Here is a 119,365-nt window from a genome sequence, read left to right as displayed (position 1 = left end):
CAAATTTTCGTAGCTATTAGGGAGGAACTTTCACATATAACCACTCAAAAATAATTTAGTTAAGCTCTATAGTAATTGTTTACTAATTACGTTTTGTAACTACATGTTAGACGGAAGAGAGAAGCAAACAGGGAGGGTGGAAAGTGGAGACAGGTGTATTGTATTTGTAATTGCTTAGATGATTGTATATATGTTAGTACTATGTATATGTATCAATGATTGTATTTGTATCTATAGTCAATGTGTATTATATACAATTGAAACGAGTTCAAACATTTGTATTTGTATATCTAGTCTCTATCGCTTTATACAAACGCAAATTATACATTTGTTTTTGTATAAAGCGCACGTAAGAGAGAGGGTGAAAGGTACAAGAGTATTTGACAGTGAGAGAGTTGTATTTGTATAATTATAAGTGTATAAGGTGGAGAGAGTATGTATCTGTATATCCAGTCACTCTCGTTTTATTCAAACACAGATTATACATTTGTATTTGTATAATTTATGTGTGTGAGAGAGGGGGAGAGATTGGACAGGGAGAGGAGAGAAACGGGGGGAGAAATGACCGAAAAAGAGGAGAGAGGCGAGCGAGATTCAACAGAGACGGGCGAGGGACGAGGGCGAGAGGAGAGAGGAGAGAGAGGAGAATATACTTACAGCTGGACATAAGTTCCCATTATATTTAATGCAAATTATAGCTATGTTAGCAAATTAGCTAGTGTATATTTGTTTAACCACGTAATTTATTAATAGAAGAATATGTCAAGAAGAGAGAAATCCAAAAGAGTCATCATTTCTCTCTTTCTTTTATTTGTTGTTTTTCATTCGATATTAAATAAAAAAAATTCAAATCTCAAACCTTTAATTAAAAATAAAAAAATATATTATCATTTCACGAGACCACGACAATCCTAGCCATCATTTATCCTCATGCATAGTAATTATACGCGTCTTCTTCGTTTACACTCAAATTGTGGCACATAGAGCAACGCAATTTTGCACATTTAATTTTCAACCAACTCTTTTGCAGCAAACTTAATGTTCCCATGCATCCTCATTCCTCTCCAATCTTCAACTTTTCTCACTTCAACATTCACTCATTAAACCATCTGTCTCCCTTTGACTTTTAACCATTTAATCATTAATAATACTATAAATACTCCCTCCGCTCTATATTAGTTGGTCATTTCTCGTTTTACACGATACTTAAAAATTAACCCCTTAAAAATTTCTTGAAAGTTTTACAAACAAATATAAATACTTTATAAAAGAATTAATTGTAATGGACTAATGGTAATATAGGAAAAAAATAATTAATGTTTTCTTGATTTAGTAAAGTATTCAACGAATATGAGACTACTATGTTTAGTACAAGGGAGTATAATAATCAACTAATATGGAATGTAGGGAGTATAAACTTAAACGTCTACTGAGAACATCAATTTTATTTCATACTTTTTTTTTACTTAATTCATATTGACTTGATACAATCCTTAAAGAATGTTAACGTGTGTGCTTTTTACTAAACTAAATTAATGATATTTTGAAACCCTAAGTTTCACTAAACGTTATATGTAAGTACTTTAGTAATTTAACTGCAAGAGTATTATGGGAGAAATACTGGACTATTCTTAATATAGACCTGCCATATATGAAATTTACTCATATTACATACTCAAATCTGGCATTAATTTTTATTTTTAAAGATTCAAATAAAAGATACTTTAATCAACTTCTGACATGTGAAGAGCTCTCTTTGAGGGCGGATTAAGTGATGTATATCCTCATTTTAATTTTTAACTGGTGGTAAAGATAAACATGGGTTAATTCTACGCAAACACCATGTGTGCAAGGATATTTACCATCACTAAACAATGTCAACAACAACAATATGTTAAAGTTGTTAAATTTTACGAGTGAGGTATGGAAAAAGTAAATATATACGAATTTTATAATAATTATTAATAGTACTACAAATAAAAAGTATAAGAACTACAATAATACAACTAGTGTAGTGGCAAACACCAACTAACCTTCTATCCTTATAATATGTGTCCTCCACACCCTTCTATCTAAGGTCATGTCTTCTGTAACCTGAAGTTGCATCATGTTTAATTATATATTATCACCTCTATCTAATACTTCTTTGACCTACCTCTACCTCTTATCGTACCCGTATAACTAATCTCTCGTACCTCCTTACTGGTGCATCCATGCATCTCCTCGTCACTAAGCAATGTCCTAAAGTAAAATTGAAACAGACTCCATCCAAATCCAATCCTCATTTCTTGACACTAGTGTTGCGACTTGCATGCATTTACTATTGCACTCTGCATATATGGTTGTCTGGTAGAGTACACTTATTACCTGCATTGCATTTAATTACGCAGCGTTTCTCAATTTATGTACCAATGCCAATTTCTACCTACTTACCACACAAAGGTAATATATATTGAATTGAACAATATGGATGACGCAGCCAAACAATTTGAGGAGAATTAAAAGGAAATAAAGTTAAACAAGTAGACTTCGAGATCTAGATGAAACTCAACATTAATATTAGCCTGATCTTGCTAGTGTTACTACTCCTCATTACCTCATTTAACCTCTTTTTGGAAGCCAAAACTGATTATCCAAATGATAAATATGTTCAAAATGCAGTGAAAAATGAAGAATTGTTGAAGTTCATGAGCAGCCAAAGGAGAAACAATCATGGAAGAAGAAGATCAATTCCACGTCATCCACCAAAAAGACATCGTCCTCCGATAATAACCTGTCCACCACCCTTAGTTCTGTCTCCGCCTCCACCACGAAGACGTCCTCCAATAATAATCCATCCACCACCACTAGTACCTTCTCCACCTCCTCCACGACGTCCTCCATTTATAATCCGTCCACCACCACTAGTTCCATCGCCACCTCCACCACGACGTCCCCCATTTATAATCCGTCCACCACCACTAGTCCCGTCCCCACCTCCACCTAGACGTCCTCCATTTATAATCCGTCCACCACCTCTAGTTCCATCGCCACCTCCTCCACGACGTCCTCCAATTATAATCCGTCCACCACCACTAGTACCTTCTCCACCTCCACCACGACGTCCCCCAATTATAATTCGTCCACCACCACTAGTTCCATCACCACCTCCACCACGTCGTCCTCCATTTATAATCCATCCACCACCACTAGTACCTTCTCCGCCTCCACCTAGACGTCCTCCGTTTATTATCCGTCCACCACCACTAGTTCCATTGCCACCTCTACCAATATGGCCTCCGGTTATAATATTCCCACCACCACTAGTTCCTTCTCCGCCACCTCCACTTGTCCCCATATTTAATGCACCTCTTGTTCCAATCTTTTCACCACCATTAGTTCCTTGATCTAGTGCAAAAAATACAAATTTACCATAAGCGTACTTATGGATTTTGATTACTACTGATTGTAGCTAGGTACGTGATACCAGCGCTTATGTACTGTGCTACTCTTTTTCTATAACATCTTCTGGTTTATTAGTTCGATTAATCGTCTTACAATATAACAAAAGAGATATTTAGTTTGAATGAACTATCTTTTAGTATTGTTGCAAAAGCATTTAGCAACAGTTATGTTAATGTCTTTGCATCCGCCGTTACTATAGTTTCTAGTGGTATTTATATAGCTAGATTATAAATACTCATATTATTATTATAACTGAATATAATATAGCGGATTGTCAATGGACGCATTTCTTTTGAATCAAATCATTTGTAACAGCTAAAGAATTAAAGATTACTTTCTTATTCTTTTTTTCTAAACGCGGTATTGAGCTAACTTATTTGCACTTTGACTAATTTTACAGGATAATTGTTAGTACGTTATATTTCCTTCTATCAACAAACAAAAGCAACAAATTATTCTGTACACCAAAACTTGGAGAAAAAGCATCTTGAAAAAGATCATAAGAGCGTCAAATTCGTAAAAACATAAATAATTATTAAAGCACCATGCATTTTTTCTCTAAACAATTGCACAAATCCACCTTTCACTTTAGCATTTCTTCGACCAACAGCAATGCATCTGATCACAAAAAGAACTATTTACTCTTATCTTATGTGCTTAGGCTAATCTTAAGGAAATAAATATTACACTTTAACAATAAAACAAATAAAAAGAAAAGAATCATTCATCAGTATTAAACAACTTCTTATAACTTACCCAGTGTAGCTTCACAAGTGGGGTCTGAAGAAGATAAGATGTACATAGATCGTATGATCTCTACCCAGAATTTTGAGTATGAAATATACGAGCACACTTATACACGGAACAAAACGCTTGTAAAGTCATCAACAATAACAGCATAATAGCAGCCAGGAATGTGAGAAACTGCCATGATCCAAACACATAATGCTTCATCATTTTTCCAATCTTAATACTCCATCTCCCATTATAAAATCCATTCACATCTTCAATCACTTTATCAATAAACGGAACTTTCGTTAATCTCAACGATCTACTCATCCCATTCCACAACTTCGCAACTTCTTTATCACTCTTCAAACGGTTCAAAATTATCCCCTTTTCTCTAAGTAACACCGCGTCTTCTTCGGTATCAATAATCCCATTCATCAATTCAGTGTAACGTGTAAAAACCAATGGCCCTGATGCGTTACATGCCTCATACGCAACTAAATTCCTCAAAATTACCTCTGTATTTACATCTAGACTGACTCTAGGCAAATGAAATTTGATATTTGTATCGTCGAAATTTATGCTCATGATACCTTCACTGGTGGCTACGAAATGTACTCCGGATTCAGAAAGCTCTGTTACTGATGGAATGGCTAATTCTTCAAAAAGTGGAGGCTTATTCATGTTGCTTTCGGAAATTACCTCTGCTTTTTCTTGTGAAAAGAATAAATATGTAATTGGTTGAATTAAAAGTTTAATCACAGGAAGATTAGTAAAAAGTTTCCAAGGTACTTTTAATAAGAATTTAATTGGTTTGGAAAATACAATTTTCTTGAGAAAACGTACTGGTCCTCTGTTTATTTTCACAATGATCTTCCAAATTTCATTAACAAGTTGTGCGATGTGACTTAATTTTCCACCTAAAGTAATATTTTCTTCTTCAATCGGGCTACTTTGTTCGTGATCATCTTCTGTTATCTCAGAAGTTGTTACGTCTAATTTGGGCACGATGAATTGGTACAAAAAGTCTAGCAAGTGAGAGCATTCTGTGATGTTTACTTTTGGGGATTCGTCTGTCGTTTGGAATGGAGAAAGCTCTTTACAGAATCCGGTTAGCATTGACATCAACATTGTGTCTGCTAACTCTAAAGATGAACATTGGACTTCCAATATTTTTCTTAGTAAGAACAATGGGATCTGATTTTCGAGCATAATTAAATCTCTAAGAATAGCGTTATGCGCGGATTTTCTCCCTGCAACATCAACCAAATGTGACATTCTTGAGGATACTCTGGTTAGAATTTTACCTTCTTTGATAGCATAGATTTGAAGGAATTCAAGTAAGAAAGAGGCGTCCACCGCCATCATCCAGGCCAAAGTTTCACCATTGAAATTCAAGTATTTGTGATACGAACTACGAATTCTATGCTCAAATTTTATTAATTGTTCAACGAGATGTTGAAATTTGAGGCTATAGAGGTGTTTCTGAGTTCTCTTTGCAGCAGCTAGCTTGTACCTGAAGTGGCAAAATTAAACCAATTGTTTAGTATAATTGTTCACCCCACCCAAATTTTAAACGGATTTGAAATATGACTTGTCTATTAACAAGGCCTACACATGACTTGTCAAATTCAGGAACAAATCGAATCAAGACTCAAATTTAATTCAATACGTTCATTTGGTACCTCTAAATTCGAATATTTACCTCTCCATATCGTGTAGATCCGAGCGCCAATAGTGATAAGGGCCTATTGCCACCAATTGTGGCACGTAACAATCTTGGTTGCTTAGCAACAGGGCTTTTGGTACATTGAAAATGCTAACTGGAATTTCAGTGTCTTCTTCAAGTTCTTCATCGAGTGTTCGACGGATTTGAATAATCCATCGATGCTCATCGAAGTTTGAAGTACTGCAGCTTGATGTCATTTTTGGTGGAAAAAAAAAACAGTTTCAAATCCTTAAGATTAAAAATAAATTATACATCCGTTTTGGCTTATTGAATGGTGGAGTTACGATGAATGTTAACTCTTAAGATTTTATAGGTGTAAAAATAGACGTAAATGTGATTAACTAAACATAATCTTAAAGGCGTAATATTAAGTACCTCTTTACATGTAAAAAGAAACATATATTATAAGTACTAGGTAATAAATTATCCCTTTGTTACAAAAGAAGGCCTAAGATCGAATAAAGTGGTTCTTAGAAGAAAAAAAAATTACTTTCGCTAAAATTAGATTAATTTAATATTCTATAATTACAATTTGAATATTTAACTATACTAATGTATAGGTTGTGATTTTTCTCTTATTAAGTTAAGGAACAAATTATTTTAAATAATAATTAAAATTCATGTAATTTAAATCTTTAAAAGTAAAATATGATAACTAATTTGAAACGAATAACCATATATTGCGCATATATATATTTGAAAGGTGTAGGTTTCTTTTCAGGCAGCCATAATTTAATTGTTTGCTCTTCAAAGAAGTAAAAGAGGAATTAAAGCAGCAATTGTTTATTTTGTGATTTCTTTTTTTCTCGATAAAGAATATAAAAGGAGAATCACCTAAGCTGTAATAGGACCACAAAAATAAAATAAATGAAAAAATAAGAATCTAATAAAGTCAAGTATTTTACAAGCATTTGCAATTAAAAATTAAAATTAAACCTCCTGGATACTCCAATTGGAAAATTTATTATTTTATACCAACAACTCCTCAAATTGTAGAAGAAAATGAATACAATTTATTTCTACTTTTTTTTATGGATTTAAATTACATGTTTAATAAAGTTGATCTAAAACAAATCATGTATATCTAATTAAGAGATTATCATCCATGCTAAATTAATAAGTTTTGACATTCTACGTATAGCTCATTCGTTTATCAGGCTTTGTTGCAAATCAATCTGCAAAAAAAGAATAATAATTGTCAGTCCTTTTTTATACCAAAATAATAACGTTAAAAAGAATAAAAAAATCTACTTTCTTAATTATTTCTTAGTTATCTCAGCTGTAATTTATTTTTCTTTCAATAACTGAAGATTATAATAAAATTCAACAATCTTTTCCATATTTCTAGTGCAACGCTTTCGGTTTCTCTTTGTTCTCTAGCTCCTCTTCAACGATCAGTTTTGATTTTTTTATTGGCCAAGTTGGAAAAAAATGAACGAAATAAATTAAAAAGGTAAAATAATGTATTTTTCAACTTAATCAATAAAAAAAAACCGAGTCCGATCATTGAAGAAAAGGTAGATAAACAAAAACCCAAAAGAAGTGCGTTAGAGAAGATGAAAAGACTGTTAAATGTTATGAAAATCTCCAAATATTGAAAGATTTTGAGAGCTTCACAATATATTTGGAAGAAATATTGGTTTATTATATAGGAGTAGAATATGTGTCCAGTTGATTTATTCATTTATTACAAATATTTTCCACATTATTATAAGGCATGTTCTGGGTTAAGTTTTGTAATTCTTTAGTCAAATCTTAATTAATTCAATTATATATAGCAATAAATGTAAATTAATAGTAATAAATATTTTAGAGTCATGAATTCCTTTTCAACCGTCAAACTAAATAATTTTGACTAACATTTTATAATATATTTTTTAATATATTGATATGCGAAAAATTGCAATATAATATTTTTTTGTTTAAAATATTAAATTAATGTAATATAATATAACATTTCAAATTAGTCAAGTTGACTTTTTGAAAAGTGCAATATAACAAATGAAAGTGGACAGATAAATTGATTTTACTAGGTTATACTTATTAAAAGGAAAAATGACAAATTTCCCTAAACTATCGTAAATGATGTACAAATACATTTTATCATATTTTTCGAACATAAATACCCGCCATCTAAAAATCAAAGCATATTAGTTAATAAGTACTCCTATTTTTGGAAATCATAAGAAAAAAGAAAAAGTGTCACAATACATTGGTTAGTACTCACATTAAGAATAAAGAAGACAAAATAAAAATTCACTCAAACAAGATAAGTCAAACAAGGAAGATTTAAGTCTGTTAAGTATTTGAACTAATTACATAATATTAATCAATAGATGAGCTAAGTAAAATAATATCAAACAAGTAGTAGTCCCTGTTAAGTTTTTGAGATAATTACACAATAGTAATTAACAAATAAGCTAGGTGAATTAAGATTAAACAAGTGGTCCTACCTAATTGTATTAGTCTGAGTAATGGGTGTCGTGTGGGTTAAACAGGTTCATGGGCGGGTATTTGAATATTGAGTTAATTAATTGGTCCAATCGGACTGAGTCATAGTATTGCGTCACATGTACCTAATTCGTCTTCTGTTAAAGTAAAGGATAAATATGCTTAATTTTAAACGGCAGAGAATATCAATATCCAAAAGGTATGACAGCGAATATTTATATATATCATTTTGCTATAATTTAGAGATATATTTATCCTTTTCTCTGTTATTAAATTATATGTATAAATGGTATACTTGAAGGTACTTATTATTGTTCTCACAATCCCATGCATTAAAAATAATATACTCCCTATGTGGCCTAAATCTACCGCTTTTACTTTAATCAATATTGTTTTACTATATATATGATATTATTTTTCGATAAAAATATCTGAGTGAACGCCAGAATATAACGTAACTATGCCCCTGCTAGTGAGAGCTACACGTAATAAGTACTGTTTTATGTATTGTAAGAAAAAAAGATTTAAACAAATATATGAAAAATAATTTTATGATTGTAGAGTTGCCACTTGGTGTATTGGGGCAGATTGTCTTCCTGCGTTGGATGGGCCGGTTAGTCAGGGCCCAGTAGTCGGTGCCAATCACAGAATGGTGGCCCACGTATCACTGTTTTGGGCCCAAAAAGAGTCGGCTTCTTCCCCCACCTTGCTTCAAACAAAATAAAAATAAAAATAAATTCAGAAAAAACTCAAAAATAGCAAGGATAGTAGATAGTATAAAACTCAACAACTATAGTTTTGAAAATTGTGCTCCGTAGCTATGATTTGTTGGTCGTAGAATGGAGGTCGTAGTTTGTAAATTTTGCTTGTAAATATACAAACAGATTAAGTACATATAAATGTGGGCTGTAATTTATATATTATGCTTGCGAATATACAAACGGAATAAGTATACACAAAATTTGTATTTATTAAAAAAAAATTTAGAACATGGTTTGTATATTTTCTTGTCAATCTACAAAATTCATTATGATATTTTCACAAATAGTATACAAATGTTAAGGATAAGCGTATTGAGATTTTAAATTTATATATTTAAAATTGAAATATAAATTCTGGATTCATCCAATTAGGAATCAAATTTATACTATTAGCAAAATCGAATTCGATGTAGAGAAAATTAGTTATAGTGGTACACGCCTGACTAGTTGCTTATTGATCTATTTTTCAAATAAAATAAATAAATCCAGTTTTTGTATGTTATTTTAATAGTAATACAATTGAAATATCTCAAGTTTTATAAATTTTATTACATAAATAAATATTACATTATAATATATTTATATAGCACAAATTTGAAATATACATTTTTCTTTTAAAATTGTGCATAGTCAAATTATATTATATATATATATATATATATATATATATATATATATATATATATATATATATATATATATATATATATATATTGAAACAAAAGGTGTATATTGTTATATTTCTTATCTTGTGTTTGACGAGATTACTAACATTGTTCAAGTAACAAGACAATTTTAGCAAATAAACGAATACCCTGCACCAAACATTACAAAGAAATGAGATTTCAACCACTTAAAAATCAAATATAAAAAAACAACCTATTTTTTAAGTGTAAATATAAATATTTCCGACGTTAAAAAAATAAAAATATCCTCATAAAATAATCATAAATTTGAATAATAATAACAAACAAATACCCTACAAAATTAACAATTACATTTAGAAGTTGGACAATTATGGAAATTTAACCATTACTCTTTGAAAGAGCTTCTACATAAGCCTTCTCCAGTACATATAAAGTGGTACTTTTGTTGTTAATTCGAAATAAAAAATGTTTCACGTTATTAAGAAAGTATGAATTATTATTTTTCTACTTAGATAAGTGGGTTTTTATATAACTAAAAAATCATATTAAATATGTACAATTTAGTTTAACATAAGTTAATACAAACATTTTTACTAACTAAAAAATCATATTAAATATGTATCGAAATAGTATCAATGTTCTTTGACTTTGAAATCATGTCACAATAGTTGAACTACGATTAGCTTCCATTCCTCTTCTATCCGTCAATCAAATACTAGTAAAATTGTTTTTGCAATTCTCATAATGTGGAAAAATAAAATTAACACGACAAGTTCCTCTTTCTATAAAATTAGTAACATTTTGCTGTGTGTAGCATAAGAAGGCAAGTTAACCAATGCTAGTGCCACCAATTGAGACGGGGCGGACTCACGTGATTCGGTTGAATCCCCTTGATAAAAAATTACATTATATATGTAAGATAAATATTTTTATATTTATGAAGATATATTAGTTTTAAATTTCCTCATCAATGTAAATCTCCTTTTTAAGTTGATCATAGTGTCAAGTCTCATTATGAATATTTTATTTATTTTAGCTTCTCTTCCTTTAATTTTGAGATCAATCTTTCGTTTTATTATTTTTATAAAAAATTCGTACAAAAAAGTAAATTTCGACTCTAAAATTTCGAACCGTGCTAAACGGTCTCCTATAATAGAATGAACTTTTTATATCTATAAGTTATATACTACTATTTCCTGAAAATTGTGTTTTATTAACATATTTATATATTTACACTTCTATTTTTTAATATCGTAAATTTATCACTGACTATTGAGAACTGCTTTCTTATTAACTTAAAGTCTTTTATTTGTTTTATCATGCAATGTCTTTAAACTCAATTAAGTTTAGATGCACAAACCTACATTGACGGACATGACACTTCTTAACAAATGCAACTTATCCAAAAAAGTAATCATCGCTTTACCATCATCTTTGATCATAAAGTTAACCTAATTATTTAGATACTAAATCTTAGGAGTGTGCATTTGTCTGTTCGATTTTATATATTATCGATTTTCAGTTTTCAAGTAACAAAGTAATAAGAAATTTTTTATCGACTTTTGATTTTTCGATTTAATCAATTAAAAAATACTTATAAAAAATTAACGCAACAGCACAATAATATAAAGAAAAAACTATACAAGTATGACACAAAGAGAAATTAAGAGGAATAAGATTCTTACTTTATATTTTGATATTTTTATATAATATGAAGTTGTGAATTAAAAATTACTTTACTGTATGGATTGAAGGCCAAAGAATAAAAATAATAACTAACAAGGTATTGAGATTAATATATATTAATATTTATATATAAGTTAATATAATAAATTATTAATCTTAATAAAGTTTTGATTTATTAAATATTAAAATTTAATACTAAATTGATAATTCAATAAAAACAAAATTATAATCATTAAAAACTCATTAATTCAATAAGTCAATAACAACAACTTGACAACACTTTTTTCATTTTAATTTTTTCGCACCCTTAAATTCGATCCATAAATGGAGGATATTTCTCGTAACTCAATTCTCTTGAGTATTACTGTAGTTTCCTCCAATAATAGGGGCAATACTGAACGCTCATGTGATTGCATGTCAGACTTTTAGCGCCCCTAAAATCTAGTGACAAGTGACCAAAATTCAGCGCAGTCTTTCCCCGTTGTTCCAAACTAGTGCCTATCATTATATTGTTAAAAATATATATTTTTTATTATTATTTTTTTTATAATTGTTTGATAGATATATTAAAAATACATATTTAAAATTAATTGTTAATTTAAATGATAAAAAAATAATTAGTCATCCTTTTTTAAATTTGTCTTTAATGATAGTGTAGTTTAATTAAAAAGTTATGTAGATTTTTAATATTTTTGGTATGGTAGAATTATATTAGTCAAATTACACTTTGTATTGAATTTTTATTGAGGGGTGTGCATGACCTTAACATGATAAATAATTGTGGACAGAGAGAGTATTAATTACATTATTTATTAAACTAAAAAGAATATTGATTAAGTTTTTTCTATATTATTCTTTACAATAAATTACGCTTAAAGTGTTTATATTTATTTATAAAATTTCTAAAAATAATTAATGAAGCGCAATAATAATTTTTAGTCATTTATGACTTTTGAAATACAATATAAAATAAAAAAATGATCAACTAAAATAGTCCAAAAAGTACTCCCTCATTCATTAATCCTTGTCTCTTTGAAAAAATTTAACTAAAGGGTAAAGAGCAACTTAATTTATTTATTTTATGACCATGCTAGGAAAACAAAATTGCTTCAAACTACGTTCAACATAATAATAATATATATATATATAACGCGTGTATGCCACTGCTCTCATGTCGCGTGGATTACGTTATGTAATTTGCCTTCGTTACGAGTCCATAAACTTTGGAAGTTCTTTCCGATTCCTCTTACAATTTAGAAAAGCTAGAACCGACTTTTCTTTTACCTTCATCCTCAAATTTCACTAAAACCACTATTTTGCCATTGATTTCACCCCTATATATACCTCTCCCCCTTCCGTTCTTAAGTTTGCCGAAATTTATTCAGTGAAGAACTTCTGTTAAACAATGGAATCGTCATCGTCCAAAAACAAATTGCACCATAATTATCAACGATCCGTTTCACCATCGGGTCGGTTCTGTTCTTCCACTATTTCTTCCTCCACCTTCTCTGCTCAAACCTCCGATTGGTTAACCCGATCCACCTCCCCAACCCGAGTTAATCTCCGTCGATCAGTTTCCCCTTCCCCGTCCGTACGATTTTCCAGCTCTAATAACCGTTCGATTTCAGTTTTCCCTCGTAAGCCGCAGCAGAATAGACATCCATTACCTTCTTCTTCCAATCAGAAGAAGCACTGCACGTGTTCGCCGACAACACATCCAGGTTCATTCCGTTGTAGCCTTCACAGAAAAACTACTAATCGGAGTGACGGTCAATCGTATCACTCGAGTCATCCATTGAATATGAGGAGATCAGCGATGACGAATTCGCTGGTTCGAATTGGAGCTGTGGAAGGTGAATTGGTGAAGAGAGCACTTGCTGCTTTGATTCGACCGTCTTCTCATCAACTCAGGCGTAGATGTGATTTTCAGCCTAAGCCTAGTAGGCTCTCCGTCATGTCAAAGGCCGAAGATTATATTTGTGATGTACAGTTACTGTAGTTGGGTTGATTTGCCCCCTTTTTATTCTTGTTCCATTTCAGCCCTAAAAAAACAGAACCATAATTTTGTACGATTTGATTGAATGTGAATAGGAAACAAATTTAGCATATATGTATCAAAATTTAAGTGGCGTAATTGTCAGGTGCCATTAATTTAGTGCTATTTTTTTTTGGGTGCTTTTTAAAGTCGAGTTGGTTGAACTTTTTGAATGGTAGATGCAACTGTTCCTAACTCCACTGATTCAAGTGTGTTTTGTTACAATTAATTAGTAAATATTTGTTTAGTTTTCTTGTTTAATTATCAGGGGTTGGAACAACTTTGATCTCCCTGAACTGATTACTGATTTTTTTTCTTCTTTTGGTTCATAACTACAACATAGAATTCAGTATGTGATAAAATTGGGCTTAAAACAAGAACATAGAATTCAGTGTGTGATAAAATTGGGCTTTCGCCAAGCATGTTGTTTCAACAAGATGGTACCAAAGCACAAAAAGAGAGATCAGTTGCTTCATGTGGAAAAAGGGGCAAATATATATGTATCTTCAACTTTGAGTTTTGGAGCAGATATATCATTAAAAAGTGATGTATATATAAAACAAATGGTGCAAGTAGAGATCTAGAATTAAAGAGTTCAATGGAACATACTCAATTAGTAGTGCAAAGTGCAGAGTCATCTTATTACGCATTCAACAGAACTCAATAATTTTATCTCAAGTTTTATATTTAGTAAGCAAAAAAAAATTGTGAACGAGAACTCATAACTAGAAAATCTCGACTCTACCTCTGCGATTCGCAAACAACTCTAGTAGGAGTTTCTTGTCAATTAGCAGTTGCCAACTCCGTATTCCTCTTCAACATAGCTGCTTTCCATCTTGTAAAGTAATTTCTTGAATGGCACAACAGCAAAATTACAACAAATTGAATCTGGTCGACGAGTCCACATTTTTAAGCGCTTAGCAACAAGTTTATTTGCTTGATTTATGGCTACTATTAACCATAACCTATGGTTTCTTGAACTTTGAGGGGTCATTTGATAGAGGGATAAATGATAAATAATAATGTCTGATAAAATTTAACTTTATCATGTATTTGGTTCGAACTTCGAAGTATTAGCTAATTCCGTGACTATATTATCCTATCATTTAGGCTGAAATGGTGGAATTATTAGATTATTATCTCAGAAGGTGAAATAAGATAATCTCATGAGATATTTTTACTTATCTCATCTCACGTACTAAACAATCTCCGAAAACAATAAAAGAGAAAATGTGTTGTTGAGTGTACTGAACAAAGTCTTACATATGGAAAGCACACAAGACAAAAAGAATCTCTTGTAACACGTGGACTAGTGAGTCTGCTTTTGGAGAAAATTGTGTGAGCTTGATCAAAATCGACGATATAATTTATTTATTTTTGTCTTTGCCATCAGTCACAGCTTGGAAGGGGGCTCTGTTATGGACTTCTTGGTCACTCTAGCATAGATTTTTCTTCCACAACTATTGTCCTTTTCCAAATAAAAGAAAGGTATACATTTTAAACAAATAAAGAAATTATTGTATATATATGTCCACAACACAAGGGGTTTAGTGAGTAAAGTCTAAAGACGCTTAGATCAAATCAAACAATTTAAATTTGATGGTTAAAAATTAATAGTATACTCTATTTTATAGGTACGTGAATGATTTGATGAACTAAATGATGATCGAATTACTCTATTATCTTTTTTCTTAAGCGTATAAATAGAATGCTGCAATTTGTTTAACAAAAAACAAGGCCAATTTATTAGTTAAGCAAAAAGAAAGAAATTGAATGACTTTTAATAAGCAAATTAATCATTGACGCAACATTAACAACAACATATCTAATATAATGTTACAAGGTTAGATTTAAAAAAAGTAAAGTAAACGAATACTTTATTTCTATCTTGTAAGATAACTGATAAGAAAATTATTTATGATAATAAGATAAACAGATTAACAAAAATAATGATTTTACTAGATTGAAGTCTAAAAAGAAGCAAATCTCAAAAATGTTAATCACAAATCAACTTTAATTATAGTTGATTGATTAGGAAATATATTACATATTATTGGCTTAGAATAAAAAGAATAGATTTGCGCTCTTAGTGGATCTTGCAGATAGAATTGCAGAAGTATTATAAACCTTACAGGTTCCATTTTCTTTTGACTTTGGTGCAGTAGAGTAAAATTTAATGCTTATTCATAAATTACTTTAACTGTTAAAATATTTTTTCACATTAGTTTTCTTTTTATTATAAGTTTATAACTATGTAACGGATAAATTGAAGAGGAAAATTGAGAAAATGACATAAGAGGGTCCATTATCTTTGATAGTAGAGTAAAAGTAGTCCTTTTAAGTATCAATTAAACAATTTTGACCCTTTAAATCTCGAAAGTGAATATTTTTAATTTTTATCAAATATTATCAAACTTTCTTTATTAAATTTCATCAGAATTGTAAAATAAATCGAAAAACTTTGGTCAAAGTTCTAAACCCCCAATGTAAAACACTATATCAAATACATAAGTAAATAGTAAATAACAAAATTTTCATCTCAAAAAGTTACATCAAACTCTTTAAACAAACCAAAAATAACATAAACTACAAAATTAGTACTTCTCAAATATGAATTCCTGCTAAGTATTTTTTTATCATAGTTTGGATTAAATTTAAGCTGTGGTAAAGTATAAGTATTCTTAAACTATGATCAATATTTCAGAGACACATCTTATCTAAGCTAATGTTCTAATACCCCGATTCTTTTTTACAGTTTTATGCACCTTTTGGCTTACGTTGTAATTGATACATTCCTTGACTTAGAGAGATATTACAAAACTATGTAAGTTAAAAAAGTGTATATAATTATAAAAAAAATAGAGTAAAAATAATAAAATTTTAATTTAATTAAATTATGTCTCTAAAATTTTAGTTATAGTCTAATAACTACTAGAAGCTAGTGCCTTATCCCTATTTAAGCTAGGAGAATTTATCGAACATTGTATTTATGAAACTCAAAGGGTTAAAATAACTCAAATGAAACTCAGAGGATTATTTCAAACTTACCACAAAAAGATAATAGACCATTTTGTAATTTTGGAAAATCAATCGACATATTTACAGTATATATTGGGTCAAATTAGATAAAGAGCATTGTCGCATTTTCATTGCTCTTTCTTAGCGTTGACACTCTCCTTCTTCTTCACTGTTGCGCCGCCGCTTCATCCTCAAACCCTCCTCAGTACGACGACGTTTTCGTCTCTCTTCATAGCCAAGGTAAGTCTGAGATGGCTGCCAATCTCGGGTTTTCCGATTGCTAATGCCCAAACCTCGTTTATTGTGTTTTTCCTTTCAATTTATCTTTTTTTCTGTTTTGGGTGCATTGTGTTAGATTTGATGCTTTATTTAATTTCATGTTAATGGGATTTAACGGGGGCTTTGTGTTACATTATATGAAGCTTTTTTATATGTTTAATTATGTAGCTTTTTTTTTTTTTTTTAATTATGTGCTATAAGGTTATTATGTTGTTTTGGAGTGTGCTAAAACCCATTTCTTTCATTATTGTCATGATTTTAAGTCTGACCTGTTTAGATGGGCAAAAGTTTAAACCTTTTGATGTAGGACCTTCTCGAAACTACATTTTGGGCATTATTCATAGCTAGCAGCTTCTATTTTGAGTAATTTAGTAATTTGTAGTGTTGAAAGGCAGATCTGGATGGAAATTTTGATGCATATATTGATAAGGGTGCAAAGTTTTCATATTCTTGAATGGATTGATAAATCAAATTAATAAGAAAAAGAAGTATATGATTATTGTCTACTTCTGCAAGGTGATAGTTCTCTGTTTTGCTGTTAAATAGTATATTGGCAATTTGGAGGGAACATTATTAGCTGTCGTTTGAGGTGTTTGCTGCCATGGCTGGTAAAGATGGAGATAGTAAGTACTTTTCACTTGCTGATTGCTTTTAACACAAGTTTTCTTTTCTCACTCTTCAATTTTCGAAGTCTGCACTTTGTATAATATTATCATCTTGCTTTTGTTTAGAGGGAAAAAAGAAAGAAGGCAAGAAAGAGGTAGTTCATGGAAAAAAGAAAGAAGTCAAGAAAGAGACAGGTCTCGGTCTCTCTTACAAGAAAGATGAGAACTTTGGAGAGTGGTATTCTGAGGTAAGCTTGAAATATTCAACTATTAGAGATCAAATGTATCAAGGTTCTTCTTTATTCATTTTGCATTATACCCAGAAAGTCTTGGAAGAGTTTCCACTTACTTTTAGCTATCTTCTTCTTCTTTCACGGCTTAAGTTTCCAGACACTTTTAGCTATGAGTTTCCGGAATTTTGTTATCTTATGTCGTATCCCGTCTTCTTTTATTTTCATGCTTTGTGAGATTGAAAGGTATGTGGCCTATTTTATGCGATACTTTTTTTTTTCTTTTTGTGACAAGAAGCTTAGAAGTTACAACCTACCTATTAATACTAATATTCAGTTTAAGCTCCTGGCTCCCTTTTGTATATAATAGAATGCCTTATTGCCAAATGAGTTTTGCTGGATACAAATGCTGTCATAATGAGAAGAGTAGCAAAAGGAAATTTAAGACATGGGGAATATAATACTTCGCTACGTTTAACTTGCCTGTATCTCCAGTTTTTTAGAAAATTTAATTTAATGTGCTCTATCAGACAAACAATACCCAGTGTCATAGTTGGGTCTGGGGAGGGTAGAGTGTATGCAGATCTTACCTCTACCTTAGGAGTTAGAGAGGCTGTTTTCGATAGACCTTTGGCTCATGGAATGTGTTCTACCAGACCAGTAGTATAGTTAAAAAACTCAATTTCATATATTCCTTTAGTAGCTTGTTATGTGTCTGCTCCAGTGTTGTGAAAGTCGCTCGCCATAGCGCCTTTGGCGAATGGCGAGGCAAGTCTGTGTCGCCATTATCCACTGAGGCGTGGCGACCTCAAATAGGCGAGCCGAGGCAACCCGAGGCGACCCAATGGCGACGTAAATGGCGTCGCCATTTTGATTTTTTTTTTAAAAAAGTTTTAACTTAATAATATATTTTTTTTTCTATTTTCAAACTTTCATCAGACTTTCGTGTATTCCTCTTCTTCTCTTCCTCAGTCGCTGCTCTCTTCTTCTCTTCCTCAGTCGCTGCTCTCTTCTTCGTCTCTTTCCCTCGAGTTGCTGCTCCATTCGTCTCTTTCTCTTTCACTCGTCACTATCCCTGCCTTCACTACTCTTTTTTTCCTCTGTTTTCTTCACTCTCTGTTTTGTCCCGGATTACTGTAAAATGCTTTCTGATTTCACTGTGTTGTGACTGCTGTCCATTATTTTTTTGAAAAAAAATTTAATTCTGCTGTAGTAATTATTATAGTATTTGTAATATATGTAATTGCTATTGAAATTTTGAATATTATATGTGCAATTAAATGTTTTTAATTTTTGGTATTAATTGGCGCCTCGATTCAAAAAGGCAAGCGACGAGTGGCGAGGCAGGCCCTTGTCGCCTCTCGCCGTCCAAAACACTGGTCTGCTCATTAGCATGATGCATTTGTTAATATTACTGCTTTTTCTATGTACTTCCTGTCTTATTGCAATTGCAAGTCCTTAACATGATTATGACTTCTCCATAACTAATAAATGTAGGTGGTTGTTAGTGGTGAAATGATTGAGTACTATGACATTTCTGGCTGTTATATCTTAAGGCCATGGGCAATGTCCATCTGGGAGATATTGCAGGTAAGTTTGTTCCTCAAATTGACTCTTTGGTGCCGGCCTTGTATAGGATTAAAATCCTTTCTAATGTCAGCGATGTTGACTATTCTTTTGAAACTAAAATGTTATCTACGAGATTCTACGCGTTTGACGTCTTAATTTTGACCATTTTCAATCCTTTTCCATAACATGTATAATGCATTCTTAATTCTCTGTTTCCAGACCTTTTTCGATGCTGAAATTAAGAAGATGAAGATAAAAAACTCCTACTTCCCTCTCTTTGTGTCCCCTGCTGTTCTACAAAAGGAAAAGGACCACATAGAGGGATTTGCCCCTGAGGTGAGGCTTGGCTTTTGTTTCATTAACGCAAGTTTGTTTTCTTCCAGTCTGTGAATAACTTGGGAGGCTTTAAGTCTTACTTCTATACCTAATTTTCATTTCCATTTTCTGACACCTTGATTTGTGAAATTGGCTTATATCTTCCAAATATATTTAAGTTGTAACTGGTGCTCCTATTCCTCTTTTAAAAAGTGAAAGGGATCTTCTATTTTCTGTTCTCTTAAATCTCCTTAAAAAGGGCATCATATAGTTAGAAAGTTATCACAAATTTGGGCAATATATGATTCCTAGATGTAAGACACTCCTCTAGTGTTGTTAATTTCAGTAATGGTAACTTCAATCATGGTCTCCAGTTAATACCATCCTCATAAGCAATCTAACAATGTATAGTATTTCTCCATTAACTATGCTCAATCAGTTGTGTTTGTTCTACAGGTTGCTTGGGTTACAAAATCTGGAGACTCTGATCTGGAGGTGCCCATTGCGATTCGACCAACAAGTGAAACTGTGATGTATCCTTATTTCTCGAAGTGGATTAGGGGACATCGTGACTTGCCCTTGAGACTTAACCAGTGGTGCAACGTTGTGCGATGGGAGTTTAGCAACCCCACCCCATTCATTAGGTTCGCTTTTCGATGTTTTTATCTTTTTTTGCCTGTCTCTCATCAAAAATTTGGTGTGCTGACTGCAACCATTTGTTTTTCGACTCGCTTTAGTCTTTCTGGGGAGGATGGACCTAATTGTCATCTCCTTTCTTTCACTTCTCCTTATGTATAATTATCTTATACATTATAAACAAAAACCACCATTCATTTGAGATCTTCAAGCTGTGTGTAACACTTTTTGCACATGTTCCTTACTCAGGAGCCGTGAATTTCTCTGGCAAGAAGGTCACACTGCTTTTGCAACTAAGGAGGAGGCAGATGAAGAGGTATTTGGTATATGTTAGAATATGCAATTGAGTCATTTATCTTTTTTCTTAAACAAAACTGATCTTTTTCTTAAGCTTCTTTAAAATTACTATACAGAGTAGTACATAGCTCAAAAGCATTGGATGCTAACTGAAATTTAGTAATTTGTAAAAGTATTTTTCTGTTTATTTCTACTCCGTCCTTTGTCCTATACTTGGAGTTCTATGTTGAAAAACTAAGCTTTCTGGAGCTATTTGCATCAAACCATGAGGCTTATGGTTGTATCATGCTTGGACATAGTGTTGAATGAGATTTCTTCTATTCTTTTCAGTTAATATTAATCATGAGAAAATGGTTTTTGGTTGTTGTTTGGAATGGTGCAAAGAAGTATGAGAACTATAGTTTTTCTAAGCTCAAGGCGGCACCACAAGACACTTTACTTCTAGGACAATTCCTATTCTAGTTGACAATTAGTCTGAATTACATGGACCAGCTTGCTCGCCTGTCTTGACATGAGATGATATCAGTGCCTGTTAATCTGTCTAGAGATGAAGATTATACTGATGCAAAGCAAGGTTGTAAATGTTTTGCTCTTGTTTCAATTCAAATGAGGGTTATGTATTACCCTTTTCATTCAGTTTCAAATTGGAGGAAAAATTGTACTGGAAGGACGAAAGAGGACCTCTTTTAACTTGAGAAGGATCTTGGGATAAGCCAAAAAGGACATGTGCTAGTAAATTTGTGAAAAGACTTAACTCAATTGTATTATGGAAATGTGTCCTCATGTATACAATAATCACTTGTAGAATTAGGGATGAAATCACAATATGCAAATATGCCATTTTCATGTATCTATGTGATCCCTCTTTCTGTCAAAATTGGGCTTTTATAGGCTTTGTTTCATGGACAAATTTTGCTTGTGTGAAAATTGGTACTGTTGTCCTTTGCTGAAACTTTGGAAAATGCGAGTTTCCACTGCCTTTTTATTGGTGGATGGTTGTACAGTTCTTTAGCTTCCAGGATTGTTTTCCTTCTTATTAAGCATGGCATACCTTTGATATTTGGTGTTGCTGGAAAGTTACTTCAGCAATTGAAAAATACTTGGAGATAGTTATCACCTAGCGTTCTTCCAACATCAGTCAAGATTCGCTGTTGGTGTCTCTGACTTGTGCATCTTTTGTTTGCAGTGATTTCTTTATCTCGTCAATACTTGTCTTAGCAAATTCTGTATTATTAAATTGCTGTACTGAGAATTGGTTGCTTGAAACTGAGGTGCCTTGATTTATCCTTGAAAGGATTGTGAATTTACGTGTAAGAATCTAGCCTTACTAGTACTATCTAATAACTACTGATGTTCTGACGGTCTTTTCAGGTTCTTGACATCTTGGAGTTGTATAGACGTATATATGAGGAATTCTTAGCTGTTCCAGTAAGTAAGGGAAAGAAAAGTGAGCTTGAGAAGTTCGCTGGAGGACTCTACACGACTACAGTAGAGGTATAGAATATGATACTTCTGTCAGGGACAGTATCTGGCAGTCCCTTTAACTGTTGGTAGAATTGTTCTTATCTGTCATTCTTTTACATGGTTTATGGCTTTGTTTGCTAGGCTTTTATCCCTAATACTGGCCGTGGTATCCAAGGTGCAACTTCACACTGTTTGGGCCAAAATTTCGCAAAGATGTTTGAGATAAATTTTGAAAATGAGAAGGGAGAAAAGGCTATGGTCTGGCAGAACTCCTGGGCCTATACTACCAGAACGGTGGGCATTCCATGCCAATGAACAACTCTCTATTGACAATTCAGATGTCAAACTAACTCTCCCTCCTTTTCTGGTACCTTGACAGATTGGTGTGATGATCATGACTCATGGAGATGATAAAGGCCTGGTCTTACCTCCTAAAGTTGCAACAACTCAAGTAGTTGTTATCCCTGTGCCATACAAGGATGCTAATACTCAAGGAATCTATGATGCCTGTGCTGCCACTGTTAAAAGCTTGAATGAATCTGGTATTCGTGCTGAGGCTGACTTCAGAGACAACTACTCGCCTGGCTGGAAATATTCTCACTGGGAAATGAAGGGGGTCCCTCTTAGGATTGAAATAGGACCAAAAGATCTTGCAAATAACCAGGTAAGAATTATAGTTTACTTTCTACTAAGTTGGCTGTTTATGAAAACAAAAGGTAGAAATGTTGTGTTATGGGTGAAATTTTTTTGTTTGCTTAAAGCAGCCAAATAAAATGCTGTACTTTTGTTTTATGTTTTTAAATCCAAAACTCTATATAACTTTCCAGGTACGAGCTGTTCGCCGTGACAATGGAGCCAAAACTGATATTCCTGTGGCAAACTTAGTCGAACAAGTAAAAGATGTGCTCGATTCTATCCAACAAAATCTATTTGAAACTGCAAAACAAAAACGGGAAGCTTGTGTTCAGGTTGTAAAGACCTGGGAGGAATTTGCAGAAGCATTGGGCCAAAAGAAATTGATATTGGCTCCTTGGTGTGATGAGGAGGTAAAATCCTATCAAACTAGTTGCATATGAGATGAATCTTTTCAGTTCAAAAAAAATGTGAGATGAATCTTTTAATTTTCTCAAATTTCGTCTGGAAACATATGGAGTTTTACTTTAAGAAGACTGCATCAAGCAAGTTTTGATCTTGAAATGCCACACAGTAGTACGGTTGATTTTTAGTCTGTTTGGCCAAGCTTTTAAAATCAACTGATTTTGAAATGATTTTGAAAAAGTACTTTTGGATAGTGCCTCTTTTTGTTAGTTAGTTTTACTAGCATTTTTGTGAATATTAGAGTATTACTTTGTGGTTTATCAATGTTCCAAAAGTGCTCCGGGTAAATACTACTACCTTTGTCCCAATTTATTTGGCACCACTTCCATGATTGATTAAGAAGAACTCACGTGCATTATGCAGAACAACTAATGAAGGTCTGGTTTGGACAGATCATGCACTTCGTTTTATCGAAACAGGGAAAGATGTGCTAGTTCCAGTTGGATGTTTTAATGCCTGAGCTGCTGTAATAGACTATTTTGGCTACCCTTCCAATAATGCCACCTTTTCACAGCCAAAAAATAATGAAATGATAATGAACTTAAACTAAGAAATCCTTCTAGAGCACTTTGTTTCATGGTTAGTGCAGGTTCTCCTTCTCTTGTGATAATAATATGAAATTGTGCGTACTTAGTAAGTTTGTTATCCCTGATGCATGTTCCTCTGGAATTGAGGTGATCCCTTTGTTGCCTGCATTTCCTGCTTGACTTCGTTCCATATAAACTTTGGTACTTTCTAATAGGATGTTGAGAAAGAAGTAAAGGCACGCACAAAAGGGGAGATGGGTGCAGCGAAGACTCTTTGTTCTCCATTTGACCAGCCTGAGCTGCCTGAAGGTACTATTTATTCTTGTAGTGTGTATAAACTATTACGTAAAACACATCAAAGTAAAAGTAAGCATTCCTAATGCATATATGTGGACTTGCCAATTATACTGTTAATTCAAACTTGGATAGTACTGCTGTGTCATATTTAACCGCGGTCTCTTCACCATTGTAGGTACTTTGTGCTTTGCCTCGGGTAAATCCGCTAAGAAGTGGACATACTGGGGTCGCAGCTATTGATGATTCATTTTCACCTCTTTTATATTTTTCTGCGTTATGGTGATATGGGAAATTGAATTCCGGAACTTCAATTGTAACATGAGTTTCTTTCTTAAGGACTGATTGTTGTTCTAGTTCCCCAGAATTTTTGATTTACTATTTATACAGAACGTTTTGTGCTTGATAATTCTGTTTGTTAGTTTCAGCCTTTATTTTCTTTCCAATCTTACATTGGATTAATTTTGTAGTTCACAAATCAAAGAGATGCTTTTAAACATTTACCCCTCTTCTTGGAAGTACTTTCAAGAAATGATATAATACCAAAATTTTCCATTAGTCTGTTTCTGTATTTTTATTTCTGTTTAATATGTAATGGCTTCAAACTCTGCCTATGTGAGATCATTCACATTGTTGATTTGAATCCTAGATAACGGAGGAGGGTTGTCGAGGAATTGAAAACAACCTCTCTACCTCATAGATGCAGGGTTAAGGCCGCGTATATCTTATGGAGGAGAGTTGTTGAGAAATTGAAAACAACCTCTCTACCTCATAGATACAGGGTTAAGGTCGCGTATATCTTATGGAGGAGGGTTGCCGAGGAATTGGAAACAACCTCTCTATCTCATAGATACAGGGTTAAGGCTGCGTATATCTTATGCTTGTACAATAAATTTAGAAGATGCATTCAAATAAACATGATAATGCTTAAATTGGATAAAGAGATGGTAACCTAATAATAAATATGCAAAATCATGAAGTGAATCTCATTCATTACTAATATAGATCCTCATCATATCAAATTATCAACGCACATAATCATTGCTTTTATCCCCACCACCAACACTAAAAACACCCTACCAAACCAAATCTTGAAAAATTTGGTGAAAGAACCAAAAAGTTATCTCTCACCAATTATAACCAAAAACAAGAGAAAAATTCAAGTTGGTTTCATATTTTGAAACATTGAATCCCACTTGATCTCTTCAACTACAGAAGAACCCCAATAATCACCACAATCAACCTCCATCTTCTCATGAACCATCGCGCTCGAAAAACTATCCATTCTTAATGAACTCGACATGAATATTGGACTACCATTTGTAAGCAACAAAGTAGTACTACTAGTATGTTTTGCTGGTGCCACAACACTCTTGTTCCTTTTCATCATTTTTGTCCTCTTCCATATTCTTGAACTATAACTTCTTCTTGACACAAGTGCAAGTGCTGACTCATCGCGATGAATCCACGTCCTAAAATACTTTGAAAAACGTTTCTTCGTACGTTTCATTACCAGGAGAAACTTTGACATTGAATTCGGAACATTTCCTCGTTCTTTCTTGGCAAGTTTGAGGATTTCTAGCCTGTGTTTGGCTATAGAAATGCCCATGCTTTGAAGGAATTCGTGATTGAAATACGCGATATCGTCTTGTTCTAGCTCATTATGAGCAAATGCTAGACCATATTCATAAACAAGAGATGGCTCTAGTTCTGTTTTTGACAGCCAAGAAAACCAATCCATGGGTTTTTGAAAGGAAAATAGAGGTGTTTGAAGGTATTTATAAAGTTGAAAGTAGTTAAGACATCTTAAAGGGAAAAAAAGAATTTGGACTTTGCTTTTTTACCCCTCTCAATGTGTGTTGTGTCACTATAACAAAAAAAGCTTCTACTAACATCTGATATACATTAATAAAAAGTGTTAAAGTCTTAACAAATATTAGTTAATTACATTAAATTTAATATCACTATAGTCTCTTATAATATTTATAAAATATACTAATTATTATTAAAAATATATATTTAATAGTAATTAAACTATTTTCGTTAATTAATTCTCAGTAACGTGGCTTTGCTTTTGTTGAGGTGGTAGTTGGAACTTGAGAATGATGACTAAAAAGAAAAAGATGGTATTATTGCATATGGTTTTGTGGGGTCTTTCACTAATGAAGGCCAATTTTGTTCCCTCCAAAATTGAGTAAATTGTCAATTGGAACACTTCAAAAAGAGTGAAAAATAAGAAATCTTTGAGTTTATTATATGGCCATCAATCACGGCGTGGAGAAAGTTTTGGATACCTTTGAATTTATCTGCTTTTGCTTTTCCTTTTGCCTTTTGCTCAATGGATTAGTCACTCCAATATGCAATGAAAACCTTTTATAGTATATATATTATAGAGAATTATCCGCCTAATTATCCTACCAGAGACGAATCTAGAATTTCTAGAATATTGATGGTCCTATAAATAAAATATCAAGTGGGAAATGACCCTAAATTCTTAACTTAAATAACTTACCATTCAAGTATGAGTTACAACGTGTAATATTATATGAATTCTAGGATATATACATAAAATATCAAATCTTATGAGGAGATCATAGATTTTTGTGTACTATAATTTACGTGATAAATTTGACCCTTCCTCTAAGCAATGTCTTTTTTTTTTTATAATGATGATGCTTATTTGCATCTCAATTATTTCATAAGATACTTGCTTACTTCGACTAGCATAAACATAACATATAACTTAACTAACGAAGATTTCGACATGTAAGAAGAAATCACCTAGCATTTGTCTCTGCTATGATTTAAATCTTAATCTCTTGCGATTTTCATCGCTTTATTAACTGTTAACCTATATACTTGGTTGTAAAATAAGCACTTTTTTACGTTTAGAGACTTTTATTTCTTACCTATTTTTTCCCTCCAAGAATTTGTCGGTTGAGAATACAGTTTGAATAAATGGAAACAAACCTTTTCCAGATCTTTGACTGAGAATCTGCTTTCTCCACAAGGTACAAAAGTAAAGGTTTGATTATGCATATATTATTGTTAATTGAAATTAGGTTTGACTCAAATTAATCTGCAAAAAGTCAGGTTTTGCGTGCCATTTCCCTTATTAATTTCCAATGTGTTACTAATATCTGCATTAACGTTTACAATACTAATCTACACAATACTAAGTTGTTATATATACATATGGTGCGTTAAACTAACTGATTTTAAATTCTGAACCTATTTATGCGTATAATTTTGCTTTAAAAATGAAACAAGTAGAACAAATTTCTTGGAGAGAGTAGAAATGATTGTAAGCAAGTACCCCAATAGATGTTTCATAGGTTAGTGAAACACATAATAATGTTTCCTTTTGAAGTTAAACAAAAGTATTACTAGTATTATTGTCATGTGATTTCTTGAAAGAACCCAACAAACAACTGTGCTTTTAAAAGTGCACAAAATAATGATTTAGCAATGTCTTTTTTGTTTCTAAAGTTAATAAAGCATATTTGAGAAAATAGGTCACGGACCGACAAAAAACTGGAACAAATTTACTGTTACCCATGTGATAAAAGCAACCTTCGATTTTGGATTTTTTTGACACAAACAAAAGCTTGTTTCTTTACCCTTGCCACAAAATTTAGCTTTAAGATTTTTAGACCGCCAATCTGGATTTCAATCGTGAAATTTCACATAATATGTTGTTATTTTAAGTGGATAGTATTAGGTAGCAAATAATGGGTTTATAAATTTATGTCTGAATTTCAATTTTAATATACTGCTTTTAAGAACGGCTCAAGTATAGTAGTGGCTTAAAGCAAAAATCAAACGGGAACTTAAATTTGAATTGCTAATAACTTTTATATAATTGATTCCTTCTAGTTTTCAATTGAGAATATAATCATTCTTATTTTAAATTATTTTTCATGAGATATAGTACTCTAAATATATGAAACTTTTTCTACTAATTCCTTCATTTTCATGAAAATTTACTTTTCTCTATAAATAGTATTTAATATTTGTTTAAAATTATAACTTATAACTATTGTTATTAAAAATGAGGTCCCTTAAATTTGGGGGCCTAAGACATGTCTTTTTTTTAATACTGTCGAGTCACCCCGGACTGCTTCAAATTCAAAACATAAATTTTGTTTATATCATTCATAGCTGTTTACTATTAATTTGACACATATCTTAAGAAAAATAAAGAATAGAATAATATCAATACATTATCCTTTGAATATATATTAAATTTAATTCTTTGAAAAATGTATAGATTTTGTATAGTATTTGATAGTAAGGACACAAAAGGAGAAATTATCTTTTGATTTTTTCAAAGAAAACAAATATTATCTGACAATTATTTTTAATATAATGGACAAATAAACATAGACGAAGAAAGTATTATTTTTTAATGAACATTAAATTTGAGGTCCTATTACCAAATTTGTGACGAAATTATAAGTACTCGTTAATTCTTAGTTAGAAATCTCGATATCAAATGAAGTCTGTTTTTGGTATAAGATCACTTTACTTCTAAAGAAAACTTTTTAGGTCTATATTCAAACCAAGGCAATACCAAAAACCCGATAACCAAAAGAAATGAGATTTGAGTAGTCCTAAGTGGTTGGTGTTGTACAAAATAGATGACTTTCTCTTCGTTGGTGTATGAGGTCCTCTCTATTTTTACGGCGTTCACTATTAACTTTGCGTAGGTTATAAATAACAGGCTAATTTACTATATTGCTCTTTAAATATAATACATATAATATTTTAAAAAATAAAATAGGGAAATAACTCATAATTGATGATAAGATAAATTAAAAACTAAGTGTAAGATTATCTATTGATTATTATAAAGTAGACAAAAGAATTATTGAACATACCAAAATAGTATAGTAGACAACTATTATTGAACGCAGGATACGAAAAAAAGAAAATTATTTTCTTCTTCATTTTTATTTGTCACTTTAAACATATCAAGAAAAGACATAATTTTTTTTCCGTGTTTTATCTTTGGTATTAAATATTACTTATTTTTTAAGACATTATTTAATATAAGGGATAATTTAGTAAAATACATATACCATTAATTATTTTTTTTTTATGGGTGTATCAAATTGTGACATGTAAAAAGTGAACCAAAATAGGAGTGTTGCTTTTTTATCTTTTGGATCCACTTGGACAGTTGAGGGGACAAAGTTAGATTTGGTCACATGGTTTCTTTATTTTTTTTCTTTTAAAATAAGAAGTCTAGTTTTGGACCAAAAAAAAAAAAAAAAACTTTTGCCAACTCTTATTCTTCCTTACATTTTTGAGGTATTCTTCAATGGACATGGAGACATTTCCCACCAGCAATGTGGCTGTGCAGACAATGATTTGGTCATTGCTGCTTCAAACTGCTCAAAAATCTCTTCTTTCTCTTCTCTTCATGGTAAATTCTTTGCCCTTTCACTATCACATCTTTCTCTTGGTGTCATTTTTAGTTCAAGTGATGTAGAGCTCAGAACTGGAACTTCTTTTTATTGGATTGTGTGGTTGAAGCCTTTTCCTATCTACATTAGCTCTATATATGTATCAAAACTAGAGAGTCCGGGCAACCTATCCTTATCCTGGAGGAGGTAGAAAGATTGTTTTTTCGATATATCCTAGGTTTGAAGAAAAATAGTAACGAGACTGTTTTTTTCCGCAAAGAAAACCAGTTCAAAGCATACGCAAAAAGAAATAACAGAAGTGAAGAACCCGAGAAATTTCTTGGAATAGAAATGTAATTGTTTGGAGCAACTTGCTTTATAGTTTTTGTAGTTGCTGCTCCATGACTAGACAGTACTGTTTTATTTCCTTTCATTGATAAATAGTTGCTAAATCAGATTCCATTTTTTCAGATTGAGTTTCTAAGCTTGTACCCGGACCTTGTTGTAGTAGAGAGGAGGTACCCAAAAATTATGTTCTTCTCTTTTCTATTTATATTCCTTTTTGTTTGGTGTTTGTATGTGAGTTTGAGTGTTCATTGGATCCCCAGATCATATTATAGGTTTCCTTTTGGTGAGCTTAAAGAAGGTACGGTGCCAGATAACGAACCTAAGGATTCAAGTGAAACTGATGATGATGATGAAAATGAAGACACTGATAATGATGAGGATGATGATGCTGAAGATGAAGAAGGAAGTGATGATGAGGAGGAGGATTCTGATGGAGATGATGCTGATGCAAATGAAGGTAGTGATGATGATTCCGATGACGAAGATGATGATGATGATTCTGATGACGAGGATGATGATGATTCTGATGACGAGGATGATGATGATTCTGATGACGATGACGAGGAAGAAGATAATCAACCACCATATACAAAGATGAAATGAAAAGATAGTACTGAAATTTCCAGAATTCCTAGAATTAGTTGATAAAAATGATCTATGAGATTTGGATCAATAAGGCTCACAAAAAATTGTGGCAATACAATAGATAAACCTAATATGTATCATAAACACAGCAATATTCTAGGTCTTCTATTTATGATTCTAACCAAAAGGAAGTTCAATCTATCGACATTTATGAAGCCCCTAACTTGCCTCGACAGGGCTTCCAATTGAGTAAAAACCTATAAAGCATCAATAAACTTGACTCAAACAATCCACCTTGTCTGCAACATGGGAGTTAGTAAATTACCTTTAAATCCAGGGGGTCTATAACAGGTTTATGGACCTAGGATTGAACTTCAAATTTAGTCCTCCCAGAAAAATAACTCTCTTTGGTGATAATAATGAAACACAATGGATCTTTCAACAAAAGGTTCAAGTAGCTGCCTTAGAAACTCCGGTTTTCCAAAGACTCTTTCTTAATGACGATTGTTGTGTAAACATCATCTTCTATCCTCCCTATTCATCTTCATTCCACATTGCCATTTTAATTTGAGGCTAATACCATATATAATCAGTACAACCAATTTTGGTAACATCACTAGTATAGTGATAGTAGTTGCCACACTCATAATCAATTAGGAAAGAATCTATGTTGAAAAGGAATGTATAATCTGCGACAACATTGTTACTACTACTATTACTTACTGAGGCAATTTTCTAGAGCGAAAAATGGCAAATTTAGAAACATTGGAGTAGGAATATTCAATACCATGAATCTTCAAAAACTCCTCCAGCAAATCCTTAGCTTTTTCTGGATCACTACTCTCACATTCAATCTCATAATTCATTCCAAAATCATAATGTGTTTCATCTAGCTCCAATTTCAACCCGCTCCACTCATACACCGCTCTCACATTCCTAAACCCGCCCAAACAAACCAAACCCTTTTCCCCAATTCCATACTCTTCTTTCACCCTCCGCATTATCCTCGAAGAATCAATCAAAGGTAACCGCCACGGCTCCGAAACACACGCCCGGCCAATTGAAGGGTCAATAGGTTCTTCATCTTCTTCAATGCGACTGATACCGTTTGAAATTACGGGTTTAGCCTTGAGGGAGATAATGCATTGGGTGTCGAGATCGTAGAATCGGAGGCGGAGAACGGCGAGTTTGGAGGAGAGTTCGGAGTTGGCTCCGTCAAAGAAGATGTTCTCTTGGGCGTGAGTTTTGAGGTGGTAAGGTGAGAGAATTGAGGAGACACGTTGGTGAGTGACAGCGTCTGGTAAACGTAGCTTGACTTCTACTTCCATGGAAGTAATTGAGGGGTTAGGAGATGTGGATATGGCGGACTGTAGGGTTCTGCAGAGTGATGAAAAGGTGAGGTTTTTGAGAAATGGAGATATTTTTAATGCATTGGCCATAGATTGGATAATAAAAGTTAAAAGCTTGAATGGGTGGTAGGATTATTTTCTCTTTTATTAGGCCTTATTAGGATTCCTTAACGATCTCGAATTTTATGTTCTAAATATAATCGCACCTCAAATAATTAAACTCAGAGATATTATTTTTTTAAATCAAAGATTGTAATTTTATATTCAAAATTAACATAATATTATGCTATATAAATATATTTATTTGATTATCTTTTAATTTTAAATTTCACTTATCGAAAGTTTTTCAATATTAAATTTATACCTTTATTAACATACATTTTTTAGAAATTAAGTTATGACTTTTTAAAAGAACAATTTCTATATTGTGATTTTTTCTTATAAAACATAATTTGTATTATGCATTTTTTTTTTCGATTTCCTTAATAATTTCAGCTATTTTTTTTTTAATTTCTTAAAATATTAAAAGACAAAATTAAAACATGGGGCAAATAAAATTGCTCTCCTTCTGGAGAAGTCGGCTTATTTATGTTTTGGATCCTAATTCAGTGGCATACTATAAATACCTGAAATTGATTCATCCTTCATCAGAACGGCAACGGACCTTGAGCGCAGCAACATACTAGTGGTCGCCGGAATTTAGTTCCCAGCAATTACTCGAGCGGAGATTAGTCTCTCTGCAATTACCTACTTTTTTGCTATTGCTCAGATGGCAGACCACTTAAATATGGTATGTGGATTCTTGCTTTCTCAATTTTTCAGTGAAATGTTGTATTTTTTTTAAACATTTGGGATTTTTTTTGAGAAATTGATTTTGATTGTTTTATGAGGTTTTGCTAATTTTATTGTGTATTAGAGTATACTATGTAGTTTATTCTGATTTTGGGTCCTCCGCATACGCTGTTTCTTTGGTAGATTGAACTTTTTTTTTTAGCTTGGAGAACAATGTTTCGTGCTTGTCTGTTCTGTGTGTGTAATGGATCGTACCTATTTTCTTGTGTTGTACTAAGAAGTGATATCTGAGTATTTTAGCTCGTCTTACTCAGTGTTGTGCTTGTAGGAGATTGAAGAGGAGGATGATTACGTTGAGTATGTACCAGTTGCTAAGCGCAGGGCAATTGAGGCCCAAAAGATCCTTCAGCGCAAGGGGAAATCTGAAGCATTTGAAGAAGAAGAGGAGAAAATAAAGCTTGTTGAAGCGAAGCCTAGTTTACTTGTGAAGGCATCTCAGTTAAAGAAAGAGCAACCTGAGATAAGTCATGCTGAACAAGTGTTTCAGCAAGAGAAGGAGATGATTGAGCATTTATCTGATAAGAAAACGTTGATGTCTGTTCGGGAACTAGCCAAGGGAATTACTTATACAGAGCCTTTACGCACTGGGTGGAAGCCACCCTTAGCCATCAGACGGAACTCGAAGAAAGCTTGTGATGCCATTCGAAAACAGTGGCATATCATTGTGGAAGGGGATGATGTTACCCCACCAATCAAGAACTTCAAAGATATGAGGTTCCCTGAACCAATTCTGAAGAAACTCAGAGCAAAGGGTATTATTCAGCCAACGCCAATCCAAGTGCAGGGGCTTCCAGTGATTTTATCAGGTCGGGATATGATAGGTATAGCTTTCACAGGTTCAGGTAAGACATTAGTTTTTGTGCTGCCGCTTATCATGGTGGCATTGCAAGAAGAAATTATGTTGCCTATTGCCCCTGGGGAAGGACCATTTGGCTTGATTATTTGTCCATCTAGAGAGCTTGCCAGACAGACTTATGAAGTTATAGAACAGTTTATAGAACCTCTGATGGAGAGTGGTTATCCGGAATTGAGGCCTTTGCTATGCATTGGTGGAGTTGATATGAAATCCCAGGTTGATGTTGTGAAGAGGGGAGTTCATATTGTTGTTGCTACTCCTGGAAGACTGAAAGATCTGCTAGCGAAGAAGAAAATGAACCTTGACAACTGCAGGTGATGATCAGCACTTTTAGTTGAAATTTATCTGGAGTCTCTAAAATGTTCTGTTTTAACTCGATATTACCCCCCATAAGTAGGGACTTTTCATCTGGATGGGACATCGGCTAAATAGAATCAGTATTTGATGAAAAAACATAGGGGCAGGGTGATATTTTTGCCCTGGTTCTGTCTGATGTAGTTAAAGATGTTCTGTTGCTTAGAAAAGTATATTCAAAATCAGCTAGTTACTTATATAGGCTTCTAATTAGTCCACCATCACAAGGCCAAAGAAGTATTGGAGAGAGGTGAATAGATAGAACATGACCAACTTCAGCTTACTCTGGAAATAACCATAGGAGGTTATGGAGGGCACGAATTAGGGTAGCAGGTTAGTTAGAAAGTTAAGAGTTGTCTCAATTATTCCTCTGCACTATTAGGCGTACTGTTAGTTGTAGTATTAGTCTTGTAGTCTTGTCCTTTGAATTTGGCTATTATTTGTTGTTTCTTGTACTTTGATTATCTTTTTATGTTGTTATGACTACTGTCCAGGATGCTTCGTCAGGTTGTCCTTAGTATCTTGTTATGACTACTGTTCAGGATGCTTTGTCAGGTTGTACGTAGTATTTTGCCATGACTTCTTCATTTATATTATTTTTTTCTCTATACTAATTTGGATTTTTATTTCCTTGAGATGAGGGAGGATCTATTGTAAACAGCCTCTCTACCTAGGGAGGGGTAGTATGTATTTACCCTTCCTAGACTCTACTTTGTGGGATTACATTAGGTATATATTGTTGTTGTAATTAATCCACCATTTGGGATCATAAGCCTTCGTTATTATAACTCATGTGTATGTTTCCGGCTGGTGAGTGTTCCACACAGTATGTTCTTCTATTGAGTGTGTACCTGTTGCTACATTTACTTGGGTTCACATATTAGAGGAAAAGAGAGATGCCTTTGGGGTTATGTGTAAAATACATTGTTTGCAACTAATCTACATTTTCCAGCCGTATGTTGTTTTGTATTTATGAAACATTTCATGATTCTTCCAGATATTTTTATTTGAAAATTTTGAGTGCTTACCAAATTGTTGCTTTCTTGCAGATACTTGACGCTTGATGAGGCAGACAGACTGGTAGATCTTGGTTTTGAAGATGATATTAGGGAGGTGTTTGATCATTTCAAAGCTCAAAGACAAACTCTTCTATTTTCTGCTACAATGCCCACAAAGATCCAAAACTTTGCAAGAAATGCACTTGTTAAACCAGTAATTGTGAATGTGGGCAGAGCTGGAGCAGCCAATCTTGATGTGATCCAGGAAGTGGAGTATGTGAAGCAGGAGGCCAAGATTGTTTACCTTCTCGAATGCTTGCAAAAAACACCTCCTCCTGTTCTGGTTTTCTGTGAGAATAAGGCTGATGTGGATGATATCCATGAGTATTTGCTCTTAAAAGGAGTTGAAGCTGTGGCTGTTCATGGAGGCAAGGATCAAGAAGAGAGAGAATACGCAATTGCAGCTTTCAAAGCATGCAAGAAAGATGTTTTAGTTGCCACTGACGTTGCCTCAAAGGGGCTGGATTTTCCTGATATTCAACATGTGATTAACTATGATATGCCTGCTGAAATTGAAAACTATGTGCACAGGATTGGACGAACAGGACGATGTGGAAAAACAGGAATTGCCACCACATTTATTAACAAGAACCAGAGCGAAACTACTCTGCTTGATCTAAAGCACTTGCTGCAAGAAGCAAAGCAGAGAATCCCTCCAGTCCTTGCAGAGCTCAATGATCCCATGGATGATGTCGATGCCATCACAGATGCAAGTGGAGTAAAGGGTTGTGCATATTGTGGTGGGCTTGGTCATCGTATCCGGGACTGTCCCAAACTAGACCACCAAAGAAGTCAACAAATTGCAAATTCAAGGCGGGACTACTTCGGCTCTGGAGGTTATCGTGGAGAAATTTGATTCTAATTTTCGTTTGTTTACTGTAACATGCAAAATGTGTTAGCTTATTTCTGTTCCTTGTGATCAAATTCAGTAGTTCTGCCATAAATGTAGTTCTATTACTTACCTCACAGTAATCCCTAAAGTTATCGTTTCTACAATGTTCTTTGAATGTAAGACATGGCATATAATTTGCAGCATACATGTTTCAAGTCTAGAATATCAAATCTTATGAGACCTAAGAAGATGGATATTTGGAGTCTGTACAGTATTCTCTGCATTATTTTATCCTTTTCTTGTTTCTTTTATATCGCATTATGCCATATGTCAATGTTGCTGATTTCTTTTGAGAATTGTAAGAGTAAAGGTCCATGAAGTTAGTCATATGATATGGTGGGACAAAAAATGTAGAATAAATCAACAAATATTCTTCTTTGAGAGCCCATAGATAGATAATTTTATATTTCGAAAACTTTTAGACCACTCGCTTTGCATTTGTGGATTCAGAATCTGAAGTTATTGCGTTCTAAAACAACTTAAAGTCAATATACAATAGTAACTGAGTCCACATATTTATATGCCTAAACGCTATTGTGCTTCTGCGAATCCATAGTTTGTGCTCTAGATCTGCCACAGCTTGCATGATAGATAGCTAGGGCAGCATGTCAAAAAGTCTTTGGCTTCTTCGTTTTGAGCTAAATATATTCTGATGGTTCAAGCAACACAGCACAATCCTCACAAATTTCTTTTCCCGAGGGAAAACCAAGTATGGGAAGTTTTTGGATGTGCATGACTGCAGTCTGCAGGCGCCTCCACATGTGGGGACAGTTGCATTTGTCTTTGCTAGCTGTATTGAACTAATCTTACGTTTGATCCTTATCTTCTGTTAAGAGATACTCCAACTCATTCGTATTGTATCTCGTGAACATTCAATATTGATGTGACACATAAATTTTAAAAGATATTATTTTGTAAGTTGGGAGTGTTAAACAGACAGAGTGGGGACGAGTTGAGGTATTTTAGATGTCCACGAGATACAATATGGAGTGCTTACTTGTCAACTAAGGCCAAGTTTAAGTGTCTGTATTATGCGTACATATAATGCTATCACTGTGGAACCTGAACTTCTTATCGGAAACCCACTGGATAGTGTAACTTGATCATAGAATTAGCATGGCTGCATATGCAGTTCCACCTGTAGAGGAGTTGCTGTCAAAACGAGTTCAAGAAATGGTCCTTCACGGGGAGGAGCCACTTGGACCTTATATTTGCAGAAGTGGTGAAGATGTTGATGAAAAACAAGACATCATGGATACTTCTCCAATTCCTACAATTGATCTAAACCTCCTGTCTTGTTCTGCAACATCAGATAACAAACGCGAACAAGAGTTGGAAAAACTTGGGTCAGCTCTATCTTCTTGGGGATGTTTTCAGGTTTAGGACATTCCAAATACTGTATCTGAATTCTTTCTACTATGCAACTTTCTTGATATTCAAAGAGTTATATTTGATGAGCAGGGAATAGGACACGGAATTTCAGTTTCTTTACTGGACAAGATCCGCCAAGTTTCACGGGAATTCTTCAAACAGCCAATGGAAGAGAAGAACAAGTATGCTAAATCAGTTGTTGATTTCCAAGGTTATGGAGCTGATCCTATTCCAGAACAAGGTCAGTCCCTTGATTGGTCTGATCGTCTCTTCCTCGAGGTGTTCCCTGAAGATGGAAGACAGTATAACTTCTGGCCACAAATCCCAATATCATTCAGGTAAATGGCCAGTTGATCAGTTGCAATTTAGTAAGATCGCTAGAGTATTACAGTAACAGTCTATAGATGAGAATGATCTAGCAAGCTAATATTCGACTCTATTTTACATTATTGTCACCTAAAATAAAACTACAAGTAACCACCCAAAAGTAGACTGATTAGTAACCGGGAGAACAACGGAGGTCAACTACTACAAGTTAAAGTGCATGAAGTCTTTACACTGTCAACGTATAAATTAGGTGAAAGTCGCATACACCTACAAGATGTCTGCTTTCTTGCTTCTTGGTTTTTGGCTAAGGGTTTAGGCAAGTTCCTGTTTTCCTCTGTCTCAGCACTCAGTTAATCATGCCCTATACACAAATACTGGAAACTTGGAGACGGAATAGCATAAGCAGCTAATTAGTGATGAATCTGAAGTGTTATGACTTGGCATATGGTTGAATCTTAATTTTAAGCATAAGCATGTTTGGCAGATTGGGCATTTTTCCACCTCCATAAGCTAAAATTTGAGTATTTTACTTATTCGTTCTAATGCTGGTTCACTCGTACACGTACTCATGATTGCATCTGTTTTACAGAGAGGTCTTGGAAGATTATTCTGAGAAAATGAAGATGGTCACGGAAATTACCTCTAAAGCTATGGCAAAGTCATTGAAACTGGAAGAAACTTGCTTCTTAGAACAGTTTGGAAAAAAAGCGCAACTGCATGCAAGGTTTAACTACTACTCACCATGTCAGAGGCCTGATCTGGTTCTTGGCTTAAAACCCCATGCTGATGGAACAGGATACACTATTATTTTACAAGATGAAGTAGGACTCCAAGTGCTCAAGGATGGAAAATGGTATACAGTACCAAGAAATCCTACAGCTCTGCTTGTTCTCATGGGTGATCAAATGGAGGTACATATATAGAAGTTCGTTTTTTTTCCTCTATAAATATACATGTACTCTATGGATTGCATATGTACTACTTGTAGTGATACATTCCATTTTCAACAATGAAATTGACAGATAATGAGCAATGGAATATTCAAGAGCCCGGTGCATAGGGTAGTGAGTAATTCAGAGAGGGACAGAATTTCTATTGCAATGTTCTACACACCTGAATTAGGGAAAGAAATCGGACCAGAAGATGACTTAGTTAATGTGGATAGACCAAGGATATACAAGAAAGTGACAGATTATGCAGAAACTCACTGGAAGTTTTACCAGCGTGGTATGAGAGCACTACACACTGCACACATTTAGTACTACTATATATGTATGTCTTCCTTATGTTATTTGGGCATGGATAGAAAGTCTACAACAACAATTTTGGCTTTACATATCTTTCACCTCATGTTCGGAAGAAGAAGGCACCATTCTAATAAATGAATCATCCAATGATGATTTGGTTTGCAATATCTGAGCTCATTCTCTTTAATTTTTTCAAGCATTCCAACATTAAGTTAGACAAGGATTCAGCAATAGAAAAAATGAACTAAAAGGCGCAAAAGGCATTGCATAAAATTTGCTGCATACATATTTAAAGTCTAAAATATCAAATCCATGAGGCCTTTGAAGATTAATATTCACAGATGTGTGCACATTTAAAGGAAAAATCACAGTAGTAGCCCAGGAATTGTGACTTATTTCAATTGATGTAACAGGTCCATGAAGATTGACGACTGTCATATCATATGGTAGGACAAATAAAATAGAATAAATCAACAAATATTCTTCTTTGAACTTTTTCCCATAAATAGATACTCCATTTGATATTTCAAAAACTTAAGGCCACTCATAACTGTACAGATGGACTCACCATTAAATATTTATAGATATTTAGTTTACTTTTTAATTATTAGTATGTAATTTTGGCTACAATTCCTTTTCCTCACAAATTTCCCTTCCCAAGGGAAAAATACAATAAGAAACACACACATATATATGTAATGTATTACATAGACACTTTAATTTGGCTTCAGCCGTAAGTGAACACTTTAACTTGGAAGCACACGTTTAGACATCTTAACTTGATTTCAAGTTTCAACTGACAACTAAACACTCCAATTGATTTACATTGTGTCTCGTGGACATCCACACTGATGTGACACTTAAATCCATGTCTAAATGATGATTTGTAAGTTTAGAGCGTTCGACTGGCAGAGTGGAGATGAGTTGAGCTCTCCAGCTAAGGTCAAAGTATTAAGTGTGGCTTATGTATTATGCTTACATATATAATGCTATCACCCTGGAACCTGAAGTCTAATTCATTAACTTCTTACCGGAAACCCACTGGATAGTGTAACTTGATTATGGAATTAGCATGGCTGCATATTCAGTTCCTCTCTCAGAGGTGTTGCTGTCAAAAAGAGTTCAAGAAATGGTCCTTCATGGGGAGGAGCCACTAGGACCTTATATTTGCAGAAGCGGTGAAGATGATGAAAAAGAAGACATAATGGATACTTCTCCTATAATTGATCAAAACCTCCTGTCATCTTCAACACCATCAGATAACGAACGCGAACAAGGGTTGGACAAACTTGGATCAGCTCTATCTTCTTGGGGATGTTTTCAGGTTTAGGACATTCCAAATACTGTATCTGAATACGTTCTACTCTGCAACTTTCTCGATATTCAGAGAGTTTTATTTGATGAGCAGGGAATAGGACATGGGATTCAAATTTCTTTTCTGGATAAAATCCGCCAAGTTTCAAGGGAATTCTTCAAACAGCCAATGGAAGAGAAGAACAAGTATGCTAAATCAGTTGATGATTTTCAAGGTTATGGAGCTGATCCTGTTCCGGAACAAGGTCAGTCTCTTGATTGGTTTGATCGTCTCTTCCTCGAGGTATTCCCTGAAAATAGAAGAGAGTATAACCTGTGGCCACAAATCCCAATATCATTCAGGTAAATGGAGAGTCGATCAGTTGCCCTTTATAAGATAGCTAGAGTACTGTAGTAATAGTTTATAGACAAAATGACCTAGCAAGCTAATATTTGACTCTATAAGCAGCTAATTAGCAATGAATCCGAAGTGACATGACATATGGTATCATCATGATTTCAAGCATAAGCATGTTGGATTATTTTCCAGCTAGCTCCTCCATAAACTAAAATTTGAATATTTTGCTTATTCGTTTTTAATGGTGATTCACTCATACTTGTAGCCATCGGAGTACATTTGCTGTGCAGAGAAGTCTTAGAAGATTATTCTGAGAAAATGAAAATGGTCACAGAAATTACCTCTAAACCTATGGCAAAGTCACTGAAACTGGAAGAAAATTGCTTCTTGGAACAATTTGGAAAACAAGCACAATTTGATGCGCGGTTTAACTACTACTCACCATGTCAGAGGCCTGATCTGGTTCTTGGCTTAAAACCCCATGCTGATGGAACAGGATACAGTATTATTTTGCAAGATGAAGTAGGACTCCAAGTGCTTAAGGATGGCAAATGGTATACAGTACCAAAAGATCCTACAGCTCTGTTTGTTCTCATGGGTGATCAAATGGAGGTATACATAAACACACTCAGTTATAAAAAGAGAACAAAAAAATTTGGTTTAAAAGCACTAAAATAAGTCATCAATATTATCAAGCTTAGTGTGTTTATTTATTCACTTCTTCAAACGTCGATATAACTTATTGAAAGTTCTGCGCACGCCACTGTGTCCCTTCCCTCCCGCCATACTACCATGATCACACCTGCAGTTGCTTAGTATATGGCTCAACGTAGCTATATATAAAAGTTTCTTTTTTTCTTTTTCCCTATAAATATACATGTATTCTATGGATTCCACGTGTACTACTAGTAGTGAGACATTCCATTTTCCAAAATGAAATTGACGGGTAATGAGCAATGGAATATTCAAGGGCCTGGTGCATAGAATTTCTGTCGCAATGTTCTACACACCTGAATTAGGGAAAGAAATTGGACCAGAAGATGACTTAGTCAATATGGACAGACCAAGGATATACAAGAATGTGACAGATTATGCAGAAACTCACTGGAAGTTTTACCAGCGTGGTTTGAGAGCACTACACACTGCACACATTTAGTACTACTATATATGTCTTCCACTGTTTTCTTTTTGTTGCAGGGCGAGTAAGTTTTTGAGAGAGGTGACAAGATGCAGGTTCAGGTTATCAAGTAGGGTGTGGATATCAAGTATATGACCTTAGATAGTAGGGTGTGGATGACACGTATTAGAGTAGAAGAGTAGTAGGTAGTATAGTGTTGTCTTGTTTAGGGTGTGGCTAGTGTTTGTGATGGTACTAGTTGTTTATTTTTTTGCAAGTGTTTTTTTAATAATCTGTGCTAGTATATTGTTTAAGATATTTCGATTATCACGTGATTTTATTGTTGTTATGGCTTCTTTTGCACTGCTCCTTGTTATTTGCTATATTCTCTTCATCGTCTCTTCTTCTTTATACCGAGAATTGTTGCACTTGAGCAAAGGGTCTTTAGATAACAGTCTCTCTCCTCCATGAGATAGTGGTAAGGTCTACATACATACTCTTGTCAAATCTCACTTGTGGAATTTCATTGGGTATGTTGTTGCCCGGAAGAGAAGGCATCATTCTAATAAATGAATCATCCAATGATTATTTGGATTTCAAATTGGAACTCTTTTATTTGAGCTCATTTAATTCCTTGAAGTATTCCAATAAATATTTAGACTAGGCCAAATAACAAGAAAATTGTAAAATACTAAATGAGCGGAGAGAAGAAGACACAATGATATTAACACAAGCCCACAACTACCAATTTAAGCTATAAAAATGAAACCTTGCTTCGTGTAAACGTACAGTGATGTACTAAACATGGATAATGAGGTTACAGACAACTGAAAGACTGGGTCTACCAAAGAAAATTAATTAACTAGGTGTGAACGCCATCGTCATCTTCAAACTAAACCTGTGACTAGCTAAGAACTAATGAAGAAATTCCATGCTTGGAGAAATTAGAGCAAAAAAGGGTTGGTGAAGAATGAAAATACCATAGGACTTGGTGAAGTGTCTTTCTACTTAGAAAATCTTGAAAAGTATACCGCCATGTGTTGCAAAGAATGGAGCAAAGACAAGTGACTCTACTGCCATCAGCTTGATTAGGATATTGAGTGATGGACCTGAAGTATCCTTCAGAGGATCACCAATGGTGTCACCAATAACCGCAGCTTTGTGTGGTTCAGAACCTTTTGGGCCAAGGGTCCTTGCATGCTCCGAAGCACCAGCCTGGCACATACTCGGCAGTTAGTAGACTTGCAGTGTCAAATAAAATATCAGTGCATAGATGTATTTTCTTTACCTCAATATACTTCTTGGCATTGTCCCATGCACCACCAGTGTTTGATGCAGATATTGCAATCTACAAAATGAGACAGATAGGAGCAGATTCTTACACCGTGTTCTTCCAAGGGAACTGTTTTGGAAAGGTAAACAACCAGCTTGAACAGAAAATAAAATGTACAACGTTAAAGAGGGTTGAATCAATTATACCTGAACACCAGAAACCAAAGCACCGGCAAGAACACCAGAAAGAGTCTCCACTCCGAAGAAAATTCCAACTATGAGGGGCGTAAGCATGACCAGAGCACCTGGAGGAATCATTTCTTTAATAGATGCATCAGTCGAGATCTTAACACAAGTAGCGTAATCAGGCTTGGCAAGGCCTTCCATGAGACCAGGGATGGTGTTAAATTGTCGGCGAACTTCCTCAACCATCTTCAGAGCTGCACTACCGACACTCTTCATGGTCATGGCAGAGAACCAGTAGGGAAGCATGGCACCAACAATCAAACCAATGAAGACCTCAGGGGTCAAGACATCGACTGTTGAAATTGAAGCCCGACTCACAAAAGCACCAAACAGGGCCAGAGACACAAGTGCAGCGGATCCAATGGCAAAACCCTAGGAATTAAAAAGTTCATACTAGGTTAGATAAAAGGAGAAATGTCGAACAAATTTAGCATTGTGAGAATGCAAATATGAAAATAGATATGGTTACCTATGTCAAAAAAAAAATGAAAGAAATCTCAAATCCGATTGACCAAAAGAAACAAGAGTACCAAATGCATCACTATAACAAAATTGTGATCTCTAAACAAATCTATTGCCATGCATTTGCGTAAATATGCGCGCAATGTCTAAAATGGATCTAGAAACGGTCACAGAGAGGAAAGCAAAACAAAAAAGATACAACCTTGCCAATAGCAGCAGTGGTGTTTCCAGCAGCATCAAGGGCATCAGTTCTTTCACGGATCCTGTGGCTCATTCCAGCCATCTCAGCTATACCTCCAGCATTGTCACTGATAGGTCCATATGCATCAATGGCCAATCCAGTAGCAATGGTACTCAACATTCCAAGAGCAGCAACAGCGATACCATACATGGCGGCAAAAGTAAAACTGACAAAGATAGCTACTGCAATGGCAAAGATAGGAATGATGACAGATTTGTAGCCAAGAGCAAGGCCAAAAATAACATTGGTTGCAGCTCCAGTCCTGCAGGAGTCAGCTACATCTTGGACAGGGCTGCAATAGAAAACAAGGGGAGAACATACATAAGATGAAGTTACATCACTGTAACAAGTACATAAAATCACAGTATGAAGACACTAACCTGTAAGCATTGCTAGTATAGTACTCTGTGACAAATCCAATGATAAGTCCAGCCCAAAGACCAATAGCCACACATAAAAACAGTTGCCTGCACAATAACATACACTGATTGTTCAATAATTTTTCTACTGAAAAGAGACAACCATACTGCGCAAAATTTAGAAGCCAACCAAACAACAAAGATCAAAACATAGAAAATAAATGGAAATTGAAATGCATTACTTGACAAGACAGATTAGAAAATGCAAGCCCTGATCCAGCAAATTTTGGAAATTGGTATCTAATGCAAAAGCAAAAATTTTCAAAACAAAGAACTTGAAACTTACCAGTTCTTTACAACCTTTTGTGTGCCAAAATTGAAGATAGTAAAGGAAGATGGAAGGCAAGTCCAAGTCACAATTGCAATTCCCACCGTCATAAGAGCAGTTGAGATGATAAGCTGGTGCTTCAAGGCTGGTTCAATTTCCTTGACAGCCTTAATTTCGAAGAAGTCAGTTGCAAAAAGGGTGGTTATCAAACAAACAAGGATTCCCATAGAACTTATGAGCAGGGGATAACACATTGCAGTGAAATCATGATCTATTCCAAAAGACGAGATGGAAGCCACAACAAGAGCAGCACATGATGATTCCGCGTATGACCCAAAAAGATCAGAACCCATTCCAGCAATGTCCCCAACATTATCACCAACATTGTCAGCAATCACCTGCAAAGACACATAGAGTAAATATCAGATAAGTTCTCTTCTGGATATCAGAAGCTACACCTGAGAAATCGTGAGCTTACAGCAGGATTTCTGGGATCATCTTCTGGAATGTTCCTTTCAACCTTTCCAACAAGGTCAGCACCAACATCGGCAGCCTTGGTGTAAATGCCACCACCAACTCTACCAAAAAGAGCCATGGAAGATCCACCAAGCCCGTAGCCAGTAATTGCCTCAAAAAGTCCCTCCCAGTCATCACCATAGTATAGCTTAAAGAGATTAATTGTAATATAAAGAACCAAGAGGCCATTGGCAGCTAGGAGAAAACCCATTACCGCACCAGATCTGAATGCAGTAATAAAAGCTTTCCCGACTCCTTTTCTGGCTTCCAGAGTTGTCCTTGCATTTGCATATGTTGCTATTTTCATCCCAAGGAAACCAGAAACAACTGAAGTGACAGCACCAAGCAAGAAGGATATTGTGCTGAAGATGGCCGTAGCAAGGGCTGGCTTGCACATTTTCTCCTTGTTGTAAGTGCATGGCTGGCTCTTGGTGCTGAAGCCCTCAACAGAGCCAAGGAACACGAAGATCAAGACTGCAAAAGCAACCATGAAGATACCCACATACTGATATTCAGTGAAAAGGAAGGATGTTGCGCCTGCCACAATAAGCAAATTACATTAGAATAATAGAATTAGATGCTAACTCAAAAGATTTCACGTCTAGCCAAGATGATTTAATTTACACCAATGCTTATGAGTGAGTAAATAGGAAAAACAGGAGACAAAAGGAAGCTGCTGAAAAAAATAAGGGATACAAGGGAAAGACATTGAGATCAGAAACATGATAAAGGTGATTTGACAGAAAATGACGAATAGAATACTCCCTAGGCTACATCACATATAGAACTAGCATGAAAATACACAATATTATTTCTCCTCAGATAATCAGTTTATCACGTTGGTTTACCTAATCAAGACAAGCATTATTGACCAGGGCATAAATATCTGAAGAACTGGCCCTTATATTTTTTTTAGTTTTTGAAGTGGTTAACTGTAATGACATGGAGTTGCCAGGGAATCATTAATATGAGTTGCCAGCAAATCATTAATACTTAACTACAATCATACAATATTCCGTCATTATATTGACTCGTGTGATATGGACACACAGATAGCAGCATTGAGCCTGAGCCAACTATCAAGGTTTAAGCCACCTTAAATGAGGATTTAACAATACTTAGGCTGAACCAACTAAGAGAAGCAGATAAATAGCATAATGAACGAAAAAATGTAAATTTCATGTCAAGACAATAGCACCAAGTCCACACCAACAAATGATAGCCTTTTTCTGAAAGATTTGGAGATAACAAACTGAAGTGGAACAGAAATAACATCTATAGCATGTATTTCCTACATGCTCAACCAACTTTATAATTGGCCGAGCCTCTGTGCCAAACCAAAGGATATGATTAATTTAGCAAAATGAAAAGAAGAGACGAAACTATACAGCCATAACATTGTTCACTAGCATGACAGACGACATAATACTAATGTGAACTAAGTAGCATTATAGAGAGACTGATTCCAAAAGAGCTCAAGTGGAGCTCCATAAAAGACGAAATGAACACACAAAGAGCAACTATTCACAACTATGGCTACAACATGATCTTTCCATAATAAAAGAGATCTAAAAGAAAGTAACTTTCACCTTCGGAGATGGCATTCTGTATTTCGGCACACTTAACAACAACGTTCTGGTCATTGATACCTTCCTCTTCCTCAACTAAACTTTCGTTGAATCCATTGTTCTTGTTGTTTCTCGGAGAACAACCTCCCTGCTCAGGCGACAGTTTAACAAGCGAGACAAGGTACCATTGTACAAGAGAGAACACAATTCCGATAACGGCGCAAATCGGAATTACAATCTCTGTACCGAATTCCGACAACAATGCCGATCCCATTGTACCACTAACTAAGTCGCCGGAAAGTGAAACCGCCGGCAGAAAAATAAATGGAAAGAACTAAAATTTCTACAAATAGAAAGAGGGAAAATGGTAAATGAAAGAGAAAACAGGGGAGTGGGGATTTTATACGAGCTTCGAGGATTTGGAGGGAAGTTAAGGTGTAACTCTACCTACGATAGTTATAGTGGGACTGCGTCTTATAGCCGTGTGTTTTATTACTCTAGATCGAGAGGATTATAATAAATAAAGAATTTAAGTACGTTTTGATTATTATTTTCTATTTTACATTCTCTTAATATGATGATTCTTTGATTTTTATTTAGTTAAAACTGGGATTATTGCTCATGTGTAAACATAAAAACTTGAATTTGCAAGAAAAATGTTATAATTTTCTCTTTACATATTTCTAAAAGTAAATAAAAAAATTATTAAATTTAACAGTATTCAATCGTCATAAATATAAATATTACGATTGATATTTTGAATGCCACGTTTTCGAGTGTTATGATAGATTGACATTGTGGTGGTTGGTGGATGAAGGATAAGGTAATGACATTATTGTTTTAAGTAAATATGTACAAAATAATTTATCAGTCATTTTTGTTGAATCCATCCCATTGTTTTAGTCAACTTTAGCTATTCAATTGGTACAAGCAATTGTTAAAAATGAATAGTAATTGGAGTTGAAAAGAATAGATTTGGTAGTTGGCAAATTTGTAAGATTTGCAACCATTTTTTACTTTGCTATGTTTACATATGTCATTAGTGACATAGGTATGATTTTATCCTTCTATAAATAGAGCATTCTTGCTCATTTGTAGAACACACCAAGTTAGAGAGAAAAACCATTTTGAGAGCAAAGTGAAGTATTCCATAGACTATATAAGAAAATAGTCTGTGAAGAAAAATAGATTGTGAGCGATATTTTAGTAAGACGGAAACCAAAAGAGTGTTGTTCCTTTTGAGTGTGTAGTAGTCAGTAGTCACATTGAGTGTTGTATTCGTGACTACACAATGTAAAATTCCTTACTATAGTAATATCAATTGCTCCTCTTGGCCCGTGGTTTTTTTACTTATTCAGAAGGATTTTCACGTAAAATTCTTAGTGTCGTTATTTTCCTATTTTATTTCCATTACATTGATCATATATACTTTTGTGCTTGTCCGCGTTTTCCTAACAATTTTAACCTCATTTAACTAAAATTGAAGTAGGAAGTAAAGAAAACATATCACTTAATCGTAATTAAATTATTCTCTGTAAAAGATTCAAATTTTTAACAACTTTTTAAACTAATTTGTTGAGGTTATACAGATGAATTAGTAAATAATGATATTTTTTCTCTCATTAAATAAGATACACATATCTTCCTTCTCAATTTTAATTCATCCTCTCCTTCCCACTCACTTTCTATTCTTGGTATTCTTGATGATTTCTTTCTAATTTCAATTCAATTTATCCGAATTAATTAATTCATTTAATCATATTTGATTGATATATTGAAAAATAAGTTACTTATGTTATATCCTTCTCACATAAAAGTTTTTCGAAGACAGTTACATTAGGTTCGGAACTTAATAGATATATAATAAATTTGTTCATCTCTCTTGTTTTTATTTGAACAACATACTTCATTTATAATGAAGTTTGAAATCATAATAAAGATCCCTTCGAATTCAACCTTGAAATTTTTAGCTAAAATCACTTAATTTACTCGTCAGAACTTCAAATTTCAATTGTATCAAATATTTCTTCTATTTTCATTTAGCTATCGGGATTAAAATTTTGCATATTCATTATAAAATTATAATACGATATTTCTTTTGTTTCATTTGGTAAAACATAATTAAGTCTCTCTTAATTCTCTAAATTAACACATATTTGGAAATAATTATTTTTAATACATGATAACTAAATGAAAACGAAGAAAGTACTTTACAGGCGATAAATAAGATTTTATTATGTTGCAAATGAACCTATTCAACAATTTGTATTGTATCCTTGTGTTCCCTTTTACTAATTAAGTAATATTAAAAAAAAACAAAATTTTCTTATTCGTCCCTTATAATAAATTGAAAGAGGTTTATTATTTCAATTTATCACTCTTCATAATTAAGTAGTAATCTTAGGAGGATAGTTGATCGAAGATGATTTATGAGATTTCTCGACACAAATTTAAATTAATCAAATCAAAAAAATAGATATCGAGCTGGACCGTAATTAACCTTTTGTCTTTTGAGCTGTCCCCATTCTTTTTTCCCTTTAAATATAACTTTGGGGTAGGTAAGATCCAATTGTACGTCAATAGTTGTGGAATCATTTTTATTGGAACTCGTGCATGCTATATGAATTTATAGTATATTGATCAGGGCATGCATACTTCCGAATTTCGTGTGGTGAAGCATTATTAAAAAATCGTGATACTTAGACACTATTTTTTTTGAATTATATATCGTAATTTTCTTTTATATGTCTCTTAGAATACTTCGTTTGTTCTTAAATACTTTCTTAATCCATTTTAAGTGAATTGTTGCTCGAGGGAGTATTGGTCATGGAATTCTTGCTTTTTTAACAACTATTTTGTTGATGAGATTTAGAGGTCACTTAACTCAAATGTAAATATAGAGGCATCATTACATGTTCATTTTAGTGTAACTAAAAAACATAAATGTGCTTCATTGGCAAGGGAGTATGTTGGTGAGCTGGTTGAGATTCTGCTTAGTTCTTTTTTTAGAAATTAGAACTGATCAGAAAATGATAGGCATAATACATAAATGTGTCCTTTAACTTGGCTTTATGTCCTTCAACTTTAAATGTGCACAAATAGACACTTAAACTTGTATAAAGCTGAACAAATAGACACACATATTCTACATGTCATTTTTTGTTCTACGTGGTGTCCTACATGTATTGTGTCATGTAGGATTCATGTGTTTATTTATTTAAAAATTGAATTGTTAAAGTGTCTATTTGTGAATTATGAAAGTTGGAGGACAAAGATAAAATTTGAAATCAAGTTTATGATCCAATATATTATTATGCCAAAATGATATATGGTCATATAAACTCAGTTGTAAACATCATTACTGAATTATAGTATTAAGTATATGACAGCAGAATCATAGAACAAGTCAAAATAACTTAAGGAGATCAATTACCAGGAAACAAGAAGTATGATGGTATTTACTCAGCAAATTATCACTTGTTTCAACTTGTTTTCCTAAATTACAGTAACCTGGGACGCTATTTCAGAAAGGGCGCCTTATTGAAACCAAAAAAAAAAAAGGTACCTCATTCCATATAAAGCTAGATGAACTTTACAATGGAGAAAGAAGCAAAGACTGCACAAAAAGGAAGTTGAATGAAACTCCTGGCTATCAAAAAATTGTACCTCCAGATCTGTTATCATTTTGATCCAATCTCTTTCCTTGTCTTTTATTTTGGGTGAACAAGAAAAGCAACCTGCTCAGAGAAGAAATTATTAGTTGTCCTACTGCAGTTTATCTTCCACATTGCCTATGGAGGTTCTCTGGAGATGAAGCACATTTTAGTTGAGATCACTTTCCTCAATGTACTTAAGCACAGATAGAATGCTGACTGTACAAACCATTTATTCCATGGGCAAATTGTCGCCTGTTTCTTCTTCGCCTTACAACAGTCAAAAAACCTTCTCCATCCTCATGCTTATTTTTATTTACATCAACTGTCTTTGGCCCGCTGTATTTATTTGCTTCTACCAAGAGCTCCTTTTTCCCTTCACTTCCACCATGCAATTTCGTTGCACCATCTGCACTTGCTTTGGCAGAGCTAACTAAGAACTCAGACTTCTTTGTACTAACTGGATATTCACTTGCAACATCTGAATTATTCTGTTTCGACTTCACAATGAAGCTATTTTGTATTTGCCTGGCTAGCTCTTCCCTGTCAGCATGTGAACTACTTTTTGTTGATCTTCCATTTTTGACATTAACTGCTACCTTTCTATCAAGCTTCTCCTCTGCTGAAAATACTGGGACAGAATTATTCAACCCTGAGGAAGAATCAGAATCAATAGCCACTTTTGAATCTTCACTTGCAGCAGTAGTTGGCTGTGTTTTTCTTGGAACAAACTCAGGTGCATGTGGGTTCATGATTCTTGGATAATCGTAACCATTTATTTCAGCAGCAGGCTTTTGGTACTTCACATATCCATTTTTCATGCGAGCATGGCTTGTCCTGTGGTACAAAGGTGATCTGGGACCACAAGGAACTCTCTCAGCAATTGATGGAAATCCCACTGGTTCAGTAAGCATTCCTTGGTTGGCTCTAACATCATAGACACTAGTGACAGCAGCAGAAATCAACATATGAGTCAAATGGTAGGCGCCTGGATTGAATGGTTCAGCAGCCGCAGAGAGCTTGCTCCCATTTCGTCGTAAACATTTTTCCTCATTACTTGAACATGAAACATCTTCAGGCTCCAGGGAAGATTTATCTGACTCAGATCCACTTATCTGGATTTCATCTTCATGGATCCCATGTCTATCTTGATCATTGGCAGGTGTAGCCTCTGTGGTCATTGAGTGCCTTCCATCTTCTTCTGATGTTTCAGTTGGACTAACGCAGATCTGGGAATCAGTTTTATCCTCATTTAATTCTTCTACTTTCTCCAATAAAGGCTTTAGAACCGTACCTGGTGGCGACACTGCTACTTCTTTGTATGATAAGGATTTTGAGGCCATGGTAGCAAGAGAGGCAGGAGGAGATGGAACAGTGACATTTGATGTGTGAGAAATTTCGGCAACAGTCATTTTAGCTGCGAGTTTGGTTGACTTTTCAGAAGAACTGAAGCTGGCAGCCTTTAGTTGCTTTGCAGGAGAAAATTCACCTAAACCATTCTTAGATACCACTTTTTGTCCCTGCGGAGTAACTTCTTTCCTGGAACTGTTGTCTCGAGGGAAAATGTATTCCAAGTTTGTCTTGATTTTGGCAAGACCAGGTTGCCTTCGGTTGAACATCTTGCTACTGACATGCCCCGCCCGTGTTTTTGAATTTGCTTCTTGCCAACCTTCATCGGAGCTTGTTTCATGTATTATTTCCACTGGTTCCTCATTATTAGTGATATTAATGCCTTCAACTTCTTGAGTAGCGACTCTCTCTACATCATCTTCTTTCTTGTTAACTTCTACTGTGGTCACAGGATTTTCTGTAACATCATGATTGATGGGATTGTTACTTCTTCCATCACGCTGTCCTTTTTGAGATTGATCATCTACTGGCAACACCTAAGAGGCCATAAACAGGGAAAGAGTCACAGCGTCAATTGGCAGCTTCAGAAAGGAACAATAATAGGTAACTCAAAATAACCACAGCCAAAATTACCCCTTCCCTCCTCAAAAAAGGAGGTTTGCCAGGATATGTGTTTTCAGTCACCTAAATACCTGACATGGGGTTAAGGATGTACTGAAGTGTAGCAGGACAGATTTTCCCCATTAGACGAGCTCAATATCTGTTTGATGGTCTAAATAACTTAAGGTAAGATTTTGTACTAGGACTAACTTCTAAGTATATACAGAAAGTTAGCAGTTCTCTTTTTTGAGTTCATTTCAATGTAACAAGTTTCAGTGAATTCAAGAGTATGAAGTATACACTACCATGCTGAGTGATAAACTACCTTTGAACGTCGTTTCCTCTGCTCTTCTATGGTCTTTGAACCCTGGCCAGGACTAATGTAATCCAGTAGGTCTGACACACTACATCAGAAAGTAACGAGTTTTGGTTCCTTAGACGCAAAAGCAAAGATAGTTCAAGCCCCAGTAATACCAGTTCAAAAAAGTATCAATACCTGAGATGACCTTTGCTAGCAATGGATGCATCTAGTCTCGGAGCTCCTGTTCTTGCAGCTTCTTGTTGCTCTAAGGCCTTCGATTCAAAGTATTCAAGCCATGCAGCAGCATCCTACATATATATTGCATATGTAACTCTCCAACTTTAAAATACAGCAACAGATTGGTGATTATTAAGAAGACCCAAGTCATTTATTATCTTCTATTAAGGACCTCATTATTACTGGGAAAATGCCCCATGTAACAAAAATAAAAGCCATATGTTAATTCCTGAATACATTTAAAAAAGAAAGCACCACCATGCAGGGAGAGAAATACATAGAGTTATCTGCAATTTCATCATTTTTTAACTGTTGAAGCATTCTGGAAAAGACTGAGATGCGAAATACACGGTAGAGCCATAGTGGTAACTAATAGAGAGAGAAATCAGGCATTAGATTTGCACACACCTGAGTGCGGAGATCGTCTGCTCCTAATTTTGCTTGAAGAATCTGCAATGTAGTTTGTTCATGTTGCACACTCAACGAATATGCTTCCATGAGAGAAAGAGCTATGGCTATGGCATGATAGCTGGCAGCAGTCTGTGAGAGGAACAACAGAGTTAACAAAAAATGTCAGTAAGTAAAGAATATTTTCACAAGTACCTAACTTAATAAAAGGATGATGCTGGAATATGAGAACTGAGAGAAAAAAACCTGTATATGATCTACTCCCAATAATCTTTGGTTGCATTTAAGGGCTTCATGTAGATATCTAAGAGCAATATGCACATTTCCCATGCCCTCTTCCATCATAGCCACATTTATATATGTGGCAGCCGTGTTTGGGTGAGATAGTCCACATGTAAAGTGAAGAAGAAATAAAGCACGGTTGACATACCTGGAAATCAATAATGGATTCGCTTCGGTTATCGATGTAAATAAGAAAAATAAGTTAACAGCTGAACATAGTAGGACCAGTCAAAAATTCAACAAGAATGAAAAGAGAATGTGAGAGACTAGACGGAGAAATCTTCTGAGTCCTAAAATTACTATTTGCAACGCTCAACAAATTTGGAATCAAATAGTTGAGCAAGAAACGTAACTCTTAGTTATGACCAACTAGAAAAGAGATTCCTTTCTCACTCACTTTAGAGCCAACTCAATGTGTTGGAGACGATAGTAGAATACAGAAAGATCCCCGTAACTTTTCATTGTATCTGGATGGTCAAGTCCTAGCTCCCTCTCATTGATATCCAATGCCTTCTGTTGATAAATTGTTGCCTAAACAAGAATAATAATCATTCAGAAAGATTACTATCATATATTCTGCAATTATGTATATCCAAGGAGTCAGTGTTTCGTTTATTGGTGGATGCCAATACAATGGCGTGTGGCAGAACACACAAGTGAATGGAAGGTAAAAAAAAAGTGATTTTTTGTGAATTGAAAAAAAATCCAAAAAGCTGACTGCAGGAGCTCGCATGATTGCAAAAAGAAAACATAGCTGTTTAGGAATACTTCCAAAATTGTCTGTCGTATATTAATATGCAAGCATGCCTAAGATAATTCTTCCTCGACTACTTTTACTAGGAAACTATTCATTAGCTACGCTTATTAAATTTAAGAACTTGATTCTAGAAATAGATGATTAACGAGCAAGAAATGAAAATAAGGAGAAAAACAAGGCTAGTTTAATGTTGCATGCCACTTCATACATCAAAGCCAAGCGCTAAACTTTATGTTACCTGATTGAAATCTCCGGTGTGATAAAGGACAACAGCCAGGAGGCTATATGCACTTGCAGTGGCACGGTGATAGGGGCCACATACAGCTATCATTTTTGCCAGGGCCTTCAAGTAAATATAAAAGCAAGTAAAGTAATGGGACGAACATCACAGTGTGTGCATGTACTTTTATTTTATAATCTGTACCTTTGTTCCATACATTACAGCATCTTCCAACTTCCCTTTGTCAAGAGCAACCTTAGATGATTCTAGTAAAGTTCGTCCATCAGCAGAAGAGCATCCAACATGCTGAAAAGCAGATAGTAATTAAATGAAGCTTGCATTTCCAGTATTTGTCACATTCAAGAGGAAGCAGAAGAGACAAACGCTTACTTTACACGAAGGCACTACACTGATAACATCACTTTTACTGAAGGGGTATGGGCATTCCATATCATAATCTTTTGGAACCAACTCTAATCCAACCTGAACCAAAAACACATGTCATTAACTTTGAATGGTAAATTTTAATTAATGCAGCCAAGCTTACAGTACCTTATGACAAAGCCCGCGGAGGACCGTCAATTTCCTCAACTGTTGGAATTCATCTTTTAATGTCCAACCAAATCTTTCAACCAGAAAATTCCTCAACCATTGCATCTTGAGAATGTGGTTTTCATCACTCTCTTGAGAGGAAGAAGACCCGAACAAGAAATTTAAGGATGAGGCTATAGCAGCTGACAAGTTGGCCACATTGTCAACGGAGGCAATGACAGCTCTAAGTACATGCTTGAAAGCTCGAGTAACCATCTCGTGGATACAGAGAGACTGTATATGAGGAAGCTTCTCTGCTAGTTCAACCTGGATTACACAATGACATCAGGCTCATCAGAAGACATCGACAAGTTTCGATTCCGAACAAACAAAGAAATCCTGAGACAGATGAAGTAAATAAATCTTACCACATGACCCAGAGAACGCATTTGTAATCCTCTTAGATGCATGAAATCGGTAAGGGTGCGTCCATCAACTGGAGAAAGTTCCAACGATGCAAAGTCTGTAACCTAAATAAAATTAGAAATTAGTTTCTCTTCATGTATTTCAAAATTTCATTTCATTACCGAAATACATCCGAAACATTGAATTACCAGCTTCGGAAGAGCAACTTCATCATAATACTTGTGTGCCATTTCGACAAGTTCATTCACTGACTGTAACAAGAAGCATAGTTATCAGTTAACTATGAGCTATAATATTAAAGACTGATTAAACAAGATATATCTACTTCCTCAACAATTTTCATCAAAATAATAGTATAAGTATGTTCCAAAATAACAACTGTGCTATTGACCTTCAGATGTAGATCCGTCCCACTTTCTTTCAAACGAAGGTAAGCTTCTTGAGAGATAAATCTCCTCCATTCAACTTCACACTTTGGATTTCCATTACTTAGTTCCGTCAAGTCACTTTCTGTGTTCAGAGTGCTGGCTGTCACATCATCTGCTTCATTGTCATCCATGGAACTAACATTACCTGGTTTCTTTTCGCGCTTTTTGAGCATTTTAAACTGCTTTCCAAGTCCCTTAACTATGGGTTCAGCCTTACCATCATTTCCAACCTTGTCTTCTGCTAGTGTTTCCTGCTTTTGTAGATGTTGAACCCAACAAGAACCAAGTTCCCATCTGATGGACCCTTTGGATTTATCATCCATCCTCTTTAACTTACTCAAACCATCCTTAATGATTTTATAGACCAAAGACATTGAATTTGCAGAGTCTTTCAAATTAGACAGGGGCAATAGACCACCTCCAGAAAAACCAGCAGTCACTGGCTTGTGGAGCAGAAGGCGCAAGCTGGTAAGGGTTAAAACTCAGAATTAGAAGCAAACATCTTGTGAGACAAAAAGAAAGAAACTTAACAATTTAGTCCTTAAGAAGAGTGAATCCTTCAACACAAAAATCCTTAGATCTAAACATGACATCACTGACCAATGTCAATTCTCATTCACAAACTTAAGTTTGAATATTGACATTGTTGACCAATGTGACTTGTGATTCCCAATCAAACTCTTAACATGTTGTTGGTTCCCAACTTGTATGAAGTATCACCTTCATACATGCACCAACAGTTATCGAAGAAAGAAAAGGAAAAAGGAAACATGCATAAATGCTTGATTGTGGTAACATGTTCAACAAAAGACCTCTACTTAAGTACATTCTTACAGATAAAATTCTTAGTCGTCCAATAACCATCCATATAAAAGTTCATCTAGGTTTATTGCATTTTGTCAAACCTGTTGATGTTGAGTGCATTGGCTCCCCCATCTGGTTGGTCATCGATTTTGATATCCTGAGGCAGACTCTTACCCACCTGAATGTCACCAACAACTTTCACAATGGCTATGTAACCACAATGTTTCACAACCACCATGCTCAATGAGGATGTGTCCTGTCCAATCAAACATATCCTTTCAACTTCCAAAATTGAAATGATTGGTGACAGAGAAAAGATAGGAGAGTATTTCAAAAAAAATTATACATAAGGGGGAGGTGAAGGAGAAATGAGAGGATTATAAGATGGGAATCAAACCCCCACCAACAAGGTGAAAGTTCAAGAACCAATTGGGCTACCATGATTCCCCAAGACTGGAGAACTTACAAACAACTTCTACATTGAAAAAGTAACTAGCAGCACCCGGGGGCCGGGGGGGGGGGGGGGGGGGGTCCAGAAGGTGAAAAGAGAGTGTTCTATGCCTACTTAAACCCACCACCCCTTCCCCTGGGAAGGTCATGTGTCTACTTGTAAATAAAGGAGGAAAGGCAAATCACACAACAACTATACAAGTTCAAAACTTTCTTCAGGAAGCTTGTTACTTACATGTACGACAACACTTTCATCAGCAGTTACTCCTTTAATTAAATTTCTTTGAGCAACATCCTCAGCAGATACATTAGAATCTGAACTGTCGATAACTTTAACTTCTTTCAGGCTAGCCTCCCCGCAATCTCTTTTAACTACAATAGACAGGTCACCAATGCGATTCTCACAGAGTACTGAACCTGGAGCACAATTCGAGTTATCCCTCGAAGTAGAATTCATGACTTGGTATATGGCCGAGACAGCTTTAAAAATAGAGACGTCAAGGAAAAGATTATGAAGCAAAAAAGCCTTTCGGTCTCGAACCACCCTCTCCTCCTCAGTTTTGCAAGGAAGTTTTGCCAGTACTGCAAAATCTGTGGCCCATGATCTATGATCATGCTCTCCATTCCTTCCCTGACCTCCGCCATCGCCACCCCAACTCTCATCTTCCACTGGAAGGGGAATGATGTTTGATGCAGAATCAACAATAGATGGAGGGACAAGCCATGTGTTGGCGCGGAAACCATATGGAAGATTACCAAACTGAAAACAACCAACAGGGCAGAAAAATATGCACACAGTTAATACCACTTCATTTTCCCTTGATGCTTATTTGCAGTAAACAAGATGTCACCTTGTTATGTTCTGTAAAAGCCTTCATCAAGGATTCATATGCCTGCAAAGTAAAATATCAAGCTTTTATTCAACAAACAAATAATTTATACAGAATAGACATCACAAATTTGAAGCAATTGATATTAGTTGTCTCAGTTGGTACTGATAATCAAGCGGACATACTTGAAGTTTTTTACAAAATAACTGCTGTGATAAAGAAAATAATGGCACATATATAGCAAATGTGATCGATAATTAGTGTGATTAAGTTTAATTAGTGAATAAAGAACTTGATGCACGAATAATATTTGCAAATTATACGAATGATGCTGGCAAGAATGAACATATATTGAGGCTATGAAGGTACTTACATTAGCAAAAGCTTGGCTGAGCTGTTGCAGAAGATCGACCAAGCAATGGCTTCGCATAAGTGGCTTCCCCAAAGTGTAGAAACCTTTTGCTGCTGCAACCACTTGCAATGTCTTTCCATTGCATATCTTAATCTGCAAAGAGTTTTTGCATCGTCAAAATCTTCAACAATCTAGAACAACAAATGCAAAACCAGAATTTTAAAAAAATAAAAAAGCACCTGTAATTCAAAATAATCGCCATCTCGCCTTGTTTTAGCATTGTTACAATCCACTCTTTTCAAACCTGAAATAGCTCAATTATAAGAAATGCACGATAAATTCTACAGTTTTCCAGATTGAAATTTGGAAAAATTGAAAGGGAGAAGAAAACGCACTCAGTATAGGCGGAGAGAGGTGAGAGAAAGAGAAGAACTCGTAGAAATCAGAGAGCTTAGGAATTGGATGTATCGCCACCATTTCATTCTCTTCCTGCGCCGCCGGAGCTGACGGCTCCAGTGTAGGTGCCACTCCATCTGACGGCGAAGCTGGTCGGCTTGAAGCATTTCGCTGCGCCTTGGGCTTCTTTGCCCTAGCTTCCAAACCGGCACCGCCGGAAGCGGCGGAGGCAGTAGTGGATTTTCCGGCCTTGGGCTTAGCGAAGCGGGTAGTGCAGGCGACGATGTCGAGTAACCTCCGAACATGATCCACCACCTGAGACTCCTCCGTGTAGTCCTCTGAAAAGTTAGTTGCATTTTTGTTAATAACAAACGAATTTCGGGCATGCGCAAAATATCAATACTTTTCGCGCGGAGGAACTAAAATCTTTATAACTGCTTATAAGATAAATAAATATTTTTTTCTACTTTTATATTATAATCTAATTTTTCGGCACAACACATATAAAATTGTTAATTAAATGTATCGTAAAAATAATTGTGAATAAAATTTCGATAATTTTGCATGGGACCATCAATCATCATAAATATTGATGGTATGAAAAAAAAATCAGAAGTAGTACAACAACATTAAACAAGGAAGATACTCTGTGCTGGCTCTTGAAACAGATCCACACAGTCTTTTCTCTATTTTTTTTCTTTTTTTGTTTATATTAATTGTGGGGATGTTAGGTGAAGCTTTTACATTTGACGGTAATTGTGAGGTTTAATTAATTAATTATTCTAATTAGTGACTTGTTAACACCGATGCATGCCATTGGTTTAAACAAAACAACGCTCCTTGGCCCATGCCTTCGGCAAATTGGGTTGGTGAGTATAATTAAGACGTAAGAGTGGTAATTTAATATGAAACGAGTAAAATGAAGCAAAAATAGTTTTCATTAATATATATATTTTTAATAAACTTTTTGAATATAAGTAATTTTGAATTTCGATCACATGACGTTATAGTGTCGTCCCTAAAATGAAAACTTACCTTCAACCATTCTCAGCAAACATGGCTTGAGAGTCGCGATATCTAACTTGTCATTTAGCTTTGGTCCCTTCACCTGTTGAAACCACCATCACTTTTCCATATTAACACATTCTTGTTTTGAATAAATTAAAATTCAAATATAATAAATAACAACAAAATCAAAAATTAACCAATTGAGCTAACTTCCAAAATATACAAAGAGATAGAAAAGAATTCAACAATTTTGAACTACTAACCTCATGAGACAAAGAATAGTTGGTAAAATGACATGTTTCAACATTGGCAGATAGTAGCTTCGTTACATCCAGTATCTTGTCCGTCGATATACCCTTCAACAAATTCAATTTTTTAGTCGGCGTTTAGACATAAAAATTAAATACCAAAAATAATTTCTAGCGAAAAAATAATAAAAAATCATTGGTCAAACAGGGCGTTTAACAGACAAAATTAGTTATCTCATCCTCCATAGCTCATACAAGTGACAAATGCGAGTGAATCTTCGTACTTCTTTTCAATTTTCAATTGAATTTTGAATTCATCAATACCTTGAGAATAACTTGAGTTTCATAGGGAGTGATGATAGTTATGTCAAGAGCACTAGGAATCACTGCAAAGAAACGAAAAGCTTAAAATGTTAATACCAGATAGATACAAATGGATTGAAAAAACAAAAACAAAATTGAAACGTGAATTGAACCTTTCTCTTCTTTCTTCTTTTTGTCAGTTTTAGCTCTGTTTCCTTTTCCCCTGCCTGATCTTGGTGCCATGAATCTTCAACAAATCAAATTCCCCAAAAAGTAGTGAAATTGAATGAACCAGAAAATGTTTAAAATAAAATTTCAGTTTATTTGATGCATATCAAGTGAGTGAGCAATGAGCAAGAGAGAATGAAAGTGGAAGAGGAAGACTAAATAGTATTGAGAAAGTTTTAGATAGCTTTAGAAGATAGATAAAGCAGTGAAAGGAAATCTAGTGAAAGGTTTTGAAACAAAGATGATAGGATAAGGTGTGGGGGGGGTTTTTTGGGTTTACCCAAAATTACACTATATGAATACCTTTTTTTTCTTTACGTTTTCTATTTTCTTTCGTATTAGAGGTAAAACGTTTTTTATCAAAAGCAATTTTATATTGACGACTCAAAACACAAATTATTTGATTAAAAGTAAAAAAATACTTACTTTTTTCTTCTCTTTTTTTTGAAATTCTTTCTATTTCAATGGTGACTTCACTTTTGATTGCTTAAATGGAGATGAATTATTGTTATAGCAGTAATAGAATTAGAGAGGATTTTTTTTTAGTTTTGATGAGAAGTGGGGTTGTGTTGTGAAGAGATGGCAGTCCAAATTTAACCATGAAATTTAAGACGCATACAAAATTGGTGGACCAGATCACCGTTGGCTTGACGACACGTGGCATCCTCTTGATGGGGTTGTCCGTTTTTCTTGTTTTTTCATATGTTGGCAGCTTTTAATTATTTTTGTTAACCTATTAGGAGCAATTTCTGAGACCACAATTTTGTCACTGTTATAGTATTTTCACTAATGAATTTTTGTTTTCTTAATGAATTTAAGTTTTAGATATTGATATGTAAAAACAAAAATAAAAAAAACTTGCAATCAATTTAATTAATTCTCCATTCAAAATGGAAGAGTGAGGTGAGGGGTCATGGGATCCTATTAATTATATACAAGTATTTGAGAAAATAATTATATAATTGACGATTTTAATAAATGTATAATAAAATTTATGATCATTAAATAAGAATATATTAAATTTTATATGTATTTTATAATTTTATTCGATGAAATAGTATTGCATAATATCGCTTCGACCAGCCTACATTTATCTTTAATGGTGTCTCCGTCATCTTTAAATTCTTGGTCCAGGTTAACTATTTACTTGTGTGTTGGACGGAGCTAAGCGCTCAAGAGGATTTATTCAAACTCATTCGTTAAAAAATAAATATTATATATACAAAGTCAACATTATTTTTCTCTTTCTTTCTATGTAGGTATTAAATTTTATATGTTTATTTATTTATATTTTAAATTTCTTTAATAAAAATCCATTAAAGAATCTATTGTCAATTTCGAGGTTGTAATAGAGGTGAGCATGTGCTGGATGTGATTAAGAGAGTGTCACGAAAAACACATTTAGATAAGAAATAATTTTCAAACAAAGACTCCAGCAGTGTATTCACAAAGTTCACGTTTTATTTTGTAGTACCTCTTCCGTTTTCAAAATAATGATTCTTTCTTAAAAATATTTTAATTTTAACTTTACACGTAATATATTTAAAATCATAAAATTAAAAGACATTTTGATATATTTAACATAACTTTGAATTAGATTTACAATATTAAAAAATCTACATTCTTTTCTTAAATTTCATTTCAAATCAAACTAAAATAGTCATTTACTGCAATATTTTTCAGTTCATTTTATGAAAAAAATAAAATAAAATCAGCAAGAACTCACGAAAAATATACGTAATAAAAAAATTTTAAAAGGGCAAAATTCAACTTTCATGTGAAGCATTTGATTTTATGTGTAATAGTAATTAACGTCGAGTAAATGTGATATTGATTAACTAAATGAAAAATAAATATTATTATACTAACACAATAAATTAATTCAGGTATTTTTAACCTGTGAAGAAGACGGACATTAGCTGAGTTAACTATAATTAGTACTTGTAAGTACAAATATATTTTCTTTTTGTAGATGGTATTTTTGATGTATATATAATTTTTATTTTATTTTTTTTGTAGCTTTGGTTAGTGTCATGACCATTCATGCGGTTGATTCCCCCCTTAAAAGTGCAACATATAGTTTTTGTGGGAAAATAATTTAAAATATTTGAATATGTTCTTAGATTGTCTCTAATTAGTTGAATAAAACAATGTGTTGATATCTCATCGTAACATAAATTTTATAATTCTCACAGCATATATAAACTAGTTTTATAGATTGATCTACATTTTCTTATTGGAGTATCCATAATATATAATGTCCATATTTCGTAGTAAATTATTTTTACGAATTTTTAATTTTATTATACGTTGAATAACAGAAATTGATATAAATATTTTTATCATAATATTTATGTTGGTTGATTATAGTCTCAAGTCCTGAGAAGTAATTTGGGAAATAAATGATTAATAATGAAGATAAAATATGTAAGAAATAATTATTTTTTCTTTAAAGTGACAAATGAAAGTAATTTTTTTAAAAGAAAATTGGAATAAACAAAAATGAACAAAATAAATAAATAAATATATGGATCACACATAAACTGCTCGTCTCAAGTACCCATAGCTGGAAATTGAAACTAAACTAAATGTTGTAGAGATTTTTATTACTACTTCTCTTTTGAATTACTTGTCTATTTTTCTTTTTTAATAAATTTTTATTACTTGATCATTTTGATAAATTAAGAAAAGGTAAATTATTTTTTCTCCTCCTATACTTCAACTAATTGCTTTAAAAAAATAGAATTTCTTGAAAATCTTAAATTTTGAATTCATCTACTTCATAATTAATAGAAATAAAATGATAAATTCAATCTGTTTATTGTTGTTTTATAATAGGTACTTCCTCCGTCCGGAAATGTTTGTCATTTTGAGTTTATCGAAAGTCAATTTGATAAATTTTCAAAGGTAAATTAGATCACATTAATTCGATATTTTAAATAAAATAATTAAATATTCTAAAACTATATGAAAAGTACTATAAATTACAATTTTTTGCATATTAATATGATGAAAAAATTCATCTTAAAATGTTAGTCAAAATTTTATAGTTTGACTCTAAAAATAGAAATCATGACAAACAACATCGGACAGAGGGAATATGTCAATTTAAAAAGGGAAAATGCGCAAGTACCCCCTAGACTATAACCGAAATTTCATAAACACATCTTGACTATTCTAAGATCCTATTACTCCTGAACTTATTTCTTTTGTAATTTTGTGCATCTTTTTGGCTTACGTAGTATCCAAATATCTCCTACGCGTCTCAATTTAGTAGAGTCACAAATTATTCCGCGTATAACAAAAGATATACAAAATTACAAAATAAAATAAAATTCAGGAGATAATAGAACCTTAATTTAGTTAAAATGTGTCTCTGAGATTTTAATCATAATCTAAGAAAATACTTATATATTTTCTCATTTAAAAATAAATAAATAATTATTTTTAATTTTCTGCGAAATATGCATTAGAATCCGACTATTCTAAATTCGCATTCCGAAAAAGGCTGGAAGGATTATTCAACAGCCTTGCTATAGACAACAAACGTCACTATAATCGAAGAAGGACAGAGAAGGTTATTTGTATTTACAGTTTGGGGCGGGAGAATTGTACTTTAATTTCATTGTTTTTTCCAAAACACACAAATTCGTGTTAAAAAACCTAACTTTGTTTGTACTTATTTATATTGCTAAATACAAACACTCGTAACAACATTTCAATTTTTTCCAATGACTTATATTTTCAGATTTAAATTTTTAAAGCAAAAACAAAAATTTGACTGGCATTCTATTTGTGATATGTTGTGATATAACTGAGGTGGAAAATTTAATTCAAACATAATCAATATTTTAGAAGGAAAAAAAAAAAACTAGCACCCCCTATTTATGTAGATGTACAGAATTCTGTTAAAGATCTTTGGCTTCTGTGTTTTCTCAACGTATGTTATATTTCCTATGTTTTAAAACACACGTCTTTTTATAAATTAGTTATTGCTTTATAAATTCAAGAAAATAATTAATATTTCGTCTTTAATTTTTTGTGTATTTTTAAATTGACACGCCTATTAAGAGAATAATACTTCGCTATTAACATAGAGAGTTTACTATCTAATATTACTATCTCAGTCCGCTATTAATCGTCATATTTTCTATTTTTAGAATCAAACTATTACTTCCTCCGTTTTAAAAAGAATGATCATATTTATTTTTTAGTCTGTTTCAAAAAGAATGACCCTTTTCTTTTTTGGCAATACTTTAACTTTAACTTTCGACGTGGCATGTTTAAGATCAAAACATTAAAGGACATTTTCGTCTGACATAACTTTAATTTAGAATCACAAGATTAAAAAAATTTATTTCTTTTTTTAAACTTCAGTTTAAGTTAAATTACGGCATTCTTTTTGAAACGGAGGGAGTAAAACTTTAACTAATGTTGGTTTAGGAAGAGCATTTTAATATTTTTTATTAAATTTATATTGAAGTGTTATCCAATTCCTAGTTGCATGCATACTTGTCAGAAAGTGAAACATAATGGCATAAGTACTAGCAAATTGTATAACTTCTTTTTGGCAGTGAATTTCTTATTTGTCATTCCGTTGTTGAACGTTGTGATAGTGTCCGTTGTTAGTGTTTTGTGGCAGAATATGTAATGGTCAACTAGGATCATTATTTCTCCATAATATTTTACTCATTATTCTTATTCTTTGTAATTTACGTAGCATATATAATTTTTAGGTTTTATTATTATTATTATTTATTATCTTTCTATTTATTGTTAGCAATACTTCTTATAGTATAAATAGTGATAGTTTTCATTTGGTTTGAGACACAAAAAAAAACATAAGAGAATATATAAAGTGAAAAAGTTAGAAAAAAAGAGAATTTTTATTAGTTGAAGGGAAACGTTCTTTTTTGTGGAGCTTTGAATTCAATTATTGTCCAGAATTGTTGAATTATACTTTGTGAAGATTGTTGTATCTTTGAAGGAACAAGTCAAAGAGGACTACTGCTGGACTAGTGAAAATATTTGCTGCAGTGGACTTGAATCTTCTTAGAGAGAGCGAGATATTCGCGCCTCATCCTGAAGAGATTTTATTTTTTCATTTCATTTTCAGTTGTAATCTTATAATTTTTGTTATCTTGTATGTTTTCACTAACGACTAAAAACATTTTACGATATATCTTTTCATCATATTGAAACGCAAAACAAATGTGATGTATAGTGTTATATTTATAGTTTTTGAATTAAAATTTTTTGTTTAAAATATTGAATTTGTGTTATCTAATATAACTTTGAAAATTAGTCAAATTGACTTTCGAAAAGCGCAACATGACAAATAAAGTGGATGAATTAAAGTATTTAATTAAGGGTATTATAGGGGAAAAAATTATCATTTTTGGATTTGTCAAAATGAACAAGTAATTAGAAACAACTAAAAAAGAAAAAGTGGGCAAATAATTAGATAAAAAGAGAGTAATTGTTCTAACTATACTTTTGTATCAAAGAACTATCTTAGGGGTCGTCGTGTAGTAGAGTGTATAAGAATAATGCTAAATATAATATACTGATAATGCTTGCATTGACAATGCATGTATTAGTTATACTTGCATTAGTAATACATAGATTATTTTTGTGAACTGTGTGGTTTGATGCATAAAAAGATAGCATGCATTGCATAAAAAAAATAATTTACAAAGATACCTTCCACTATTACGGTAGAAATGATGTTAAAAAAGTTTTGAAGGGTTTTAATCATGTTGATGCATGCATCAAAATCATTGCATTACTAATACCTAGAATTTAATGACATTAGCAATACACACATTATTACACAATATAATATATAACGGTTACAAACAGTAGTTATATATAGGTTGAAAAGAAATACCAAATAAGGTACTAGTAAAACACAAGGCTAATGCATGCATTATTTTTCCTAATACACTCTATCAATTGATTTTTCTAACTATATCTTTGTATCAAAGAACGATTTCTTCTTTAGAGTAAATGGAATCTTGTATTAATTTTCTTAATAGACGTGAAAAACCTAAAATCATAAATATATTGTGATAGAAAATACTCTTTTCGTCCACTTTTAATTGTCATAATTTTTTTAGAATGAAATTACAAATTAAAAATTTTTCAAGTTTAAATAAGGATATAAAAAAAAAATTTGTCTTTATTTAATTTATCAAATTATACAAATAAATCGAGACAGCTAAAAAAGAAAATCCATAAAAAAGAAGGGAATATATATTACGAACGAAAGTTACTATATTCAGATAAACTACATCTGAGAAAACTTGATTATGGTTTGGCCTGAAGAATATGAGATGAAACTCATTATTAAAAAAACATTGAACTTGTAACTAATAAATTATTGATTTTCATCTCTTTATTTTTTGTTATTAGTTTGGGAGCCAACTATATTAAATGAAACCGAATTCAAATTAAATGCTGTACTGAGAATTTAAAGCAGAATAGGAAAAATAGAGGAAAAAAAAATTAGGCATTAAATAAAATTTGACTATATCACTAAAAGAAGAAGTCATTAAAAATAAATAACTAACTCAGTCCATTAGTAACCAAATTCCCCATATTTTGGCCAGGGATGTGCAAAATATCTAGTTAGGTTTTATTTGATAGTGAAAGGCAACTAAAACATACAATAATGTCTATGAACTTTAAAAAAATGATCGAAATTATAATGTAAAGAAAGTTGTTTCATCCAATTTTCATAAGAAAACAACTTTAAATTAACATTTGACAGTTAAATATTTTCTTTAAAAAGTGAGCTCTCCATAAGGCAACTTTTTTCTTTTTTTACTTTTAGTAATATATGATATGTTGAATTACTTTTTCTTTATTACATATATAAGGGGGGGGGGGGAGGGGGGGGAATAAAATACATTTGATTATATGTTAAAATTTATATATTATATATATATATATGAAGTCCAACGAGAATTGTGGTGGATCGGATTGATAAGTATTTGATCATTCTTAACAAGAGATTTCGAGTTCGAATTTTTCTGAATGTTGAATCTCCTTTACTAATCACTTTATCCCAACGTAAAATTTCTAGAGCGAAAATAAATTTAGTCGATGGAATTGAATTAAGTAGCTTTTTAATATTAATATTTGGTAATATTTAAGTAGTGTTGTGTTGCATTTCGTTTTGTTCCTTGGATATTATCTACCTAATTACTCACATAGTGACTATAATTTCCCTAATAAATTGTTTAACCATTGGCTCATTATTTGTCAATTATTCTACCTTATAATGTCTTGTGTATCTCATGTAACATCTAGGTCATAATTCTCATTTTTAACTATCCAACATATTAAATACATAATAGTTAGTAGAAAAGAAAGTTTTACTTCATGAGTGTTTCTTTATGGAGCATAGCACTCAATTTTTATCCAAAATTTGGTGATTATATATGTAGTGTTATTTGATTGTTGTATTCTGAAGGAAGGCTGAAGGGGACAAGTTAAAAAAATTATTATTGAACTGATAAAGATTTATTGTAGTAAATTTGAATGTCTAAAGAGAAAGATATATTTATGCCCAAATACATAAAGAAAATATAAGGCCAAATACATGAGTAGATCCCTAAACTTATTGGTTTTTTTTCCTTAGGTACCAATTACGTCATTTTCCTATTGAATTATTGAACCTCCATAATTTATTACGTCTAAACAAACACTGTTGTCTGATGTGGAATCAGATTTGTGAGGGGTATTGATAGAGGATACATATGTTGTTCCACAAATCATTAGTCCAATTGACAGTGAAAATGTTTGAAAATAATTGTGTTTTACTTTAAGTCATTTGAACACATTAGAAAATAAATGAGACTAACATGGTTTGTCTTTATTCTTTCAATCAAAATTGTTACAATTCGAATACAATTGAAGACATTTACAATTGAAAAGCTGATCAAAATCAACCAACAGTGTTTTAAAGAAACAAATTATGGGTGGTTCAATGATTCAATTGAAAAATGACGTAGTTGAGATATCTGAGGAAAAAAACCCAACAAATTTTAGAAATTTGTTTATGTATTTGGCCAAAATATAATGTTAATTTCATTTGAAGTTTATTAAGTGAAAATAAGCAAACAAATGACGGACAAGCAAATAACATAAACGTGCATGTGACCATCAGTTATCTGCTTTATCCACGCTTAGGGCCGTTTGACCATAAATTTTTCAAATAATATTTGGGAAAAATTTGGCAAATAATGTTTGTCCATATAATTTATTATTATTTGGCAAATATTTTTGGCAAATATCCAAAATTTTCAAATACTAGTTTTTTCTAGTATTTGGGCCAAATATCATTATTTGGGATATTTTAAAAATTAAAACTTTACCCCAATCTTTTATCTTTTACAAAAACACCCTTTCTAGTAGTTGCTTGCGTTGTATTACATCATTTTTTACGTGAACACCAAAATAGTGATGAAATATTTAGTGAATATTAAATAATGATATGATTGTTGATGAAAATTATTAAAAATTGGCTTTAGGTAACAAAGTCATGTACTTTATCTACTTCACGATGTATGGAATAATTCTTGTTGCACTCACTCCAAATTACCACATTGCTTCAGTGTCATGGACATTATTTGTTATTGTTGTAACTAACATTCAATTGACTTGTAATATAAACTTTTAGTTAGTTTTGATAGTTTTTAAAACTTGTGTGTATAAATCATATTTTTATAAAAAGGTGAAATATATTTCCCAAATTTTATGGCCAAACACATGGTGAAATTTCACCCAAAATTTCACTCAAATAATATTTGCCAAGAATATTTGGAAATCTATGGCCAAACAATAGCTTATATATTATTAGTGAATATAATAACCAAATACGTCTCTATATATATCGTATGCCTTTTCATCTTTAATTGAGTTTTTTAAAAACATCTAAAAAAAGGTTAAAAATACATAAACTGAAAATCTAGTACCAACCCCATAGCATAAAAAAAAATTAAATTTTCTTCTGTCACTTGGTTGGAAGATTTACTTTTTCTTGAAAAGTAACCAATTATTTTTTTAAAAAAGGATGAAATATTATTTTGCCAATAAGAGATTCTTCGTTGACGTAATGAATTAGTTGCATATAGGGAAACGGAGCAAAACAAATTCAAAACAAAAATAATACCGTTCGATATATTAAGCTCATAATATATGCGAGATTTGGTGAAAAAAATTAAATTATAAGAAATTTATTGGACCTGTATATTTTGATAAGAGAATAATTACACGGCTCTAAGGCAAAAATGAAAAAATATAAATACTTTATATCTACCAAATATCCCAAGATTTAATTATATATTCTCTTTGTTATTTTAAAAAAAAATCATAAAAAAGTTAGTAATAGTTAATATAAGTACTAGTATTTGTATTCTCGCGTGGTATACGGATATTTTAAATGTCATAATTTTATAAAATTTATTATTCACTTGAATTAATTTTTATTATGAATTTTCGTTTGACTTTTTAAATTTCATATATTTGAAACTATACTAAAAATCCTAAAAACCAATATAATTAATGATTTAAAAAAATATTTTTATAATAATTTTAATTTCAATTTAGATATGTTTCTTGTAGGCCCAAAACCCGTGTTGACAATAGAAAATTCTCGGTAATTGACTTCGTTCGGAATTGTTTGTCATATTGTGCTTTTCAAAATTTTATTTGACTAATTTTTAAAATTAAATTAGATTATATTAATACAATATTTTAAACAAAAAAGTTAAATATTCTAAAATTATATAAAAAATACTATTCGTATCAATTTTTTGCATATTAATATGATGAAAAAATATATCTTAAAAAGTTAGTCAAAATTTTGATAATTTGACTCTAAAAATAGAAATTATCACAAATAATTTCGGACGGAGGGAGTATATTGTATAATATAAAAATAACACAACATAACGGCCGATTGAATGTTTCACTTTATTAAATGTTGGTGTATTCTTGATTACTCTGTTTAATTGCTATCAAATGATAATTAATTGATTGTGATTTGTGTAGCTGTGAATTAATTTTCTTTATTATTAGGCAGCCAATAAATATTTCTCTAATGGTGGTGCCTTAATTACGAGTAATTTCTTTTTTAAGAATTTGTTAGAAAATTTTAAAAATTATAATTTTTTAATTTTAAAATTAGCTACACTCTCTTTTTTATTTTTAATTAAAGATGTTAAAAGTAAAAAAGTAAAAATATTCTAAAAAGTAAATAACATAGAAAAACATTATTCTGGACACTTCCTTTTTTTTTTTATAAGAGTAAATACGCTCTCTTTCATTTCATAATTATTTGTCCATAATGAATAAAATATGTTTGTGCTATAATATTCACGAATATTAGTATATTTTTTAAAAAATAATTCGTGGAGTTACTTTCTCCATCCATTTTTATATCTGCAGCATATAATAAATTTAATATTTTGAAAAGTGTTTCAAAAAATAATTATAGTTTGTGAGAAGTAAAAAATTAGAAATTAATTGATAAATTATTTCTTGATTTTCTAATATAGATAAGTGAAAATAAACATCAACTTTTAATATATTGAACGAGTAAAATAGATTTGTAGTTAATGTTAAAGGTACAATAACAAAACAAAATCTTTTATATTCTAAATGTTAGAGTTAATTTCTTTTTGTATTTACTTAAGTAATTAATAATTATAATATTTTAATTAATAAACATCTAAAACAAAATAAGTATAATAATTAAATAATTCCGTTATTATTTAATTCCAAAAACCGTTCCCTAGAGGTTAAATATGTATAACTGAAAATCTAATGTCAACCCCACAAAATAAAAAATACAATTTTCTACCGTCACTGTGTTGAAGAGATCTTTTTTTTTTTCTTATTAATAATATAAAATATAGCCATTTTTATTTATTAAATTAAAGAAAGATGAAATGTTTTTTTCTTTTTGTCGAAGAGAGAAGATCTTCGTTGACGTAATGGATTGGTTTCATCGATTAACTTAAGTGGAGAAAAATAAAGGGGCAGTGCATTGCAACTCTGTGATTTAATACGATATTGAAGTTTTAATTAAATTTAAATTGTTCGGATTAATTTGAAAGTTAACACTTTCAATAAAATTTTTATTATATTAAAAATTCTATTTTAAGAATTCTAATTAAAAGTGAACCACTCTCATCAATACACCATAAATCATATCGATAATGATTAATATGAGTATTTACCACAATATTCTTTTTTTTTCCTATTTTTTAATACTCATATTAATTAATATATATTCTTAGTTCTTGAAAAAAAATTTTAAAAAATTTAATAGTGATGATAAAATAAAAATGATAGTTTATAGTTTTCTTAATATGATCAAACTGGCATATGAAAAAGGGGAAATGCTTTAAAAATATCCTAATTTTGGCTGAAATTGTTATTAGGAGGATATCAAATTTTATAGAGGATATTTTACCTTGCACTATTTAATAGTAAATTTAAAGGTATATATGTGCCTACATAAACTCGTTACTGTTTATAATTAAAAAATATTTATGACGTCCACGTGAGCACATATATACCTTTAGAAAACACCATTAAATAATTTAAGGATAAAATATCTTTTCCAAAATTTGACTTTCTTACAACAATTTTAATCATAATTCAAATATATTTAAGACCTTTTTTTTCCATTAAAAATTATACAAGAAATGTTATAAATCAATTCAATTAATGATTTAAAAAAATTCTTTGAGAAAATGTAATTATTTTTCTTTATTGAACTCCACAAATAATAGAGGAGGTATTATATTTCTTATTAAGTCCCTAATCTATGTTTTTTGTACGAAATTATCTCTAATAGGCATGATCTGATAATATATTATATATAATGTAGGACAAAAAATAGCATAACATAATAAACAGCCCATGAATTTTTCACTTTATTAGAGGTAGGTCTATAATCTATTCTTGAATAATTAGTGTATTTAATTACATTAGAAAATAATAGATCATGTGATAAGCGGCAATTATAGAATAATAGACTATGCATAGATGTCACATTTTCATATAATTTTTACTTGGTCATATTTTAAAAGAAATTATGTGTTTTGATTATTATATTTTTATTCATTTAAAATATTAATTTTCTTCAATAAAATATTTTCTTTCTAATCTCTCTTCAATAAATAATAAAATAGTTTATTAAACAATCACAATATATATGTATATATGTGCTCTTCACTAAGCTTTTTTTATGCTAATTAGTCGATAATTATTCCTACTTGAAATGAGAAAATTTTTACTTAATTCTATTTAATTTTTTTAAAATAAAATTATTTCAAATTATCTATACTTAATAAGATGAAAAGTAAAATGATCCCAAGAGAGTAACTAGAGCTGGAAGAAATTTTTTTTTTTTTTTTAAAAAAATGATCTCACCTCTCTTTAATCATAATTAATTAAAATAAAAGATAGTGTTGGGCAGATCAATTGTATTAATTGTATTGATGTGAATAAGCCAATGAATAATTCTCTTTAAATGGCTCCTTGAAACTTGTAAATATGTATTGGGAAGATATGATTTTGCCATCAAATGGTGGTGCCTTAATTACGAGCCATCACTTAGGGACATCGCCCCTCTCCCCTCTAATTTCTTTTTTATCGAGTAAATTACTTTCACGTGAATTTTGTTTAATTTTTTATTTAAAATTTTGTATTTTTTTTAATTGTCGTGATTTCTGATCTAGCTAATAATTTAGTATATTCAGTATTATTGTTGTGGTGTTCTAAAGTACGTGAAAATTTTTACTCATCCAAATCAAATATTTTCTTCGTTCGGTGTTGTTTGTCGTAATTTCTATTTTTAAAGTTAAACTATAAAAACTTTGACTAACATTTTAAGATATATATTTTTGTCATATTAATATGTAAAAAATTGTAATTTATAGTACTTTTCATATAGTTTTAAAATATCTATTTTTTTGTTTAAAATTAATTAATTTGATCTATTTTAACCTTAAAAATTAATGAAATTAACTTTTAAAAATCGTAATATATTTTTTGTTTAAAATTAATTAATTTGATCTATTTTAACCTTAAAAATTAATGAAATTAACTTTTAAAAATCGTAATATGATAAATAAATTCGAATGAAGAGAGTAGGAGGTTTTTGGACTTGCTCAATCTTTTCAGGAAGGACCGAAGGAGAAAACATATTTTATATTGAAATAAAAAATAAATTAAATTCTATTTTTTTACAAATAATTCTATTTTGTGTGGATTTAAAATGAATTAGAATTTAAAAAATCCAAAGACTGCGGTCAGACCATTATGCGTTTGTGAGGATTGAAACTTACCGGACAAATAATTTCACTATCTTAGAATCGTTAAGGTTTAAGGAACAATAAATAAGATGAGTATAACGTAACTCATTCAATGTTTTGAAAAGTGCTTTAGAAATTTATAGTTAATTTCTTACATTTTTCAAATTGAATGAGTAAAAATGATAATTTATTTTTAACACAGTTATTAATAATCGCTAACAAATCAATTAATAAATAATATTAAAGCAAAATAGGAAAGAAAACGTAGAAGAACAATGTTTCTCTCTCAAGTATATGCCGATGAGGTAGAATACAAAAGCTTATTTTTTTAATATTATAAACGAACAAAAAATGAAGGAAAGAAATATTTAAATAGGACTAATATAACTAGAGCTTAATTCAGTGATATTATTTTTTCCGCCATCCATTGGATAATTACATGCACAAAACCTTAATTAATTCTTGAAATATGTAATTTTTGTGTTTACTTTTTATTTTAACGAATATATATAGGCATATAAGGATCTTTATTTCTTTTTTCAAATTTGATGGTTGGTAGAAATACATAGACTAAATTCCATGTTTATGAACTTTTTTGAAACATATAGATGATATGTATATACTTTCTGTTATACTTTAAAGCTATATAAATTTCTGTGGTCAATTTTTTAGTATGTGTGTATCCTTAAAGTTAATAGCTGCACATGTAACTTCTTCTCAATAATTTATTTATTTTTTTACACAAAATTTGCAAACTCACCCATTTCTTAGTGTCCTAAAACAATTCTTTCGAGAGTAAATCCCGCAAATAGCCATTATATATGATAAATATAATTATATTTGATAAGTATAGTTTGTATATTTACAGATTGTAGCTATATTTTAAGTTGTCTCTATAATTCACATGTTTGTATAATTCGTGGGTATATTTGTATAATTCAATTATTTTTGTGTCTACATGAAATAATGCATTTATACAATTACAACCATTAGAAGTGTAAACAGTTATACAAATTATATTACACAAATTTTGGATTATATAAAAATACAAATTATATCATACAAATTCTGACATGCAAATTATATAAAACTAAAAACTTGAGCTGCATAATTATAGCGAAAAGTACGTTATGAATTGTAAGTAAGATAAACTTTAACTATGTTAAGTGATTATCCTAATATGTTTACTTATGCGCGTAATTTTTCCTTCTTTCAATATCGCTCCCTCCGAACCCTAGGAGTCATCTCTATCTTCTTCTTCTTAGAATTTTCTCATGTTATCTTTGTCGTACCAAATTAAGAAAAGAGATGGTCACCATTTATCAATTCTCAAAATCCAATTAAGACCTAAATTATTCAAGAAAAAAATGACGATAAAATAACAAATTCCTCTTTTAATATTTTTTAATTAATATCGATCATATACTTTTATTCATAAATACACAAGTGCGTCCAACAAAAAAATTGATCCAACCCAAAACACAAAACCCAGCCTAGCTCATTATAATTCTACTATTAAAAGACTCTCAAGCAGGGTTTCTTTAAATATCACTCTAATGAGATTTGAATCAGTAACTTGCAAAACTCACCCATCTATGACCTAATTATAACCCAAACATTATTTCTTGGTGACCTAAAATAACTTTTTAAGAAAACTTTCACAAATAGCCATTATATATGATAAATATAATTATGCTCCATAGCTATAATTTTTCATTTTTATATAAAAAAATATCTCATCTCATGATATGAAATCATCGTGAAATCGCATGTTCAAACGCTGATTTTATCTCAGAATTTTATATCGTGATATGATATCGTATGACCAAAAGCCTACTAAGTATTAAGTTTAAACCAAAAAATTAAAGAAGATATTATTATTTCGAATATTCAAGAAGATACTCATTGTTACCTTTTTCATATGCTTACAAGAATCAAAGTCTCAATTTAAAGAATATGCGTCAGTCAAGCCGGGAAAAGATTCTTAGTTTTTTTGGTATCTTTTATTAAAGTACAAAACGGAATTTGTCATGAAATATACTGTGAAATTAACTTTTATACCAAGACAATATATAAAAAATAATTACACCATCAATCATGTCATTTTAAATGTAATTAAATACCACTTATTCATAATCAGGTCAGTAACAACGTCGAACTAAATATTACTGATTATTATTCAAAGATGGTGACTAGAAGAAGAAAATAAAGGGAGGGGTGGCTGGTGGGAGGTCGGTGTTGAATTGGTGACGATCGATCGTGATGTTTATTATATGACAAGTTATTGCGATTTTCTTTTTATCCGCATCAGAAAAATCTCATACAATTAATATCAGTTTCGTAAGACAGCAATTTTTTTTTTTGACTAATGCTGACAATACAAGCTCTAACCATAGAAAGCTACTAGATGAAAAGATCGAGCCCCAAATGAACAGGCTGAACCCAGGCAAAATAGGAATAACAAATAAAGTGAAGTACGTAACTTGCACATGGTCAACTGCACAATTTTATCATTTTTTTTTTGTAGGTGTGGTAGCTTAACATAGTTAGCCCGCTTGTTATGAATTGATGATATTTCACTAAATTTTAAGTTATATTTCAATCGAACATCTTTAACTTTTAATAAAATGTTCAAATTAGATAGTTTAAACTTAAATTTTGGTGAAAAAATTATAATATATTTTCTTATACATGTTATCAAGTAGAAAATGCGTAAATAAAACACAAGCGCACAAAAAAATATATATTCAAAACTGGAAAGTCTGATTGGAATAAATTATTAGAAGGCAAAGTGTTAAATTGAAATAAACTTAGTTTAAGTGCGTAAATAAAACAATCTGACAAATTTCAGGAGCCAGGCATGTATTAAACCTTATTATTTTTATATTGTTACCTTTGTCAAAAAAGCCTTATTATTTTGAACTGCTTTTGTGTGGATATAAATTAACAACCTAAAGAGCTACGATATGTATACACATTACATCTATTACATTGATATGCCCTTTTGAAATTTTTGACAATTTTTTTGCGCTTCATGGACTCCCAGATCTAGGCGAATTTGGAATGTATATGATCTTACGATATGTATACACTTTAGAATATCCATGTACATATATTACATTGTTTTAAACACAATTAGATATAGTTTATCACCCAGAAGTCACCTAAAATCCAGAATTTGTAATATGTACCCCTCACTTTTGGGGTCGTAACTTTTTGTATGTAATAGGATCGGCTAGAAATTTTGTAAGACGTTTCAAATTTTATGACTATGGATGACAATAATGTTCTACCGCAAATAGTTTCAATGTGAATGTTGGAAGAGTTTCCTTGAGGCAGAATTAGTTCTCATCCTTTAAAGTGTCTTGTGTAAAAACTTTACATTACTTAAATATCAACTACAATTACACTAGTACAGAAACTTTTTTGGACATGGACTTCAATTCCATGTACTTTGAAAGAGAAAGGAGAAGAGGGATGTCCTGGGGTGGGGAGCACAAGTTCACTCATTACTTGTTGACGTTATATACGATTGCATTTACATTTCAACTATTTTTGAGTTTGGACAGGATCATAATAATTCCTCTATGCTTTTCAAGATAGAGAAAAGAGGGAACCTTAGCAAGCCTTATCATATGAACACTGCTGCAAGTGGGATGACATCAGGAATGGTTGAGAATCCACGGAGAGAGGTTGTGCATCAAACTCGGAAAAACATTCGTAGAGCATCGACTACTTTCTCAGGCCTGCCAAAAAGAATGCAGCATTGACTCGTGAAAAATTCTTTTAGTTACATGACACTAATATCCATACAAGTGGAAAGGTTAAAATCTATTACCAATCCTCTTGAGGCATATGGCCAGCGCCTTCAATCAGCTTAAGCTCGACAGATCGAGGATTTGCCTTCTGAAATTCCTCCGCAATTGATTGTGGGAGATACTTATCTGATATTCCCCAAGCAACTAAAATTGGTTTATCCCAGCTGAAAGTAACCAATCGAGTTTCCATATTACCCAGAATGAAGAAAAATCGACGTCAGTAGCAGTTAGAACTTTGTTATATTTGAAATAGTCAAGAATTCTGGTCAGAGTCATATGCTGGATATGATCTACTACAGGAAGGAACAAGACATACAAATGGAATTAATAGTTGAACTACATCTAATATCGTGTAATCGTATTTGCAACAAGCAACTGTGCAACATCCAGTAGCTCTTGAAATAAGGTGGGCTTTTGCACTTCACTTCTTCGTATGAAGATATTTAGTGACATTGAAAGTGAAGAGATGTAGCTAACATAGTTTATGACATCTAGTATGCTTAAATGTAGTGAAAGCACAACAGAGCTAGGGAACTTTTTTTGAAGGAGAATCAAATTGTATCACTGCACAATTTAATCCGTACAAGGATTAAGCTTTGTTGCTTGATATGAGGAATAAACCTGAGATACAGAACTGTTTTAACACAAACTTTATGCAACAGGCATAACTAAGGAAAATGGAATAGATTATATACCTTCCAGCTGCAAAACCAGATGATATTTGACTTGCAGTCTCACTGAAGTTAGCTCTCTTTGCAGCTTCCAACAAAGCTGAAATTTTAAAGTACACAGTTCTCAGATTCGGGATTAGTTAGTAAAACATGATTAGAAGTTTTGATGATTTTCATGTTTCTTGTTTTTTAATCTCAAGTTCATAAACAATAAGCTTTGCTTCAACAATCTTAAGACTTTTAAAACTAAGACTTGGTGTTCTCTAAGTAGTACATAATCACTTTGTTTCATTCTTCACTTGAGTTTCTTTTTGATAGCCATCAAAGAAAGGCGTTCATATAGCATTTAGCGCATAAATGTAACTTCTATGCCTTAGAGTACGGTAAACACTGCTTTCACAAATGACAATAGACCATGTGTATTGCCGCTAAGTACTGCTAGATGATTAAGCATCATAAACAAATAACTACATTTGAATGAAAGAGAATAAGAACATCTACAGCTATATCTGCTTTTTTTGCAGATTAGTAGAATAAGATGCAGATAACAAACCAAATCCAGGTCCACTGCTTGACAAATATGGTAGTCGGTACACATCAGCCTTCTCCAGCTTTAAGACATAGCTGTCATGATAACATTTTGTTACATAAGGAAGTTGTAGGAAATGAGTAAGATTAAGTGGAGGGAAGTAAATTTCGAGTGCATTAAAATATGGGAACTTATCATGCCATAGTTTATAAAGTATTTGTTTTCACCCAATTGTATTCACATGGAAATTTGGTCTAGTTAATGTTAGCAAATTCAAACTTCTTTTTTGTTCCCTTTCTAGGTCATAAATTGGTGTGAATATTCAGGGTAATACTGCATTCTTTAACTTCCAAGTTAATCAACTCATGTGAATTCTCAAAATCCATAATCCATAGATACAAGTGATAAAAAATGCAAGAATAATGTGAGATGCTCAGTTCTGAAAAGATGTTAGCTGTTTGAAGATAAATGTCGTAAATATATGATGTGAACATAGAGACTTTTCTTTTGTATAACTGTCCACGTCGGCTAAAAGTACAAAAGAGCAACATGGAAGGGTGAGGGAGATGGAGTTGAGAACAGCCACAAGGTACCAGGTTTTTGTTTCCTTTTGCTAAAGGAAAACACAGGCAATAGCTTTGTAGAATGTAGTCAGTCACAGGAATTGGGAGTGCATAGCCAAACTTTTTATTTAGCAAGGCCATTAACATGATGTCAATGAGCATCAGATGGAAATACTATTGCAAGTTCAGAAAGAGAATCTTGAGGATTCAGCGTACTCTTGTTTTAAAATAACTCTTACCTGATCTTTAATAATTTCTGGTCTAAATACATGGCAGAGTATAGCAACTAATTTAAAATCAATCAAAGCAATAAAAATCATATAGTTGTAACTAAAATTTTCTCAAATTTAAAGATGCATTTTGGATACCTACGCGCTACCTGCTTCAATAAAGCGCTCAGCCATTACTGCATTCTGGCAAGTAAATTCACCGAAGAAGGGAATTCTAATGCATAAACAAAGAAGAGAAGTTCAATTAGAAAACAGTGAAGTGATAGTTCAGTTTGAAAAGCAAGGAGTTAAATGAATACTGAACATCTCAAAAGCAACAAAGCAAATTTTTGTTCATAAACAGAAGACAAATAACAAGAATAATTGCTCTATGTATGTTGATAAGCAGTCGCAACAAATTCATGGCAACCTTTAGGAAATTGTGTCTCAACAACAATCTGAAGGAAATGAGAATCCCGGAGGAGGATTAGAGTAGAAGGTTAGTAGCTATTTTAATAACCGACTTCATTCTTTACTAATTTGGACGCACATAATACATGTGCCTTGTTAAGATACAACACTTGGACCTAACTCAACCCCAAAAACTAGCTCATGACGGGAGGTTTGTCCAAGTCCATATAAGGAGACCAAATTTCCATTCCTCTACCAATGTGGGACTTCTTAACACTCTCCCGCACGTCCAGACCTGGAGCGTGAACACTTCTAAATGGGGGCCCAACATCGGTGAACAACAATATTGGGATGGGCTTGGCACAGATACCAATATGGAAAATGTGCCTAACTCACCCCCCAAAAGCGAGCTCCTGAGGGGAGGTTTGTCCAAGTCCATATAAGGAGACCAATTCCCATCCCTCTACCGATGTGGGACTTCTTAACACCCCTTAAGCAAAGTGAAGCCCCTAAGTTATCATATTGTAATCTGGTGAAAGACGAAAATTACTAATGAAACAAAAAAGAATAGAAGGCTTTCAGTTACGATTTGAAAACCATAATATGTGAAAAAGAGCAGTTAATGTTCCTCTAGCAACTGTCAAGAGCAGTCAATTTACTATGAGATGCAAGCAGTTGTTTAATTACACACAAAGTGAAACCTGAGCTGCTGAAAAAGTCCAGGAATAGGTGAAGAAACTGTCAATGGAGTGTTAAGAATCGCAAGCTTCAATATTTTGCTGGGATTTTTCAAGGTCCAAGTCAATCCATATGAACCCACAAGAAACCCCTACAAATATATTATCACAATAAAGATAGCTGAGAAAAAATCCCCAGAAAATGCTTCTATTATAAGAAATCAATAAATTATAAAACCATCTACAACTGCGAGAAGCCTAAAATTAACAAGGAATATCTGCATTAATATAGCTCGTAAAGTGCAAGAAAGATGATTATATTCAAGATTTTGAACTAAATACTTGGTGCTTCATTAGGGCAATAATTGGCAGTCTACATAGAAGGGCTGTTTTTTTAGGCTGTCATACCCACACCAAAAACTTCTCTAACACAACACTTCAACAAAATTTTCCTGTCTGTCACATGTCCTTTATTTTAAACATGTCATTTCCCCGTCATATTTCAGTATTAGTACTTGTTTAGTATCACTTCAATTCATGAATTGCGAAAATAACAGATATGAAGTGCCTATTAATTAATTCACATTTCATTTCAATTTTATATCTCCTTAGAAAAATCAGACTGAATTTCCTTAATAACAAAAAGATAAAGTTTCTTTGTCAATTTCAACTGTAATATGTAAGAGACCTGATATTATGTAACCTTCCGTAATAGAGGCATGTAGCTAATCCTGTATGCTACATAGAATGAGAAATTACAAAGAGAAATCTACGAGAAAAAGAAAATTTCTTCCTTGTTCAAGTCACTATTGTTCAATAATCATCAGTGCCAATAGTTAGCCAGCAAACATATACTTTCATCTGGTAGACTGAAAATTGGTATGTAAATAAAATTTTCAATCTTAGCTTGGTTAACGTCATTCAGACCTGAACTACAAGGAAAAATGGAGATGTCACCCCCAGGACTTCAAGTAACTTCTCAAACTCTTCATGGAACTCTTTCTCTGCCAGTAAAATTATTCAGAACTTCATAATATTGCCTAGTTAAAAAAGTAATATTCGGATAAAGTAACTGAAGTTTACAGTGAGAAGGCCTCGATACCAGTGTAGTCGAAACCGTAACCAGGTTGTGGCTTGTCACTGAATCCAAATCCGATCCAGTCTGGTGCAAAGCAATGGAACCCAGCATCTGACAGCTAGCCACAGAGAAAAAGCCTCTTGTTGAATGATAGGGACAAACAGTATCAAGAAGACAAAAAGATTGGGAGATTTTTGAAACAGATAAAAAAGAAGAGCGAGTTATATGGCGACGCCGACAAGAAAAATTCCTCCTACTTCTAACCAGGATCACACATTAAAACAGCGACAAAATCAATACTAAATCATCTTATGTACATTCTTTTCAAGAAGAGATTCTTTTCAAATATCACACCACCTGCCTTTTGAACAGTCGGTTCGTCATGTATCTATTTTAAGAGCAACCCTATAGATTTCTTTATCTTGCAAAGAGGCACCTCTGAAATTCAAAATAATAATTGAAAACTACTCAACTACATTCGTCCCATTTCATAAGACACTATATAAGATGGATTCATGAAGTTCATTTGACTTATACGTGAGTATAAATTATGGAAGAAGAAAATATTACCGTAATAGCTAGTTAGAGTATAGAAATTTAAAATTGAATATTTGATGATTCTAGGAGAAGATTGTCTCAAAATAGAAATATTAAGGGAATGAGTGAAGTGTTATTGTGGTAAAGAGAAGAACATGTAAAAGTTTAAAATTTGAATACTTAAATGAATTTAAATTCTCTTGAAAGTTGTGAAAATTTACCACAATGAAATGGTATCAGACAATTTTATACATGCAAGAGTAGAAAGAATGTCATTTAGTAGAGATGCACGAAACGCTAAGTAAGTGAAATATAATAGCAAATTAACACTTTGACGAAAATGTAAATGGAAATAGTCATGGCAGTAAAAGAGCCAAGGTACTGAATTTTGACTTCCTTCCTACACAATCCAAAATTTTCCAAGTCTGAAGGTCATAAAATCTAAAATCAGTTGTAGAACCTGAGACATAACAACTCGATAGCTGTATGATTGTGTTGGAGCTCCATGGAGAAAGACAATTGTCCCACGTCTGCTTTCAGGTGATCCTGCAAGAACTGAACTTGAGCCTTTTGAAGTCGTTAAAGTACAACAAGATCAATTCAACCAGAATGCAAATAAAAAACTCGCCTGTTTCTCTCACAAACCACCTAAATTTTCCTGATTTGACATATGATCCGTATTCCTTTCCTTTGTCTTCAGTTCTCTACAACAATATCACTAAGTCACTACAATGATTTTAGAATATGAAAGAATTTCAAGCTGGAAATAGTAATCTAACACGAACGCACAACTGAAAGACTTCAGCTAGCTGCATATTGTCAATGTCCTTGTTGCAACACCTCACAAACATTACGCTCTAAGCAACTAAAGATACAACTAAGCAAATAAAAGTATTCCATCTCCAACAATTTTAAACTGTAAGAGAAGACAGCTCACATAATTCTAAGTCTGAGATCATTTCTCACCGTCAAAATTTCACGTGCTTCAGAGCGAGGAAAAAAAAACTCCTCAGAGCAAATTAAATTCATAATTCGATGAATGAATGTTACTCTACAGCATTCCTTTAACAAATTCAACGAACTATAAACTTGAAAATCAAGTAAAAAAAATAGTAAGGAGAAGAAATTGAGTTACGTAAAGCATTTGGCCGACGTTTCCGTCCTCTGCAGGACTCTCAGGCATCTGAATTGCGCTTCGGCTGGACGGATTGTCAGTGACAAAACCGAACGGGTTAAATGCGGGTTTATTATCGTCTTTCTCCGAAGAAGCTCTGGTGAGAACCGGAAGTGCCGGTCCGGTTCTGCTTCTGTTTGTCCATAGCCTTGGGAATTGGCCGGTGAATTCAGCCGACGGCGAAGAAGTGGAAGCTAGAAAGCATAAAGTAGACGGAGAAGGAGAGAGAAGAGAGAGCGCCATCTCTCCCGTGTGTGCGTGATGAGTGGAGGGAGTTTGAATCCATCGAACACCACATGCTTTTTATTGATTCTAAATTTCTAATATTCTTTAAAGCGTGAAAAAATAAGTGGATAAATCTGAAATGCAAATTAATTCCAAACAAATATTTTTTTGTACAAATAGTCCCTTTCATTGTGGTCCTCAGTTTTTTACTACTACAACTTTTTTAACATCCTCTCAATTATTTTGATTTCTCTTTTGGTATTATATACAAGGGAATTGATTGAGTTTTGGGTATTTTCTCAAATAAGTACGTAATATACCTACAATGTAGACGATATAATATATGAAGTGTATTTGTTTAAAAGTATTTTATTTAAAAGTTTGTTTTTGTTTTTTCAATGAAATTTATGTCCGATTCTTCGATTCAATTTTATTTAACTCTGATTTAATTTTTTTGATTTTAGAAAAGTATGCACCGTGGTGCATATATAAAATCAAATTAATTCAGTTCGATTCAACTTTTTCTACTTTGACTCGATTTTGTTTGTTTTTTTTAATCAATTTTCAATAAAATGAGGACAAACTCAAAATATAAGATACTTAACATTTACAAACAAATATGTTAGCAATGATGTATTTCGTCATAGAACACTTATTGTGCTAACTAAAATATTATATTTCTTTGTCAAGAACATTGTGCCTCCAACAATTTCTCAAGAAAAAAAAAGGATTAAGATTGGTTTCTTTATATAACATACATTGATAAAAATATATTTTGAGAACTAATATTTGAAGTTAACTATCGAACTGTATATTCATTGCTACTTTAATTTGTTTATGAATCACTATTTTTATTTTTTAAATAAAAGTTTGATTCTTTTGTGCATCGAAGTTCTAAAACTCTTACATTGAATCAATAACCAAACTTTTAAAAAAATAACACCAATACAAAATCAAAATTAATTCTTTGATTTTTTAATTTTTTGATATTGAAATTAGTTATTAATAAAATGCCATTCAATTATATTAATTTGCAAATTTTCATTTTCTTGAAGGGGCAAACCGAAATCCATTCTTTGGTTTTTCGGTTTTCCGGTATTGAAATTAATTATCACTAAAAAGTTAATTCTTTGCAATTTTTGTTTCCTGAAGTGACAATTTTACCCCTAACTCTGGGTTTAGTCATTCCAGGCGTTTGAAAGGCTGCATCAGTCTATCGCCGCTGCTGTCGCTGCCATTTGGGTTCTCCACCGCCGTAATTGGTCTTTTTCTCCGGCGAGTTCTCCCTCTCTCTCTCTTGGGGAAAGGTGAGTCCAAGGTAGTGGAATATCTTGTTCCACAGTCTCTCTTCTCCAATTTTCAGTGCACTGTCTATCAGTTCATTATTTGTTTCTGTTTTTTTTTTTGTTTTGTTTGATTCAGTTTGTAAGCTTTTAGTTTTATATGGATTTTTCTGGTTATTGTCATTATTGAATAACAAAATTCGGTAGTCTTTGTCTTTGCGATTGTGGTTGACTGTATTTTTGAGATGAAACCTATTAAAAGGAATCAGCTTTTTCTAAATAGGACTCGTTAAATCTTCTGAGTAAATTTTTTTTTCTTAGTTTAGCATTACTCATTGGGATATTGAAGCTCTTTATTTACTTCGAGAATTATGTGTATGAGTTGGATGAGTGGTCTTTTCTCATATTGATTCGGGGATAATAAGAGTGTAATCATGTCGATAAAAATCTCATCCTCATTTGGAATTGAGCATGTGAGTAGGTTTACTGGACTTGTGATCCCCGCCATTTGTCCTCTCAACTGTCACTGAATGGATTTCAAGACACATTGTTTTGTCCTTAGTCTCTGACCTTTAGTTGCCTTATTAGGGAGGAGGTTGAAACATGCTCGAACAGGTTCTACAAATGAATAGGCCCTTAAGGTCTATATTGCGTAAAATTATTAATATAGCAGTGCCTAATAGAGCCAGTAAATTAACTCGTCTTGCTTTACTATTTTGGTTTGCAATAAATAAGGAAGAATTTATGAGCTAATAGCATATACCTATCAAGCCACAGTATAAGATTATTTGTTGAATAAAATCCAGAGTTTCAAGGTTTACCATGTATGTACTTCTAAAATTACAGCATTGTAATCTCTTTACTGTTGATTTGGTGTTCACAGTTTTATTTGCATTTACTATCTAGGATCAGAAACAATTTTGGAATTGGCTTATTTAATATATCTATTTTCAATAAGTAATATACATACATAAAGATAGTGGGGTGGCTTACATGAATTCTTTCTTGCTTAAAGCAAATGGTGACATATACTTGACACTTTAACATCTTATCTTTTCTCGTTTATTACTTTCTGACTTTCGACAAATTTTCTTTCCACGTGTAGTATGAGTTAGATGGGCACCTTTGTTTCTTTAGCTGGATTTGTCGAACTGACCTGATCACAAAGACTTGCCTTTATTTATTTATTTTTCATCTTCTCGACAGGTAATTCTTGCTTAGGGATAGATTAAGCTTGGTAGTTTGGGAAAGCAGGAGACACAACAGTGACTTTCCAAGCTAGATTACGCTTCATCAGAAAGAAGGATACTCTGAGAAGTGTAAGTTCTTAGCTTCTTCCATGACATCTAGATGTTATGAAGAAAGAATCAGTCTCAAGACTCATTGAAATGCAAAGTTCAAGATTTCAAGTCAAAGGAATAGATCTGTTCCACGTGAAAAGCTGGATAGAGTTCTTGATACATGTATCTCATTGTTGCTGACCTTTTGCCGTTCATCTTGCCCTACTTGAAAGGCTTCAGATGGAGGAAGGCATGGGAACCAGTGAACAACTTCCCGTGGGTGAGGGAAGTGATAATGAGGCTGCCAGTGAGGAAGTCTTTGATATTACATGCAATGGCACTGAGAGCGATGGTGACCAAGTGCTAAACATTGAGGCCAATGAGCTTGGAACTACTGCTGGGCAAATTCTTGAGTTTGAAAGCCATGAAGCTGAGAAAAACTGTGAGCATGTGCTTAATTTTGAAAGCGGTGTCCCAAGGGACAATAGTCATCGGTTATCTGAGTTTCATAGTAATGGCCTTGAGGATCCAAGATGTGGTGATACAGCAATTAATGATTGTCACACTGGTTCATCCCTGGGAAAGTCTTATCCCCCTCCGGTTGTCGGCATGGAATTTGAATCTTATGAGGATGCTTATAATTATTACAACTGCTATGCTAAGGAGCTTGGTTTTGCCATCAGGGTGAAGTCTTCATGGACAAAACGCAACAGTAAAGAGAAGCGCGGTGCTGTTCTCTGTTGCAATTGTGAGGGTTTCAAGACAATGAAAGAAGCAAATAGCCGAAGAAAAGAAACAAGGACAGGTTGCTTAGCGATGGTAAGGTTGAGATTGGTGGAGTCCAATAGATGGAGGGTGGATGAGGTTAAGCTTGAACATAACCATCTCTTTGATCCTGAAAGGGTGCAAAACTCCAAGTCACACAAAAAGATGGATGCAGGGGTTAAAAGGAAATTAGAGCCAGCAGTTGATGTGGAAGTGCGAACAATTAAGTTGTACAGAACTCCCGCTGTTGAGACATCAGGCGAGGGAAGCTCAGATGAGAGAGCAGCCAGCAGCCAGATTGATGGGTCCACACGTTTAAAACTCAAAGAAGGTGATACCCAAGTCATATACAACTTCTTCTGTCGGATGCAGCTTACGAAGCCAAACTTTTTCTACATTATGGATTTTGATGATGAAGGGTATCTAAAGAATGTGTTTTGGATTGATTCCAGATCAAGAGCGGCATATGCTTATTTTGGTGATGTGGTTGTGGTCGACACAACATGCTTGTCAAAAAAATATGACATCCCGCTTCTAGCATTCTTTGGACTAAACCACCATAAGGAGACTCTTTTGTTGGGCTGTAGTTTGCTTGCTGATGAAAGTTTTGAGACATATGTTTGGTTACTGAGAGCATGGCTATCGTGTATGTCAGGACGCCCTCCACAAACTATCATCACAGATCGCTGCAAAGCCTTGCAAAATGCAATATCTGAGATATTTCCCCGGGCTAACCATAGGCTTAACTTGTCAATTATTTTGGACAGCATTGTCAATTCAGTAGGGGAAGTGGGGGAATCAGAAGTATTCCATGAGGTACTGTATAATACAGTGTATGGCTCTCTTAAAATTGATGAATTTGAAGTTGCATGGGAGGAGATGGCACAGCGATTTGGATGTGGGGGCTATGGGTGGTTTCAAAGTTTGTATGACGATCGAGAACGATGGGCTCCTATTTATATGAAAGATACATTTCTGGCTGGAATATCTATTGATCAGAATGGTGAGTTCATGTGTCCCTTCTTTGATGGATTTGTACATAAAGAAACAAATTTGAGAGAATTTTTTGACATATATGATTTTGTACTGCAAAAGAATCATCAGAAGGAAGTTGTTTGTGATCTTGATTCAAAAGAATTTAGCCCCGTCCTGAGAACAAGGTGCAATTATGAGTTACAGCTCTCCAAATTGTATACTAAAGAAATATTTCTGAAGTTCCAAGAGGAGATGGATTTGATGTCTAATTGTTCAGGTATAGCACAAATTCACACCAATGGACCCATCATCACATATATGGTTAAAGAACGAGGGGTTCAAGGAGACATGAGTGATGCAAGAGATGTTGAAGTTACTTATGATAAAATAGGGGTAGAAGTTCGATGCATGTGCAGTTGTTTCAACTTCAGAGGCTATCTCTGCAGACATGCTTTATCTGTGCTCAACTACAATGGTATAGAGGAAATCCCAAATCATTATATATTGACTCGCTGGAGAAAAGATTTTAAACGCTTGTATGCACCAGAACTTGGCTCAAGCAACATAGATATTAGTAACCCTGTTCAACTGTTTGATCATTTGCACAGACGTGCCATGCAAGTAGTTGACGAAGGGATGGTTTCTCAACATCACTATATGGTTGCTTGGCAGGCGTTTAAGGAGTCCTTGAATAAGGTTCGTCTTGCAGCGGACAAACGTGTATCATAGTGAACTAAGTTGAGGTTTAACAATTTGTGTAGTTTCTGAACTTTTTTTTGTCCACACATCATTATGTATAGTGAGTGCATTACTGCATTTAAAGGCCTTGCTTATAGAGGAAGTTCTAGTTTTATTATTTCATGCTTTCAGCAACTAAATAAACTCAAGACAAGTTTTAAACAGAAATAATACAAATGTTATCCAAAACCCTTACACTTAAACAAAAATCTTTTCCTTTTCTGTATGATAAAACATCAGTTGCAACAAATGACTCTCATTACAATATAGATTTGCAACTTTGCAAGCAAACATTGTTGAAATTCTATTTGAATTTAGTAAATAATTAATGAGTTCAAACATCATTAATTATTTTCTAAAATTATTTTCACTTTTTAAAAATCCATACGCTTCATATTAGTTGTCCACGTTACGAAAAAATAGTTATTTTAAATAATTTGCTCTTAATTTACAAAATTAAAAGAGAACTGACGTTCATATTTTGCCCTTAGAATTAGTACTACTATTCAAAAATACTCCTATATAAAATATTGTTCTTTGTTTCCTTTTTATGAAGCTTAAAATCAACTATCGCCATTTTTTTTGCTGAAAGACAACGTCTGCCGGTGGCTCAGGTGTGAAGTTTTATCTGAAATTGCAGGTTAAATTTGTTTAATGTTCTCAACAAACTTGCACTGTACATACCCAATTAGCTATTGTAGTTTTGTATGAAATTTCCGATCTGTGCTCAGATAGTATAGGGCGCCCACGTGGTGTTCGCCGGGTGCTCGAGCACCCATTAATTTCGTTACGAAATATATATATATATATATATCTATGTGGAAATTGAGGTATTTGTATAAAATTAACATAGAGCACTCAATGAATAAATGATTTCGTTGGTCCAATGACTCCTGGATGGATGGGCTTAAGACTTTTTTAGTATTATTGTACCAAGGTTCAAATCTCATTGTTAATACATATTTTTTATATTTTCAGTTTAGAGCACTCATAACCTTAAATTCCTAGATCCGCCACTGCTTTTAGTGAGCTATATCTCCTTAATTTTCATCTGTAAAAATGTCTACTTCCAGTTTTCCATTGTTTGAGTACCAAATATAAACTTCCTATGATTATTTCTATCATGACCTGAATTTCATTCTTTGAATTTGAATCTTTTTTCTTTTTCGAGCGAGGATGTTGATATTCCCTTTTGTAGTACTGTTCAATTCATGTCTATTTTTAAATGTAGTTCAAATTCTGTGAATTTTCTTTTCAGTAGGATGATAAATTAACCTATCTATTTCCTTTATGGGGCAGAGTCTAACTTGAAAGGTTATCTATTACTTTTTATACTGATATAAATTCTAAGTGCTGTTTCTTTCTTTTGGGTAGGCTTGAGGTAAACCTGTAGTATGTGGTTGCCCAAAGATACTTTAGTATGCGAGTTTATTGGGAGATTTAACTAGTGCTTGTATCGACAGCATTATATACTCTGAAGCTTCTTGGATATAGAAACAGGATGAGAAAGAACAACTTAAATAAACATATATTACCGTGTCTGGTCGCCTATATTCTTTTCACCCTCATTACTGACTGAAAAGAGTTTGGTTGAAATATGTGAAGTGTTATACTTGGATAGTTTATGCTCATATATCCCAGTGTGGAAGAAGATAAAGTAAGCATGCAAAGGAGTAAAGTACTTTAGTAATAGTGAGTTGCAGTCCTATATATAGTGGACTTGCCATGGAAATACACAGTTCATTTTAATAAATAATATTAGGGCCAAAAGGAAAATAAAAACAATGCTCTAATGGAGGTGATATTTAGAAGATCATGCTGGCAGACGAGTTTTACGTTTATGTATGTCAAGCAACATGGACAATTCAATGATAGTATGTTGTGGACTATCTCATTTTTCCTGTTGGTCGATTGAGTGGTTCTATCTATATAGTCTCTAGTTATGCATCTATTTCTTCTCACTGTGAAAGTAAAGAAGAAGTCACATTGATTGTAAGTTATCTCTTATAAGGAGAAAAATTAGCCTACATAACAGCAATATTAATTGTTGATCAGTTCTTTTTCCTGTTCAGTCTTTCACAAAATTAGATGAACTTTTTTCCTTCGGGTCTTTGCCTGTGTATCGAAAGTTAGAAACTAAGAAGTAAGTATAATGTTGAAATGGATAAATGGCAGCTATATACTCTTCTTTTTTACAACCTTATGGCTTTCTCATACATCAGGCCAATATTGAAGTTGAAAGCTTGACCAGTGTAAGCAGAATTTCTTATATTGTAAAGTACAACTCTAAGTCTTGTAAAGGAGAACTCCCATCGGAAAACATACTTATTTCCTGGATTGAAAGACACATCACAATATTATGCAGTAACTATATTCCCAATAGCACTAAGCCTGTCATTAGATCCACAGTTGGGGGAGAAATACATCTGGAGTTTTTTTCCTTATTGACATCATTATCTAAAATTGATGTTTTCGCTCTATGTTTCACTTTCTTCTTCTTCTCCCGCATTCCACTCTAAGGGTTGTTTTGACCACCTTTGATCTATCCTCTTCTTAATATATTAAAGAGCTTGACGTCGATGCTTCTGCAACACTCCAAATGGATGGTCTTTCACTCAATGCTTCCATCTTTGAAGATGAAACTGAGGAATTCGATATTGATGGAGAGTGTGCGATGACAGAATACGCTGGTCATTCTGGTGTTCTTGAAGGCGAAAATCCTGTTCACCCAAATATTGGAATGGAGTTCGAGACATATGAGGATGTGTACTACTTTTACAACTGTTATGCTAAAGCGTATGGCTTCGGGGTAAGAGTGAGTAATACATGGTATAGGAAGAGTAGGGAAAGGTATAGAGGAAAACTAAGCTGCAGCAATGCAGGATTTAAAAAGAAAAGTGAAGCAAATCGGCCCAGACCTGAGACAAGAACTGGCTGTCCAGCTATGATCAAGTTCAGATTGACGGAGAACAAAAGGTGGAGAATAATTGAAGTTGAACTTGAACACAACCACCTCATTCATCCGTCAACTGAAAAGTTCTATAAATCTCACAGAAACAACAGCTCTGGGAGAAAAAGGCCCTTACAGATGACTGGTAATCAAGAAAATCATAAAATTAGGTTATTCAGAACTGTCATTATTGATCCAGATGATGATGGTGAATTCAGGAACATGATTGACCAGTCCAACAATCATTTGATTCTTAAACCTGGAGATGCTCAAGCAATTCTCAGTTTCTTCACTGATCTACAGTTGGTAAACCCTGATTTCTTTTATGTAATGGACCTAAATGAGAAAGGATGTCCGCGGAATGTGTTCTGGGCGGAAGCAAGATGTAAGGCCACATATGGTTATTTTGGTGACGTGGTTAAAATTGCCACTGCTTGTTTGATCTCAAAATATGAGGTTCCACTTGTGGTATTTGCTGGAGTTAACCACCATGGACAATCTGTGCCACTAGGCTGTGGTTTGGTTGCAGGAGAGACTGTAGAGTCATTTATATGGTTGTTGAGGGCATGGCTGACATACATGATTGGCCGCCCTCCACAGACTGTCATTATTGACCAATCTAGTGCTATGCAAACTGCTATTGCTGATGTTCTCCCGCGGGCATCTCATTGCATTTCGCTGTCGCATATCATGAAGAAAGTTCTGGAGGAATTGGGTGGGTTACACGCATAAAGTCATCAAGAAAGCATTTACTGAAGCAATTTCCCAATCATCAAGAATAGATGATTTTGAAACAGCTTGGGAGGACATGATGCTATACCATGGAATTAGGGACCATAAATGGCTCCAGACACTCCACGAAAATCGTAAACACTGGGTCCCTGTCTATTTAAAGGATACATTTCTAGCGGGGATGTTTGGTGTGACACTCGAGGAGAGAGAGGTTTCTTCTCCTTTTGATGAGTATTTGTCTGATCATACTCCCCTGAAGGAGTTCCTTGATGGCTATAACCAATGTCTGAAGGAAATCTATCAAAGAGAAGCACTGGCTGATTCAGAATCGAGGAATCCAAGTTGTATGTTGAAATCAAGAATTTATTTTGAAATGCAGCTATCGAAAATCTACACCAATCCCATATTTGTTAAATTTCAAATCGAAATAGAGGGAATGTTCTCATGTTTAAGCACAAGACAAATAGGTATTTGATGGGTCAATCATGATATACATTGTTAAGGAACGCGAAGTTGAGAATGTGAATGAAGCAAAAGATTATGAAGTTACGTTTGATACAGCTGTTGCTGATGTTCTTTGTGAATGTGGTTTATTCAACCTGAAGGGCTTCCTGTGCAGGCACACATCATGTGTTCTAAGTCAAAATGGTTTCAAGGAGATCCCACCTCAGTACATTCTTTCACGCTGGAGAATGGATATTCACCGTAGCTATGTTCTTGACTACGGCTGCAATTTTATTAACACCAAGAATCCAGTTCACAGGTATGATAATTTGTACAAATGTGCTGTGAAGTTGGTGGAGTAGGGGAGAAAATCACATGAACGATACAAAAGTTCACCTTAGAAGCGTTAGGGGAGATACTGAACAGACTTAGTTTGCAAGATCATAACACTCTTTAGCTTTTTAAGAAGAGCTGTGAAATATGTATGTAGGCATACTGAATGTACACTTGTAATATTTTCTTTAAAAACTGAATGAAAAACAGTCACTAGTGATATCTTATCTTTGATTTCTCAACAGCTTTTTAGGATCTTAATTATAGATTAAGATTTTAACTACGACTAACGTTCAGATTTATAACTTTATCTCTTTACAAGTGCCCGAGAGGAAATATTTATCATGGAAAAGGTAGATATAACTGAGTTTATAACACTTGGAAGAGCAGAAATGCTTAACTTTTGTGGTGGCCAATTAGTCCCACATCGGAAGAAGCTAAGAAGAAGACGGCAGAGAGCTGATATAAAAAGAAAGGCCAGACATCATATTTAAGCATACCTTTCTCGGCCTTTTGGCTAAGATCAAGTGTAGTATCTGTTCTTATCAGTTTAATATCTGATATGTGGGCCATTGGTCCACACGATATTAACTCAATTTTTTAAGGGGAAGGGCCCATCAAGGTAGCTTGCTACCCTGGACTCTCAAGCGTCGCCCATGCGTTGCACTACTGCACGGGCCTGGCGCACCCCACCAAATCTAGTTCAAATTTAAGGCTAACAGTTAAAGAAGCCCAGTATATATGTTCTTTTACGTTTTAATTGTATTAGTAATGTTAACTAGTAATGTTACTAATTGTATTAGTAAGTTTGTACTTTGGAGGACAGAAAATGATTGGTTGAACAATTAAGAATTCAATATTAGAAGACGTCTGGATTAAGTAAAGAATAATTGTTGACCAGCAAAGATGACCATGGAATCAGTAAAGTTAAAAACTGGAGTTACTTGTATCTCGCTTACTTAGAAGCTGAAGAAGTCTCCTTAAGATGGGGAGAATAGTTGAGTTCATGCGAGCAACAATAACGCTAATGCAAATAGTTGGGTTTTTTGTGTCACAATTTTTTATATTGGAAACTACATGGCTACTAGTTTAAATTGATGTAAACATGTTTTCACCAAACAATACTAGAGTGCATTACCGAAAGTTTATCTCGAAACCTTTTATCCATTATCCTTTAGCAAATGAGTAGCGAGTAATAACCTATTATATCAACGGAAATCTCAAGTGATAAAGTAGTATTTTTCAACCAAAAAAAAAAAAAAAGAGAAGAAAATCTCCAGTGTTTTCTAAAGAGGAAGTCCACCCTCAGATTCAGTAGTTCAAGGGTTTAAGCATTTTTTCGAAATTAAATGTTGAAGTGTCTCCATGCAAGGATCAAATGGCATTTAGTAGAGAGGTTTAGCATTTAAATATTAGTTGCAAGAACGTTGAACACTCTCTCTTCTATGGATGTTTCAATGTGCTAATAGCAGTACTAAATTTTCTATTAAGAGCATTGTGATTAGCTTCCATCTTTCTTCTTAGCCCATGTGCTAGCGTTTCCTCAAGGTGCATACCTTCTGTAGGAGTCTTTACCTTTCAAAAGTTACATCTCCCATCTCTTAATAAAATATTTCTTTATCCTTCTAAATCTTTAATTTTGCCACATTATTCTTTAAAAGTTTGTCCTCAGATCCAAAGACTTCTGAATAAGACTTGCATTAATGGCACTACTATCAGTAAACAAAAATAATTCTGATCTCTTGTTATTGTTGTAATTAAAAACACATCTCCATTTATAGTGCATTGATACAATAAAAATAATATATGAAGCTGCAGCTTGTACCTCGAGAGATATTGAGCAATCAAGTGCTTCAGCTGCTGCACTTTCTGGATCCTATCATCATTGTGCTCCTTTTGTCGTTCATGTTGGATGGCCACTAAACGTTTCATAATGATATTGTCTCGAAGAATCAGTTCTATTTGCTCCTTCAGCATCATATTTTCCTGGAAAAGAAATGGTGAATATTGAAAAATGACAGGCAAAGGTCAATAAACTAGTATGTCAAAAATGCAAATTTGCAAACATGACCAAATTGCTGTTCTCTTACTAGTGAAGCACTACAGTAGCCAGAAATCTGCTCATAAAATGCATTGAAGAACCAACAATATAGGCATCACCAAAATAGTTTTCTAGCTTAACTCCTCTGAGAAAATTAGTAAAGAAAAGTATGTTTGATAAAAATATCATCCGCAACTCCTTAGCAGGGAATTTGTTGTCTGGTATATCTATAGACTACAATATACTTAAATGTACAAATACCAACCTTCTGAAAATTTTGAGTTGCTTCTGCACTTGCACTAGCACTAATGGATTTCTCTAAGCTCTCCAACATTATTGCCGCACGAGCCCTAGCATCATCTGTACTTGTAGCATTCATCATTTCCCTCACAAACAACTCCACCCATTCTGTGCCATCAGCTGGAGGATCATTTAGGACAAAAGCAGTGTCCACTATACCTGCAAATTTTGCATGCAAATAAGATCCTTTCTCCACAATTGATGAAAATCTAGACTTGGTTAACAAGATGTGAATGAGCTGCTAAGTGAACTTGTCACACAAACATATTTTGGAACTTCTTTGCACCATTGGATGATTATCTTTTAACATTAGACATTTTCCTATATCACATACATGTTCTTCTAACTGCCATATATCGGCAATACATACAGTTAATTACTAGGCTTTTCCTTCTCTAAACTCCCTATGTTTCATTTTGACTGTTCGGTTTTTATGGACTAAAAAGGATAGTAAGAGAAACAAATTAAAACAAAGGGAATAATTCATATTCTAATTTATAACTTTAAATTGAGTTTTTAGTTAATCTATTTACATTTCTATTCATATCAGCAAGGTCATATACCATAAAATCATGTTGGAGAAGTAGCAATAAAAAAAATTGATAAAGAGAAGTAGCAAAATTAGAACGGGTAGCAATTATGAGGAACAGATGGAACCAGAAATTTTCAGAAAAAATGTCATGTCAATGACCAGTAAACTCCGTAGAAACCAATGTCATATCAGTGAGAACTAAACCCTATTTAGGAGTGATTGGGTTGATTAACCGGTCCCCTTTTTTCTGATGGAAGGGATATGGTTGACCTTTTTCCGGGAGCAATTTTGCAATCCTTTAGATAAACACTTACAAAGTCATCTACATTCATCTCACTCTATTCATAGCATTTCATTCCGATACAGAGAGTAGTTTACGTAAATAACTAAATGACGTTGAAAAAAAGCTACATAATTCTCCAACTAACAACATTTACAGCAACAAAAAATTCTAGTGCCAGATAAAGTAAGAGTATCATACCTGACAATCTACATCGCGAAACAAAGCTGTCAGATGATCAACGGAAGCTTCCTCTGGCGGCGGCGGCGAGAATCTTCTAGGAGAGGTTGAGGCACACCGGAGCTTCTTTGAAACAGGCGTCGACGGTGAAGTCGGCGACGACGATTGTAAATCATCGAAGAAGGATCTCTTGCCGCAAACCATCGCAGACATCGTATAATGTCCAAATCAAATTGAACTTTTACAGCAACACCTTCATCAATTTCTCAATCAAATAAATTTATCTGATTCTGTGATCGTGATATACTAAGCGAAGAGATAGGTTATTGAGATTCGAAGTTTTTCTTGTGCTGTAACCTTTTTCCTGTTCGCTACTTTGCTTTGTATTATATCCCTTCCGTTTTGGGCATAAAGTTGAGACTTTGGTGTGATGTTGATAGGGATAAAAGGCGGGTAAGAGGATAACAAACACGCGCCTAATGTCGCGTTTTTGAATATCTTTCCGATATATATATATATATATATATATATTTTGTGGGACATCAGGATATGTGGGAATTGGGATATGACGAGGAAGGAAGAGAAAATAAACATAATCTCACGGAAAGTGAAGTCCGGGTAAAGCCATGGGTTCATCGGAACTCTCTTCGATAAAAAATTATATAATATATATAGAGTAAAATTTCTATATTTATGTGAATACATATATATTTTGAACATTCTTAATGACAAGGAAAATAAGATAGCGTAATGGTAAGTTCCTTTGAAACTATACATATGTTCATGGCTAGCATTTAATTTTTTTAGTTTCAATTTTTTTTTTAGTTCCAGTCGCATTTTTATGTTTTTCTTTTTTTTAATAAAATATGCTAAAAAAAGATCACATTCCTTAAAAATTTGTTGGCTTATTATTTACATGTTAATATTTTTATTTTTCGAACCCCTTGAATGAAAATTCTAAATCCGCCATTGACGGGAGGTGCAGGTGTATGTAGATTGTACTTTTACTTCGTAGAAAAGAATGTCGTCTCTAATAGATACTTGATGAAAAATAGATTAAAGTAGTCTAGAAAAGGAAATAAAAAAATTATAAAAAGATAAGCGAGACTACACTCGACTACTTGTTAACCTACCACCTTATTTTGTGCATTCTAGATAAGATCATATCACATTATAAGCTAAAATTCATATCTATTCTAGTTACTTCTCTTCAATACTTCTTTGATCGATATATCCACTTCTCTTGAAATTATCTATTATCAATATATCAAACATCCGCATTGGCTATCCATGCATCTCCTTTTCATATGTTTGAAACATTTGAGCTTCACTTTTTTTTTTTTTGCATTTTATCCTCCATCTAAGCGATTCTTATCTATCACAAATATTTTCATTTCTAATTTTATCTCTTATATGATCATACATTTATCTCAACATTTTCATTTCCACAACTTTCATCTTCAGTAAGTTCTAGATTGACCAGCACTCTACATCATACAAACATAGTTAATCTAATCACCATCTCGTAGTACTTGTCTTTAAATTTTGGAGGAACGTTCTTAACACTCAGAATGTGAGCCTCTATTTCATCTACCTTGCTGCACAAACACAATGTGTGACATATATCTTCCTCACAAAATGAATGACTTCTATGGTATGCATATGAATATGTAGAACCAATCAGACATGATTCATTCTCAGAAATATTGAATCACATAAGCCATTTATTTTGTAAAGAAACTAGTTGAGCAGTCAAACTAAGTGACATGATCTTATTTGATTGGTTGAAACATGCACGTGACACATTCTTATTAATATTTTATTATAATTGACATGCTATTATCATTTTTCACATGTTATGTGATTCTATTAACTCATTTAAATGACTTATGTGGCATGTCATGTTATATGTCACACTAAATTGAATCTTTAGTATAAGATGATATCTTGAGTTTAGTAAGTGGCTCATCATTTATATACCAAACTGACGGACTAACCCAATAAAATTGACCTTCCATTAAATCTATATTATTAGAGTAAAGAATATCAAATCACAAATATTTATCTAGATTGATATAAATTTAAATTCAATAAAATTTGGTTATCTAGAGGGACAAACAAAAATTTCAAAAATGTTTGCTCAAGTAATAGTTTTCTTCAAAATGTTCTCTCAAGTCACATCCAAACACTTAACAAACTGCCAAAATGCCCGTTTTGCCTCTACTAACTTTTCCAGTAACCATAGATCTACCTTTTCTTTTTGTCACCTTCCAACTCTTGAATTGTCAGTGTTAAATCAAATCACTATTGTCTACTATAGTTATTAATTAAAATAAAGATTAAGGCAATAATATGTACTTTAGTAATTAATCATAACTAACAATAAAAGTAAACATTAATTAGTTTGATAGGAACATTAGTGGTGAAAAAATTAAAACACTAATTAATTTTTATCGATAATATACGCCCGCGCGGTTTCATTAAAGTGAATTAACTGACAGCGCGTGTTGAAGTAAATTCGTACTCCTACTTAAAAAACGTGACCCTGCTAACGGTCATCTCTTTAAAAAACCGAAAGCCTCTCAGTTTCTGTTTTCAGTCACTTATTTCCCCTGTTTAAGCCAAAAAAAAAAAACTGCAAGGATTTTCGAAGCGAGCTGATAATGGTGAAGATTATAGCGTGCTTTCAGTTGCAAAATCGGAGTTCTAGGGTTTGGACTCCATTTCCGCTAAGCAAAAGACTAGTTCGGAGTTTTGGTTACCGCAAACTTCCTGAACAGCTACTCAATATCTCCGTTCTTAAATTGGATGGCTCTTCATTCGGTAAGTGAGATTAATATTTGAGTAGTAGTTTATTTTTTGTTGCATTTTTTTGGTGGTATAATTATGGCTAATGCTGGTTGTTTGGCTGGAATTTTGAATAGTTATACATGTAGCAAGGAATGCTACAGTAGCAGACCTTAAACAAGCAGTTGAGGAAGCTTTCAATTTTTCGCGGGAGGATGAAGGCAAGATTCTATGGTATGAATGAGACCTGATTATTTCTACAATGGTTGCCTGTAGCTTGTTGCTTTTAATTTGATTCACTTTCACATGCATGAAAAAGGGGGAATGCTTATGTAATAGACTGCAATTGTGAATCCACTTAGATCCGCCTTTGACGAGGAGGTATCAATCATCATATTGTGTTGAACTGTATTTAACAGTTAAAAAATGAACAAGACACTCATTAGATATGTGCTGTGATAATATGATTATGGGAATGAGTTAAAACTCTACAATTTTTTGCCAATAGTTAAGAAGTTCTAGAATTGGTAATTTAATAGAAGGTCTCATCACTTCAGCTTGCTTGCAAATAATTGGTATTTGAAGTTTTCTGTGACGATGATTGCAAACATGTTAATGCAGAATGGCTGAAAATAAAAAGAATAAATTGAATTTAAGGAATTGTTGGTCGTCTGTATTGCTGCAAATATGATAGATCTTAAAGTTGTATTGCCTATTGATGCAGGTCACTAGTGTGGAGTCACTTCTGTTTGTGCTATGGAAGTCAAAAACTTGTGAACGACAAAACTTTTATTAACTGTTTTGGTATGAAAGATGGTGATCAGGTCAGTAGTTTTTCGTATTGTTACTGATTGGGAATCTAAAATACAGCTTGTTTCTAACTTCTGAGTACCTCTTTTTTCCATTATCAAAATTCACTAGGTAAACACATCTATGTATAATGTATTAGTGGCTTGTGGTAGACTAACTTGTTTTCTTAATTCGAATCGACTGACACGAGGAAAAGGAAATAGTACTATATTTGATGAGTTTGGTTAGATGGTGGGTAGCCATGCGGGGCTCTTATGTAGTCAGGGCTTGAAGAACCATATACATTTTCTGGACTAAAGCAAAGTATTTTTCTATAAGTATATAATTTTTCTTGTCTTCAGCCCCATGATATTTTTGGATCTTCGAACTACAATTAATTAATGAGTGTTGAGAAAAGAATTAAATGATATAAGTGTGATCTCTCTAGCAACTTAAGTTTTTATATGAGAATTGAGATGGTCCACACTTCATTATGGTATCAGAGCCTGCAGAATTCCCGAGATCGAATATTTCCATGTGCTTTTGGCCCATGAAAAAGTATCACACTTGCATGTGAGGGTGTGTGTCGAGAATACAATTAAATGATAGAAGTGTATTCTCTTTAACAACTTATACTTTTAACTGAGGTGATCACGCACTTCATCAATGAGCAACCAAGGTTTTGTGCCTATCTATAGCAAGTTCATATGACAAAACTAAGCTAGAAAGTTGAACATTTTCAAGTGTTTGGTGAAAGACGATTTAATGGTACAGTCTTATGAGGGGAATCTCAGATAAGGTAGTACATTCTAGTATTGACAACAATGGTGGCTATTTTCCTAGTGAGGTTACATGTGGATTTGAGGCATAAGAATTGATAAATGTTGTTAGTTACGGTTTACTATAAGCAATGAAACATTCTATCTGTACTGCTGTACCCAGCACTGCTCTGTGTTTTGCACACAAACACACATATACAGTCACACACACAAACAGTCAAATGCACACATATGATTTGAATGCTTCATAATCAAGCTCTTGCTAATTATAATGCTCCTGTGAACTTCGAGAATGATTTCTCAATACACTAACTACATTTTATGCTTCTTACCTTTACTTCTTTTTGCTTGGAGTCTGCAGCTTCAATTTGCACAGCATGTCACGTTGGAGTACAGGCCAGCTAAACAACGACTGGATAACCAATGTGACCAGTCCAAACAATGCTCCATGTATGTCCACCTTTTGTATCTTTGAATTTACTGGATGCTTTATCTCACTTCATCAACAAAATAGATGCTCGCTGTAAGGGCATGCCGAAAAAATTGTGACCTTTCTTTACTGTAGATGGCAAATTTAACGGACTTGAACACATAGTTGGTACCCCTTCATCGTTCATATGTACGTTATTTTTTTGATGCCTCAATTCCTCCCTACTCCACCACAATCAGACATTTTAATATAAAGTTAGCTATTAGTCAAGACATGAAACCTGGTTGCTTTCCTTTTTTTCTTTTGCCTGGATGTTAGTGAACCATCTTTTGCTACTTAGTCACCCAAAATCGTATCCTCCAAAAAGGGGGTAACATGAAATTCACTGAATTTTGGGAAGACTAATCCATAAAAAGAGGCTGATATTTTGTCTTAGCTGCTAAACTAAAGTGAGAGACGTGTTGATAGTGAAAGAGCTAAGTTGCAACCAGGTAACCAACAAATAACTGATGTTTCAACCAGGTACACATATTGGGCTTAATACATGTATCATATCTGTTTGTTTACACTTGCTTAACCGTTACATAGCAGAAATTCAGTATGTACTCACTACACTTTTCATCTGTCATAGAACAGAACTTAAGTGGCACCCTAACCATTTCTATTCCAGTTTGGATGCTCATGAAGTGAACATTGAAGATAATGGCAACATTGACCACCAAGAGAAGAGCAAAAAGGTTGGTGATTTTCAAGACGAGGATGCAATTCCCAAACCAGAATTCAAGCGGTCACATTTTTTAAGAAGATGGTTATCTCAATCAACATCTTGGATACCAAAAAAGAAAGCCTTAGCCTAACCTAGACAATCCCTTCACTTTGCTACCGGGTGCGTCTGTCTAACTTTGAATTAACTAGGGCTGAGAAACTGGTCAGTTAAAGTTAAATGGTGTCTTATATACTGTTGAATATGAGGATCTTTAGATATATTCTTATTTGTTTATTGAATAGGTTGTCAATCCGAAGTTGTTACTGCTAATTCAATTATTATTATGGCTTTGGATGCTTACCCAATTACTCATAATCTCTTCTTCTTGCAGATGATAGCAGCTAATTTCTTGTTCATAGAGAAATATACATCATAATTCCATACGCCCTCTTTCTGTTTCTTTTACCTTCTAATCCACTAGACAAAGTGCTAGGGTGGACCTAAACGAGGCTCCCTCCGTCCTATTTTACGTGATACTTTTTAAATTTTAAATAAATTAATTTTTTATCATAAATTTTTTATAAATATTTTAACATTTTAAATTATAATATATTTTGATTTATTATAATATTTACGTAATTTATAAATATATAAAATTTATTTATAAATTTTTAATTAAATTTAAATTATTTAACTCTAATTGAAAAATACTTAACTAACGATAAATGGAAAGAGAAGGAGTATTTGATAATTGCCATTTCATGATTCATGATGGAAGTTTCAGATACAAATTAATTGGAATAAGAATAACAAGTATTCATTATAAAAAAAGACTCTAAAAACTGTTTTGGTACGTAGGATTGGATAGACCAAAATATCCGTGATATTATTTTATTTAAGTTTTTATATGTGACGGTAAAGATAAAGTTAGATTTTGAGCAAGAAATTTAAAATATAAAAAAATACTTACAGACAAAAAGTTGGAACGAATGTGTAGAGCCTTGCTAACACCTCCGGCTCTAACAGGAGTTTTACTATCATGATACAAATAATACTTCGAATTAAATTAAATATGAGATAAATTTCCACGTACCAAATGACCCAACTGGATAGGATCGGTGTATTGCTCAAGAAGCAAGCACCACGTAGCAAACAAAATAACAAATGGCACTCTTCTCTTTTTCATCCCCTAATGCTGACACGTATTAAGCCACATATGAACCTATATTAGTGCACTTTCAGTTTTTCAACTTCCTCTTTGTTTTCACCCAGCACACAAAATTTTTTTAAAAAAATACTCATACAAACAAAATGCAGGCAACAGCGGAGATACAAGCGGCGGGAAGCCCTCGTAGATCCCAGAAGCATCAGATGCTTAAAGACAAGCAGGTGAAGGATCTAATTATTGATAAAAGGAGACTTGTGGAGGTTCCGTATACAGCCACGCTGGCAGATACAATAAACACTCTGATGGCTAACAAGGTGGTGGCGGTTCCGGTGGCTGCACCGCCTGGGCACTGGATTGGCGCCGGCGGTTCTATGATTTTGGAATCTGATAAACAGACGGGTGCTGTACGAAAACATTATATAGGGATGGTAACTATGCTTGATATTCTCGCATATATTGCTGGAAACGGTTATCGTGATGATGATGATGATCTTACGAAAAAGATGATGGTTCCTGTTTCTTCGATTATTGGGCATTGTCTTGAAAGTCTTAGTTTGTGGACCCTCAGCCCTAACACAAGGTATGTAACGAGGAATTGAGATCTCTTGGCCGCTTACAAAAATAAAAACTGATGTTCTCCTCATGGGTAAAAATGAAGAGGAGATCACAGAACTAAGAAAATTAAGAAATTATTATGAGTAACCTACAAAATGAATCCTGTAGAAAGTAGTGGATGTTGTTAGCAAATACTTTTAATCTATCAAATTGGAATCGGAGTAAGGATTTTTATAATTATGATTACTTCAATAAAGTCCTTGCTGCTATTTGTCAAATGAATTTTGGATATTCAAGGTATTATCTAATTTTGCAAATGTATCTTACGAATTGATTCTTTATATGTGAAGTATTGTGGATTGTATGGAAGTTTTCAGCAAAGGCATACATCGAGCCATGGTACCAGTGAATGGACGATTAGAAAATGTAGTTGGCGTTGAGCTCACCGAGTCAGCGTCATGTTACCGAATGCTAACACAAATGGATCTGCTTAGGTTTTTGAATGACCAGCAGGAGCTTAAAGCGATCATGTCGCACAAGGTCTCGGATAAACAACTCCAAGCAATCACAGACACTGTTTTCGGTGTGACTAATAAGGCGAAAGTTATCGATGTGATCAAATGCATGAGAACAGCTTCACTAAATGCAGTACCAATTGTGGAGTCATCCAATGACATAACAGAAGATCATACTCAGCTTGTGAATGTAAGTTAAAACATTTAGTCTCACTCGTTTGAATTTAATTTATATATATACCTCTTAACGATATCAGGATTATTGTTTTCTATGAAATATACAGGGGAAAAAGAGGAAGATTGTAGGAACATTTTCAGCAACGGACTTGAGAGGCTGTCCTGTATCGAAAATGCAGCCTCTATTGAACCTAGAGGTCCTCGATTTCTTGAAAATGCTGTCGGGAGCTCCTAATACCGGGCTGAGATCTTCATGGAGGGAACAAGTGACATGCCGCCCCGAATCGTCACTCGGGGAAGTGGTAGAGAAAGTTGTTTCAGACAATGTGCATCGTGTTTGGGTGGTGGATGAACAAGGCTTGCTGGAAGGAGTTGTATCCCTAACTGACATGATAAGAGTCATCAGGCTCTGGTATCTTACTGAGTTTTTGCAGTGATGTGTAGTTGTTGTACGCACTCTTTTGCACCCGTTTTGTTCTGGTTGGTGTTTTGGTGTATAAATGAAATGCAATCTGTTTATCAAATGATCAGTTCTCATTCTGAAAATTTGTTTTGTGTCTTACACAAGCGACCCTAAAGGAAAACAATAGGTACTACTAGATTGAAATTTTTCTACCATATCGCTTTCATATAATTATTAATGAACACTACTCTTATGTTCCGGGGACAAACATAAAGCTTGTAACCTATATAAATGTATTGAAGAAAACAACTTCATACATATTCATGAACTTTGCTCAATAATCAATATGCTCAAAAATGTGCCAAAGGATCAAAATCCAAATAAAAGTAAATAGTTTGTAAAGAGCAGCTCTCTCGTATGAGATGATGATAAAGTAGTACTCCGTTATTATCCTTAAACAATGTTTCAAGTTCTTAACTTTGATTTAGTTAATTAAATTATAGCTTAGCAGAAATTTGACTTTTGTTTTGGTCTCTAATTTCTCATTTTCTCTGATATATTTGAAGTCGTCAATCCAAAATTTTACTTAATTAAGATACTTATGATTATAGTAAATTGAATTAGTTCGGTATATAAATAATCGGTGGGAGTAATTGAATAGAAAGTATTTACCATAAGAATTAAACTAATAGCCCTTTAATCTGTTCCTTCTATTCCTTGTAAACCAAATCTGCATTTTTTCCTTCCATATTAGATATTCAGTATGATTTTTTTAGCTTGAAAGTGAGATCTGAGGATCGTTTTCGAATCTCCGTCATCGGATTTCCATTAATACTGATCACATTTCGGAGAAAGACATATGCCGTTGGATTAATACAATTATTGGTGGTAACATCATAGTGTCATTCGTCATGTCTTCGTTCATTCCAGGAAATTCAAACGGCAGAAATGAATGCAGAAACTCTCCATCTTCGTTATTCTTCTTCATCTAGCTTCAACACTAGATCACATTCCTCCATTAACGGATTCCAATTTGAAAATATGGAAATGGAAGACGACAATAAAATTACGGACATGAAGAAAAGACCGCCTTCAGAGTTCGGTGATTCAGGGTGGTTGAGAAATACATTTTTCATGAGATTGACGGCTAGGGATGTGTTCGGTGTGGTGAAGAATCATCCCATACCGTGCATCTTCGCTACCACGTTGCTCTTCTTCATGGGCGTGGAATATACTCTTCATATGGTTCCATCTTCGTCCCCGCCTTTCGATCTGGGATTTGTTGCTACGCGTCCCCTGCATCGTTTGCTTGATTCAAAACCTGCTCTTAATACTGTTCTTGCTGGCCTTAATACGGTACGACTTTTAAATAAAATGGTCACACAATTGATGCCAGATCTAATATGCTTTATGCTGGTTCTGTTTTACAATTTGCCAATTCATTGATTCATCATACAGGGGTTTGTGGGAATGCAAATGGTGTACATAGTATGGGCTTTCTTAATTGAAGGGCGACCAAGAGCGACTATTGCAACTCTGTTCATGTTCACATGTAGAGGCATTCTTGGATATTCCACGCAGCTGCCATTACCAGAGGTAAGCACAAACCAATAAATGTATACAAGTATCTTATTTCCATTTTGTTCGTAAACAAGAATCAAGAAAAATCTCAGTACACTAAGCGTTGAAAGTAGAAAATTTGCGGCCTTTGATTGTTTTCTGGTTTGTTAATGTAGGATTTTCTGGGGTCGGGAGCTGATTTTCCAGTAGGAAATGTGTCGTTTTTCTTGTTCTATTCGGGGCATGTTGCAGCATCAGTGATTGCATCGCTGGATATGAAGCGTATGCAGAGATGGAAATTGTCTTATTTATTTGACACCTTGAACGTATTACAGACGGTGAGATTGTTGAGTACCAGAGGCCATTACACTATTGATTTGGCTGTTGGAGTTGGTGCTGGAATTTTGTTTGATTCTCTCTCTGGAAAATATGAGGAGAAGAGGAAAAAGGAATTGCTCGCAGGCAGCCCTGATGGCTCTACTAATGGTGCGTTTCATAACTCGAAATTACATGAAAATGGTGAATATTTAAGTGTTTCTGCAGATTAGAACTTCCCATTCCAGCATTTCATTCTTTTCAACTGTAAAAAAACACCTTTACTATAGTGTTAGTATGTTACAAATTTCAATTTCCCCAACAAAATATTCAGTTATGAACACATTACTCATCACAAAGGGGCAATTCGAAAGCTCTACATGTTATAGCAAATAGAACTCTGCAAGTCACAAATCATCTCCTAAAACATTCTACATCAAGTTTTAATAACAGATCCAAGTGTACCACGACAGAAACAAATACATACACCACAATGCGAGTACTACAGTCCTGGAAACTAGACACTAAACTACCAGAGAATCGAAGTTTACGATTACAATAATCAAATTGAATCTAAAAGTCAGTAAACATGTAACAGAAAATGTCCTAAGGTTGATGCAGATGATGCATCAGCAGCTAATAGGCGCAGGTGATTGATGCTGCTGGGGATGAACCAACCCTGGTTGATTAATATTGTTATTTTCCATAGCTAACTCAGTTCCTTCCGTTTTTTTCTCCTCCTCTTTCGGCCCATCTTCACCATCATTGCTGTGGGCATCCTTAGATACCCCGTCAACAGCATGTTCTGCTTGGCCGGCACTCCCTCCTACGGTGACATTGGTCCCTTCTGCAGCGAGTTCTTCTAGTTTGTTTTGAGACTCCAGCTTTTCTTCAGATACTTGTTTTTCCTCGATACCTGCATTTTCTGACTTGTGTCTACCAACATCAGCACTGTGAACTTCCTCAGATTCAGGCTCTCGCTCGTCCCCAGAGGGCAGTTCAGCACCTTTTAAGCACTTATCTTTTTCCACAGCTTCCACCTCTTTCTTCTTCTTGTCCTCCATTTCAGCTTCTGCATTTTCCGACTTGTCCTGATTGCCGTCATCAGCACTGTGAAATTCCTCCGATTCAGAATCTGGCTTCTCCGCAGGGGGCAGTTTAGCATCCTCTATGCGCTCATCTTCTACCACAGCTTCCGCCTCTTTCTTCCCCTTGTCCTGCATTTCAGCTTCTGCTTCTCCAGCTTTCTTCTCCAAGTTTTCATTTTCTTCTTTGGAAGATTCCATCCCTTTAGTTTCTGCACTTCCCATCTCAGCTTTTGCAGCAGCCTTTTCCTTGCTATCTTTCTTTGTACCAGAGGATGTCCGGCGTTTTTTCTTTGGTGATTCAAGTAGTGAAGGTGGTCTCATTGCCTTGACCTTCTCACTGATCCTTGCTGATCTCCTTGGAGTCTCACCGGTACTCCAATCAAATTCTGATATACCAGGGCTTCCAGGATGTGCTTTGAGATACTGCTCCAACTGTTTGCGGTTTTTGACCTCCTCTCCTGTTGGAGCGATGAATACTACCTCACTCTTCTTCGGTGTACCCCCTTGCTTTGGGGTGAACTGCAAAATGACAGAGGTAAAATATACATCAACTGTAAATGTAAGCTGCAAAACAGCACATATTGAATTCCCTTAAATAGGACTACTCCTACGTCTCCCAAGAAAGCCCAGAGTACACTGCATAACATCACTACAACAAAACAACTTTTATCGGCAATAAATACACATTAATAAAAAGAGTGTTTAAGTCTTTATACCGACATTAGTTAAGTGTCTCGCTAAGGACATATACAAAGAGTGCTAATTGCCGCTAAAAATACATATTAAGCGGCAATTGAGTTAATTAATTGTCACAAAAGATCAATTTTTTATGTATTGCGTTGTCCAACTATCCATCTTCAGCACAGGTATAAACTACTCTCTCTACCTTTCACATGCAAGGTTGTTTGCTGACTCCTTGACGAATAGGAAGAGTTACACTAATAGTGAAATTAGTGATAAGACTTCACAATTCTTAAATAAGAGGCTAGACTCCACTATCACAATTCTAACGACGGACTATCTGAGCTGTCAAGAAAAATGTTAAAAGACCGTAAACAAAATATGAACAAGGTATAAAGACAAGGGACTCCAAGGGGTGATAAATAGAAGGATCGAGTTATAACGGTTATGACCCAACACACTAATACCAAGATGAGGATGTCCAGGTCAATATTGGTTGGTTCAGGGTGTAGCCTAGCTGTTATGTTAACGAAGTGATTGAGAGCCATGAAGTCTTAAGGTTCAAATTACGGTAGAGGCAAAAACACTAGGTGATCCTTTCCATTTATTCTAGCCTTCGATTGACGGAGTTGCCTAATACTTGAGAGCCATGAAGTCTTAAGGTTCAAATTACGGTAGAGGCAAAAACACTAGGCGATCCTTTCCATTTATTCTAGCCTTCGATTGACGGAGATAAGTTACCTGATACTTGTTGCAGGTGAAAAGTGGAAGATATTCATGAAATTAGTCCAAGGGCGTCAAAGCTGGCAATTCTTTAGTTTATCGTTATCTTCCAGTCACTAAAGTAATTATCTTAGCCCAAAATAGAAGGTTTAACAATCAACCTGTTCAGATCGCGCTCTTTTTAGCTCATCTCATCCCAACCTTTGGTCAGCCAATACAGGTATAACTAATTATACTGCATCAGTAAGTTAACTAAGACTTAAACAGTCAAATTTACAGACAGATGCAAAGCTAATTGATGATGCTACACTTGTTAACAGTGAAACTTCCTCAAAAACCCCAATTTTTCCACCAAGAAACCAAAAAAAAAAAATTAACCAGAACATGATCATGCTTCCTATTACATGAATTTTGTGAACCAAAAGACTAAAAATTAAGCTGACAAACACCTACAGAAAGTTCAAACTACCACAGAAAATGAATTAAGGCAACAAAAAAGCAAAAAAAATAAAATTGTACCAATTTTTTCCAAGAAGGAGGTGCAGGAAGCTCCACCGACACAATTTCATCATCATGACTCCCCTTCTCCATAGGACTTGCCATGGTTAGAAAAAAAAAATTCCAACTTTGTTTACAGTAAAATAAAATTCACAAAGATAGAAATTGAAGTAAAGTTTGTGATGGGCATGTATGAAGTTTTGCAGTAAAGAGGTTGTGTTTTTGATTAGATAAAACTTGGCTGATAGCAACCGCCACGCCGTGAAACAGATAGACCACACGTGCCACGTAGCCAACTTTCAAGGACAAACGAGCCTTATCAGTTAACACATCCAAACCGACAATTTCCTCTTATGACTCCTCTTTCCCATTTTATCATTATGATATTTAAGGAAAATAAATTAATTTATAATGTTTTTATCTAGAATAATTTTTAGATAAACGGTATATTATTACCTTCTATTAAAAAAATATTTTATTATAATAAAGTGACTTTTTCTTGAAATTGACTAAGAAAATCAGGTGTCACCTAAATTACGTGACATCCTTCTTTTTTTGGTTCTCCTAAAAGTATATCATTTTATTATAATTAAAAATAATTTAATTTTCGTACTTTATTTTACCTCTTAATAAAATGTTTATCAAACTAACAAATATTCAATCATTATTTTAGATGTTAAATTTTAAAAAATAAATTCTCTAAATAATACATGTTAAGTCAAAAAATTTGACATAAATGGAATTGGGAGGGTAATACAAATTTTTTTTAATAATCACACAAATCTTATGCAATATTCAAGATCATAATGAGGCTTTATTATAATAATAAATAAAAAATATCACGCCACACAATCTTCTTCGAAATACAAATGATTTGATTTATTTTGCAATTTAAAATTCTAAATATCTTATATCCTACACGGTCCAAATGGCATATTCGAAGGTGAAGATTCGTTGGTTAAAGTTGTTTCCACTAAATATCTTCAAAACACGTATACTCCGTTTTAAAAAAAAAAAAGATTTTCTTTTTTAGTTTATTTTTAAAAAATATTTTTTTTATAATATTTTAATTTTAATTTATGATATGGTATATTTAAAGTCACATAATTAAAGATTATTTTATTTATTTAACATAATTTTAATTTAAAATTAAATTATTTTTAAAAAAAAATCGTATTAGATCAAATTAGATTAGTGGGCAGAGTACATCTTAAAATTTTAAAAATGCTTTATAGAAGGGTCCTTAGAAGTGATGTGGGCACTTATGATGCTGTCTATTATTTCCCAACCTCGACAGAGCGTGTCGATCACGCAAGATTTTCAGTCGTCAGATTTGAGGTGGTGTATTGCACGCTCTATGGGGAACAATTTTGTACGGACTGCGGGGGAACATCAAACATGGGACCCGTTGCTAATGGATATGGTTTCGGATTTTGGTCCCCCAATTATGCGCTATTAATCGAATTGGAATATGAATTTTAGGTCCGGACACTCGGACTTTATCACTTTTTAAAAATTTTGACATGACATATCAGTATAATTTTATGATTGAAGTTCGTTTTCGTACCAAGGATAATATAAATTAATTTTAGAAATTATTGTTTTGACCAGAAAATATGATCGAAATAATATTTTATGTATTTTATTTATTTAATTTTAATATTTTTAACTTTAAAAAAATCAATTTTTTTAAAAATATCACAAGTTTTTAAAATTTCTGGACAAAAAATTACGTATGCTAGTATTTTCTACTTTATTTCATATGGTATTATTTAACTTAAGATGTCAAGAAAAAGTAAGATTCTTAAAATTTGTTATTTAAAATAATATTTAGATATTTTTATGATTGAAAATTATTTTATTAAAATTAAAATAAAATATTTTTAATTAAATTATTTCTGATTATAATAAAATAATTTTTTTCATATAATCTGCACAAAATACGAGGGAGAGAGTATTTCATTTTTTGGCATATATAGCGTACAAACAAGTTTGACAGTTCATATGGTGCATTGTTTAGATCTTAACAAAGATTTTCTTCTTGCTTCCTGTAAGTCTGCGTCTGTATATACGATTTAAATAGTGAGTATAAAAATTGAAATTTTTTTAATAATTTTTATAATTTGTAAAAGTTTTGTGTGCGCGAAAATAAATAAATATCCAAATTACATGTATATAACTCCAATTTATATATTTATTTGATTTTATATCATGATTTCGTATATATATATATATATATGCTCAAATTGATCGAAAAAATAAGAGAAATATATATAATAGCAAATATTTAAATCAAAATAAATATTATAACTATTCTTTCATATATTTTTAGTTAGCAAATCTTACTTGATTTTTGTCATTTGATTGTGGCCCGCTAAATTTAAAAAATGGAAGATTTATTTTTATACAAACACCTTCTCTATCTTTTCTCTCCTATTTTCTGTCGATTTCTCCTCAAATCAATTTTTTAAAAAAAATTGGTTGGGCCACATATTTTAAGAAATAGAAGATTTATTATTTTTATACAAATCTTTTCCTATTTTTTCTCTTCGAGTTTCTTTTGATTTCTCCTAATCTCTTCAAATTATTTTTTTTTAAAAAAAATTATGTATGATTTCCAATAGATTTTAAATTATATACATATTACACTAGTACAAAATCATATATATATAGATTTCACTTATACATATACGTACGTATATACATATACAATTAACAGTCTAATACAAAGAACATATACATGTACTATTAATAGCTAATACAAAATTTTATTTATATACCAATCCCATATATATAAACCGTGGAATATACAATAATATAGTTATATATACATATTCATATACAAATTTATATTTAAATACATATAATAACATATACAACTGAAAATCACCACTAAAAAAACATATAGTTATACAACTTACAGGCAAGTAAGTTTCTTATTTATACACAAATTTCAAATATATACTTATACAATTGGAATGAATACCAAAATATACAAATTAATAATCGCCCTATACACTTATAATTATACAATACAAACATTTTCATGCCCAAGTTTCTTTTGTCTTTCTCTCTTTCTCGTTTTATACAAATTCAAGTTATATATAATTTATCTCTTCCTCGTTTTATACAATTCTCTTCAATTGTATATGTATAGCGAATTATACATATATATATATATATACTATGGAGTGCAAATTTTGTTATATCATACAAATATTAATTTTGTATTTGTTATATGTGAAAGTTGCCCAAAAAATAATAACCAACAGAAAAAAAAAGAGACAATTTGGAGTAGGACTTAATTGTCACACTTGATCAGAAACAGTCATAGACCAGGCCCAAATTTTAGCCCAGTTTGTTAGGAATGAATTTCCACTTTCCAGAGCCCAGTAAAGATTGCATATACTCCCTCTTTTCCATTAATGAGATAATTTTTAGATTATGAGAGTGAAAACTTTTAATTTTGATCATAATTTGGGGAAAAATAAATAAATTTTACATATTCGAAAGAGTCCAATTAATTTGAACCAAGAAGCCATTATAATCGAATTCATCCACTATAATTTGAATAATGATAATTTCTTCGATCTTGTGTATTATTATTGGACTTGAGACTGTGAGTATTCATTTATCGACGTACGATATAATTCCACTGAGCTCTTTTACTTCTTCAATTCCTCCTCAGCATCCCACAAGAACCTAGCATATGATGCCACTACATAACTGCGCAACAATAGTAATCCATGTATTAAATTAAAGTATGTTCTGAATAAATTGAAGTTTAATCACTTAACTCCTTTAGATTAATGATTTAAATTATTTTTTAGAAAAGGTTTATACCAATCATGAGGGTCAAATTTAACAGCTTGATCAAAATAAGCATTGGCACGAGATGCATTTTTTTGAGTTAACCAAATTAGATCTGCATAAAGTGACAACACATTCCCATCCATTGGATTTAACACTACAGCTCTTCCGCAATATTCTTCTGCTTTTACTAAATCCCCCTTAACCTGTTTTTCCAAAAACATAATCTCCATATTAATTACACTTGTTTTGATAAAAACAAATCACATGTTTCAATTTGATTGTTAGTGATTTGTCCTGACTTATCATGAAAATTTAAAAAGTAAAAAAAAAAAAATTAAACTCATATAAACTGTATTTTCTCCGTGTTATTTTATATGTCATATTTTTACTTTGCATTTGCATTAATAAATAATGTTACTTTACCCTTCAACCCTTATTTTCTTTTTTTGAAACTCAAGTTTTCAATCAACAAATATGAATTAATTTATTTTGATTAATTCATTTAAATAATGAACATGAATCATTGCTTCGTTTTTTTCTAAATTGATTAAATGTATATTTTCAAGGCTAATAACTCATAAGAATAAGAAATGAATAATATATATGATAATTTATATATTGATTTTATAAAATAACAAGTATTATAAATCAACTATTTATCAAAAGAAACTACCTACAAAATGGAACTATTATGATCTTAAAATTTAGGAGCATTTACCAAAAAAGGAAAGAATGTTTATCGTTAAATGGATCAAAAAGAAAAATAGACAAACAAACTGGACTAGCAGAATAATATTAATACTCTGTTTTGTTTATTTTAATTTATCTATTATATTGAAATATTTATTTTTACACGTAAAGTTTAGAATTCAAATTTTTTTTACTATTTTATATCTATTTTACTTTTGTTAATAAGTAATATTTTCTCCGTTTCATTTTATGTGACAATTTTTTTTTGATCATTCTAAAAGAGAATGTCATATTTTCTTATATGGTAAGTATTTAAAGGTGTAATTTCTCTTTTACCTTTATTGATCCTATTTAGTTTTAAATAGTACTTTAATACATTTACGAGGAGAAAGAAAAATGAATCTACTTATGAAGGACAATTTAATAAACAATTCAAAGTCTTCATTTATTTTTTAAACTTTGTGCCTGATCAAATAATATCACATAAAATGAGACGGATGAAATTTTACTTTTTACGCTCTGTATTAATTTTTGAGGCATTTTAATATTTTAGTCTGTGTCTGAAAAAGACTCTAACACATGCATCATTAGAAATAATTTAAGTATCTAACATTAGTTTTGTGCACGCTAAGTCAAAAATTGTCAGGTAAAGTGAAACAAAAAGAGCAATAATTAAGGATAATATAGTATACATTATTATTCATCGTCTCTTAAGCATGAACATAATCATAGATTCGAAGGAAATATTATCTTCGTTCATTTTTAATTGTTATTGTTTTTTTAGAGTTAAAATGATAAGAAATTTGACAAATATAGTAACATTTTACGATATATTATTCATTATATTGATATGTAAAAATTTACAATTTATATTATTTTTCAAATAATTTATGAATATTTAAATTTTATTTTTTAAAATATCAAATTAACGTAATCTAATATAATTTAAAAAATTAATCAAATTATTTTTCAAAAAATGCTATAATTAAGACTATCAAAGATATAATGTTAATTCACGATAGTTTACGTACCTCTTTCAAAAACCTTGCGTAGTTTGCGAGTAAAAGTGCATTTGTCGGGTAAGTTTCGATCATTTTCTTGTAATACGCTTCTGTATTTTCATTCCCATGCCAACCATTTGAATTATCCGAACCTGAACCCGAACCCGAACCATCTCCACCTCTGCCACCACCGGTCCAACGGCCACCGCTGTAGACTTTACCTCCGCCTCCGTCTTCCGGTGCAGCGCAATAATCCTCCGATGATCCGAATTTCGTCGTCTTAACTTCGTCATTATAAGTTGATGATGATAATTCTATGTTGGAACGAGAATTCCTTTTGCTTATTTTGTTCATAGGAATATTGTTTTTCTTCTGATCAGGACCGTCCATTTCTCTCCTATTGCAATAACAGTAATTTTCATCATAATTAAGCTGAATGGACGTTGATAATGGGGTTCTGAAATTGGATATCCATGAATTAAGTATGCAATTCGATGATGATGAGCTTCGTAATAACATTGCATATATTAGAAGAGAGATAAAATTTGTGTCCTGATGTCTTGGTTACATCCATGATTTTATAAAGGAGAATGTTACTATTTTCTTAGTTCGAAATAAAAAAAGACTTCTGAATTTTGTATCCGCATCAAATTTATTATACGCTTTAAGCATATAACGTGCAAAGTTATAACTGAAAAGTTGACAAAAAATAAAAGATTTTATTTGTCTTAGTTTATGTGGCGCTTTTCGAATTTTGAAATTTAAACAAGTCTATTTTTAACCGTAAATTTTTCTTACATCTTTTTATTATTGTGACTTATAGTACATTTTATATAATTTATAAATATATATATTTCATTTTAAAAAATTGAAGAATTCACGCGCAAAATTTTAATCAAACTTAAATTGTTTGACTATAAAAAATAAAAATTATCACGTAAATTGAGAAAAGGAAGAATATTTCTTTTTTTAAAAAAAAGATATTTTTTTCGATTCATTTGACTTGACAATGAGCTTGTTAGTAACATGATACACTTTAATTAAATTAAATTGGTGTCTCTTTAAAAAGAAAAAAACATCTAGGATTTTATAGAGGAAAAAATCACGCCCTCCCTTCCTTTTTGGTAATTTTCCATTTTAGCTTTTGCATGTTCTTAAGAGATACTAACATGATTATTTTATTATTATATTCATATAAATTCATGTATGGTTAAAAATTGTGCAAAATAATTTGAAAAATAAATTAGTAACATAAAGGATAAAACATTATTATGTATTACCAAAATTGATAAATAAAAATAACAATGTCATTTAATATAATGAACAAATAAAATCAGTACTTCAGTAATTAAGGACCGTTGAAAAGAAATAATATGGAACAATTTAATTGTTGCATGTGATAAAAATAATATTATGATATATTTTTTAATATAATGAACAAACTAAATCAATACTTCAATAATTAAGGATCGTTGAGAAAAAATAATGTGGAATGAAATAATTATTGCATGTGACGGAAATAATAATATACACTTTTTATATAATGAATAAATAAAAATAGTATTTCAATAATTAAGGACCGTTCAGAAGAAATAATACAAAATCATATAATTGCTTCATGTGACGAACATATTGTTGAAACAATTGAACAAGATGAAGAAGAGCAAGATGAAGAAGAAGAAGAAGGATCTGGAAGAAAATATCTCCACTTCTATTTCATTAGAAAGGAATACAAAAGCTCTTAATGAAAACAACTAAAAACTACTTTATATAGAACTTAAAATACTAACTAATCTAACAGATTCTAACCGTAATTTGTTATAACTAATTTTAGTTAGCTAAGTAATAACTCCTTTCTCATTACTCCCCCTCAAGCTGGTAGGTGTGAATACATTCAAAACTCCCAGCTTGGAAACCAAATGCTCATGTTGTGCTCTTGCCAGCCCCTTTGTCATAATGTCTGCTTGCTGTTCTTGTGTCCTTAGATATAGTGTTTGAATTAACCCCATTTGTATCTTTTCTCTGATGAAATGGCAGTCGACTTCAATGTGCTTTGTTCTTTCGTGGTAACTGGATTAGCTGCTATCTGTAAAGCTGCTTTGCGGTCACAGAAAAGCTTTACAGGTAGATGTATTTCTTCCCCTAATTCTTTGTATAATGCAATGATCCAAACTAATTCTGATACAGTAGAAGCCATGCTTCTATACTCTGATTCGGCTGAACTCCTTGATACTGTTGTTTGTTTCTTTGACTTCCAAGAAATCAAATACTCTCCATGTTTGATTAAGAACCCTGTCACTGATCTTCTTGTATTTGGACATGCTGTCCAATCTGCATCACAGAAGGCTATTAATTCTCTGTCTTTCTTGCTGCTCATCAACACTCCCATTGCAGGTTCTCTTTTTATGTATCTAACCACTTTAAGAGCTGCTTCCATGTATGATTTCTTTGGACATTGCAGAAACTGACTTAAAGTTTGTACTGCAAATCCAATGTCAGGCCTAGTTAGTGTCAAATATAATAATCTTCCAATTAATCTTTGGTATGGACCCTTGTCTGCCAATACTTGATCATCTGTAATATTCATGGCTTCATCTAGCAATGTATTTGTTAACTTCAAGTTGATGTCCAGTGGTGTCCAAGATGGTTTAGCTGCAGTCAATCCCATCTCCTCTATCAATTCTAAAGCATATTTTCTTTGGTTCATCAGTATGCCCTTTTTTGATCTGCTGAATTCTATGCCAAGGAAATATCTCAAAATTCCAAGATCTTTAATCTTGAATCTAGCATGTAATTCTTATTTGGTGTGCCTATTAACACCAAATCATTTCCAGCTATCAACATATCATCTACATACACCAAGATCACTATTATTTGTGTATGATGTTTCTTTATGAACAATGAATGGTCTAGGCTGCTCTGATTAAAACCAAGATCAACTAATGCATCACTCAATTTTACATTCCATTGTCTACTTGCCTGTTTCAATCCATACAATGATTTTACTAGCCTACACACCATTCCTGAAGTCTCCCCCTGGCTAGAAAAACCTTCAGGCAAAGACATGTACACTTCTTCATGTAAGTCACCTTATAAAAAGGCATTATACACATCCATCTGATGTATATGCCAATGAGATCCTGCAGCAATTGATAAAACACTTCTTACTGTGACCATCTTCACAACAGGTGAGAATGTATCTTGATAATCAAGACCCTCCCTCTGATTGTAACCTTTGGCAACTAATCTAGCCTTATATCTCTCCACTGTACCATCAGCCTTAAACTTGATCTTGTAAACCCATTTACAACCAATAGGTTTCTTGTGAGAGGGTAAAGATACTATAAGCCATGTCTTATTTGCCTCAAGTGCTTGGATCTCTTCTTTCATAGCTGAAATCCATCTAGGATCTGAACATGCCTCCTTGTAAGACTTAGGCTCAGTGATACTAGAGAAAGCACACAAATAGGACTGATATTGTGAGGATAAATTGGCATAATGCAAACAATGTGATAAAGGATGATGTAATGAAGTAGAAGCAGCATATGTGACAAAATCAGTCATCCATGTAGGTTGTTTCCTAACCCTATGTGACTGTCTCAAAGGCATAGAGTTAACACCAGCAGGCATAGTAGAAATATCAACATCATCAACCTCAATATTAGGAACAATGTCAGGCCTAGCAAGAACATCGGGTGGAGGAGACAAATGTGAGTCATTAATGGGAGAATCTTCAGTGTTTGTAGATATGTCCAGGAAAACAGTAGGAGAAGGAAATGTATTCTGGAAAGGAAATGAATCCTCCCTAAAACTAACATCTCTAGATATGAAAAAATTATGAGTTATTAGATTATACAACACATAACCTTTTGTAACTTCAGAGTAACCCATATGTACTGCAGGAACAACTTTGGCTTCAAACTTATCTCCAGGTGGTAAACACTTAGCATAACATAAACAACCTATTGTTCTGAGGTGTGTTAAGGACCCTTTAACACCATGAAACACTTCAAAAGGAGACTTGTTGTTGAGAGCTATAGATGGCAATCTATTCATCATATACACAGCCCCAAGCACACAATGACCCCAGTATGTAATAGGTATAGAACCCTGAAATCTGATAGCCCTGGCTAGTTCTAGAATATATCTGTGTTTCCTCTCCACCACTCCATTTTGTTGTGGTGTGTAAACACATGTTTTCTGATGTACGATACCAAGAGATGTAAACAAAGCATGACAACTAGAATTGACAAATTCAGTCCCATTATCTGATCTCAATACTTTGACCCTTTTTCCACATTGTGTACTGACTAGCTGAAAAAAATTTCTTAACACTACCACCACATCATTCTTTAATTTCAGCAAAAATATCCAAGTCATACGAGAATGATCATCCACAACAGTCAGAAACATTCTATAACCATCAAAAGTAGGAACATGAAATGGTCCCCATACATCCAAGTGCAACAAATCAAAAATACAAGAAGATCTATTCTCACTATTAGGAAAGGGCAATCTGGTTTGTCGAGCTAATGGACACACATCACATTTGTCTAAAATCCTTTTGCATTCATTAGGATCAATATTAAAAAAGT

At 33.1% G+C, this 119,365-nt stretch overlaps 22 protein-coding genes, 1 long non-coding RNA gene and 2 other non-coding genes across 31 annotated transcripts; 13 read left to right on the top strand and 12 right to left on the bottom strand.

The window, feature by feature from the left end:
* Positions 1–2,737: 2,737 nt before the first annotated feature.
* On the bottom strand, positions 2,738–3,337 carry LOC104648105 (uncharacterized). Its single transcript, XM_010324675.2, has one exon. The coding sequence runs from the start codon at positions 3,335–3,337 to the stop codon at positions 2,738–2,740; it is 600 nt and encodes a 199-aa protein (XP_010322977.2).
* Positions 3,338–3,915: 578 nt separating this feature from the next.
* On the bottom strand, positions 3,916–6,245 carry LOC101266951 (putative UPF0481 protein At3g02645). The gene is made up of 2 exons (XM_019214345.3): positions 5,879–6,245; positions 3,916–5,689 (listed from the first exon to the last, which is right to left on the bottom strand). The coding sequence occupies exons 1-2, from the start codon at positions 6,097–6,099 to the stop codon at positions 4,261–4,263; spliced, it is 1,650 nt and encodes a 549-aa protein (XP_019069890.2). The 5' UTR covers positions 6,100–6,245; the 3' UTR covers positions 3,916–4,260.
* Positions 6,246–12,708: 6,463 nt separating this feature from the next.
* On the top strand, positions 12,709–13,677 carry LOC101259944 (uncharacterized). The gene has a single exon (XM_004241637.5). The coding sequence runs from the start codon at positions 12,853–12,855 to the stop codon at positions 13,444–13,446; it is 594 nt and encodes a 197-aa protein (XP_004241685.1). The 5' UTR covers positions 12,709–12,852; the 3' UTR covers positions 13,447–13,677.
* A 2,929-nt stretch (positions 13,678–16,606) lies between these two features.
* On the top strand, positions 16,607–24,223 carry LOC101260238 (proline--tRNA ligase, cytoplasmic). The gene is made up of 13 exons (XM_004241638.5): positions 16,607–16,740; positions 17,326–17,402; positions 17,511–17,632; positions 19,112–19,204; positions 19,403–19,519; positions 19,955–20,142; positions 20,384–20,450; positions 21,803–21,925; positions 22,037–22,189; positions 22,275–22,559; positions 22,723–22,941; positions 23,736–23,829; positions 23,993–24,223. The coding sequence occupies exons 2-13, from the start codon at positions 17,381–17,383 to the stop codon at positions 24,055–24,057; spliced, it is 1,548 nt and encodes a 515-aa protein (XP_004241686.1). The 5' UTR covers positions 16,607–16,740; positions 17,326–17,380; the 3' UTR covers positions 24,058–24,223.
* Positions 24,224–24,773: 550 nt separating this feature from the next.
* On the bottom strand, positions 24,774–25,602 carry LOC101267246 (uncharacterized). The gene has a single exon (XM_004242153.5). The coding sequence runs from the start codon at positions 25,553–25,555 to the stop codon at positions 24,974–24,976; it is 582 nt and encodes a 193-aa protein (XP_004242201.1). The 5' UTR covers positions 25,556–25,602; the 3' UTR covers positions 24,774–24,973.
* Positions 25,603–29,053: 3,451 nt separating this feature from the next.
* LOC101267536 (uncharacterized) lies at positions 29,054–30,342 on the top strand. The gene is made up of 3 exons (XM_004242154.5): positions 29,054–29,242; positions 29,694–29,740; positions 29,831–30,342. The coding sequence occupies exons 1-3, from the start codon at positions 29,138–29,140 to the stop codon at positions 30,171–30,173; spliced, it is 495 nt and encodes a 164-aa protein (XP_004242202.2). The 5' UTR covers positions 29,054–29,137; the 3' UTR covers positions 30,174–30,342.
* Positions 30,343–30,757: 415 nt separating this feature from the next.
* LOC101260542 (triphosphate tunnel metalloenzyme 3) lies at positions 30,758–31,656 on the bottom strand. The gene has a single exon (XM_004241639.5). The coding sequence runs from the start codon at positions 31,592–31,594 to the stop codon at positions 30,875–30,877; it is 720 nt and encodes a 239-aa protein (XP_004241687.1). The 5' UTR covers positions 31,595–31,656; the 3' UTR covers positions 30,758–30,874.
* A 270-nt stretch (positions 31,657–31,926) lies between these two features.
* On the top strand, positions 31,927–35,767 carry LOC101260827 (DEAD-box ATP-dependent RNA helicase 35). Of its 2 annotated transcripts, none has more exons than XM_004241640.5 (3): positions 31,927–32,294; positions 32,625–33,526; positions 34,616–35,767. In XM_004241640.5, exons 1-3 carry the CDS (start codon positions 32,274–32,276, stop codon positions 35,478–35,480), a joined length of 1,788 nt encoding a protein of 595 aa, XP_004241688.1. In that variant the 5' UTR covers positions 31,927–32,273; the 3' UTR covers positions 35,481–35,767. The 2 variants fall into 2 exon arrangements, with proteins under 2 accessions (XP_004241688.1, XP_025887398.1); XM_026031613.2 differs by having other exon boundaries at positions 32,049–32,294; positions 32,611–33,526.
* A 122-nt stretch (positions 35,768–35,889) lies between these two features.
* Positions 35,890–38,626, top strand: LOC101261126 (protein SRG1-like). The gene is made up of 4 exons (XM_004241641.5): positions 35,890–36,893; positions 36,978–37,225; positions 37,804–38,125; positions 38,237–38,626. Exons 1-4 carry the CDS (start codon positions 36,633–36,635, stop codon positions 38,471–38,473), a joined length of 1,068 nt encoding a protein of 355 aa, XP_004241689.1. The 5' UTR covers positions 35,890–36,632; the 3' UTR covers positions 38,474–38,626.
* A 769-nt stretch (positions 38,627–39,395) lies between these two features.
* Positions 39,396–40,827, top strand: LOC101267819 (protein SRG1-like). Of its 2 annotated transcripts, none has more exons than XM_026031614.2 (3): positions 39,396–39,785; positions 39,870–40,020; positions 40,378–40,827. In XM_026031614.2, the coding sequence occupies exons 1-3, from the start codon at positions 39,534–39,536 to the stop codon at positions 40,788–40,790; spliced, it is 816 nt and encodes a 271-aa protein (XP_025887399.1). In that variant the 5' UTR covers positions 39,396–39,533; the 3' UTR covers positions 40,791–40,827. The 2 variants fall into 2 exon arrangements, with proteins under 2 accessions (XP_025887399.1, XP_025887400.1); XM_026031615.2 differs by having other exon boundaries at positions 39,870–40,117; positions 40,378–40,507.
* Positions 40,828–41,953: 1,126 nt separating this feature from the next.
* LOC101261420 (pyrophosphate-energized vacuolar membrane proton pump-like) lies at positions 41,954–46,601 on the bottom strand. The gene is made up of 8 exons (XM_004241642.5): positions 46,243–46,601; positions 44,616–45,190; positions 44,156–44,535; positions 43,831–43,917; positions 43,412–43,742; positions 42,709–43,119; positions 42,518–42,577; positions 41,954–42,444 (listed from the first exon to the last, which is right to left on the bottom strand). The coding sequence occupies exons 1-8, from the start codon at positions 46,493–46,495 to the stop codon at positions 42,238–42,240; spliced, it is 2,304 nt and encodes a 767-aa protein (XP_004241690.1). The 5' UTR covers positions 46,496–46,601; the 3' UTR covers positions 41,954–42,237.
* Positions 46,602–49,650: 3,049 nt separating this feature from the next.
* On the bottom strand, positions 49,651–60,606 carry LOC101261719 (protein REDUCED CHLOROPLAST COVERAGE 3). 3 transcript variants are annotated; one of them, XM_069299378.1, is made up of 24 exons: positions 60,460–60,606; positions 59,979–60,052; positions 59,827–59,888; positions 59,518–59,610; positions 59,282–59,354; positions 58,246–58,584; positions 58,090–58,154; positions 57,872–58,003; positions 57,520–57,561; positions 56,904–57,428; positions 56,320–56,474; positions 55,378–55,879; positions 55,175–55,237; positions 54,989–55,090; positions 54,582–54,887; positions 54,420–54,512; positions 54,234–54,335; positions 54,048–54,152; positions 53,450–53,583; positions 53,017–53,200; positions 52,771–52,902; positions 52,321–52,433; positions 52,150–52,228; positions 49,651–51,760 (listed from the first exon to the last, which is right to left on the bottom strand). In XM_069299378.1, exons 2-24 carry the CDS (start codon positions 60,046–60,048, stop codon positions 50,072–50,074), a joined length of 5,160 nt encoding a protein of 1,719 aa, XP_069155479.1. In that variant the 5' UTR covers positions 60,049–60,052; positions 60,460–60,606; the 3' UTR covers positions 49,651–50,071. The 3 variants fall into 3 exon arrangements, with proteins under 3 accessions (XP_069155479.1, XP_069155480.1, XP_004241691.2); XM_069299379.1 differs by lacking the exon at positions 60,460–60,606 and having other exon boundaries at positions 49,651–51,092; positions 51,169–51,760; positions 59,979–60,373; XM_004241643.5 differs by lacking the exon at positions 60,460–60,606 and having other exon boundaries at positions 59,979–60,373.
* A 16,091-nt stretch (positions 60,607–76,697) lies between these two features.
* Positions 76,698–83,384, bottom strand: LOC101262019 (uncharacterized). Its single transcript, XM_004241644.5, has 11 exons — positions 82,996–83,384; positions 82,489–82,564; positions 82,321–82,406; positions 81,348–81,441; positions 81,173–81,249; positions 80,270–80,397; positions 79,321–79,392; positions 78,410–78,480; positions 77,881–77,956; positions 77,206–77,349; positions 76,698–77,113 (listed from the first exon to the last, which is right to left on the bottom strand). The coding sequence occupies exons 1-11, from the start codon at positions 83,275–83,277 to the stop codon at positions 77,068–77,070; spliced, it is 1,152 nt and encodes a 383-aa protein (XP_004241692.1). The 5' UTR covers positions 83,278–83,384; the 3' UTR covers positions 76,698–77,067.
* Positions 83,385–84,388: 1,004 nt separating this feature from the next.
* LOC101268116 (protein FAR1-RELATED SEQUENCE 8) lies at positions 84,389–88,418 on the top strand. 2 transcript variants are annotated; one of them, XM_010324359.4, is made up of 2 exons: positions 84,389–84,566; positions 85,749–88,418. In XM_010324359.4, the coding sequence occupies exon 2, from the start codon at positions 86,063–86,065 to the stop codon at positions 88,289–88,291; it is 2,229 nt and encodes a 742-aa protein (XP_010322661.1). In that variant the 5' UTR covers positions 84,389–84,566; positions 85,749–86,062; the 3' UTR covers positions 88,292–88,418. The 2 variants fall into 2 exon arrangements, with proteins under 2 accessions (XP_010322661.1, XP_010322662.1); XM_010324360.4 differs by having other exon boundaries at positions 84,440–84,577.
* Positions 88,419–90,661: 2,243 nt separating this feature from the next.
* LOC101268697 (uncharacterized) lies at positions 90,662–96,305 on the bottom strand. Its single transcript, XR_011221898.1, has 5 exons — positions 96,114–96,305; positions 95,365–95,446; positions 95,066–95,259; positions 94,585–94,745; positions 90,662–94,443 (listed from the first exon to the last, which is right to left on the bottom strand). It is a non-coding gene; the product is annotated as an uncharacterized protein (transcript).
* On the top strand, positions 90,900–91,982 carry LOC101268406 (protein FAR1-RELATED SEQUENCE 6-like). Its single transcript, XM_019214317.1, has one exon. The coding sequence runs from the start codon at positions 90,900–90,902 to the stop codon at positions 91,980–91,982; it is 1,083 nt and encodes a 360-aa protein (XP_019069862.1).
* Positions 92,164–92,788, top strand: LOC138349405 (protein FAR1-RELATED SEQUENCE 8-like). Its single transcript, XM_069299743.1, has 2 exons — positions 92,164–92,391; positions 92,486–92,788. The coding sequence occupies exons 1-2, from the start codon at positions 92,164–92,166 to the stop codon at positions 92,786–92,788; spliced, it is 531 nt and encodes a 176-aa protein (XP_069155844.1).
* On the top strand, positions 93,256–93,452 carry LOC112941765 (U2 spliceosomal RNA). The gene has a single exon (XR_003247334.1). It is a non-coding gene; the product is annotated as a U2 spliceosomal RNA (small nuclear RNA).
* A 2,341-nt stretch (positions 96,306–98,646) lies between the features above and the next one.
* Positions 98,647–102,156, top strand: LOC101243721 (uncharacterized). 2 transcript variants are annotated; one of them, XM_026031612.2, is made up of 6 exons: positions 98,647–98,915; positions 99,017–99,113; positions 99,604–99,703; positions 100,809–100,897; positions 101,548–101,763; positions 101,975–102,156. In XM_026031612.2, exons 1-5 carry the CDS (start codon positions 98,756–98,758, stop codon positions 101,732–101,734), a joined length of 633 nt encoding a protein of 210 aa, XP_025887397.1. In that variant the 5' UTR covers positions 98,647–98,755; the 3' UTR covers positions 101,735–101,763; positions 101,975–102,156. The 2 variants fall into 2 exon arrangements, with proteins under 2 accessions (XP_025887397.1, XP_004242207.1); XM_004242159.5 differs by lacking the exon at positions 101,975–102,156 and having other exon boundaries at positions 98,648–98,915; positions 101,548–101,943.
* Positions 100,528–102,602, bottom strand: LOC112941703 (uncharacterized). Its single transcript, XR_011221802.1, has 2 exons — positions 102,554–102,602; positions 100,528–101,098 (listed from the first exon to the last, which is right to left on the bottom strand). It is a non-coding gene; the product is annotated as an uncharacterized lncRNA (long non-coding RNA).
* A 235-nt stretch (positions 102,603–102,837) lies between these two features.
* Positions 102,838–104,522, top strand: SNF4 (protein). Its single transcript, NM_001247030.2, is given in 3 exon segments — positions 102,838–103,331; positions 103,657–104,011; positions 104,106–104,522. Coding segments are annotated over 3 exon segments (1,122 nt in total). The 5' UTR covers positions 102,838–102,894; the 3' UTR covers positions 104,436–104,522.
* A 152-nt stretch (positions 104,523–104,674) lies between these two features.
* Positions 104,675–106,617, top strand: LOC101244008 (phosphatidylcholine:diacylglycerol cholinephosphotransferase 1-like). The gene is made up of 3 exons (XM_004242160.5): positions 104,675–105,757; positions 105,860–105,997; positions 106,138–106,617. The coding sequence occupies exons 1-3, from the start codon at positions 105,350–105,352 to the stop codon at positions 106,507–106,509; spliced, it is 918 nt and encodes a 305-aa protein (XP_004242208.1). The 5' UTR covers positions 104,675–105,349; the 3' UTR covers positions 106,510–106,617.
* A 25-nt stretch (positions 106,618–106,642) lies between these two features.
* On the bottom strand, positions 106,643–110,142 carry LOC101262625 (methyl-CpG-binding domain-containing protein 11). Its single transcript, XM_004241646.4, has 2 exons — positions 109,288–110,142; positions 106,643–107,883 (listed from the first exon to the last, which is right to left on the bottom strand). Exons 1-2 carry the CDS (start codon positions 109,369–109,371, stop codon positions 106,906–106,908), a joined length of 1,062 nt encoding a protein of 353 aa, XP_004241694.1. The 5' UTR covers positions 109,372–110,142; the 3' UTR covers positions 106,643–106,905.
* Positions 110,143–112,665: 2,523 nt separating this feature from the next.
* On the bottom strand, positions 112,666–115,830 carry LOC101262926 (uncharacterized). Its single transcript, XM_004241647.5, has 3 exons — positions 114,801–115,830; positions 113,110–113,282; positions 112,666–112,992 (listed from the first exon to the last, which is right to left on the bottom strand). Exons 1-3 carry the CDS (start codon positions 115,287–115,289, stop codon positions 112,932–112,934), a joined length of 723 nt encoding a protein of 240 aa, XP_004241695.1. The 5' UTR covers positions 115,290–115,830; the 3' UTR covers positions 112,666–112,931.
* Positions 115,831–116,769: 939 nt separating this feature from the next.
* On the bottom strand, positions 116,770–117,438 carry LOC138349404 (secreted RxLR effector protein 161-like). Its single transcript, XM_069299742.1, has one exon. The coding sequence runs from the start codon at positions 117,436–117,438 to the stop codon at positions 116,770–116,772; it is 669 nt and encodes a 222-aa protein (XP_069155843.1).
* Positions 117,439–119,365: the final 1,927 nt, after the last annotated feature.

This window comes from Solanum lycopersicum, chromosome 6 (assembly GCF_036512215.1).
Source record: "Solanum lycopersicum chromosome 6, SLM_r2.1".
Lineage (NCBI taxonomy): Eukaryota > Viridiplantae > Streptophyta > Magnoliopsida > Solanales > Solanaceae > Solanum > Solanum lycopersicum.
The sequence above is the reverse complement of the archived record's forward strand: the minus strand, read 5'-3'. Positions and strand labels throughout refer to the sequence as shown.

What these genes read in the sequence shown, in the direction of transcription:
- LOC101262019 (XM_004241644.5), bottom strand. Translation starts at nt 83,277, where the DNA reads ATGGCGCTCTCTCTTCTCTCTCCTTCTCCGTCTACTTTATGCTTTCTA. An exon ending in ATCGAGTTGTTATGTCTCAG is followed by an intron (nt 81,442 to 82,320) that starts GTTCTACAACTG and finishes CTCTGTGGCTAG; the next exon opens with CTGTCAGATGCTGGGTTCCA. An exon ending in CATATGCCTCAAGAGGATTG is followed by an intron (nt 77,114 to 77,205) that starts GTAATAGATTTT and finishes TCTTTTTGGCAG; the next exon opens with GCCTGAGAAAGTAGTCGATG.
- LOC101262926 (XM_004241647.5), bottom strand. Translation starts at nt 115,289, where the DNA reads ATGTTATTACGAAGCTCATCATCATCGAATTGCATACTTAATTCATGG. An exon ending in ACGCAAGGTTTTTGAAAGAG is followed by an intron (nt 113,283 to 114,800) that starts GTACGTAAACTA and finishes TTGGAAAAACAG; the next exon opens with GTTAAGGGGGATTTAGTAAA. An exon ending in AAATTTGACCCTCATGATTG is followed by an intron (nt 112,993 to 113,109) that starts GTATAAACCTTT and finishes ATTGTTGCGCAG; the next exon opens with TTATGTAGTGGCATCATATG.
- LOC138349405 (XM_069299743.1), top strand. Translation starts at nt 92,164, where the DNA reads ATGTTTGGTGTGACACTCGAGGAGAGAGAGGTTTCTTCTCCTTTTGAT. An exon ending in TCTACACCAATCCCATATTT is followed by an intron (nt 92,392 to 92,485) that starts GTTAAATTTCAA and finishes TACATTGTTAAG; the next exon opens with GAACGCGAAGTTGAGAATGT.
- LOC104648105 (XM_010324675.2), bottom strand. Translation starts at nt 3,337, where the DNA reads ATGGGGACAAGTGGAGGTGGCGGAGAAGGAACTAGTGGTGGTGGGAAT.
- LOC101267246 (XM_004242153.5), bottom strand. Translation starts at nt 25,555, where the DNA reads ATGGATTGGTTTTCTTGGCTGTCAAAAACAGAACTAGAGCCATCTCTT.
- LOC101261719 (XM_069299378.1), bottom strand. Translation starts at nt 60,048, where the DNA reads ATGGCACCAAGATCAGGCAGGGGAAAAGGAAACAGAGCTAAAACTGAC. An exon ending in AAAGAAGAAAGAAGAGAAAG is followed by an intron (nt 59,889 to 59,978) that starts GTTCAATTCACG and finishes GTTTCTTTGCAG; the next exon opens with TGATTCCTAGTGCTCTTGAC. An exon ending in AATGCACTCAACATCAACAG is followed by an intron (nt 55,880 to 56,319) that starts GTTTGACAAAAT and finishes AACCCTTACCAG; the next exon opens with CTTGCGCCTTCTGCTCCACA.
- LOC101262625 (XM_004241646.4), bottom strand. Translation starts at nt 109,371, where the DNA reads ATGGCAAGTCCTATGGAGAAGGGGAGTCATGATGATGAAATTGTGTCG. An exon ending in CTCCTTCTTGGAAAAAATTG is followed by an intron (nt 107,884 to 109,287) that starts GTACAATTTTAT and finishes GTCATTTTGCAG; the next exon opens with TTCACCCCAAAGCAAGGGGG.
- LOC101267536 (XM_004242154.5), top strand. Translation starts at nt 29,138, where the DNA reads ATGGACATGGAGACATTTCCCACCAGCAATGTGGCTGTGCAGACAATG. An exon ending in TTCTTTCTCTTCTCTTCATG is followed by an intron (nt 29,243 to 29,693) that starts GTAAATTCTTTG and finishes CCATTTTTTCAG; the next exon opens with ATTGAGTTTCTAAGCTTGTA. An exon ending in CTTGTTGTAGTAGAGAGGAG is followed by an intron (nt 29,741 to 29,830) that starts GTACCCAAAAAT and finishes TTGGATCCCCAG; the next exon opens with ATCATATTATAGGTTTCCTT.
- LOC101267819 (XM_026031614.2), top strand. Translation starts at nt 39,534, where the DNA reads ATGGCTGCATATTCAGTTCCTCTCTCAGAGGTGTTGCTGTCAAAAAGA. An exon ending in CTTCTTGGGGATGTTTTCAG is followed by an intron (nt 39,786 to 39,869) that starts GTTTAGGACATT and finishes TTTGATGAGCAG; the next exon opens with GGAATAGGACATGGGATTCA. An exon ending in TGATCCTGTTCCGGAACAAG is followed by an intron (nt 40,021 to 40,377) that starts GTCAGTCTCTTG and finishes TCATACTTGTAG; the next exon opens with CCATCGGAGTACATTTGCTG.
- LOC101268406 (XM_019214317.1), top strand. Translation starts at nt 90,900, where the DNA reads ATGGATGGTCTTTCACTCAATGCTTCCATCTTTGAAGATGAAACTGAG.
- LOC101260542 (XM_004241639.5), bottom strand. Translation starts at nt 31,594, where the DNA reads ATGGCCAATGCATTAAAAATATCTCCATTTCTCAAAAACCTCACCTTT.
- LOC101261420 (XM_004241642.5), bottom strand. Translation starts at nt 46,495, where the DNA reads ATGGGATCGGCATTGTTGTCGGAATTCGGTACAGAGATTGTAATTCCG. An exon ending in CCACTGCTGCTATTGGCAAG is followed by an intron (nt 43,120 to 43,411) that starts GTTGTATCTTTT and finishes TTTAATTCCTAG; the next exon opens with GGTTTTGCCATTGGATCCGC. An exon ending in ATGCCAAGAAGTATATTGAG is followed by an intron (nt 42,445 to 42,517) that starts GTAAAGAAAATA and finishes AGTATGTGCCAG; the next exon opens with GCTGGTGCTTCGGAGCATGC.
- LOC101243721 (XM_026031612.2), top strand. Translation starts at nt 98,756, where the DNA reads ATGGTGAAGATTATAGCGTGCTTTCAGTTGCAAAATCGGAGTTCTAGG. An exon ending in GATGAAGGCAAGATTCTATG is followed by an intron (nt 99,114 to 99,603) that starts GTATGAATGAGA and finishes CTATTGATGCAG; the next exon opens with GTCACTAGTGTGGAGTCACT. An exon ending in CAGTCCAAACAATGCTCCAT is followed by an intron (nt 100,898 to 101,547) that starts GTATGTCCACCT and finishes TTTCTATTCCAG; the next exon opens with TTTGGATGCTCATGAAGTGA.
- LOC101260238 (XM_004241638.5), top strand. Translation starts at nt 17,381, where the DNA reads ATGGCTGGTAAAGATGGAGATA. An exon ending in GGCTGGTAAAGATGGAGATA is followed by an intron (nt 17,403 to 17,510) that starts GTAAGTACTTTT and finishes GCTTTTGTTTAG; the next exon opens with AGGGAAAAAAGAAAGAAGGC. An exon ending in AACCCCACCCCATTCATTAG is followed by an intron (nt 20,143 to 20,383) that starts GTTCGCTTTTCG and finishes TTCCTTACTCAG; the next exon opens with GAGCCGTGAATTTCTCTGGC.
- LOC101266951 (XM_019214345.3), bottom strand. Translation starts at nt 6,099, where the DNA reads ATGACATCAAGCTGCAGTACTTCAAACTTCGATGAGCATCGATGGATT. An exon ending in GATCTACACGATATGGAGAG is followed by an intron (nt 5,690 to 5,878) that starts GTAAATATTCGA and finishes TTGCCACTTCAG; the next exon opens with GTACAAGCTAGCTGCTGCAA.
- LOC101268116 (XM_010324359.4), top strand. Translation starts at nt 86,063, where the DNA reads ATGGAGGAAGGCATGGGAACCAGTGAACAACTTCCCGTGGGTGAGGGA.
- LOC138349404 (XM_069299742.1), bottom strand. Translation starts at nt 117,438, where the DNA reads ATGGGATTGACTGCAGCTAAACCATCTTGGACACCACTGGACATCAAC.
- LOC101260827 (XM_004241640.5), top strand. Translation starts at nt 32,274, where the DNA reads ATGGCAGACCACTTAAATATG. An exon ending in TGGCAGACCACTTAAATATG is followed by an intron (nt 32,295 to 32,624) that starts GTATGTGGATTC and finishes TTGTGCTTGTAG; the next exon opens with GAGATTGAAGAGGAGGATGA. An exon ending in ATGAACCTTGACAACTGCAG is followed by an intron (nt 33,527 to 34,615) that starts GTGATGATCAGC and finishes GCTTTCTTGCAG; the next exon opens with ATACTTGACGCTTGATGAGG.
- LOC101244008 (XM_004242160.5), top strand. Translation starts at nt 105,350, where the DNA reads ATGAATGCAGAAACTCTCCATCTTCGTTATTCTTCTTCATCTAGCTTC. An exon ending in TTCTTGCTGGCCTTAATACG is followed by an intron (nt 105,758 to 105,859) that starts GTACGACTTTTA and finishes TTCATCATACAG; the next exon opens with GGGTTTGTGGGAATGCAAAT. An exon ending in CGCAGCTGCCATTACCAGAG is followed by an intron (nt 105,998 to 106,137) that starts GTAAGCACAAAC and finishes TTGTTAATGTAG; the next exon opens with GATTTTCTGGGGTCGGGAGC.
- LOC101261126 (XM_004241641.5), top strand. Translation starts at nt 36,633, where the DNA reads ATGGCTGCATATGCAGTTCCACCTGTAGAGGAGTTGCTGTCAAAACGA. An exon ending in CAAATCCCAATATCATTCAG is followed by an intron (nt 37,226 to 37,803) that starts GTAAATGGCCAG and finishes TCTGTTTTACAG; the next exon opens with AGAGGTCTTGGAAGATTATT. An exon ending in TCATGGGTGATCAAATGGAG is followed by an intron (nt 38,126 to 38,236) that starts GTACATATATAG and finishes TGAAATTGACAG; the next exon opens with ATAATGAGCAATGGAATATT.
- LOC101259944 (XM_004241637.5), top strand. Translation starts at nt 12,853, where the DNA reads ATGGAATCGTCATCGTCCAAAAACAAATTGCACCATAATTATCAACGA.